At 40.7% G+C, this 144,179-nt stretch overlaps 2 protein-coding genes and 1 long non-coding RNA gene across 4 annotated transcripts; 2 read left to right on the plus strand and 1 right to left on the minus strand.

The window, feature by feature from the left end:
* The first annotated feature begins 849 nt into the window (after positions 1-849).
* LOC105499812 (cerebellar degeneration related 1) lies at positions 850-2,360 on the plus strand. Its single transcript, XM_071088395.1, is given in 3 exon segments — positions 850-1,609; positions 1,611-1,736; positions 1,739-2,360. Coding segments are annotated over 3 exon segments (762 nt in total). The 5' UTR covers positions 850-1,138; the 3' UTR covers positions 1,904-2,360.
* Positions 1,617-80,110, minus strand: LOC105499822 (uncharacterized). Of its 2 annotated transcripts, none has more exons than XM_071088396.1 (6): positions 80,008-80,110; positions 78,154-78,189; positions 74,664-76,306; positions 53,327-53,417; positions 51,630-51,685; positions 1,617-13,503 (listed from the first exon to the last, which is right to left on the minus strand). In XM_071088396.1, exons 1-3 carry the CDS (start codon positions 80,014-80,016, stop codon positions 75,902-75,904), a joined length of 450 nt encoding a protein of 149 aa, XP_070944497.1. In that variant the 5' UTR covers positions 80,017-80,110; the 3' UTR covers positions 1,617-13,503; positions 51,630-51,685; positions 53,327-53,417; positions 74,664-75,901. The 2 variants fall into 2 exon arrangements, with proteins under 2 accessions (XP_070944497.1, XP_011770930.2); XM_011772628.2 differs by lacking the exon at positions 1,617-13,503 and adding an exon at positions 28,112-30,952.
* On the plus strand, positions 76,902-104,719 carry LOC139360614 (uncharacterized). The gene is made up of 5 exons (XR_011618118.1): positions 76,902-77,040; positions 88,395-88,473; positions 100,785-100,820; positions 100,960-101,046; positions 104,530-104,719. It is a non-coding gene; the product is annotated as an uncharacterized lncRNA (long non-coding RNA).
* The last annotated feature ends 39,460 nt before the right edge of the window (positions 104,720-144,179 follow it).

The following is a 144,179-nucleotide window of genomic DNA, read 5'->3' on the forward strand; positions in this document are numbered from 1 at the left end:
TCTACACATAATGTGGAAGCAGTCAACCTTTGGATCACATCATTCTATCATGATTTTAAACAGCAGATATCACAACATAGTGGTTACAATCATGGACTCTCACAACAGGCTAGCCAGGTCCGGCTCCATTATTTAGTAGTTGTGTCCTATGGACAATTTACTTCACCTCTGTGTGCCAGTTTCCTCATCTGTAAAATAGGGATAATGATGGTACCTAGCTTCAATGGGTTGTTGTGAAGATTAAATGAGTTAATGCATGTAAGGATCTTAGAACAGTGCCTGGACGTAGCAAATGCTATGTTAAGTGTTGTTGTTATTATTATTATATTATTCTTTGGTCACATAAGACCAACGCTAAAAATTGATATCATTTAAAATGGACAAATAATACACTACATGTTAACTTTACCTAAAATACCAGTCTTAAACAGGAATTTTTCTCATTAAATAAAAATTTCACTTAGATCTAAACATAGTCAACTGTATAAAAACTGTAAGCACTAGTGAAGTAGTAAAATTTATTGCAGCAGTCCTATCTGTTTATTCTGCAGAAGTTTTATTGTGGACATTATTTTTAAAAGTTGTAGAGATTAAATACACATTTCCTAATTGTAAAAAACACAAACTGCAGTACAGTTGGTTCATAAGATCTAGTCTATAAGGAGGAATGTCCCATTAAATGTTTTTGAAGCTAATTCAACTAGAAGCAGAAATAGTTGAGTTGGAAGATTTTTCTGTAGAGTGATTTTAACATGGGAAGGCTCAGACAGGGGAAGCCTAGATTTGAAAAGGCCTGGACCTGGGGAAAGGTTGGAAGATCTGGACTATAGAATATGTTAAAATACCTGGATATTGCAGACACTGGAAGACCTGAATGTTAGAAGATCAGCACACTGGAGACGTTGGAAGACACGGATATTGAGCCAGTTGATGGAAGACTGGGTAGTTGTTGGAAGACATGAAGATGCTGGAAGACACAGAGATGCTGGAAGACGGGGAGATGTTGGAAGACGAGCAGATGCTGGAAGCCCTGGAGATGCTGGAAGACCTGCAGATACAGGAAGACATGGATTTGTTGGAAGACGTAGCTTAGTTGGAAGACATATAGTTTCCGGAAGATGTGGATTTTCTGGAAGACATGGCTTGGTTGGAAGACATGGATTTTCTGGAAGACGTACCTTTGTTGGAAGACGTACCTTTCTTGGAAGACGTACCTTTCTTGGAAGACGTACCTTTGTTGGAAGACGTACCTTTCTTGGAAGACGTACCTTTCTTGGAAGACGTACCTTTGTTGGAAGACATACCTTTGTTGGAAGACACAGGTAGGCTGGAAGACATTAATTTGATGGAAGACATGGCTTTGTTGGAAGACGTGGATTTGCTGGAAGACACAGATTTCCTGGAAGACCTGGATTTTTCGGAAGCTATGGATTTGAGGGAAGACAAGGATTTTCTGGAAGACGTGGATAGTCTGGAAGACATGGCTTTGTTGGAAGACGTGGATTTGCTGGAAGACACAGATTTCCCGGAAGACGTGGATTTTTTGGAAGCTATGGATTTGAGGGAAGACAAGGATTTTCTGGAAGACATGGATAGTCTGGAAGACCTGGAGGCCATTGGAAGACGTGGATTTTCTGGAAGACATGGCTTTTTTGGAAGATGTAGATTTTCAGGAAGACCCGAATTATCCGGAAGACCTGGATTGTTGGGAAGACGCGGATTTTCTGGAAGACTGGGAGGTTACTGGAAGACTGGGAGGTTACTGGAAGACATGGATTTTCTGGAAGACATGGATTTTCAGGAAGACGTGGATCTTCAGGAAGACATATATTGGCTGGAAGACCTGGATTTTTTCCGGAAGACGTGGATTGACTGGAAGACCTGGATTTGGTGGAAGACATAGATTTTTCTGGAAGACGCTGACTGACTGGAAGACCTGGATTTCTTTCTGGAAGACACGGATTGACTGGAAGATCTAGATTTTTCTGGAAGAACTAGATTTACTGGAAGACTTGGATTTGGTGGAAGACGTAGATTTTTCTGGAAGACATGGATTAGCTGGAAGATCTGTATTTGATGGAAGACCTTGAAATTATTGGAAGACACGTATTTTCTGGAAGACGTGGATTTTCCTGGAAGATCTGTATTTGGTGGAAGACCTATAATTGCTGGAAGACTGGATTTACTGGAAGACTTGGAGCTTCTTGGAAGACGTGGATTGTCCGGAAGACATGGATTGTCTGGAAGATGTTGATTTTCTGGAAGCTCAGGATTATCTGGAAGACCTTGAGACTGTTGGAAGACTTGAAGTCGCTGGAAGACCCGGAGTTGTTGGAAGACCTTGACACTGGCGCCATTGGAAGCCCTGGACATTGGAAACATTGTAAGCACAGGATATTGGAGACATTGCAAGCCTTGGATTCTGAAGACATTGGTTACACTGGACATTGATGATTCTGGAGGCCCTGAACATTGGGATATTGAATATTGGAAGTCATAGACAGTGAAATCTCTGGAAATTAGAGATATTGTAAGTCCTGTACCTTGGAACTCCTAAATACTGGCAGATATGAACAACAGCAAGATATAGACATTTATAAATCCAAAAATGAGAAGCCCTGGATTTTGGGAGACATTGGTAAGCATGGATACTGACATATTTATGTCAAAAGACAGTTTGGAAGAATTAAATTTTAAAGATGCTGGACGTCAAGAATACTGGCAGTCTGGACAATATGAGACCAGGATATTGAGAGGTCTATTCATTCAGACATTGAGGATATTGATGTACCTGAAAATTGTAAGACCTAGTTCTTGCAGGTATTAAAAGACTTGGGCATTGGAGGAATTGGCAATAAAAATACACTGTAAAACTAGAATGTAGGAGACATTTAAAAATGTAAAAACTGTGTGATGTAAGTGCTGGAAGACATTGAAGAATCTAGACTTAACACTATGAGATACATAGCCTCTAGAACACCTGTATATAGGAGATATTGGAGGATTAGGACCATGGAAGACTTGTAATTTAGAACTCTGGATCCTGAAAGACAAGACCTGGACTTTGAAGATGGGTTGTTGGAGATATTAGTAAGACCTAAATTTTTAATAACTTGAATACTGGGAAGTTTAGAAAACAAGGGCATTGGAGATGCTGCAGGACAGGGACTGGAATGCATGGATGTTATAATATTGGGAAGATCTGGCAATTAAAGATGTTGGAAGCTTTGGAGCTTAGAAGACTTGAGTTAGAGAAACTGAAGAACAGAAAGGCCTAATCTTAATAGTATTGGAAAGTCATGCTGAAAGATATTAGCAATATTCAAAGAGTTGTGTATTAGGGCCTAGATATTAAATTAAAAGACATCATGAGACTACTCTTGTAGTCTTTAATACTATTGCATCTCTTCTGCTAAAAAGCAAAACACAAGGAAATAGTATTCTAGGAAGGTGAGAAAGAGAAGGCAGGGAAATTCAAGAAAAAGCAAATAGTTTGAATGGGTTGGAAGCTATTTTCATAGTCTCGATGAACTGGCCTTATTAGTTAACAAGATGGGAATGGGAAATTATCAAAGAATAAGCAGTATCTAGGTTGAGAGAACTGCTTGGCTTTAGATCAGGGATCAACAAACATTTTCTGTAAAGGTTCAGAAGTAAATATTTAAGGCTTTACAGGTTACATTGTCTCTGTTGCAACTACTCAACTCTCCCATTGTAGTGCAGTCACGGACAGTAAGTAAATGAATGGGGATGGCCGTGCTGCAATAAAACTTTACTTAAAAAAAAATGGTTGGGCTGCATTTGGCCCAAGGGCCTTAGTTTGCTATGCCCTGCTCTAACGCCAAATCAAGGATATGGTAAAGTTAAGTACATTCCAGCCTAGCATTCACATATGAGAACAAGCAGAGAACAAGAGAACTTGTTCTCACATGGAGAACAAGCAGAGAAAATTGAAGCCGAATGGTAAATAACAATACCATGTGCTGTAATGATAGGAGATGAAACTGGCAAGAACCTAAGAATTTAGATCTCTAGGTAATTGTTTGGACAATTGCCCAAACAGGGAGCCTTGTATTCAGAGCCAAAATTAAATGGGTTGCATTCAGGGGCCCAACCAACAGGGCTGAGGATCGATGAGTATGTCCTGATTTAATTAAATAAGCTGGAAGCTTAAGTAAATTAGAGAAGAAACCTACCCCTACAGACTGGACATCTATGGAGGGGAACAGGAAAAAGATTATAGCTTGGTAGACTCTTCCCAGCCACCCCGGCTTCAGGTAATATATGTACTTTCTTAAGTGACAAAGAGCTTAAGTGACAAGCTTAAGGGATCAGACTTGAGCTGTGGGCTGAAGGCCCTTAGTACTTAGATAAGGCTGAGGAGTCAGGAACTATCACATATATTACATGAAAGAGAACACTGGCATACAAAACTGGGAAAGTACACTGGAACTAGGCCATGCATGATTTAAAGACCAAGTAGTGGAATATATAGACAATGGGTGGTCATTAGACGTCTATGAACAAGGAGGTATTGGAATCAGAACTGTACATAAGGAAAGTCAGTTGAGCAGCAAGGTGCTGAATAGCAAAGACTACTAGATATATATAGTAGAACACCTAATACTCCAAGCTAAAACACTTAAAGGGTTGGGATATGAGGCTAATACAGTTATGTAGGTAAGTGGTAGTGGGGGCTAGAATTAAGGCAGTGACATTTCTGTCACTCAGCAGACACAGCATCAGTTATAATGAATACTTAGCATTCTGAATAACACTATTTTAAACTTCTTGAATGCCATCATAGAATACATGAAATTCAAAGAAGTTCAGAAGCCAGCTGTGAGGAATTTTCCTAGCCTAGTAAGATTACATAGACTTACACAAATTCTCTCAAAAGGCAGCTGAGCTAATACCTTGGTGGTCAAGCAAAAACAGGTCCTATTTAGCTTTATCTTTACCCCTATATCACAGCTACCTAATTTTCTTTAAAGTGGAAACAAGTGGATGGATTATTTTCTAGAGAATAAGAACATATCCATGTCCAAAACTGAGATTACCTCTAGTCACTACACAAATAAATGTTATGCAATGATAACCATATTATAGCATGAAGAATCACTGCAAATCAGGGAGTAACTTACAGGCAAGCAAATTATTGTTTCATGTATCCCTCATCAGCAAACAAAAAGAAATACTAAAACTCATTTTTAAACTTCCTTCTCTCATCTTAAAACCATCATGCATACCTTAATTTGAGGGAAATTAAGTATCAAAATGTGAAAATTTTGCGAAGATAGGCACGAACTCTCATATTCTGGTTGCATAATGCTTATTCATATAATAATAATAACAATTTATTGAGCGCTTACTATGTGCCAGGCACTGTACCAAGGATTTCATATAATCTTATAGCAATCCTACAATGCAGGTATTTTTGACCCCATTTTACAGATCAGAAACTGAAGTCTGGAATGGTTAAGAAATAAGCCCACAGTCACACAGCTGGTAATTGGTAGGGGCAGGATTTGAAAGCAGATCCGTGTGATTACAAAACCTTGGCTCCATGCTGATTCTCCACAACCCCAATAACCCAGGGGTGGTACTGCCAGGACTAAGTGCCACTCACCCAAAAAGAGGGTGCCCCCAGTCCAGAGCAGACAGGAAGTCAAGAAGTCACTGGCAGAGCTCTCCCTTTAAGTTCCATTTTCTTATCATTGTGATGCTCACCATACCACTGCCAAGTAGTCAAGAACCAATTCTAGGTGTTTGCAAAGATGAATGAATTATATCTTTAGCTTTATGTAGGAATGCAAGAAAGATGAAGTGCAATGTCTCAAACACAATAGATTCATACTTAATTTCTCAGTATTTGTTATTTATGCAAATGATACTTATTCTTTCATCTATTTTCTATTTGATTGTATAGTTCCCAGTAATATATACACTCTGTTCATAGTACATCATATTTCTGAATTCTTAGCAACCATAACACACTGACATCAAAGGCCATTAAAAGGTAATAACACTATGTAAAGTTCAGTGATCAATGCATTTCACATCGTAAACATTGTTCACGCAAGCTTTTAGACTATATATACTGTCAAAACCCTTTATTAGCATTCAGGTGGTAGAAGCTATGTAATCCAAATGTGTAATTTAAAGAGCTTTCTCTGCATTTTGAACTTAAAAGATTTTCAACAAAAAGTTCTTTTTAAATGTAATACAGGTTTCCTAACATATTCGTCCCATTTCATCAGCCTGGGCTGCCCTTTCTCCCCACCCCTCTCTCTCTCTCTTTTTTTTTCTTTTTGCCACAATGGTTAAACATGTCTGTAAAGAAGGGAATTTCCATGCACTTTGTAATACTGAGCTCAAGAATTTACCCAAACCATTTGACAACAGATTTTCTCCACTCAAACTGTGCATAAAACATACTAAAAGAAACTGCAGCTTTTATATTTGGGGGACTATTCTTAAACAAGAAAAAAAACTCATTTACATGGCAGTGTTGTCATTAACTTCTATTTCTACCTTTAGCCTATACCAAACTTTCTCATCCTCCTACAAGTTTTGCTGACTTGTTGAACTTAACCACGGTAAAATGTTCTTTGACTCTCATCAGTGATACTTCTTAGGTTGTTTTAACTGGATATTGTCTTAAACAATAATTTGATTTATCCCAATATTTTATTTCAAATAACCTGGGCCCTAGATAAATGTTTCCATACATCAAGCCAAAGTCAAAGTATTCCCATGACAACTAAAATCATATAATAGTCAATTTCTCATTTTATTATTTATATTAAGAGTTCCTAGTTGATGCAATTCAATTTAACCTTTTATTTCTCTAATTTTGGTCAAATTAAATGGAAAAATTGCCAAGGTAGTAATCTCAATAAATGGTAAAATTATCAAAACAGCTTTTTTTTTTCCTTTTGTTTAGATGGAGTCTCACTCTGTCGCCAGGCTGAAGCGCAGTGGCGCGATCTTGACTCACTGCAACCTCCACCTCCCAGATTCAAGTGATTCTCCTGCCTCAGCCTTCCAAGTCGCTGGAATTACAGGTGCGCACCACCACACCCAGCTAATTTTTATATTTTTAGTAGAGACGAGGTTTCACCATGTTGGTCAGAATTGTCTCGATCTCTTGACCTCATGATCTGCCTGCCTTGGCCTCCCAAAGTGCTGGGATTACAGGCGTGAGCCACCGCGCCCAACCAAAACAGCTCATTCTTTAAAGTCATATAGAACCACTGATTATACTAAGGAAAAGATCACTGATTTAAAAATATTTACCTGTAGATGTGATTAAGAAGAAGGAAACAATCTATGAAAACTTAAAGCATTCACCATACAGAGTTCTCTGTTTGGGTTTGTGGAAACAATAGATACAAAATATTGGCATTTTACACACAATATCTGTGCATTATTTTTGCCAAACCCTATAACCCGGAGTGGGGAAAAAGGCTATTATCACAGAAAAAGAAACTCCCAGTAGGTATTTCCTCTCTTTCCTTTCAGAGAGTTGGTGTCTGTATTTGCCTTGTTTCTACGGCATTATGCCCTACTTCCTTTACTGGGAGGGACTAAAACATGGTAAAACTTGAACCATGAGCACAATTACACAATGCAATAATACTCCTATTTACCTTGGCCTCTATGAAAAAGTTCAGATATTCTCAAAATCAACCATTGTGGTTGATGCACCTTTCTCTCAAGGTAATGTCAGAGATAGAAAGACTTTAGACACCAAGTAGTCTTACTCTCTCATTTGAAAGACAATGAAAGATAGGAGAGACTTGAATAAGACCATTCATTGAACTAGTGGCAGAATAAATCAAAGTTTCCTAGTTCCTGGGCCCACTACCATTTATATTTTCTATCATAATTTTCCTTAGCTTTCGAGCGGCAGTTTGAAAACCATGGCTATATAAAGAAACACTGGAGGAACTTTTGAAATATACAGATTCTGGCCCTATCCCTGATTCAGCAGGTCTGTGTGCAGTTCCTGGAAATCTATATTTTTCAAAGCTTTCTATCATTACTCTGACACACAGTCAGTGTTGAGAACAACTGTGGTTTAGATCAAGAGCATAAGCCCTCCTGGAACTGTGGCGGATCGCTAGATCCACAGTATCCTACAATGGGTTTTCAACCCTCATCTTCCTCATTTGAGCATGTTGAAGAATATCTGTCATCTCAACCATAACCATGCAAGCAAGCCCTTTTTAAATTATCATTATTTTACTTTAAGTTCTGGGATACATGTGCAGAATATGCAGGTTTGTCACATAGGTATACATGTGCCATGGTGGTTTGCTGCACCCATCAACCCTTCATCTAGGTTTTAAGTCCCACATGCATTAGGTGTTTGTCCTAATGCTCTCCCTTCCCTTGCCCCACACCACCGACAGGCCCCTGTGTGTGATGTTCCCCTCCCAGTGTCCATGTGCTCTCACTGTTCAACTCCCACTTATGAGTAAGAACATGTGGTGTTTGGTTCTCTGTTCCTGTTAGTTTGCTGAGAATGATGGCTTCCAGCTTCATCCATGTACCACAAAGGGCATGATCTCAATTATTTTTCTTTTTTATGGCTGCATAGTATTCCATGGTGTATATGTGCCACATTTTCTTTATCCAGTCTATCATTGATGGGCATTCGGGTTGGTTCCAAGTCTTTGCTATTGTAAATAGTGCTGCAACAAACATACGTGTGCGTGTGTCTTTATAATAGAATAATTTATAATCTTTTGGATATATACCCAGTAATGGGATGGCTGGGTCAAATGGTATTTCTGGTTCCAGATCCTTGAGGAATCGCCACACTGTCTTCCATAATGGTTAAACTAATTCACACTCCCACCAACAGTGTAAAAAGGTTCCTATTCTCCACATCCTCTCCAGCATCTCTCATTTCCTGACTTTTTAATAATCGCCATTCTGACTGGCCTGACGCGCGGCAGGTTTGGACAGGCCAGCGTGAGACACACCCAGAGTAGGTGGGCACGCGCAGGCTGGGGTAAGGAGGACCCCAGCGGGTGGCGGGAGAAAGGAAGGAATAGGGACAGACGGCACCACTGGTCCAACGGCCCCCTGAGCACGCAGGCAGACAAACCCTTGTGTGGAGGGCTCACTTTCAATAGATGGCAGTGAAGAAGTTGCTCTGCTACTCATGAAACCCCGACCCAGAAGTCGGTTGTCTAGGAATGGTTTAGCGCCAGGTTCTTCACAAACGTGTGTTGCATGATGCACAAGGGGGTGGCTGCCTTTCTGGCCAAGGCCCGTTTTCCAGGATGAGGGGCTCTCCGCACCGGACCCCGGTCTGGCTCTCATTGTGGTTTTGATTTGCGTTTCGCTAATGATCAGTGATCATGAGCTTTTTCTCATGTTTGTTGGCTGCATAAGTGTCTTCTTTTGAGAAGTGTCTGTTCATATCCTTTGCCCACTTTTTGATGGGGCTGTTTTTTCTTGTAAATTTGTTTAAGCTCCTTGCAGATTCTGGATATTAGACCTTTGTCAGATGGGTGGATTGCAAAATTTTTCTCCCATTCTTTAGGGTGCCTGTTCATTCTGATGCTAGTTTCATTTGCTGTGCAAAAGTCCTTTTAAACTTTTTTGTTCCTTTTCCTTCAAAATATCAAACTCACGTATAGTTCACAGACTGAGGAGAAAGTTACTGGACTCCCTTACGCCAAATTTCATGTTGAGTGGGCTTGTTTCCTGCCTCCTACAAAACCAAATTCAATTTACTCTCCAATGTCAGTTTTTGACACTGCTGTTTAAAGCATTTTTTTCATTACTGTACATACATTTCCTCATTCTAGGTTGTCTTTATGTTTTCTCAAGTTATATAAAGTCTCTTTTTGGCAAGCACACGCCAATGAACTATCTTTCTTCTTTTCTCTATTCAGGTTTTCTGTGCATCATTATCAGATATAATGATGAGGTCAGTGCCGTGAATCCGGCACAAAGAGCAATTAAGACAGAAACAACAGCATTGTTATTTTGACTTCCTCTCTATTCCCCAGAATAACTGTCCAACTGAGTTCAAAACGGACATGAGCTGGGAATGTGTACAAGCAGCCAAAAGAACAGGCAGGTCCATCCTATGTCTTTGCTCAAAATTCTTAGAACAAGATAACAGTGTCATATCTCTGGCTTTCTGATTTTTTTTCCCCTCTGTCAAATCTGCCTGGAAAATTCCAAACATCCAAAATTAAAGCAACCATAACAATAACTTTTGTAACACAATTGAATCAAATAAAGTAAATATAAGGAATTATGGAGGGAATTTAAAAACAATCTGAGAATGATGTCTCCATCACCATCAGAGAACAGGAAGTAATAATATCTGGTTTTTTTTTTTTCTTTTTTTGAGGATATTCAACTCTTCGAATCACTGGGGAGGCCAGATATGAGAACAGAAAGAATCTTTGAAAATGAACTCTAGCAACTGTTCCTCCTTGATTAGCTACCAAAGGAAATCTGGAAATTTGACATAAATATACTGCTTTTCAGGATCAGCCAATAGCTAACATATACAACTGCTGCAAAACAAATTAATTTAACGTATACCAAACTAATCCTTTCTGGTGAGATCACAAGTTAGACTTAATCAGAATTAAAACAAATCTCAGATCAAGAGTACAAAATCAAATCATCCAGCCAAGAACAGTAGCAGCACACTCCTTAAATGCCATAGTTGAGTTCCTGAAACTCTCAGAGTATCCATGTTGTAGGAATTTAAGACCTTTCAGGAAGAAATGAGGCAGGGATATGAGTATTACAAAAGCCCAATTAGTTTGTTCACCAAAATAAAACAATAAAATAAATATCAATGATATTTTATATTAGCAATAGTGGATATCAGGCAATTAACTTCCTTTGTGATCTCAAGATGAAGATGATAACACATCAATGAAAATGCTTGGTCATAGCAGTAGTAACAGGGAAAGAATAGAGAAAATTGCATTTCATCTGAAGAGATGTAAGCTCAGTCTTCTGCTCCTCTTTCATCCCCAGCACACAAATCACCACATCATCAGAGCCATCAGAGTCTGAATCCCAAGGTTTAACCATCTGTGTGCGGCATATCTACTTCCTGTTTTTCTGTTTGCAGAACAGGTTTGAATGACATGTCCTAATGTCAACCTCTTCTCCCCTTTCAAGTAAGCAGAGAGAAAAGACTTGTTGGTGTTTGTTTGGAGGTTTATTACTACTGCTTTATAGGACTGTAAATAATCATCTAAGCCTTACCTGAAAGTCAATATGTAGTCCACCAAAGGACCTCTTTCTTTTGAATCACTGTGACAATTTCATTTGTGGAGTAGATACTTGAACATTCTTAGAGTTCTGGATGTTAACGTATGCTGGCTTCTTTTATTGCCTTTTGATGTGATCACATCTCCAAAATATTTCTAAACTATCTTTTGACGGTGAGAGTCTAACAATTCAGTAATGTCACTTAACTCAATGTCTTCGAGGCCTTCACTATTCAAATGGTTTGCAGATGTTACAACATTTTCAATTTCTTCTACTACTGGAAGGAAACCTTCTGAATCAGTCACAACCTCATTCCAAAATTTCTGCCAGACTTCATTAAGTGTTGATTGTTTTATTTGTCTCACTGATTCTTCTACACCTGTTAAAGCATTACAAATGGAGAAATTTTGCCAAGCCACTTTCACAGTAAAGTTCTGGTGTCTCCGATAAGATCTGCGGGTAGTCGAAATACAGGCCGAGCGTAGTACATCAGAAACTTTAGCACTCTCAGATGCATGAGTTGAAGGAGTGGAGTCGTACTGGGGGTAATGGAGATGACTTGAACACAAGGAGCAGCATTTATGACTGCATTTTTGTCTGTAGGAGCAGTGTCCAGAATCAGCAACACTGTGAAGTCAAGATTTTTTACTCTTTTAAATATTATTTAACCTCAGAACAAAACACTTCAAAGACCAGTTCAAAAAGAGTTTCTCAGTGATCCATATTTTATGGTTTCCCTTCATGTAGACAGAAAAGTGTTTCTGGCCTTCTCTTTTAAAAAGGCAACAATTTTGGAATCTGTTTAATCAGAACACACTGGAACAAAGCAGAACTTCGAGTTTGTCTTTTCCAGGCTTGAAGCCTCTGGTCCTTTTCTCATGCTTTGCAATAGATGTGCAAGTAGGCATTTGCTTCCAGAGTTTCAGCAGCACTGACAACCTGCTCAAGCAAATTGCCATTTTCCTCAATCATCTCCTTCAGGTATTCAGGATACTCTCCGGCAGCTTCTTAATCTGCTTCCTCTGCCAGCCACTTCTCCACTTCCTTTCATTACAGGCCACAGCTTCGCTTTGCTTCTCTTCTCTTCTTCTCTTCTCTTTTTTCTCCTCTCCTCTCCTCTTCTCTCTTCTCCTCTCTTCTTTTCTTTTTTTGAGACAGAGCTTCACTCTTGTCACCCGGGCTGGAGTGCAATGGCACGATCTCGGCTCACCCGCAACCTCCACCTCCTGGGTTCAAGTGATTCTCCTGACTCAACCTCCTGAGTAGCTGTGATTACAGGCACCCACTACCATGCCTGGCTAATTTTTGTATTTTTAGTAGAGACAAAGTTTCACCATGTTGGCCAGGCTGGTTGCAAACTCCAGACCTCAAGTGATCCACCCACCTGGCATTTCTTAAACCTACCCAACCACCCATTACTTGCAATGAATTTTATAACTTTCCATCCAGATTGAAATTGAAATGTGCATTTTTGTGATGCTCACTGGCAGATTTTACACACAGAAAGAGACCTATTCAACCTTCTCTGTTTCAGAAGCCACAAGTGCGCATCTCTTTATATTTTCTCTACTGTGGCATTTTGAGTTATGTATGATTTTCTCAGTGATTCTTGTGTGCCCCCGATTCACTGGCCCCAACTGCTTTCTCATTTTTCTTTATTGTATGATGTGTAGGTTCATTAACACCAAAAATATGACCTAGGAAGTGTTGCTTTCACCATTATCAAGCATTTAAAGAACTTTCATTGTGTTCGCTATTAACATAACCTTTCTTGCCCTCTTTACTCTTCTTGCATCTCTATCATCCCTCTTTTTGTTCTTTTGCTTGCATGCCATTCTCACCCTAACTCACGCAAATTTACAACGACCAAAAGTTGTATATCACTGAGAGTACACAATATTAATTTGTAATACGTAAGAACCAAATGATAAAATTCACAAGACAAATAAAAAGGCTACCCAGTTTTTGTATGACAACACGTGTGTGATCAATGGCTGCAGAAGCAACAATATCAAGCAGAAGAACAAGGGTAGAAACAAGTAACCCAAATGTTGGTCTTCTCACAGGAGGTAGCAAGAAAGAGGATGGTGACTTGAACTTGCATATCGTTCCAAAGCTCTCAAAGGCGCAGACTTAGGAAAACTTAAATTTTGTATGAGAATGACTTGCAGTTGTGAAGTGATCGTAGAACTCAGGAGTCAAGGTCAGGCTACCAGGCTGAGGTGAGAAGCACACCATCTAGGAAAAAGCAAACATAAAAATAGGAAATGAGGTCAGGAACAGAGGCAATCTAAATGAGTAGCTTATGAGCTAGTGAGAAAGACAGAAATTTGGAGTAATAAAAATATATGCCAAGGCCGGGTGTGGTGGCTCACGCCTCTAATCTCAGCACTTGGGGTGGCTGAGGCAGGGGGATCACGAGGTCAGGAGTTTGAGACCAGCCTGTCCAACGTGGTGAAACCCCATCTCTACTAAAAATACAAAAAATTAGCTGGGCGTGGTGACGGGCGCCTGTAATCCCAGCTACTTGGGAGGCTGAGGCAGGAAAATCACTTGAACCCGGGGGCAGAGGTTGCAGTGAGCCAAGATCGTACCACTGCACTCCAGCCTGGGTGACAGAGTGAGACTCCGTCTCAAAAACAATAATAATAAATAAATATATATATGTGTGTGTGTGTATGTGTATATATACACATATATACGTATATATGGCATATATATGTGTATATTTGGCGTATATATGTGTATATATATGCCAAATTGCCCTTACAAAGGTTGTACCAATTTGTATGCTAAAAGCAAATGAGAGTTCTTTTCTCTCATGTACTTACCAACATGAAACATAATCAGCATTTGTGACTTGTATCAATTAGAAGGTAAATAACAAGGTATCTAATTTTTGTTTTAATTGATTTCTTTCATCATCTTTCCTCTTTAAATACTTGTTCTTATCCCTTTTCCACGTTATATTTTTTTCTTACTGATTTATAGGTACTGTTAACATTTTAGAGATCTTATTTTTAATCCTCTCTATATTGCAAATATTTTCTCCAAGCATGTCATTTACTTTTGAATTTTATTACTTTTGTCTTTTGCCATAAAGTTGCTTCTAGTATTTATGTAGTCAACTGTCTCTGCCTTGCTTTGAAGAGTCTTCCCCCCCAATAAGATAATACAAATGTGTTCACTTATTCATTTTTAGTATTTTTACAGTTCTCTGGTAGAATTTCAAAACACTAAGGAAAGGATGGACTACTCAAAAAATGATGTTGGAATAAACAACTGACTATCCATCCACAAGTGTCTGGAGTTCTCTCCCAATGGCCTTGTTTCTCTCTAGAGCCTGAGAGTTTCCGGTAGTGCCATAACCCTTGGGCAACCAGGTTGAGCGCTCAAGTTGATCTTAGGTGATCCCTCAGTTTCTTTGGGTTAGTGTAGCTTGGAGAGGAAAGTGTTTTCAAATAAATAATTACTATCTATTTTGTTGTCTTAAGTTTTGTTCTTCCACCAATCCATACTATGACTCATATCAACTAAGCAACAGTACCAAGTTCTCAGATCTCAGATCTTCTGATAATGCTTCACTAATAATCAATCAATAAATAGTCACTCATAGTTTTGGAAGGACTGAGGGAATCTGAGCATGAGTAGGCTGTTAGATGACATTAGGTCACTGCTGTTGATTCTACTGGGTGCAGTCACGGAACTGTGGTAATATAAATAAATATATGTTTTGTCAGGGGAGGACCTGAAGCAAATACATATATAATGTTACCAGTAATTTATTTTATGGAAAAAATGTTAACAATTTTTATATTGTTGTTTTGAGATGGAGTCTCACTCTATCACCCAGGCTGGAGTACAGTGGTGCGATCTTGGCTCGCTGCAACCGCCTCAGCCTCCGGAGTAGCTGGGATTATAGGCGTGAGCCACCACACCTGGCTAACTTGTTACCAAGTTTTAAATCCAGGTGCTTGGTAGGTGGGCATTATAATTAGCACATAATGAGCAGTGAGGACAACCAGAGGTCACTTTCATCGCCATCTTGGTTTTGGTGAGTTCTGGCTGGCTTCTTTACCACATGCTGTTTTATCAGCAAGGTCTTTGTGACATGTATCTTGTGCCGACCTCCTATCTCATCCTGTGAATAAGAATGCCTTAACCTCCTCAGAATGCAGCCCAGTAGGTCTCAGCCTTATTTTACCCCGCCCCTATTCAAGATGGAGTCACTCTGGTTCAAACGCCTCTGATACCATGTCTTCCAGGAAGCTTTCCCTGATCCCTCCTGCTGGCTCTGTATTGATGGTGGAAACTCTCAGAGCCTTCCTCCAATGCCTACTCTGATTACAGCACTTAGGATATTTCACTACAGTGCCATCTGTTTTCCTGTGTTTTAATCATTTGGGAATGCCTTGACAGTAACTGGAATAGAATAGGTCCTCATTTTATAGCATAAATGCTTACAGTACAGAAAGTAAGACCAGCATGCAACACTCTCAAAAGCAGTAGCATTTGAATGGGACCTTGAAGAATGGGTAGAATTTTTAGGGTGTGGAGGAGAAGGCAAGCAGGTGGAAGGGACAAAGGCGGAGGCACGAAATTGCTGGGTACGCGTGGAATTAGATGAGAGATGAAGCTGCAACAAAGGATGGCTGAAGTGGGCAGTAAAAATAAAACTGGAAAAGATTTGTTGAGGCAAATCATAAAGGGCTTCAGATGCCAGATTTCTTTGATGAGGTGGAGTTCTTTAGCTGTCTTGATATTAATGAAAGGGTTTATGATTGCAATGAATAAAAAAGCAGATATTTAGGATTAATCTGACCTATTCTTACTAGGTTTCGGCACACAAAGTGTATGGAAAATTTGCTTTCATGGAGGGGAGGGAGAAAAAAACGAATTTCATTAGATGCTATGGAAATCAAATGGGATTATAGAATTCCCACTGGCAAATAGAAGACAGCATCTAAGACTGAAATGGAAGACCTCTGTAAAACATAACAGGACTGGTCTAAAAAGATGTAAAAGCTGAAGCAACTGTAGATGAAGGAACAAATGGGGCCTATGAGGCCCTCTATGATCTGGCCCCAGACTGTTAAAATAGTTTCCTGACTAATTTTGCTATAACCAAGTCCACCCTCATAGCCACCAGCTTTTTGTTCCCAAAACAGTACCTCTGCTGTGTTTTACTTACTTAATAAGCCTTCAGTGGCTTCCCAATAGCTACAGGACACATTCCAAACTCCTTGAACTGACCATCAGTGACCTTGTCCTAATCCTTGCTTCCTGCATTTGTGGGCACTACAAGGCACCTTCCTCAAGAAAGGTTCTCCGGAAAGACTGCTTTACTTATTGGCTCCTGACCAAAATCATACTTGTACCTCTGCTCACACCATTCCTTCTAGCTGGAATGCTCCCTTTCCTTTCTATCTATGGAATCTCATCATCCAACTCAAGCCCCATTTAGTCCATTTTATGACCATTAGAGAAACATGAAGCCTTAGAGGAAGCAACTAGGTCCTATACTTATATGTATTTGTGTATGTATATTAGTACAAATATATATATAATATATATACAAATACACATACTAATATATACACTAATATGTACATATACTAATATAATATATATTTATAATATATAATTAAATATGTTATATAATTATTATATTAATTCCTATATATAATTATATTATAATAATTAGATTAATAATATAATTATTATAGTTAATATTAATTATGAAGCTGAAACAAAGGACGGCTGAAGTCAGTCCCTCAACCTTGGCCTTGTCATCCTCTATAACCTCTAACAAATCCCCTCTCCTTCATCTAACTAGCTAGCTATCCCATTGGTTCTATCTCTCTGGAGAACTCTGACTAATACAAACTAGTTTATAGCTTGTCTAAAAACTTCAGAGAAAATATGTCTTCAAAATAATAATAATAATAATATATATTATATATAAATGTATATTATATAATAATATGATTATATATTATATATTATATACATATAATATATATATTATATATTATATTATTATATAATTATTATTATATAATATATTATATATTATAATATATAATAATTATTATGTGTAATATAATATATAATAGAATTAATTATAATAAATATATATTATATGTTATAACATATATTTATTATATGTATTGTATATATTGCATCATTAATTCAGAGGCCCAGAGAGAGGAAGCAGCAGTGATTTTGCACAGCTTCTAAGATTACTATTGTACTTCTATTGTATAAGTACACAATGGATGTGTTAACACTAACCCTTTTGTTACAGTCAAATCTTCTTAACATTTCATTTCCTCCTGAGGTCTTCGATCTGCACTTGAATGAAGCATTATCAAAGGAGAAAGGGAATAAGGTCGAGGAAATGGAACTCATATGTTTTGATGTCAGCAGTCGGTATGTGGCAAACCCTTTACAACCTGGTCATATTCTGGCCTACAACAGCCTTGTATTTGAAAAAGCAGAAGCTCAAAGATGACATGTGGCATGTCCAAAGTCACACAGCTAGCGTCCAAGCTCCAGACTCCAATACTCATGTTTTTTACACTAACCTAAGCTGTTTCCCCTTAAAATGAGTAGCTGTCATTTACATTCTGGTGCATGCGAAAATTCTGTCATGGAGCTGTGTTATGGTTTGAATGTCTGTCCCCTCCAAAACTCATGTTGAAATGGAATTGCCACTGTAACAGTATTAAGAGGTGAGATCTTTAAAAGGTGATTAGGTTCCACTGTCATGAATAGATTAACGTCATTTTCATGGGAGTGGATTCTTTACAAAAGGGCAAGTTTGGCCTCTCTCTCCTTTGCCATGGGATGACACAGCAAGAAAGCCCTTGCCAACTGTCAGTCCCTCAATCTTGGCCCTTGTCATCCTCCATAACCACATGAACAAATTCCTCTAATAAATCCCCTCTCCTCTATCTATCTATCTAGCTAGCTAGCTATCCCATTGGTTCTGTCTGTTTGGAGAACTCCGACTAATACAAACTAGTTTATAGCCTGTCTAAAAACTTCAGAGAAAAGATGTCTTCAAAATATTCTGCTCTGAGTAAGAGACAAAGACTGCTTCATGAAACTATTCAAGAATTCTCTTTCATGGCCAATGTTTAAGAGACATAAGTTACTAAATGTGCATAGAACCACTTATTTAAAATTAGATAAGCAATATTATATGTAAATGAATCTAAGCAGCTCTAGAGCTAAACAATAAACTAAGGGGAAGTTAATACATCATGTTCAAATTAAAAATATTATTAACAATAATGGAAAAAAATAATAGGTAAATGACACTTCTAAAGTGATTTTTCTGGGCCAGGCACTGTTCTAGCTGCTTTACATATATTAACTCACTTAATATTTAATACAACCCTATGCAATGGATATTATTATTATTCTTTTATAGATGAGGAAATTGAGGCTCAGACAAGTTACGTAATCTGTCCGAGGTCGCACGTTTATTAAGTAGGAAAGCCCAAAATGTACAGCTATGCAATCTTGCTCTACACTCCACACTCAATCATTACAGTGTACTTGAAACTAATGATGTTAAGATCTTTTCTTGCAATTCTTAACTGCTCAAAATCATCCTAACACAAGAAACTTCTGGTTAAATAAAAAAGAAGGCCTCCACCTTTAGAAAAGATGTATGATAATACCTGTAGCATAGCAATGAGCAAAAACCATATTAAAACACCCAGAATAGCTCATAGGTTCTAACACAGAATGTGAGTCTAAGTTTCTACAATATGAATTTGATATTCCTATCAAAACTGTAAGAAATAAATTAGTATCGATACAACTCTTCCATTAACTTTCTACAAATATGACCTAAACATAGCGAACAGATTTCAATCCTAATCCTGCTCAGAATCATACACATTCTTTGTTATTTATGGCAGTTAATTATAAATCTTTTACATTTTTAATTTTTAAATTCCCACGGCACGTAGAAGCATATTTTACTGGAGACTTCTCTGTAGAAAATTGAATGGTACATTGTAAGATCACATGACTATTCATATCCCAGTTTTCATTCTTCCAATGAGTAATATAAATTCACAAATTAACTTTCTTTAATTGAAAATTTAAATATCATCCCTATGAGCAAAAGCCCTAACTACTTATGTTGGAAATAATTTAGGGATATGATGCCGATATTTATCATCACATTGCTTTTATGTTCTTGCTATTTTAATCTTTGATTGTTATGAAACATCTTCACTTTCTTTCTATGGTTCAATGGGTTAAAAACCAAATAGACATCCATCAGTTTTTAATGATAATCTATTTTTCACATTAAAATTTCATGGAAAATCGTTCATACTTCTTCCTGGATGGAAGTCTTTTAAATAGCTCTGAAAATTCACCACCAAAAACAGTCAAAAAACATTCTATGTGGCTATAGTGCCCTCTGCTGGCCAGAGCGTGGAACAGCTAAACCAGGCCTATGAGAAATCCAACAGCTAAGGGGATCTGCCGTGTCCCACGTTTGACGAAGGCCACAATGACCGTTCGGCCCACCTTTTCCCCATTCCAGGTTAGACAGAATTTGGCTTGATCCCTCCTCAAGGGAAGCAAACTCTTTTTAGCAGGCCAGGGATCACAAGTGCCCTTTTCTTCCTTTTGAAGAGCTGGTCACGCCCAAAACTTCGAAAGATTTTAAGAAAAGGCACACGGATTTGAACAATAGTTTCCTGATCTTCTCCAGGCCTTTTAGAGATCTTCCTCTTAACCTCATTTTTCACTGGCACGCATAAGACAAAAATAAGCATTTATAAATAACACCAGGTCATCCCCTACTCCGGAGCTAGTTGCCCCCCTTGTCACCTCCCTTAAACGTAAGAGCAGCAAACAATTCAAGATCAGCATAAAATGGCTCTAGGGGATGGTAAGAATTGAAAACCCTTTTGTAGCCAGCACCTAAGAGTGTCTAGTCACTTACTAGGAGAGGTAAATGGTGCTTCCTAAGTTATGGAGTGTGATCCTCATTAAAGGTGCTTGTATCATTGCAACTTCAGACTGAAGTGCCACACGACCAAATACACATGGCAAGCTAGAGAGGAACAATGCGTCTCCACGCGCGGAGGCATCCGTCTTAGAAAAAGAATTCCAAAAGCCGTTCCCTGCTATTTGTAGTTACTTTAAACATTTTATACTCAATTCAATTATTGAAGGGGTTCCTAAATACTAATTAAAGGAGTGCATTTTCCGCTCTAACTTTGCTTCTGTGGGGCCTCCGGCAGTTCCAATGCAAAGCTTTGCAACCTGGCTGCATAAGCCCTCACCTTTGGGCTACTCCAAAATCCATATCGACCCCAGGGCCTCGGTGAACAAAGCACTGGACTGCGCTCCGTGAGGCTCAGTCCCTGCCCCTTCCCACACAACCAGGAAGGCGTATACACAACGAAAACCGAAGCTCCAGTACGTGGCACCACGGAAAGGATGGAATCACTTCAGAGTTGATTAGTGGCGCCGGGGATTAGGGTGAGGCAAGTGAGGCTAAGTCGTTCAAGTGCAAAGTCTGAGCTTGCCCTTATTTAATAATTGTTATCTAGCTTCTCGCGGAATTTTGGCTGTAACTTTGAATTTTAAAGAGATTGCATGAACATTTTTATCTTGATTACTGAGTATCTGGGTACCGCCTTAAATTTTGTACCCAAGGCGAGTGCCTTGCTCGTTTTGCCCTATTTACGACCGTGGTGATTGAGTGATGGCGATTATCCAGCTACAGAAGGGGTAAAAGATACCCCGGAGGAGGAAGCCGGGAGCCGAAGCAGGAGCCCTCAGGATGGGAAGAAGGAGGAGGTCGCAGAAGTGGGCTCTGGCTGGCTGGCTGTGAGCCAGCGAAGACGCTCCGCTCAGGACATTTGTGGGGCCGCCAGGAAAAGCAGCTTGGTTAAAGCGGAATACGGGAAGCAGTCGGCTTACCGGGTCTGGCTGCTCCGGGCCACGCAATCGCCTCTCCTTAACCGCCTCCCCTCTCTGGGGAGGATTCGTCTCGTCTCTGCAGTGTGCTACTCTGATGCAGTGCCGTTCCGTGCCACGTTGTCACCCGGCTGCTCTCTGCAGAGACCGGCCCCCGCGGATGGCCCCTCCAGCGTTTCGTCGGCTCCTGACTCGCCTCCCTCTGCACTGGGCGGGGTCGCCCCCTTCCCCCACTCCCCAAGGAGGGGAGGGCTGGATGCTGTCACTTCTGACCTGGTTGCAGTATGCCAGGGACTCTTCCTCAGTTACACCACTCACCACCACCTCCACCCCCGCCCCACTCCGTCTCTGCAGCGGGATTAACCAACTCAAGTCCAGAGCGGTAAGAGACCCTCCAAGGTTCTGTAAAAGTCGTGGATGGAGTAGATCATAAGGCGTCAAATCTTAAAACTGGAAAGAACACCCGATTTGGAGAGCATTTAACATTCAATATCTATCGTGAAAAGTCACCAGGCAAATTAAATGTGGGTCAATATTTAATACCAGTAGTGAATCCTAACAGATACACACAAAAAGAAACCTCTCTGAACCAGGCCCTACGATTTGCTGCCTGTGCACGCTTGACACCTCCATCAAGGGGTATAAAAAAGCTTTTAGAGGAGGACGGAGTTTCTGTTTTGAAACGGCCTGAAGGAAGCTCAGTTCCACAGAACACCAGGCTGGGAGGATTTTTATTTGCTGTTCCTACTCAATTAAAAGACCTCAAATTTCTCTGAAGCCCTTTGCAACATAAAATAGCAAGTGCTCGTTACTTTGAGATTCTTACAAAGCATTTTAAATGGCTTGTTCAACTGAGACTGGCAGCTCAGAATTTGTTGTTCTAGAAAATGGATGTGAGTAACAGCTGTTCGTGCCTTACAGTTGTTTTAATGTGTTAAAGTGCACAGAAAACAAGCAAGCCAGTGGAGATCCATATTTCTCCCAATTCCCCAAAGATATATTTTACTGGAGAAGTCTTGTCTTCAGATCTTCAACTTCATTTATTAAGCCCTTAATAAATGAGGATCGGTCAGTAGAAGAACAAATATCAGACTTAGCAATTTAGTTCACCCAGTTAAAACTGAATCTCAGAGAAACAGTGAATCCCTTTTGTTTTTATTTTAACTGAAATTCACATTTAACTGTGTGCTCTCTTCCTGACAAATCCAAGAACAATGCACCAACTACTTGAATTTTTTTTTTTTTTTTTTTTTTTTTTTTGAGACAGAGTCTCCCTCTGTCACCCAGGCTGGAGTGCAGTGGTGTAATCTTGGCTCACTGCAACCTCTGCCTCCTGGGTTCAAGCGATTCTCCTGCCTCAGCCTCCTAAGTAGCTGAGATTACAGGCACCCGCCACTATGCCCGGCTAATTTTTGTGTTTTTTTTTGTTGTTGTTTGTTTTGTTTTTAATAGAGATGGGGTTTCACCATGTTGGCCAGGCTGGTTTCGAACTCCTGACCTCAGGTGATCTGTCCGCCTTGGCCTCCCAAAGTACTGGGATTACAGGCGTGAGCCACCACACCCGGTATACTACTTGAATTTTTTTGTCTATAGTTTTTAACAAACAAGACAATAACAGGCAAAAATGCCACATGGATTTTTAGTAATTTATATGTGCAAAAAAATACTTACCACATTGAAATATGTGTTATGAAAGTTATAAATATATAGATTGAGGAGATTGCCAATCTGATAGCTAAGAAGTCTTGGATCTCTGCAAACTACTGCTTGCCAGTCAAATCAGGCCTATGGTCATTTTTTGTATGATCTTTCACCTAAAAATAATGTTTACATTTTTTAGTGCTCAAAAAAAAATCAAAAGAAGAAGAATATTTTGTGACAAGTGTAAATTATGTGAATTTCAAAATTCGGTATCCATAAATAAAAGTTTATAGTAACCTATTCATGCCCACTTATTTTCATATTGTTTCAAGCTGCTTTTCTGCTACAGTGGCAAAGCTGAATAGTTTCAACATAAACCATATAACCTGCAAAGCCAGAAATATTTACTGTTACAGAAGCAGTTTGTCAATCCCTGATATAGACGAAGACATTACCTGTAAAGTGGTGTGACAAATAATCGTTAAGTCTGTTAGCTGTAACTGAGTGAGCTCAACATTTTCCTTGTTAGAGAAATTGTTTAGCTATCCTTTTTCTCACAGTCAAAAGAAAAAGACCGGCCGGGCGCGGTGGCTCAAGCCTGTAATCCCAGCACTTTGGGAGGCCGAGACGGGCGGATCACGAGGTCAGGAGATCGAGACCATCCTGGCTAACACGGTGAAACCCAGTCTCTACTAAAAAGTACAAAAAAAAAAAAAAAAAGAAAAAGACCATGTTTTCATACACACGAAATGTTGGTAAACTGCAAACCGATGGGATACAGGCTGTCTCTGTTTTTCATGACTTCTAATTCACCCTTTGTCCATCGCTAGGCTGCTTCACAAACCAAAATATTGCTGTGGTTTCTAGAGTCCTAAGCCAGTCAGTACTTTACCAAGTGGCTCGCCTGCCATCTAGTGGGGAAAGATAAGAGTGCTTTCTTTCTCTCTCCCTCTCTCTCTCTCTCTCTCTCTCTCTCTCTCTCTCTTTTTCAAAAAACTCTGACGAGGTCGCTATAAGCTGTAGGTCCTTATATGTAGGACCTCAGCCAGTGGTGATTATAATAGTAATTCCTTACATTTTAATGGCACTTTGCAATTTACAAACTATTTCCCAAAGTATAGTATTTTAGCTAATCCTCCCTCACCACAATTCTGTGATGTAAGCACATCTTCTTTTTTTCATAATGCATAATGCCATATTTTTTCAGATGCAGAAACTGGGTGTAAACATTGGCTTACTCCAGGTCATACAGGTGGGCTCGAACTCAAACGTCATGCTTTATTGGCTGAATCTAACACCTCTGAATTTGGGCTCTCTCATTTCTACATTTCCAGTTCTATTCTATGAATGATTTTGAGTCTCTGCCACAAGGACATTTATTTTGGGAAACTCCCTTGGGTAGTCTTTTTAAACAAACAGGACCCATCCGAAACATCCCCTCTCAAAAAAATATTCTAAGGAGACAAACAATTTTTTTAGCTAAAGGTTTAATTAATGTTTATCAAAACATGTTATCTTAGACACATTTTATGATGCAAGACACACAAATTTGGAAGAAGATACTTAAGGCTTAAACCTTGGAGAACTGTGACACTCCTGGCAGAACGCCAGCTACCAGCTACCCTAAATCCTTTTCTGATGAAGACATACAATAATTTTTCCAATTCAGTATGAGTTCCAACTTTTGGGCCTACAAAACAATGTTTGCTTAGAGCTTTGACAGTGTAAGCCACAGAGTTCTCAAGAAGAGGTCCATTTTCATTGTTCAGTGTCTCAGAAACTTCCAGCGGCTTACTGTGAATCTGCAAAGGGACCTCAGAACTCATTGTGCTAAAGCTCATTTGAGAGGAAAGATTTGTGAGTGTTTCCAGTACTCACTAAGGTGTGTCTGCCTTGTAACAGCAGCCTTTGTGCTAGGTGATGACCAAGAACCAGATTCAATGAGCCAAAGGTTAGGGCAACCCACAAGAAAGAGTCACGTTTACACTGACATTCATCTGCAGAGTCTGCAGTTTGGGACACAATGAGAATGGACCAAATCCTGGACCAGCTGCTAAATGCAGCTGTACTTGAGTGTGTCCAAAACTACAAGGAGGGTAGATGCAAACAAAAGCAGGCTCCAGAGCTTTGCAGGTCACTGTTCCCAGGCTGTGCCTATTTCTTGTGAACAAGCCTCCTGTGACAATATTTTAGTGTTACTTGCAGATTGTCACACTTTCATATTAAACATTTCAAGTTGTGGTGGGAGTGTGAAAACTAAGACACCTGGGACATGGGAAATAAATAGTTTTATTGCTATATTTATGAACAGCCTTAAGTTTAACCACAGGTGAACCTTACTGTTTGCAAGCTCTCCTGATGATGTGATTTATATCATAGATGCAGGAGATCTCTGAAACTCTCTAGCTCAGACATGACATTTTATTGGTTGCTCAACTTGCCTTGGCTGCCAACGTTCTGGCTGGGCCATTTTTAGCTGTTGAGGACCAGATATAGATAGATAGATAGATAGATAGATAGATAGATAGATAGATAGATAGATAGATAGATAGATTTTTTTTTAATGGAGTCTTGCTCTTGTCGCCCAGGCTGGAGAGCAATGGCACGAACTTGGCTCACTGCAACCTCCGCCTCCAAGGTTCAAGTGATTCTCCTGCCTCAGCCTCCCAAATAGCTGGGATTACAGGTGCCCGCCACCACACCCAGCTAATTTTTGTATTTTTAGTAGAGACGGGGTTTCGCCATGTTGGCCAGGATGGTCTCAAACTCCTGACCTCGTGATCCACCCGCCTCGGCCTCCCAAAGTGCCGGGATTACAGGCATGAGCCACCGCGCCTGGCCGAGGACCAGCTATTTATGTGTCTATTATGTGGTTCAATTCAGGTGTACCCAAACAATTTTGCAAAGAGCATACATAGTATTGATCATTTCTCAATAGTCCCTGAGGTTCACTTCTGGTTTTCTCAGCGATGTCAGGTCATCCCAAGTATGTTCCTACAAGTTTACAACACAAGCATTTCCTAACGTTGCTACGAATTATCTCACAACTATTATTGCTGCTGCTGCTGCTGCTACTACTACTACTAGTACTACTCCTAACAACAACAAGTGACACTTTATATAGTGTTACCTCTTGTTAGGCATGGTTCTAACAAGACTAAACTAAACCAATCCTCATTGATTGTACCTGTGGAGTGTAGTATTATTAATGCCCCCATCAGACACAAAGGCTAAGAGACTTGCTCAAGTTCACACAGCTAGTGAGTGGTAGGGCAGCATTTGAACCCAAATCATCTGATTCCAAGGCCATCACTATGAATTACTATTGCCTCCATCCTAAAGCATGGTTAGAAGTAGAAAAGATATGCCACTCTCCACTGCCTACTCAACAAAATCCAGTGACCTGTCTTGGCATTCAGTGCCTTCCGTGATTTTCCTCAGCCTGTGCCACCATCCAGACTCTTCCACTCTGGCCACTTCAAAAAACTCACCATTAACAGGCCATGGCTCTATTCAAGCTATTTTTTTTTTTTTTTTTAGATGGAGTCTCACTGTTGCCCAGGCTGGAGTGCAATGGCGTGATCTTAACTCACTGCAACCTCTGCCTCCCAGGTGCAAGCGATTCTCCTGCCTCAGCCTCCCGAGTAGCAGGGATTACAGGTTCCTGCCACCACGCCTGCCTGATTTTTGTATTTTTAGTAGACACGGGGTTTCTCCATGTTGGTCAGGTTGGTCTCGAACTCCTGACCTCAGGTGATCCACCTGCCTCAGCCTCCCAAAGTGCTGGGATTACAAGCGCGAGACACCCCGCCTGGCCTATTCAAGCTATTTCTTCTGTTTTACCTCATCCCTCACTCCTTTCCCTGTTGAACTTCTACTTAGCTTTTAAAGCTCACCTCCAATTTGGTCTGTTTGGTAAATCCTTATCTGAGACCCCAGCTAGAAGTAAACACACTCACCTCTAAACCTACCTTATAGCCCTTTGTCTGAGCTTCTTGTAGGGCACTTGGCATTTCCCGGTATTGGAATTATTCATGGGCATGGCAGTCACACTAGACTATACACTCACTGAAGAAAACCCAGTTCAACGAGTGCTTAGAACATGACTCCTTCCTTGTTTTCCCTAAAGAGAGCAATCCCCAGGCTCCCACATCACTTTGTTCTTACCTCAGTTGTCCATACACCTAACCTTATCCCAGGATGCTGTGACTAGTCTGAGTATCTGCCTTCCCTAGAAGGTAAACTCCTTGAGATCAAATAGTGTTTTGTCTTTGTATTACCAGCCTAGCATAGTCTCATTCTCCTGTGTTTGTTGAATGAATGAAAAAAAGAGTCAAGCCTTTCCTGAATTTCCCCAACTTCCTTCCTTCTCTCAACTCCAATAGCAATATTTTTTGTTGTTGTGACACTTGGTTAATTTTGTTTTAGAGTTATCTACAGACAGGTCTTAGCTCCCTTGTTAGACTATAAGCACCCTATTATAAGCACCCTATGGTTGGAGCTACGCCTTAGGGGCATCTCCATGGCCCCATCACCTAGCAGAGTCTCTGGTCCAGTATAGACTCAATAAATACTTTCTGAATGAATTATTTGTCACAATGAGTGTAGCCACTTAATGCTGGGCTCATAGGTCTTCCCAAAGAATAAACGAGCCAAACATGATGGCTTGCAACTGCAATCCCAGTGACTTGGGAGGGAGGCAGGAAGATCACTTGAGTCCAAGAGTTTGAGACCAGCCTGGGCAACATAGTGAAACCCAATCTTTAAACAACAACAACAAAAATTAATTAACTAGGCGTGGTGGTGCATGCCTGTAGTCCCAGCTTCTCTGGAGGCTGAGGTGGGAGAATGGCTTAGGCCCAGGAGTTAGCAGCTGCAGTGAGCTATGATTGAGCCACTGCACTCCAGCCTGGGCAACAGAGTGAGATTTCATCAGAAAGAAGAGAAGAGAAAAGAAAAGAAAAGAAAAGAAAAGAAAAGAAAAGAAAAGAAAAGAGAAAAGAAGAAAAGAAAAGAGAGGGGAGGGGAGGGGAGGAGGGGAGGGGAGGAGGGGAGGGGAGGAGGGGAGGGGAGGAGGGGAGGGGAGGGGGGAGGGGAGGGGAGGGGAGGGAGGAGGGGAGGGGAGGGGAAGAGAGGGGGAGGGGAGGGAAGGGGAGGGGAGGGGAGGGAAGGGGAGGGGGAGGGGAAGGGGAGGGGGAGGGGGAGGGGAGGGGGAGGGGGAGGGGAGGGGAGGGGGAGGGGGAGGGGGAGGGGAGGGGAGAGGAGGGGAGGGAAGGGAAAAGAAAAGAAGCTGGGGGTGATGGCTCACACCTGTAATCCCAGCACTCTGGGAGGCTGAGGCGGGCGGATTACCTGAGGTCAGGAGTTCGAGACCAGCCTGACCAACATAGAGAAACCCCATCTCTACTAAAAAAAAAAAAAAAAAAAATTACAAAGTGAGCCGGGCGTGATGGCGCATGCCTGTAGTCCCAGCTATTCGGGAGGCTGAGGCAGGAGAATCGCTTGAACCCGGGAGGCGGAGGTTACGGTGAGCCGAGATCATGCCATTGCAATCCAGCCTGGTCTACAAAAGCAAAACTCTATCTCAAAAAAAAAAAGAAAATAAAATAAAAATAAAATAAAATAAATGAAAGAAGGCTGAATCATGGAGAAATCAGCCATCTAGGCGGAGGGGAGTTGTGTGTGATAGAATGGCTGTGAGCTACCAGGCTTATCATTCACACCAATACAGACAAGCAGCCATCAGTTGTCACTGTCAGTAGCACCATTAGAGGTAATTCATTATTCTTTGCCTTGCCACGGTGGAAATTAGGAGAGCAAATATCAATGTCTTCCAAGAGAATAGAACAAAGGGATAAAAACCTATAAAGAAAATATAACTTTTGGCCAGGCACGGTGGCTCATGCCTGTAATCCCAGCACTTTGGGAGGCTAAGGCAGGTGGATCACCTGAGGTCAGGAGTTTGAGACCAGTCTGGGCAACATGGTGAAACCCCGTCTCTACTAAAAATAAAAAAATAAAAAATTAGGCAGGCGTGGTGGCAGGCACCTATAATCCCTGCTACTCAGGAGGCTGAGGCAGGAGAATCGTTTGAACCTGGGAGGCAGAGGCTGCAGTGAGCTGAGATCACGCTATTGCACTCTAGCCTGGGAGACAAGACTCTGTCAAAAAAAAAAAAAAAAAAAAAAGGAAAATGTAGCTTTCATACATCATTTTTATACAATAGCTGAACATATTCTAGAAAAATCTGCATTTATTGGTCAGTGCAACTGTATTCCAATTCTAGTATTCCTTTCACATCACAATTTTAAGTCATTGAAAATAAAATAATTGATAATTTTAAAATAAAATAATTAGATTATTTTTTAATTATCTTAGTACCTGGTAAGATAAATAATAGGTTAAAATGCTTACATTATAACACAATGGTAGAAAGGTTTTAAAAGTTCACTAAAAATACATAGGTCTATAGGTTAATAATTAGTCATTCCTATGCCATCATGTATGAACAAATAAAAATAAATTTTCTGAGAATAAAATGATCCTCAAAACTCAGTTCTTTATACAATAACACAACCCTAAGATTTATAGGAAAAAAGAAAAATGACATTTCAGAGAACCAACTCTGTGTCAAGTATTGTCCTAGATGCTTTGACGCACATTATCTAATTTATCCCGCTAAAAAAAAATGTATACAAACAGGCTGGATGTGGTGTCTCAAGCCTGTAATCCCAGCACTTTGAGAGGCCGAGATGGGTGGATCTCTTGAGGCCAGGAGTTTGAGACTAGCCTGGCCCACATGGTGAAACCCTGTCTCTACTAAAAGTACAAAAATTAGCTGGACGTGGTGGTGCATGTCTGTAATCCCAGCTACTTGGGAGGCTGAGGGAGGAGAATTGCTTGAACCCAGGAGGCAGAGGTTGCAGTGAGCCAAGATTGTGCCCCTGCACTCCAGCCCCGGAGACAGAGGGACACTCTGTCTCAAAAAAACAAACAAAAAAAAGTATACAAACAGAAGTGACACAGCTCATAAGCATCTGAACTGGAGCTTGATCCTCTCTCTTTGGTGTCCCTCCATTTATTCTGCCCCTCTAATTAAGAATTCATTGCAAATATCAGTACTGTTTAATCTTCTTCCTCCTCACCACAAACAGCATTTCAGTTGCTATCTGGGCCAGTTCATTGAATTTCAGAGACTCATTCAATACATCTAAATCCAAGTAGTCAGCATTTCTGCCATTCAGCTTGCCAATGCCTATCATATAGTCTGCTTTAGATAGTTTAAACCTGTTAAGTTAGTCTTTTTAAATTTTTTTCATCTCCTCGAGGTGCACAGTTGTGATAGCCTGCTGACAGAAAGCGAATCATGGCAATCCAAGTAGGCTGAGTTCCAATGGATCAATAACTCACTTGGTGGCTGGCTGCCAAGTGGCCAATCGCCATCAAAAAATATGGAGCCAATTCTTCTCTCGTCTGCCACTGATTAATTGGCAGTTCTATTGTCAAAAACATTTTTCCTTGGCAGTGGTGACAGTCCCTTCCAAGCAATCATAGGCGTGAGAGTAAGTGTGCAACCAGCCTCCAGATAGGGAGTCGCTGCAAACATTTATAGACATTTTTGGATTGGGGAAAAGTTTGTGGAAATGTATGCATAAAGTACTTACGTAATAGGGTATACACAATCAGTTTAAAAACACTAAACACTTGTCAAAATAGCAGTTAAATTTTTTTCAGAATTAAATGAAAATGATGGAACAAGAATCAGGAAAGTAACTACCCGGAAAAAAAAAAAAAATGTTCCTCGGGTTTGTAATTACAGTTAATTGCTATGAAACACCATGTTGATTTCAAAAGCTGTTAACTAAATTGAAAATAATGATACTGTGAATTCATATGTTTTGATGTTTGCCTATGCATATGGACTAGGGTAAAGCCCCAAATGACTCTGTGAACCAGCTCACCGTAGCACCTTCTGGACTGGCTGTACATCCAGCCCCCTTACTCTGGTTGCATCTGCTTTTCTCTTTCTCACTCCATCCCCATAGACTTGCAAGTTCCTGCTCCCTTCCCCGATTCCATAGAGCTTCTAGGATGGAGATACCAACAGAAAATAATTTATGAGATTAAAAAATAATAAAATTAAGCTGTGCAGGTGACCTGGCTTTATAATTGGCATTCGATCGAATCATACAGGGTTGAGTCTTCCTGCGCTTTACATAACTTCAAAGCATGTCATTTTTATTTACTGTAGCCACAACTACCTAAGTACAAGAGGTTTCCAGTTTCATTCATTTCAAAGTTTCATTCAAATGTGATTTAGATTATTATGACTATAGTAAGACAATGAACTTTCAGAAAATCTGTCCTAAATAACAAACAGTGATTTTATCTTTTCCAACTTTACCTGACACAAAAAATAATTTAAATCCATGGCTCCATGTAATGTCTCTTTGATGAGTTAATATTGCTATCCTCTTACAGCTGTTCTTAAAAATGTGGGCCCTAGTTACTTATTCTATTTTGGGCAAGGGGGTATATAATTAGTTCAGAGAATTCTACCTTTTTGTTCAAGGACTTACATGTACATGTCTCAATAATATTTAAATACTGATCCAATATGTGCTTGTCCATTTTAATGACTCCTTATTTAGTAAAATTTATTTATATTCAACTAGAACTTACCCTCATTTATTGTTCACATTTGGGGACAAGCTGACCCCCTAAAATATCTCTCTCTCTGCAAAATGTGTACTGTGGTAGAAGGTGCTTTTCCCAGCTTCCCATCAATGTCTAGCCTCTATTTTACAAAAATGCCAGGGGAATGGAGATATGCTGAGTCTAAGTATTTGATAGAGAAACTAATTAGGCTTTGACAATTAGCTACCAAATTAAACTCCGGTACCTTGAGACTGACCCAAACAGAGGGCAACTCTGTAACCAGATACTTTCACAAGATTCATATTCATAAATTCGTCTATTCATTCTACAAATCTTTCTTTAGCTTCCTGTTCTGGGGGCATCACTGTGCAAGGTGTGGAAAATAGGTAGAGCAACTCATGAAATTTTCATAAGACTATGCAGTGGATATTATGATTCCTATTTTACAAGTGGAGCTCAGAGAAGTTTAGTTATTTGCCCAAGGCCATACAGCTAGTAAGTGTCAGAGTCCCTCCAAAACAACTCAAACAACAAATACACATTTAACTTAATCTTTCACTCAGGGAAGTAGCATTTGATCAAAAACCCTGGGCAGAGGATTGGTAGAGTTTTAAGGCACTGTGGACACATAGGATTATTTACTGGAACTTTTATCAACTCTCTACTACCTTGGCAAGATATTACCACCACCAAAGGTGGCACCCAATATGGACATTCATGATCACAGTAGTTCAGCATCTCTTTTTCAAGCACTTGTAGTGTCAGGAAGTTCTGTGACTTACCGGGATCACAAGATACAATTCAATAGAGTCTGATTTAAAAGCCTAGGGTTGTTAGTTATTTTGAAAATCTGTTCTAAATTCATTACCGGGACTCCAATTTTAGTCAACCATAGAAGCTGCGCAAGTACCTATGGCTCTGAGAATCAAGAGGACAATGAGGAAAGGAAAGGAGCAGCTTCCCTTCTTACCTAAGGCCCATATCTAGAGCCCAACCACAAATAAGTATAGATTTTATGAGCATATAGGGATGGCAGACTTCAGTGAGGATGAACCCCAAAATTTGAGGGTGAGGCTAAAAAAAAAAAAAAACCAAAAAAAAAAAACACAGCCTATGCTACCAAAAATCAACATGAAATCGACGGCTGCTTGCTCCATGTTAGAGATCCATCCAATTTCTATCAAGCCACATTGTCTACTTTTACTTCCTTCATTATATTAGGAGTCCAAAAAAAAAAAAAATCCCCCAGTAGAAAAAAATCTGCTGGAAGAAAATTTCTTTACCTGGGAGACAGCCACACTCTTTGAGCTCCATTTTCCCCTCTGAAAACAGACCAAGCAATGTCAAGTATCTCCCTGGGAGACGAGATGCAATGTAATAAGCTGATTTTCAGAAACTCAAACAAGAAGCGACAGCTATGGCAGGATTAATTCAAGTTACGATTTCCTGTCCATTTGCTTGATTTTTGAGTACTGAAGAGATCAACAGTTTTGCCCTTGAGACTGGTTAAGAGTCAGGGCTAAGCCTGCTTCACTGATTCATGCCCCCTTAATCCAGTAGCTGTCCAACTTGGATATACACAAGTTTCTGGCATTCATATAACAAAGTCTTTTTTTTTTTTTTTTAATGCCACCCATGGCCTTATGGAAAAAATGCAGAGCACATAAGAAAGGTGACTATGAGTCAGTTTAATTAGAATCATAGGGAGGAGGGGATCATTATTTTTCATAATATGCCACTGTGATTCCAGTGTGAATCCAAGACTAAGTGCCACTAGTTTAGATGGTTTCAACCTTGGGAGGTTTTTGAACTGGGAACTCAGGTCAAATGTAGCAGGAGTAACTCCCTAGACCAGGCTTGTCCAATAGAAATATAGGAGCTGGCTGGACGCAATGGCCCACGCCTGTAATCTCAGCACTTTGGGAGGCCAAGGAGGATAGATCACAAGGTCAAGAGATCGAGACCATCCTGGCCAACATGGTGAAACCCCGTCTCTACTAAAAATACAAAAATTAGCCCTGTGTGGTGGCGTGCACCTGTAAGCCCAGCTACTCGGCAGGCTGAGGCAGGAGAATTACTTGAACCTGGGAGGCGGAGCTTGCAGTGAGCCGAGATCATGCCACTGCACTTCAGCCTGGGCGACAGAGCGAGACTCCATCTCAAAAAAAAAAAAAAAAAAAAAAAAAAAAAAGAGAGAAAAGAAAAGAAATATAGGCGCCATGGGTATAATTTTAAATATTTGGAATAGCATATTTTAAAAAGTGAAAAGAAACAGGTAAATTATTTTTATAACATATTTTATATAACCAAACATATCCAAAATGTTATCATTTCCACATATAATACAGAGAAAAAATAATGGGATATTTTATAAAATTTTCAGACAAAGTCTTAGAAATGTGGTACATATTTTACAGGTATAGCACATCCTCGGTATGAGACAACACAGCTCTAGAAGCCAAAGCACTCTTCCACCATGGGAGTATGCTCAAAGAAATACCCCCCAAAAGTATATGGCTCTTACTTCCCTATTGGTTATCACTCCAACATGGCCCTGTATAACAAATAAAGGCAAAGATGTTTCACGAAGTTACAAACACTCAAAGCTGAAAGGGCCCACAGATATTTGGTCCAATGTCTTGATCTACTAACAAGGTAATTGAGGCCCAAGAGTGGAAGGCTTATTCCAAATTGTACTGATAATTAGTAGCACAGACTCTAATTAGTAGAGACTCTGGAATCTTAGTCTGCTCTCACTATCCTGAAAGAGACTGGTAGTTGAAAAGGTGACATCTGTCCTAATTTTTCCCTTTTCTTAATTTTCAAAAAAGTACTTAATCCTGAAAACAACAAAGAAACTGATCTTCCTCCTCTATTTATGTATATAACAAAGAAGATTATGTTGTCAGCAATTCAATCACATCATCTAGCCAAATATATCAGAAACTTTACATTTTATGTTAAATAATTAAAATAACTAATTCTTACTTTGTTGGGATTTTTGTTGTTGTAGCAGGCTTATTTGATGTAGATAGCTTATTTGATGCCTCCTCAACCATCAATTTCAGGACACTAAGCATGAGATGGCTAAAGGGCCAAATTAACTCAGGAGGCTCCCAGTTGAATAGAGTCATTGATTTCTGGAACAATCCACACATCTGGTAGGAGCAATAAGATGCCTCATTAACAGACTTGGTGTCAAACAAAAGGCTATTTGGGGTGTCACAGGCCACTGGTTGGTTATACAACCTCTTTAGTCTCTCATCTGTTTTTTGAGGAAATAAGAGTTGGCAAAGGTCACTTTGCCACTAATCGTCATCTGCCTGACATTCAGGAGTGTGTGGTAACAAAAAAGCCTTTTAAAAAGAGAGATGCTTAGTAACAATAAACATGTGCTTCTCTAACATGCAATTATGTGTACTAGAGAGAGATGTGGGTCAGTGTGTTTGGGTCCTTCTTTATTCTTTTAATTATTCTCCTCAGTGATTTGTGTTGGTGTTAACCTGGAGACAGTTCTGCCCCACTCAGTGTTGGCTTGTCTATGGCTTGTCACTGTTACACCACATAACTGTGCAAATTAGCAACACATGGATACATACCAACACATACATACTGATTCTATTCTTCATGCATTCATTCATTGGCTGAGCATCTCTATGGAAGGCACTGTGCTAGGCCCTTTATGGGACATAAAGAAGATACATCTACCCTTAAGATGCTTAGGTGCATGTAGAGGGAACATAGAAACAACTGAAACAAATGACACCATCTTTGTGCTCACAGACATGAATTGTGCAATATTATGGGATATATCACATATTTTTACAGCTGTGTATCTGCATAATTTGTTATTATATCATTTTGAGTAGATGTATGTGAGAAAGGGACACACAGATGAGGGAAGGACAAGTGACAGGCAGTTTTGACAAACTCAAACACTTGAAATCAGGCTAAGAATGAAAGCTAAGGTCTTAGCAGTTTCTGCAGCAAGAGCGTTTTCTCTTTATTCTGCTTTCATTGCACAGCGGTGAGAAAATTTCCATTCCCCTAGAAAAGTAATGCATTCTTGCTTGTCCAAGTTTACATTACCTGACATGATTTGGGCATGAATTTTTTACAACAAAAGTGAAAAATAGCCTCATAATCAATGATACTTTTACAAGCTATTCATACAGAGAAAGCCAGGGGATTTTTACTATGGGGCTTGCACAGAGCCCAGTTAACCTGGCAATATTCATGTACCATATTGTGAAGATACAAGCAAACGACTATGCCTGGTGGTTGGACCCAACAGACAAGTGAAGTATTGTTGATGTTAGAGACAGACAGACCCTTCCTCACAAAACTTCTAGTGGCTTTGTTCCCTCTCCCTCCTCCTTGAGACCTTAGAGTTGATAGGATTTTGTGATGTCACTACTGACTATTCAGATGTGGAAATACCAGAGATTGCTGAAAACTTTTTTTTCTTGCTCATGGTGGAAGGGATGACAGAGATGTATTTGAGATGAGCTTTAACAGATGAGATGAGTTTTAAACAGCCGAATTGAGGAAAAGCGGCACTATAGGCAAAGGCAGTGGCAGAGAGAGTGGGGGAAAAGCCTAAAGAACTGGAAGAAGCCAGAGCAAGGGGGAGCTACTACTATGTCCTGTCCCTAAGATAATCATCACCAAGGGATCAAGGGAGGGCATAAGAAAATGATTGTGGCAAAGGTGAAGGAGCGATTGCAAACATCTCCCTTCCTTTTGGCCAAGTTCCTCCTAAAACTCTTCCAGCTCTCCTTTATCCTTTTGAAATTCCTATGTAATAAGGAGGGCTGTGGGGTAGATATGTAGACTCCTTTCTGAGTTGCTGCAGGAAACTGAATAATGTGGCTTTGTAAACAAGGCTCTTTAAAAGTCCTTAATCCCAAGACATTTAGTAATATTCACAAATACAAGATTAAATGAAAAATTTGAAGAGCAAAATATGCCTGCTACATTAATAAAGTATTAGTGGACTATAATAAGGATTTCATGTAATCTCTTTAGGAAGCCCTTAATACCCTGCATTGACTACAAAACTATTCTTGTTTCCTCTGAAATTCTACCTCAGCAAATTGTTCATCCAGCCAGGAAAGACACTGAAGCCTCTTCAAAATGTATTCTTCCCACTGGCAGATTGGTTTAGGTTGTCAAATCTTATTTTATATCACATGCATCTTGCTTTGGTTTCACATGATTATTTCGCAGATTAAATAGTCCTCTATTGGATATACAAACAGCCAACAAACACATGAAAAAATGCTCAACATCTCCAATTATCAGGGAAATGCAAATTAAAACCACCATAAAACACCACCTTACTTCTGCAAAAATGGCTATAATTAAAAAATTTTTTAAAAATAGATGTTGGCACGGATATGGTAAAAAGGGAAAACTTTGACACTGCTGGTGCGAATGTAAACTAGTACAACCGCTATGGAAAATGGTATTGAGATTCCTTACAGAACTGAAAGTAGAACTCCCATTTGATCCAACAATCCCACAACTGGGCATCTACCCAAAACAAAAGAAGCAATTATACAAAGAGACACATGCACACACGTTTATATTAATATCAGTACAATTCACAATTGCAAAAATATGAAACCAAGTCCCCATTAACCAATGAATGCATAAAGAACATGTGGTATATATGCACCATGGAATACTACTCAGCCATAAAAAGAATGAAAGAATGTCTTTTGCAGCAACTTGGATGGAGCTGGAGTCCATTATTCTAAGTGAAGTAACTCAGGAATGGAAAACCAAATATTGTATGTTCCCACTAATAAGTGGGAGCTATGCTATGGGGATGCAAAGGCATAAGAATGATATAGTGGACTTTGGAGACTCGGGGGAAAAGGATGTGTGGAGAGTGAGCAATAAAAGACTACGTATTAGGTTCAGTGTATACTGCTCAGGTGACGGGTGCACCAAAATCTCAGAAATCACCACTAAATAACTTTGCCATGTAACCAAAAACCACCTGTACCCCAAAAACTATTGAAATAAAAAAATAGTCCTCTATCAATAGACATGGTTTTAAAAAATTCATTTATTTTTAGTAGACCAAAAATGGCATATATTTATCGTGTATATGATGCGTTATTGAAACATGTATACAGTGTGAAATGGCTAAGTCAAACTAATTAACATATGTATTACCTCACATAGTTATTTTTGTGGTGACAACACTTAAAATCTACTCTCTTGACAATTGTCAAGAATACAATATATTGTTATTCACCATATTCACCATGTTGTACAATAGATCTCCTGAACTTACTCCTCCTGTCTAACTGAAATTTTGGATCCTTTGTCAAACGTCTCCTCATGTCCCCTCCTCCTTACCCCAGCCCCTGGCAAACATCATTCTACTCTCTGCTTCCATGAGTTCAACTTTTTTACACTCCACATATGAGGACAAAACAGTATTTGTCTTCTGTGTCTGGCTTATTTTATTTAACATAATGTTCTCCAGGTTCATCCATGTTGTCCCAAAGGACAAGATTTCCTTCTTTTTTATGGCTGAATTGTATTCTATTGTGTATATATACCAGATTTTCTTTATTCATTCATTGATGGACTTGTAGAACATGTTTTTAAAACTTCAAAACTTGGCCAGGCATGGTGTCTCACACCTGTAATACCAACACTTTGAGGAGGTGAAAGCAGGAGGATCACTTGTGCCCAGGAGTTTGAGACCAGCCTGGGCAACATAGGGAGGCCTTGTCTCTACAAAAAACTTTTCAAAAATGTTTAAAAATTAGCCAGGCAAAGTGATGGGAGCTTGTGGTCCTAGCTACTCAGGCAGCTAAGGTGGGAAAATCCTTGAGCCCAGGAAGTCAAGACTGCAGTGAGCCTTGACTGTGCCATTGCACCCCAGCCTGGGCGACAGAGCGAGACCCTGTCTCAAAAAAAATTTTTTTTTTTTTTGAGGCGGAGTCTCACTCTGTCGCCCAGGCTGGAGTGCAGTGGCGCTATCTCGGCTCACTGCAAGCTCCGCCCCCCGGGTTCCCGCCATTCTCCTGCCTCAGCCTCCCGAGTAGCTGGGACTACAGGCGCCAGCCACCACGCCCGGCTAATTTTTGTAATTTTAGTAGCGATGGGGTTTCACCATGTTGGCCAGGATGGTCTCCATCTCCTGATCTCGTGGTCCGCCCGCCTTGGCCTCCCAAAGTGCTGGGATTACAGGCGTGAGCCACCGCGCCCGGCTCAAAAATTAAATTAAACTAAATTAAAACTGCAAAACTTAAAATACTTTTCAAGTAGTTACCCACAAACTGATTAGGTTGAGGGAAGACAATGAGGGTGAATAGAAAGACAAAGAGATCTGTACCACTCTCAGATCAAGTGTTCACCTGCAGCCATTAAAAGTGAAATTCAGTGAAATATTTTTGCTGGTTTATGGTCCTACTTTCTCTAAACAAGAAGCATATTTTCTCAAACATTTAAATTAATTTGTAACCTCATAACTTTAACAAACTTTCATTAAAACAAAAATGAGGTGGCTTCTTCTGGGGTGGAAGTTAATATTTTATATTCTTCTATCCCAGTTTATCTGTAAAGGATCATGAAATGCCCTTTAACTGCATAAGATGTTGTCATCCACTGTATACTCTCCTCCTTATAAACTGTTGGACAGGCCAGGTGCAGTGGCTCACGCCTGTAATTCCAGCACTTGGAGAGGCCGAGGCGGGCAGTTCGAGACCAGCCTGGCCAACGTGGCGAAACCCTGTCCCTACTAAAAATACAAAAATTAGCTGGGCATGGTGGCACACGTCTGCAGTCCCAGCTACTCGGGAGGCTGAGGTGGGAGAATTACTTGAATCCGGGAGGTAGAGATTGCAGTGAGCCAAGACCACGCGCCATTGAACTCCAGCCTGGGTAACAGAGTGAGATTCCGTCTCAAAAAAAAAACCAAAAAAAACTGTTGGACAAATAGGAGAGAAGAGTGCAGGGCAGGGATGGCATGTGGCCAGATAGGTCAAGGCACCAGAGGCACAGCCAGAGGAATTTTGCTTTCCATAGCCAATTCCACATCTTCAAAAATAAGGCAGCTCTTAGTGAAGACAGTTGGGCACAGCCATCCTAGCCCACTGCCAGCTGGAAGAAAACAAAAGTCAAAGCCAGTACACCTGGCTTCACATGTTTACAATGCCTGTGCTGTTCTGCATGAAAAGCCAGGCCAGGATTCAACGAAGGCCAATGTAATTCTTTTTTTTTTTTTTTTTTTTTTCGGATGGAGTTTTGCTCTTCTTGCCCAGGCTGGAGTGCAATGGTGCGATCTCAGCTCACTGCAACCTCCTTCTCCCAGGTTCAAGCGATTCTCCTGCCTCAATCTCCTGAGTAGCTGGGATTACAGGTGCCAGCCACCACGCCCGGCTAATTTTTGTATTTTTAGTAGAGACGGGGTTTCACCATGTTGGCCAGGCTGGTCTCAAACTCCTGACCTCAGGAAATCTACTTGCCTTGGCCTCCCAAAGTGCTGGTATCACAGGCGTGAGCCACCGTGCCCAACCCAAAGTAATTCTTTATTCATCAGCTCAGAGATTTCCAAACTTTGAAAAAAAATGCAATTCCAGCCCATTTTACCCCATACCTAAATGTTTTTTTCAGAACACTTCCAAATAAACAAAGTTTTTGTTGCATTTATTATTTTTCCTACTAAGAAAACTCCTATGCATTTATTGTGGAAAATTTTGAAACTGCAGGGAAAATGTATTTATCTTTCCTTGTTAAGATGAATTCACTTGTGCTTTAGAAACTTACATGCCCTGTCTTTCAAATCTTAGGACCAAAAGAAGGAACCATATTTGAAACTGGCTTTGGAGTGAATCAGTATGTGTGACGAAATGCAGTTTGTAAGGTAGATACTGAAGGAGCTCCAGTCCCAGGAAGGGAGTTAGAACAGTAAATATAGTAAATGTCAAGGGTGGAGCGGGAGGGTGGTAGAACACCTAATCATAAATATGGGACAATGTAAACAAACTCTTCATTAGTTGCTCCCCGCAAGCACACGGCTCTTTTTACTCAACACATTTCTAATACCAAATAGTTTGTTCTATTGTCTCCATAAATACATTAGTAGCTGTCACCTATCTTATAGTTTTTAGTTTAGCCCTTGTATGAAGCGTTGATTACGTAATTCTAAGTGAGTGATCATTGTGATATGTGCTAATTGTACAAATCCATCAGGAATGTGAATATTCTCAAAATGTAACTTCACACTGGATCCCTCTCTCATCCAACTATACGAAGCATAAATCTGCCAAATCACATTTTCTTTACATTCTACTGGGGATTATTATTTAGTTAATTACATAAAGAATATGTCACACGTTTTAGCCCACGTAGTGAACAAACTTAGTTAAAATCTAGAGGAATGGGGGAAGGGGGGATGTTGATCAAAGGATACAAAGTTTCAGTTAGACAGGAGGAATAAGTTTTAGCGATCTATTTTGCAAAATGGTGACTGTAATAAATAATTACGCATTGTATATTTTAAATGTTTCACCACAAAAAGTTAAGTAGCTAAAAGAGTAGATTTTAAATGTTTTCAACACAAAGAAGATTAAGTATGTGAGGTAATGGATTTGTCAGTTTGAGTTAATCATTCCACAATGTCAACATGTATCAAAACATCACATGGTACTCCATAAATATATACAACTACAGTTTGTTAATTAAATAAATATTTTCTAATCTAGTGGAAGAAAAAATTAAAATGCTATATTTTTAAGTGACCAAGTTCTCTTATCCTCTATTTGCAGGCAGTGTCATTCATTCCTAACACTGTGGTTGGGGAGGGAGGCGTGAAGAGAGAAAGGCAGTTTCAAGTTCACTCCTGATTTATTGTAAGCAATGTATATGACTAATAAAATTCCTCAATCTTATGTAAGTTTCACTTTTCCATATTTTCTTGGGCCTGGTCCCAGACAGCATATGAAATGACCAGTGAATAAACTAGGGATAATATATAGAAGAAAAATAGACACTAAAGTTATCAACAAAAAATATTACCAGATAACTTTCTACCCTCTACTTTATTACTTTCTGTGTCACCAAGACCTATATTCAGTAGTGAAATACTTTTGGTTGGAAGCATCATCTATCCCTATAGTTCTTAGTGAAGCAGCATTGGGGCATCTTCCAGCTGGGTTTAGACTGTCTGGAAACTATGGCTGAGTCGACAATGCAATCTGACCATGTCATGTGATCAATAGAGAAATGATGCTCAACTTAGGATATGAATGGTCAGACTCACCAGGAATACTATGTAAGACTTTGGTACCCTGTCCTATGGACTGTTGAGAGGAGAAAGCACGGATAACAGAAGTCTCAAAATTGTCAAATGAAGATTGAGAAAAACTTAGCTAGGCAAAGAATTAAATGAAACATAGGTGCTGTCTTCAATTATCAAAAGGGTCATGTATCAGTGGGAGGTGACTTGCTCAAGAGATCAGAACCTCTATCAAAGGAGGCAGATTTCAGTTCAATATGAGGAGTTATCTAATGAAGATGGTCAAAGACTGAATGGGCTACCTTAGAAAACACCAAGCTTCCCAGTACTGGAGATGTTCAAGCAGAGGTAGGAGAGATAATTTATTGGGAATTTCAAAACTGAGATATGGGGATTACACTAAATGGCCTTTAAGGGTTGTTTGCAACTCTATGACTATATTATCACCTTCCCTTGTCTTGTCCTCAGTCTCAACTGGGGTCTAGGGGAAGCACTGGAAATTTTTCCTATGTCATAAATGAGGTCATTGCTTAGCTTTCAACCTACCTTCACTGACAGGTGTGGCCTCTGGGAACACAGTAGGGATTTTAGACAATGCTGCAGGTAGCTTAAAAAACCTCTGGTCCAGCCAGGTGTGGTGGCTCATGCCTGTAATCCCAACACTTTGGGAGGCCGAAGGAGGCAGGTCACAAGGTCAGGAGTTCAAGACCAGCCTGGCCAATATGGTGAAACCCCGTCTCTACTAAAAATACAAAAAATTGCCGGGCATGGTGGCGTGCATCTGTAGTCTCAGCTACTCGGGAGGCTGACGCAGAAGAATCACTTGAACCCAGGAGGCAGAGGTTGCAGTGAGTCGAGATCGCACCACTACCCTCCAGCCTGGGTGACAAGCAAGACTCCGTCTCAAAAAAAAAAAAAAAAAAAAAATAGGTACCTGCACAGATGACACCCATCCATCTTGTTCAGGAACCCCCAGAGAACGTTCCCCACTAGCAGCTTCTCATATACAAGCATCTTCATGCTTGAACCCAGATCTCTGCACAACAATCAACTCCCCTCTGTCGGCTCCTTTGTGATGAAAGCCTCTCAAAATGCACAGGTTTAGTAGTAATGCTCGACCTCTCTTTAGCACAAATGCAGATGTCCAACCACATCTTTACCTCCTATCTTCCTAACTGATCTAGATTGTGACTCATCCTCCCCCAGACAAGTTGTGAAGCAGCTGGAAGTCTTTGATCTGAACCAATAACAGATCAGAGGTTGGCTCTTTGCTATTGGTTTACTAGGTTTGCAGCCCTTGCGGCAGCCGAACCTAGTGTACAAACTCAGGTGCAAAAAAATCAAAATGATGCAAATACTCCTACCTACTTTACCCTTGCATTTTGACACAACACAATAAACCCCTCTTCCTCACTTCCCAATAGAAATATGCAACCAAATATACTGTATCATTTTAGCCAGGAAACAGTCTTTTCATGAATACTCATTCCTAAAATACTACATTCCTATCCTTCTTTCTGCATGTACAAGAAACAATTTCAGCAATTTCTGATATTCCCAGGTCTGCACAGGCAGTAGCAACACCTAAAAATTTTACCAACTCCAAGGTCAAGAGGAGGAGGTGGAGGGAAAGCCTCTCAACTTTCTTTTGGGGAATGGCTTCCCTATATCTAACATCAAAACTCCTTCAAAATGTCTATTGATGTAACTGCTCGCAGGGTCATGTGCTTGTATCTTCACAATATGGTGCATGAATACTGCCAGATTAACTAGACTCTGGGCAAGCCCCATAAAAAAGATTTTCTTGCTTTCTCTGTGCAAATATTTTAATGTCTTGTAACTGTATCATTAGCTGGGAAGGCTGTTTTTACCTTTTTTTTGTAAAAATTCACATCCAAATCATATTGGGTGATATAAAGTGGGACAATTGAAATGCATTACTTTTCAGGGTAGAAAGGGATTGTCTCACTACTGTGCAATTAAAGCAGAATAAACAGAAAAAAAAAATCTCTCCTACTGCAGAAGCTGATAAACTTGTAGCTATCATCCTTAAGCCCTGATTCCAAGTGTCGTAGTTTGTCAAAACTTCCTGTTACTTCTCCATCTCTCATCTGTGTGTCCGTGTCTAATCAAAATGACCTAATAACAAATACCTGGCATTTTATCAGATATAAATCTCTATTTCTATTTCTCTCTCTCTCTCTCTTTTTTTTTTTTTTTTTTTTTTTTGAGACAGAGTCTTGCTCTGTCACCCAGGCTGGAGTGCAGTGGTGCAGTCTCGGCTCATTGCAACCTCTGTCTCCTGGGTTCAAGCAATTCTCCTGCTTCAGCCTCCCAAATAGCTGGAATTACAGGTGCCCGCCACTATGCCCAGCTAATTTTTGTGTTTTTAGTAGAGACTGGGTTTCACCATGTTGGTTAGCCTGATCTCGAACTCCTGACCTCTGATGATCCACTCTCCTTGGCCTCCCAAAAATGCCGGGATTACAGGTGTGAGCCAATGCGTGCCTGGCCACCATTTTTGCTTGCTCCTTCCTTCCTTCCGTCCATCCGTCCGTCCTTCCTTCCTTCCTTCCCTTCCTTTCCTTCCTTTCCTTTCTTCCTTTCTTTCCTTCTTTCCATCTTTCTCTCTCTCTCTCTCTCTCCATATATAGCCTTCTACCATAAGACCTTACCAACAAATATTCTTTCTGCTATTCACCGAGTGTTTTGTCAGCTCAAAGTCACACTAATTGCTTTCCATATAAGTATTTTAGAGGGATACCTTTTTGCTGTGCAGGAATTTTCTGCCTACATGAATATGAACAAATCTCAGGATATAGAATCGTTGCCTGAATGCATACTCTTTCTTTAAGGGACTTAAGTAGTTTGATTTTTTTTATGTACTTGCAAAAGACCACATTTCAGCAGGACAAAATATAGTACAGAAAAAGGAACGTTAAAATGTTGTCTACTTGGATCTACCTGGTGGGATGCAGGAAAAATAAAAGTGTTTCTGTCCTGCTTTTGAGTACCCTGGATTCAATGTACAAATCTAAGAGCAAAGCTCAAATTAACCGTGGATTAATAATCCTCACTCTGCCAATAGGAAAGTCACTTACTTGAAGATTTTGACCTTTCTCTCTCATAGAAATCCCAAGAGTGTACCCTACACTAATCAAGCTAAGAGCCCTACATATTAAAATGTATATATCAGGTGTAATTGGTGGTTTTTCAAAATATTCAGCACAAAAACTTTTAATAAGCTCCACTCAATAATTTTAACCATAATCCAACTTACACAAAAATTTTCCGGTAAACTTTTGCAAAACAAAGTGCCCCTGGGAAAGCTTTCTTTAGGTAAGATGTAACCAATATGTTCATTCTATTTACCGTAAAGACAGATTAGATGTTCCCTACAAAGATACAGTGAGGTTAAATTAAGTTGATTCCCTGGGACTGATCAGAGCTGAGAGACAGGAAGGAGTACACTGGCCGTTTTGCCAGCAATGCCGAAGGGACAGTGTGAAATAAAGCAAACTGTTGTTCGCCATCTCCTATCAGTGAGAAAAAGCATTGCCAAGATTATTTGTAAATCATCTTTCAATTGGCATTTTCTGTGGCCTCATTTGAACTGCTACTTTCACCTCTGTCCACTGCATTTCATAGCAAGATGCTGTAATTGTTTAAGACCCTCGGGATGTACTACAGAAGGCAATCATCTACAGGCATTCTTGCATTTGGAGTCATCTGGTATTTCCTGACTTCCCCAAGGTTTCTATTATGAGCTATTCCTTTTTACAACCAAGAAAATGAGTTCCCTCATACAATAGAGACAAGAGTCTTTTCCTTACTCAGATAATGGCAACTCTGAATACAATTCTCTTCTGGGTAATGGGAAAACTTCTGTTAGTCTGAGATGGCTGGCACCCTTGGCCATTCCCTCCTCAATCCTGGTGTCCAAGACAAGTGCTTGTGACCGTGCTCCAGTGGCTCAGAGGATCTCTTCAAGCGCATTTCCTCTTCTCTCTACCAAACCCTCTAACCCTATTTGCATTTCTGCGATTTGCATCCAGGTGCCTCAACCCAGCCCTTTTGACAGCAGTGGGATGGCCTGGTTGGACTCTTGAGATTTCAAAGGTGTGATTTCCTGGTTCTAGTACCCACTGGAATACTTACTCTGTATTCAAGGGTCAGAGCAGCATCACTACTGAGTCTAACTCAGATCCCTAGAGCCCCTGGCTGGTGCTTGTCACCTAGGCTCCAAGCTCTGGAGGAGGAATAAATCATCTTTTACATCTGTTTCAACCTTTACTGTTTCAACCACTGCAAGTCACAATGTACTTTCACTAGAATTTCAATTTGATTCTAACAATTGCCTTACCTGGGGTTAAGTAGGGCAAGTGTAATGTCACAGACATTTTATAGATGAGAAAATAGAGACACAGAAGATGCCCCAGGTTGTATCATGGAAAAATGAGGAGTCAATATGAGGTACTGTTGAGTAGTACGAACTACCCCTGTTCTACAACTATGATTCCTAACAACACAATAGCAGCAATAATAGCTTATGAATCCTATGTTATGAGCTGACAGCAAGAATTCAGTGCACATTAGGAATGCTTCTAATTTTATTTTGCATCTTCAGTTAATTATTCACTGGCAAGTATCCCCTTTTGAATGGAATCAACTACATAATTGGTAGGGCCTAATGCAAAATGAAAATGTGGGGCCCCTTTTTAAAAATTTATTAAGAATTTCATAGCTGAGCATTAAGCCAAGCATGGAACCTTAAGCCAAGCATGGAACCTTTGCAAGCAAGGAGCCTTGTGCAAAAGCCCCTTTTGCCCATGAAGTTGGGCTTCTAAACCCTCAAGAAATATCTAAGAAGTCTTAATGTAAGGTTTCACTGTAGGGACAAGAGAGAAAACATGTCATTGGTTCTCTTATTCTTCTCATTGCAAGAAAACATTCACTTTGTTACTTCTTGATTGATTGATTGATGAGATTGGTATCTCATATCATCAAGAGTATCATTAGAATCAGGGATGTGCCATAATTCCTGGTTGACAAATCTTGTTTTTACTTTATTGATTCTTGAGATAATGTACTTCGTGTGAAATTTTCATGCATCCTACAGACCTCCCGAATATAATATAAAACAAAAACTAGGAAGCTGCCCAATCTTCATTCTTTCCCTTCTTAGACCCTTCAGTCAAGAAAGGATATACTGATTATGTTAAAACTAAACTAAGCCTTGACGAGGAGAACTCTATCTGTCAGCCTACTTATGAAGAAAAACAGTCATTGAAGTCATAGCTTCACACAAGACTGTGCTAAGCAGTTCTCCCAATGGAGGTACTAGACCTTTTCAGTCTGGAGAGATCCGGTCTGTCCCAGCCCTAACCCTACATGTCACCATTCTACCCTAGCCCTCCCACTTCCAAACAAGGAAACAAAGAACAGAATGCCAGAAAAACCATGAAATACCAATTGTGATGAGATGTATAATGAAATGTTATTTAAGAGGACTCTGATAAAATTTTAAAGAGAATCACATTTTAAGTTTTGTAAATACAATAATACATAGAAAAGGTGTTTTCATTAGGCCAATGTCTTTGAGTTTGACTTTCTGCCCTCCATGATCTTTTTCTCTTGATAAATAACTTGGTGTATTTATCAATTCTAGGATGCATATTTTTTTATCACACTTCACATCACTGAAATCAGAATGGATCTTATAATCAATGGCATTTTACAGTCACTGTGGGCCAGAAAGCAGTTGAATAGGGGTAAACATTGTCCATGTATGCTCAAATTTGGTCACAGCTGTTGTTATATCATGATACATAATAAAAATATATATCTAAATAAGTCTAAAAGAGCTCATTAGTAAGTATGAAATTAAAATTCTAATGAATATGAAAGCATTACATCATAGTTCATCTGGAAGTATATTTTTCTCTTAATATTACATAAGAAATAACTACATAAAAAAGTTTCAGATGTTGATGGGGGTGGTGGCTCACGCCTGTGATCCCAGCATTTTGGGAGGCCAAGGCAGGCAGATCACCTGAGGTCAGGAGTTTGAGACTATCCTGACCAACATGGAGAAACCCCCGTCTCTACTAAAACCACAAAAAATTAGCCAGGCATGGTGGCGCATGCCTGTAATCCCAGCTACTCAGGAGGCTGAGGCAGGAGAATCGCTTGAACCCGGGAGGCGGAAGTTGTGGTGATCCGAGACTGCATTATTGCACTCCAGCCTGGGAAACAAGAGCGAAACTCCGTCTCAAAAAAAAAAAAAAAAAAAAAAATCAGATGTGATTAAATACTTCATGTCTTCAATGGAATGCATTATCCACCACTGGAATTATGAAGAGTCTGAAAAGCTTCACATGTAACCACTAAGAAGCCTTTCAAAGTTCATATGGGAAAGTGGGTACTAACAGAAGACTTTTTTCCCAATATTCTTACTGGAATATTACTTTTTTTACTTTTTCCTGCTTAATACCAAAAATCCCCCAACATGGAAACCCAAAAACTAGTAAAAGGCACAGGTAACATCAGAATAGCAATATACTGAACCAGATTAGTGGAAAATCAATTTTTTCCGTAGAAGTGGTTTTAGGGAAACTTAGAGAGATTTCCAATACAAACTTTAGACCAGCACTGTCATATAATATATATAATGTGAGCTTCACAAGTAACTTTAAATTTTCATGTTGCAACATTTTTTAAAAGTTTAAAAATCAAGTAAAATTAATTTTCGTGAAATGCACTATGTAATTCTATATCATCAAAATATTATTTCAACATGTAGTTAACATAAAATAGTAGTGAAATACTTTATCTATGTTTGTCCTGTCCTTGAAATCCAGTGTGTATTTTATGCTTACAGCATATCTGTTTGTGCTAGCCACATTTTAAATGTTAGCCACATGTGATTGTGGCTCCCAAACTGGACAAAACAAGTTTAGTCAAAATGTGCATGTATCAACAAAACCAAAAAATCCCTTCCAGGACATTTTGCTCAAACATGATCACTCACAGAAGCATCCAGCAGAAATTCAAAAGTGACAGCTACTTCCATTGCACAGTAGTGAACATAAACTACAATAAATGGGTGATTCCAAGAATTACAACAATGTAGTGTTCTGGAACAATCTTACAGGAGACAGACTAGAACAGTGGTCTTCAAACTAGGCTACTGTTACACAAATTCTTTTCAAGAAGTACCTGAGTAGGAACAGTATCAATGAATCTACTTTCAGGTTCTCAACTCTTACGTGTATTCTCTCTTGAAATGAAACTGCCTAAGAACACCATTTTTCCCCACCTGCTTAAAATTAAGCATTCTTTTCCAGCTAGTCTCAATATTAATCGCTAACATATATCATCAACTGGGCGGGGGGAGTATCTCCTAACTAGTTACAGTAGATGTTGCTGACACTGATTCTTTTCAACATAATTGGACTGTTTTCTAATACTAAAAAATATTTAGACTTTGGTAAAACTTATGTATAGAAACTGGCAATGCCACTACTGGGTATGTATCGAAAAGAATAGAAACTAATATATCAAATGGATACATGTGCTCCCATGTTTATTGCAGCACTATTCACAATAGCAAAGTTATGGAATCAACCTAAGTGTCCATCCACAGATGGATGGATAAGGAAAACGTGTTACATATAAACCATGGAATACTACTGGGTCATAAAAAAGAATGAAATCTTACCATTTGCAGCAACATGGATGAAACTGGAAGTCATTATTTTAAGTAAAATAAACCAGGCACAAAAAGACAAATAGCACATATTCTCACTCATATGTGGGAGCTAAAAAACTTGATCTCATGGAGGTAGATAGTAGAATAATAGACACCAGAGACTGGGAAGGCTGTATAGGCAGGACGGGAGGGATGAAGAGAGGCTCATTAATTGACACAAACATACAGTTAAATAGAAGGAATAAGTTCTAGTGTTTGATAGCATAGTAAGGTAACTGTAGGTAACAACAACGCATTGTGTTTTTCGGAATAGCTAGACGAGAGGAGCTGAAATGTACCTAACACAGAGAAATGATAAATACTCAGGTGATAGTTACCTTAAATACCTTGACTTGAACATTACAAATTCTAGGCATGTAAAAAAATTTCACATGTACCTCATAAGTATGTACAAATGTATCAAGAATATTTAAAAAGTTAAAAATTAAAGAAGAAATTATGTGATTTATTTCAGAAATTATGTGATCATTGTATTCAACTTGTTAGAACCTGGTTTCTCAGACTGTATCATAAAATATCTTTTCCAATTAAAATCAATCCTCGGCCTACTGCGGTGGCTAAAGCTTGTAATCCCAGCACTTTGGGAGGCCAAGGCAAGTGGATTGCTTGAGTCTAGGAGCTCGAGACCAGCCTGGGCAACATGGTGAAACCCTGCCTCTACTAAAAAGACAAAAATTAACCAGGTGTCGCGGCTCGCACCTATAATCACAGTTACTCGGGAGGCTGAGGCACGAGAATCACTTGAATCTGGGAGGTGGAGGTTGCAGTGAGCCGAGACTGCACCACTGCACTCCAGCCTGGACAAAAGAGTGAGACTCTGACTCCAAAAAAAAAAAAATTCATTTTATAAATAATCTTTATACTTTCTGCCTCCTATTATCAAAAATAAAATGACACGCGAGTTTTATATTTAGCAATTATTTTTCAGACTCTTTCATAAAATATCGTAAAAAAGTTTGATTCTAGGCTGAGTGCAGTGGCTCACGCCTGTAATCCCAGCACTTTGGGAGGCCGAGGTGGAGGGATCACGAGGTCAGGAGATCAAGACCATCCTGGCCAACATGGTGAAACCCCGTCTCTACTAAACATACAAAAATTAGCTGGGCGGGATGGCAGGCACCTATAATCCCAGCTACTCGAGAGGCTGAGGCAGGAGAATCGCTTGAACCTGGGAGGGGGAGGTTGCAGTGAGCCAAGATTACCCCACTGCACTCCAGCCTGGCAACAGAGCGAGTCTCTGTCTCAAAAAAAAAAAAAGAAAAGAAAAAAAGAAAAGTTTAATTCTATGGTCTAATTAAGTTTACGGATTTGAGGAAAAAAAATGTATAAGCTATTCTTAGTTAATTATTCCCAGAAATTCAACTCCAATGTTCTAAAAACACATGCATACATATTTACATGAGAAATTCTGCCTACGTTCAGATTCCTTGTTTCATGTATGACCTCCAATGGTAACCATATACTACATTGTTTAATTTAAAATTATATATCAGAAACAAAGTTATTATTTAATTTCTTAATTTATTTTGAAGTGGATAAAAACCTCATTTTTATTTTAATATGATATTTACTTTGCTAGTTATCTGTTTAACAGGGTGCTTCATAATTGATTTATCCATGGTTTGAATAATGTGCCTCAAAATGTATATTCATATTTTTTCCTTGAAAAATGAAGTCAGACACTTTTTCTGAAACTAAATCTGATTTTGTTGATGGTTTTTATATGAATACTGCCTTTGCCAATTAAATTATATTATGAATATTTTCTATAAAATTGTTAATTCAAATCTGTAGCCTCAAGTTCTTATATTTATAGAATATAATAAATTAAAGGCTGGGTACAGTGGCTCATGCCTGTAATCCCAGCACTTTGGGAGGCCGAGGCCAGTGGATCATCTGAGGTTGGGAGATCGAGACCAGCCTGACAAACATGGAAAACCCCATCTCTACTAAATATACAAAAATTACTTGGGCGTGGTGGCGCATGCCTGTAATCCCAGCTACTTGGGAGGCTGAGGCAGGAGAATCTCTTGAACCCGCAGGCTTCAAGACCACAAATATGGTACTTACTCAGTTTGGTCACTAGGAGGTTGCAGAGAGCCAAGATCGAGCCATTGCACTCCAGCCTGGGCAACAAGAGCGAAACTCCGTCTCAATAAATAAATAAATAAATAGCATTTTATCAAAATTATTGTATTGGCAAAGACATATTGATCTAAGTACTTTGATTTTCACAACCTTTTATATGTATAATGAATTTTAAATAATGCCGCAAATGAAAATATGACAGATATAATAGTTATGTAATAAATTTGGGGAAAGCCATTTTAGTAAACTTCCCGGAAACTGAAAAAGTGACTGAACAACAAATCCTTTAGTAAATCAGAGGGTTTCTTTGCTTTCACAGAATTAAAGATGGGTCTAATCAAGTTGTCTGTTAAAACTCAAAAATTTAGTTAAATTTTTTTTAATCATTAATTATTATTTTTGATGACAGGTCACTACATGATTATTTATGGGAACAAAATTTTCTGAGTTCTTTTATCTATAAAAATGAAAGACAGGAACTGAAGTCTGTCTCATTAGAAATAAGTAAGGGTCATCCTCAGATTCAAAAATTAGTTTGGGGAAAATAAAATCATATTCACTTAAGAGATGTATTTTTGGCCAGGCGGAGTGGCTCACGCCTGTAATCCCAGCACTTTGGGAGGCCGAGGCGAGCGGATCACCTGAGATCGGGAGTTTGAGACCAGCCTGGCCAACATGGTGAAACCCTGTCTCTACTAAAAATACAAAAAAATTAGCCGGGCATGGTGGCGCATGCCTGTAATCCCAGCTACTCAGGAGGCTGAGGCATGAGAATTGCTTGAACCTGGAAGGTGGAGTTTATAGTGAGCTGAAATTGCGTCACTGCACTCCAGCCTTGGCGACAAAGCAAGACTCTGTTTAAAAAAAAAAAAAAAAAGGGATGTATTTTCAACCAATTTTACTTTTCATTTTACTAATTACTTACCAAATGTGTAATATTTTATGTTCTTTTGATTGTGTACTACTGATAAATTTATGATAAAAATTTTAATCTTTTGAGGCTTAGAGTCACAGAAAATTTATTTCAATTCTTATATACTTTTTGCAGGCATGTATGGTAAGGTGACCAATAAGGGGCCTTTAACCATTTAAAATATATACATTATTATACATTATCTGAGGGAAGTTGAATGGAATGGCAAGTTCAAGGAGACAGAAATACTATGTAAAATTTCTGATTGCTAAAGAAGACCTTGTTCATGTTTTTTTAAATCAACAATTATGAATATCAAATGAGTATGGTATTTTTATTTCATTTATTTTTGCATGCAAAAAATTGATGAAATAATTTATTTAAAAGTCTGAGTATTCACAATATGCTGGAAATATGCTACAAATACTTAAACTTATGATAAGAAATTTCAGGTGTCCACGTCAAGATGTGTGATGGAGGGGACCGTTTTCCAAAATGATGTTAGGTGGTAAATAATTAGAAAGTATGAAGATCACTGCTATAGAACACGGTCTCAGTGAATTCCACAGGGAAATTTGGGATGGCAGGGGGAAAAGTTAGAGAGAAAGATTTGTTTTTATTTTATGACTTTTTTTTATTTCTAGATATGTAGCGGAAATCGCTATAACTTGATGTATACTTGCTTATTCACAAGCGTGATTACACAACCTTGCAATGAGTGAAGTTTTAGGGACTTGTCTGAGCAGTCCACAAACACGTTACTTACTCAGTTTAGTCACTAGGTGGCAAATGTGCACTGGGCACGAAGCCCTCTTCCCATGCTTCCACTCCTCTCTCTCTCAATCTTCCATCTCCTCCTGAAAAGAGGAAAAGAATACTAATGACAATAATAACAACAACAAACTACACTAGCAGGAAATATTTGTTTCAGATTTTTCCATTTGCCAAAGACAATAATAATCCCTTATCATTGCTGAGAATTTCAGAAATGACCTTGTTTGTGGACATAATCCATATTACTACATTAATAAACTATTCGTTATTAATACATTTACAAAAAAAGTGATTAATACATCTCTATGATATAATCATGCAGTTTGACCACAAAAACCAAACCCTATCTAGCTAAGCACTTTGGACCAAAACCAAAAGATAACAGCAATAGCAGCAACATCTATGACACTGTAAGCACTGGGCTAAGCCCTTCATTTCACTACATCTTCAAAGAACTCTAAAAGATAGGTGCTAATATTACTCCCGTGTTACAGGTGAGAAGGCAAGAAAATGGCCCCAAATCATTGAACTAGTAAGTGATGGAGCTGGGATTAAAATGCAGTTTTTTTTTTTAACTTCAATAGATATGCGTTTAAATATTACAGTTTGACATTTCAGTGGGGTGTGTGTCTGTGCATGTATCTTATTCTATATGTGGTTATGCACGTTTCTATTTCTGTGATTCTATGTGATTTTATGTCTCTGATTCTGTGCACGTGGGTTTGTGAGGTGTGTGCATACTCGCATGTGAACTCAAGATCTTCTAGAGATCCTTCTGGTAATGTCCACATCTACTTTTATACAGCATATTAAGCAGAAAGAGCTTGATAATTTTCATTCTCTCTTGAAAAGACTAAGACAAGGGCACGAACAGAAAACCAAACACCGCATGTTCTCACTCATAGATGGGAACTGAACAATGAGATCACTTGGACACAGGAAGGGGAACATCACACACCGGGGCCTATTGTGGGGAGAGGGGGAGGGGGGAGGGATAGCATTAGGAGATATACCTAATGTAAATGACGAGTTAACGGGTACAGCACACCAACATGGCACATGTATCCATATGTAACAAACCTGCATGTTGAGCACATGTACCCTAGAACTTAAAGTATAATAAAAAATAAAATAAAATAGAATAAAAGTCACAGCCTCAGCTGGGTGCGGTGGCTCACGCCTGTAACCCCAGCACTTTGGGAGACCAAGACGGGTGGATCACCTGAGCTCAGGAGTTTGAGACCAGCCTAGCTAAGATGGTGAAACCTTGTCTCTACTAAAAATACAAAAATTAGCCAGGCGTGGTGGTGGTGGGTGCCAGTAATCCCAGCTACTTGGGAGGCTGAGGCAGAGAATTGCTTGAACCTGAGAGGTGGAGGCTGCAGTGAGCCGTGATCACACCACTGCACTCCAGCCTGGGCGACAGAGCAAGACTTTGTCTCAAAAAAAAAAAAAAAAAAAAAAAAAAAAGTCACAGCCACCTTTGTAAAAGTGCTTCTTTGTGGTTAGGTGTCTCTGTTTTTCATATGCATAAATTGCATGTGTCTCTAATGTCTGGGCATGTGTAAGTCTGTTTCTGTTTGTGGCATGATTAAGTCTATAAATGCATCCATATAGCTACATTGGCATATGTATATGTGTATATCCATGTATTCGATGTGCATTTAGGACTTGTATGTCATGAACCTATGAGTACATTTGTAGAACAGTGTGTGTGGATATGTGCATGCCAATGTGTGCATATGTTGACACGTGAGGGTGCATGTCTGTACATCTGTGCATTTGTGTACCTGTGTATGTCTATATGTACATATGCACGTCTAAAGTGTGTTTAGATAGGTATTATCTAAAGATATATGTATATGTCTCGTACATGCTTATGATGTAGTCTGCTTGGGTATTTCTGTGTGGGTATACATGGCATCTGAGTGTACATCTGCCTGTGCATTTAAATGTCTGTACATGCAAGTACATTTATAGAGCTCTTTATGCATGGGCCTGTAATGGGTTTTTTGTGTTTGTTTTTTGTTGTTGTTGTTGTTTTTTGAGGTGGAGTTTCACTTTTGTCACCCAGGCTGGAGTGCAATGGCTCAATCTCGGCTCACCGCAACCTCTGCCTCCCGGGTTCAAGCGATTCTCCTGCCTCAGCCTCCCGAGTAGCTGGGATTATAGGCATCTGCCACCACGCCCAGCTAATTTTTGTATTTTTAGTGGAGATGGGGTTTCACCATGTTGGCCAGGCTGGTCTCAAACTCTTGACTTCAGGTGATCCACCCGCCTCAGCTTCCCAAAGTGATGGGATTACAGACATGAGCTGCCACGCCTGGCTTATAATGGGGGTTTTGAGTGTGTCATCATCTAAGTGAGTGAAATCCTGTCTTGTTTGGGGGCAGTAGCCATGTCTAGGTGTACATACGTAAATCCGTGGGACTATATCTGTATTCACCTGTATTTATCTCTGCACAAGTCCAGCCATATAAGATAATATCTGTGTCCATGTGGACATGTTTTGTCCTTATGTTTACTGCTTGCAAATATTCATCTGTGTGAGCTTCTGCATGTCTATGTATCCAGGTGTACATAATATACATATACTCATGCATTGGGTGTGAGTCGGTGTCTGTGCCTGTACATTCTTGCTTGTTAGATTAAGATGCCAGGCATCATTTAATCCTTACAACAGCCTCGAAGGCAGGGAACACCATCTTCCCCAATTTATAAGTGAGGAGCTGAAGATTGGTGAATTAAAGTACCTTACCTAAGGTCATATGGCCAGTAAGTGGCAGAGACAGAATTCAAAACCAGGTCGACAGACACCAAACTTATATTCCTTGTACTCTACCACAGAGCATTTCAATATCTAATGTGCCCACGTAATAGCACCAGGGAGTGGTGGAGCTAGGATTGGAAGCAGGTAAGTCTGCCTCTAAATTCTATGTTCTGAACCTTGATTCTTTCCTGAAGTTATCTCATTTCATCCTTGGAATAGTCTAAAAGTAGATGTTGCATCCATGTTTACAAATAGGTAAACAGACTCAAAGAAATGAAGTCGGCTGGGCACGCTAGCTAATGCCTGTAATCCCAGCACTTTGGGAGGCCAAGGCAGGCGGATCACCAGGTCAGGAGTTCGAGACCAGCCTGGCCAACATGATGAAACTCCGTCTCTACCAGAAATATAAAAAATTAGCCAGCTGTGGTGGCACGCACCTATAATCCCAGCTACTTGGGAGGCTGAGGCAGGAGAAGTGCTTGAACCCGGGAGATGGAGGTTGCAGTGAGCTGAGATTGTGCCACTGCACTCCAGCCTGGGCAACAGAGCAAGACTCCATCTCAAAAAAAAAAGAAAGAAAGAAATGAAGTCACTTGTCAAAGCTCTGTGTGAGCATGTAGGCCCTCTCCTCAAAATCTGTGGAACAAACAATATGTTGTTGGGTATTCAATGTAACTGACTGAGTTTGTCCCTTATGAAGTGAATCTGAATGTTCTAGAGTGAGCATACATATCATGCTACTTTTTCTAGGTGTTGTAAGGCCTTCCGAGTATGGTGTAGCAAGTCTGGGAATTATGAGAACCAGCTGTGAAATATGGAGTAAGTCTATGCGTTGTGGACTGAGTATGCGCATTGTGGATCACATTTTCGCTGTATATGCCTCTTCTGCATCATGATATGAGTCTGAGTGTATAAAGACCATGAGGCAAGCCTGAGTGTTCTGGGGCTATTTTCTGGGTGAAATGACATGTCTCTGTGTAGTGGTGCAAGGCTAGATGTTGTGGGTCAAGTCTGGTGAGGCGAGGTAAGTCTGAGTGTGGCAGAGAACATCTTTTTGTTACAAGGGAAGTCTCTTTGCATTGGGGGTTGGTTCTATGTATTTTGGAATAATGAGCTTTATGTTGTGGCATGAGTCTTTCTGATAGGAAAGTGGGTTGTGATCAAGTATGTGGGTTATTCAAAGTATAGGGAAGTGTAGGTCCTGTGAGGGAGTTTCTTGTGGTGCTGATCTGTGCCAAGTGGGATACATGTCTGCCCTGTGAGGCTGTTCTCTACATTAAAAGAGATATATAAAGGCCAGGTGCGGTGGCTCACGCCTGTAATCCCAGCACTTTGGGAGACTGAGGTGGGCAGATCACGAGGTCAAGAGATGGAGACCATCCTGGCCAACATAGTGAAACCCCATCTCTACTAAAAATACAAAAATTAGCTGGGAATGGTGGCGTGCGCCTGTAGTCTCAGCTACTTGGGGGGGTGAGGCAGGAGAATCACTTGAACCCGGGAGGCAGAGGTTGCAGTGAGCCAAGATTGTGCCACTGCACTCCAGCCTGGTGACAGAGCAAGACTCTGTCTCAAAAAACAAAAAAAGAGAGACGTATATAAATGGCACACGGGGAAGCTGTGGGTTGTCGTATATCTCTCTATATTTTTTTCTTTTTTGTCCTCAAATTCCTTTTTACCATAGGCTATCTCTATAAAGTGTGGACCCAGTCAGTCATGGGCATCTGGTTTGGGGTGAGCATGCTTTGTGGGACTGATTCTAGGTGCTGTGACTTTTATGATTATGATTTTCTGGATTCAATTATATGCAATGCTAGGGTAGTCTACAGAGTGTGGATCATGTCCTCACATTGTAAGACATGTCCAGGTGTTGTGGTCTAAGCATGACAGTCTGTATATTGTGGGATGTGTCTTGAAGTCATGGGGTGAGACTATATATATATTTCATGGGTTGATTCTGGACAGCTATAGTCAATCTCCATGTGATGGGGCAATCTTTGCATTTTATTTGCATTTTATGTTGTATATTATATATAAAGAATATAAATCTTTGCATTTATATTTCTTACAGGAAATCTGTGTGTGTGTGTGTGTGTGTGTGTGTGTGTGTGTGTGTGTGTGTTTTCCTGAGAGTTGTAGTCCCTTAGGAATCGGGCTCTGTCTGCACCTAGTGTGGCATTTCTGGAACTTGTGGTCCAATTCTGTGTATTTTCGGGCAAATCTATACAATACAGGCTGATTCTTGATGGGATATGAGGTATGTCTTGGGGTTGCAAAGAGAATGTGGGTGGTTAGGGGCAATTCTGGGGTGTGGCGAAGCTTGTGTTTGCATAACACTATAGGACCACTCTGTGTGCTATCAAGTCAGCCTGCATTATAATGCAATTTTATGTGTTGTGGGGTATGTCAAGTTATAATTAAGCATGTCTTGAATTGTGGGTTTTTGTGTTGTGTGATGGCTTGTTTCGTGGGGTGATTTCATGTGATAGGATGTGTCTGTGGATCACAGGGTGTGTGTCTCAGTGTTATGGGGCGAGTCTGTACATTCTGATGCTTATTGTGAATTGTCACGTACACTTTTATGTTTTGTAGGTCACACATTAACGTTGCGGGGTGATATGAGGTTGTGATGAGATTCTGTGTGTTCTAGAAGAGTCTGAGTGTTGTGGAGCACGTGAGTGCACTGTGGGGAGAATCTCATATGGGTTGAGTCTGTATGTCTAATTCTAAGTGTTTTAGAGTAAGTCTGCATTTGGAAGAAAGTCTGAAAATGACATGGCAATTGTGAGACTGTGGGGAATGTCTATGAATTTGCAAGGTATTTTGTACACTGGAGGACACACCTTTCACTAGAGAGTTTTCCACGTTGTTGTGGGGGTAAGTACACTGTGGTAAGTACACTGTAGCCCATCTCTCGGGTTTCAGTCAAGGGTACCTCATGGGGTGAGGCTGTATCGTACAAGGCATGCTTGGTGAGGAGCATATCTGTACAATATGGGGTAGGTCTTGATCCTGTGGTGCAAGTCTGTGAGTCTTGGGGTAATTTTGGGTGTTGGGGGTAATATGGTTTTTTTGTGGGGCATCTGCATTGCAGAGTGATTGTGTGCATTAGGGGGTAAATCTGTGCATCAGAATGCAATTTTGTGTTTGCAGGAAAACCTTTCTGTCATAGGGTATATGTGTCCACTGTAAGTTGTATGTAAGTATTGTGAAGTTAGTTTGTGCATTGTAAGACATGCCTTTTATTTTTTATTTTTTATTTTTTACTTTTTGAGACAGAGTCTAGCTCTGTCCCCCAGGCTCGAGTGCAATGGCGTGATCTCAGCTCACTGCAACCTCCACCTCCCGGGTTCAAGCGATTCTCCTGCCTCAGCCTCCTGAGTAGCTGGGATTACAGGCATGCGCCACCATGCCTGGCTAATTTTGTACTTTTAGTAGAGATGGGGTTTCTCCATGTTGGTCAGGGTGATCTCAAACTCCTGGCCTCAGGTGATCTGTTCGCCTTGGCCTCCCAAAGCACCAAGATTACAGGCATGAGCCACCATGCCCGGCCTGTAAGACATGTTTTAAGGTGGTGTGGCAAGACTATGAGTTTATGGGTGAGGCTGAATATTTGGGATCTCTTCTTCTCATAGTGGAGTAATTGTCTGTTGTAGAGTGAGGCTGTGCATTGTTAGGGAGATTTTTGCATTACGGAACTTATCTGTGGGTTATAGGGCATGTCCTGGTGTGCGTATGAGCAATATAGGGCAAGTCATTTTCTTGTAGGTTCACTGTAGGCATTGTGAGGCATATGCATAGTACTCCGGTACATGACTGACTCTTCAGGCAACTTCAGGTGTTACGGTAATATTGGATTAGCTGTGGGGTAAGTCTTGACATTTTGTGAATTTTCGCACTGAGAGGTAAAATTGTTCACGGTCGGGCACGGTGGCTCACGCCTGTAATCCCAGCATGTTGGGAGGCTAAGGTGGGCAGATCACCTGAGGTCAGGAGTTTGAGATCAGCCTGGCCAACATGGTGAAACCCCGTCTCTATTAAAAATACCAAAAATTAGCCAGGAGTAGTGGCGGGCACCTGTAATTCCAGCTACTCAGGAGACTGAGACAGGAAAATCGCTTGAACCCAGGAGGTGGAGGTTGCAGTGAGCCGAGATCGCGCCATTGTGCTTGAGCCTGGGCAACAAGAGCAAAACTCCATCTAAAAAAAATAATAATAATTGTTCATTGTGACGGGATTCCATGGGCTGTGCTGGGAGTCTTATGTCATGGAGCATGTGTGATATAGTAAGTTGGTCTAGGTGTTGAGTGGTTAGTGTGGAAGTTATGGAAGAGATCAATGTGGGCTCATATGCATGTTATAGAGTGTTTCTTGGTGTTGTCATACATGTCTGTGTGTTTGGGTGCCTATCTGGTGGCTCTGTGCATTTTGAGGTAATCATTTGCTTTGTGAGTAAGTCTCTGCATTGTGGGATAATGCTATAGGTAAGAGTGAAAGTCTGTACATTATAGAATGAATTTGAAAGTTGGGTAGAATTCCATGCAGAGTGGGGCAAGTCTGTTTTCTGCAGTACATCTTAGACCTGCTGCAGAAGCCTATGCTGGCAGGGGGTGATGGGGAGGTAGGCAAGTCTGTGTGTTTGAGACTGTGAGTAGATGCTGTGTATCCATTAATTATGCAGTGTATGTTTTGAGAAATGCTTGTAAGTTCTTATGCAATACTTCATGTTTCTGAGGAGTCTGTATCTTACCAGGCATATTTGTGTATTGTGAGGTGCATCCAGGAGGTGTGGAAGAAGCCATATATTTTCAGTGGAGTGTCTGTTCTGATGCAATCTTGGGTGCTGTGAGGTAAGTTGACGTTGCAGGAAGAGCTCTGTGATGTTATGGAATTCTGTGCATTGCTTAGGCAATGTCTACATTGTGAAAGCGTTGTCTGTATATTATAAGGTGTGTCTGGGCATTGGGCGACAAGCGTGAGCTGTCAGTTTGTTCTAAGTGAGGGCAAATCTACGCGTTGTGCTGCGTCAGTTCTGGGGTGAGTTATTTTGCGATGAGTGTGAATGTTTGGTGTAAATTTCAGAATTGTGTGGAAAGTATGGGAGGTGAGTCTTTGTTCTGTAGGCTAGATCTGAGTTGGCTGTAATTGTGCATTATGATGCCATTCTTTGGGGTCGGTCTATGTTGTGTAAAACGTTTGTGTATTGTGGGTGTGTCCATGTGTTGGAAGGCATGTGCATATGTTGTGAGGCATGGACATGTAAATATATTCTGTGGCCAGGCTGAGTGTTGCAGGGTAAATGCGTAGGATGTAAGGTACGCCTGGGTGCCATAAAGTAAGTCTGAAAGTAGTGAGGTAAGTCTGCGTGCTATGAAGCACATCTTTGTGGTTTTTTATTTGTGTGTTATCCAGAATGTCTTTGTATTGTGAGACAATTGTTGGCAGTGTAGAAAAAGGTTGTAAATTGTGCGGCATGTCCCTGTATTGTAGGACATGTCTGTCAGTTATGGATCATGTTTGCGTGTTTTGGGCTATGTGTGTACGTTGTGAAGTAATCAGTCTTATTGAGTGAGTGTGAGTGTCACAGTGTGAGTCCGAATGTTGTGCAGCAAGTCTGGGTGTCATGGGACATGTTTCTGTGTTGTCTGATTTGTCTGTGTTATTCATCCTTTCTGTGTCCTGTGAGGTAAGCCTTCATTTATGAAGGCAAAAAGTTGTTTGGTAGGGCATGTCTGTGGCTGTGGGCCACGTCTGAGTGTTGCTCTGTTAGTTCCTGTGATTCAAAGTAGGTATAGGTTAATGGGCCAAGTCTGTATATCATGGCCTAAGTCTGGGTATTTTGCAGCAAGCCTTCAAACAATGCGTATGTGTGGGTAGTGTATGTTTCGTTTGTGTGGTTCAGTATTTATGTGTCTTGTGAGTCAAGTTTGGGTGTTACAGAGTTCCAAAAATAGTTGGTTGGGTTAATATGCATATGATGGAGACAATCTATTTTGGGGGGACATATCTGTGTATGCATACGGAATGTATCTGTGTCTGCATATGGAATGTGTCTGTGTATGTGTATGGAATGTGTGTGTGTGTGTGTATGGAATGTGTGTGTGTATGGAATGTGTGTGTGTATGGAATGTGTGTGTGTGTGGAATGTGTCTGCGTGTGTGTGTGTGTCTGTGTGTGTGTATGGTATTTGTCTGTATGTATGGAATGTGTGTGTGTATGTATGGAATGTGTGTGTGTGTGTGAGGAATGTGTCTCTGTGTGTGTGTGTGTGTGTATGGAATGTGTGTGTGTGTGGAATGTGTGTGTGTGTACGGAATGTGTGTGTGTGGAATGTGTCTGTGTGTGTGTGTGGAATGTGTCTGTGTGTGTGTATGGAATGTGTGTGTATGGAATGTGTCTGTGTATGTGCATGGAATGTGTGTGTGTGGAATGTGTCTGTGTGTGTGTGGAATGTGTCTTTGTGTATGTATGGAATGTGTCTGTGTGTGTGTATGGAATTTGTCTGTGTGTGTATGGAATGTGTGTGTCTGTGTGTGTGTATGGAATGTGTGTGTGTATGGAATGTGTCTGTGTGTATGGAATGTGTGTGTGTATGGAATGTGTCTGTGTGTGTATGGAATGTGTGTGTGTGTGGAATGAGTCTGTGTGTGTGTATGGAATGTGTGTGTGTACGGAATGTGTCTGTGTGTGGAATGTGTCTGTGTGTGTGTCTGTGTGTGTGTATGGAATGAGTCTGTGTGTGTGTATGGAATGTGTGTGTGTGTGGAATGTGTCTGTGTGTCTGTATGGAATGTGTCTGTGTGTGTGTATGGAATGAGTCTGTGTGTGCATGGAATGTGTGTGTGTGGAATGTGCCTCTGTGTGTGTGTGTGTGTGTGTGTGTGTATGGAATGAGTCTGTGTGTGTGTGGAATATGTGTGTGGAATGTGTCTGTGTGTGTATGGAATGTGTGTGTGTATGGAATGTGTCTGTGTGTGTATGGAATGTGTGTGTGTGTGGAATGTGTGTGTGGAATGTGTCTGTGTGTGTGTATGGAATGTGTCTGTGTGTGTGTATGGAATGTGTGTGTGTGTGGAATGTGTCTGTGTGTATATGAAATGTGTCTGTGTGTGTATGGAATGTGTGTGTGTATATGGAATGTGTCTGTGTCTGTGTATGGAATGAGTTTGTGTGTGTGTGGAATGTGTATGTGTGTATATGGAATGTGTCTGTGTGTGTGTATGGAATGTGTGTGTGGAATGTGTCTGTGTGTATATGGAATGTGTCTGTGTGTGTGTATGGAATGTGTGTGTATGGAATATGTGTGTGTGTGTGGAATGTGTCTGTGTGTGTGTATGGAATGTGTGTGTGTGTGTGGAATGTGTGTATGTATGGAATGTGTGTGTGTGGAATGTGTCTGTGTGTGTGTATGGAATGTGTCTGTGTGTGTATGGAATGTGTTTGTGTGTATGGAATGTGTGTGTGTGTGGAATGTGTCTGTGTGTGTGTATGGAATGTGTCTGTGTGTATGGAATGTGTGTGTGTATGGAATGTGTCTGTGTGTGGAATGTGCCTGTGTGTGTGTGTGTGTCTGTGTGTGTGTATGGAATGTGTGTGTGTGTGGAATGGGTCTGGGTATGTGTATGGAATGTGTGTGTGTGTGGAATGGGTCTGGGTATGTGTATGGAATGTGCGTGTGTGTGGAATGAGTCTGGGTATGTGTATGGAATGTGCTTGTGTGTGGAATGGGTCTGGGTATGTGTATGGAATGTGTGTGTGTGTGGAATGGGTCTGGGTATGTGTATGGAATGTGCGTGTGTGTGGAATGGGTCTGGGTATGTGTATGGAATGTGTGTGTGTGTGGAATGGGTCTGGGTATGTGTATGGAATGTGTGTGTGTGTGGAATGGGTCTGGGTATGTGTATGGAATGTGTGTGTGTGTGGAATGGGTCTGGGTATGTGTATGGAATGTGCGTGTGTGTGGAATGGGTCTGGGTATGTGTATGGAATGTGTGTGTGTGTGGAATGGGTCTGTGTGTGCGTATGGAATGTGTGTGTGTGTGGAATGTGTCTGTGTGTGCGTATGGAATGTGTGTGTGTGTGGAATGGGTCTGGGTATGTGTATGGAATGTGTGTGTGTGTGGAATGGGTCTGGGTATGTGTATGGAATGTGTGTGTGTGTGGAATGGGTCTGGGTATGTGTATGGAATGTGTGTGTGTGTGGAATGTGTCTGGGTATTTGTATGGAATGTGTGTGTGTGTGTGTGTGTATGGAATGTGTGTGTGTATGGAATGTGTCTGTGTGTGTATGGAATGTGTGTGTCTGTGTGTGTGTATGGAATGTGTGTGTGTGTGGAATGGGTCTGTGTGTGTGGAATGTGTCTGTGTGTCTGTATGGAATGTGTGTGTGTGGAATGTGTCTGTGTGTGTGTATGGAATGTGTGTGTGTGTGGAATGTGTCTGGGTATGTGTATGGAATGTGTGTGTGTGTGGAATGTGTCTGTGTGTGTGTAGGGAATGTGTCTGTGTGTGTGTGTGGAATGTGTGTGTATGGAATGTGTCTGTGTATGTGCATGGAATGTGTGTGTGTGGAATGTGTCTGTGTGTGTGTAGGGAATGTGTCTGTGTATGTGTATGGAATGTGTGTGTGAGGAATGTGTCTGTGTGTGTGTGGAATGTGTCTTTGTGTATGTATGGAATGTGTCTGTGTGTGTGTATGGAATGTGTCTGTGTGTGTATGGAATGTGTGTGTCTGTGTGTGTGTATGGAATGTGTGTGTGTATGGAATGTGTCTGTGTGTGTATGGAATGTGTGTGTGTATGGAATGTGTCTGTGTGTGTATGGAATGTGTGTGTGTATGGAATGTGTCTGTGTGTGTATGGAATGTGTGTGTGTATGGAATGTGTCTGTGTGTGTATGGAATGTGTGTGTGTATGGAATGTGTCCGTGTGTGTATGGAATGTGTGTGTGTTTGTGTGTGTATGGAATGTGTGTGTATGGAGTGTGTGTGTGTGTGTATGGAATGTGTGTGTGTGTGGAATGTGTCTGTGTGTGTGTATGGAATGTGTGTGTGTGTGGAATGGGTCTGTGTGTGTGGAATGTGTCTGTGTGTGTGTATGGAATGTGTGTGTGTGTGGAATGGGTCTGGGTATGTGTATGGAATGTGTGTGTGTGTGGAATGGGTCTGGGTATGTGTATGGAATGTGTGTGTGTGTGGAATGGGTCTGGGTATGCGTATGGAATGTGTGTGTGTGTGGAATGGGTCTGGGTATGCGTATGGAATGTGTGTGTGTGTGGAATGGGTCTGTGTGTGCGTATGGAATGTGTGTGTGTGTGGAATGGGTCTGTGTGTGCGTATGGAATGTGTGTGTGTGTGGAATGGGTCTGGGTATGTTTATGGAATGTGTGTGTGTGTGGAATGGGTCTGGGTATGTGTATGGAATGTGCGTGTGTGTGGAATGGGTCTGGGTATGTGTATGGAATGTGCGTGTGTGTGGAATGGGTCTGGGTATGTGTATGGAATGTGCGTGTGTGTGGAATGGATCTGGGTATGTGTATGGAATGTGTGTGTGTGTGGAATGGGTCTGGGTGTGTGTATGGAATGTGTGTGTGTGGAATGGGTCTGTGTGTGTGTATGGAATGTGTGTGTGTGTGGAATGTGTCTGTGTGTGCGTATGGAATGTGTGTGTGTGTGGAATGGGTCTGGGTATGTGTATGGAATGTGTGTGTGTGTGGAATGGGTCTGGGTATGTGTATGGAATGTGTGTGTGTGTGGAATGGGTCTGGGTATATGTATGGAATGTGTGTGTGTGTGGAATGGGTCTGGGTATGTGTATGGAATGTGTGTGTGTGTGGAATGGGTCTGGGTATGTGTATGGAATGTGTGTGTGTGTGGTATGGGTCTGTGTGTGTGTATGGAATGTGTGTGTGTGTGGAATGTGTCTGTGTGTGCGTATGGAATGTGTGTGTGTGTGGAATGGGTCTGGGTATGTGTATGGAATGTGTGTGTGTGTGGAATGGGTCTGGGTATGTGTATGGAATGTGCGTGTGTGTGGAATGGGTCTGGGTATGTGTATGGAATGTGTGTGTGTGTGGAATGGGTCTGGGTATGTGTATGGAATGTGTGTGTGTGTGGAATGGGTCTGGGTATGTGTATGGAATGTGTGTGTGTGTGGAATGGGTCTGGGTATGTGTATGGAATGTGTGTGTGTGTGGAATGGGTCTGGGTATGTGTATGGAATGTGTGTGTGTGTGGAATGTGTCTGGGTATGTGTATGGAATGTGTGTGTGTGTGTGTGTGTATGGAATGTGTGTGTATGGAATGTGTCTGTGTGTGTATGGAATGTGTGTGTCTGTGTGTGTGTATGGAATGTGTGTGTGTGTGGAATGGGTCTGTGTGTGTGGAATGTGTCTGTGTGTGTGTATGGAATGTGTGTGTGTGGAATGTGTCTGTGTGTGTGTATGGAATGTGTGTGTGTGTGGAATGGGTCTGGGTATGTGTATGGAATGTGTGTGTGTGTGGAATGTGTCTGGGTATGTGTATGGAATGTGTGTGTGTGTGTGTGTATGGAATGTGTGTGTGTATGGAATGTGTCTGTGTGTGTATGGAATGTGTGTGTCTGTGTGTGTGTATGGAATGTGTGTGTGTGTGGAATGGGTCTGTGTGTGTGGAATGTGTCTGTGTGTGTGTATGGAATGTGTGTGTGTGGAATGTGTCTGTGTGTGTGTATGGAATGTGTGTGTGTGTGGAAAGGGTCTGTGTGTGTGGAATGTGTCTGTGTGTGTGTATGGAATGTGTGTGTGTGGAATGTGTCTGTGTGTGTGTATGGAATGTGTGTGTGTGTGGAATGTGTCTGGGTATGTGTATGGAATGTGTGTGTGTGTGGAATGTGTCTGTGTGTATGGAATGAGTCTATGTGTATGGAATGTGTGTGTGAGGAATGTGTCTGTATGTGTGTGGAATGTGTCTTTGTGTATGTATGGAATGTGTCTGTGTGTGTGTATGGAATGTGTCTGTGTGTATGTATGGAATATGTGTCTGTGTATGGAATGTATGTCTGTGTGTATGGAATGTGTGTGTGTGTGGAATGTGTGTGTATGGAATGTGTCTGTGTGTGCATATGGAATGTGTGTGTCTGTGTGTGTGTATGGAATGTCTGTGTGTGTATGGAATGTGTCTGTGTATGTGTATGGAATGTATGTCTGTGCGTATGGAATGTGTGTGTGTGTGGAATGTGTCTGCGTGTGCGTATGGAACGTGTGTGTATGGAATGTGTGTGTGTGTGTATGGAATGTGTGTGTATGGAATGTGTGTGTGTGTATGGAATGTGTCTGTGTATGTGTATGGAATGTGTGCCTGTGTGGAATGTGTCTGCGTGTGCGTATGGAACGTGTGTGTATGGAATGTGTGTCTGTGTGTATGGAATGTGTGTGTATGGAATGTGTGTGTGTGTATGGAATGTGTCTGTGTATGTGTATGGAATGTGTGTGTGTATATGGACTGTGTCTGTGTGTATGGAATGTGCATGTGTATGGAATGTACATGTGTGTGTATGTGTACGGAATGTGCGTGTGTGTGTATGGAATGTGCATGTGTATGTATGGAATGTGTCTGTGTCTGCATATGGAATGTGTCTGTGTATCGTGGAACCAGCATGGATCTTGTTGTATGACTCTCTGTAATGTGAGGTGAGTACTGTTGTATATCTGCACATTGCAAAGTTGTTCTGTATGTTTTCAATCCTTTTATATCCTTTTCGTGTGCTTTGAAGCAAGTCTTGGTGTGAGAGTGTCAAGAAGTTTTTTTTCTTTTTTTCTTTTTTCTTTTTTTTTTTTGAGATGGAGTTTCTGTTGCCCAGGCTGGAGTGTAATGGTGCAACACTGCAACCTCTGCCTCCGGGCTTCAAGCGATTCTCCCGCCTCAGCCTCCAGAGTAGCTGGGATTACAGGGATGCACCATCACGCCCGACTAATTTTGCATTTTTAGTAGAGATGGGATTTCTCCATGTTGGTCAGAGTGGTCTCGAACTCCCAACCTCAAGTGATCTGCCCGCCTCAGCCTCCCAAAGTGCTGGGATTACAGGCGTGAGCCATTGCGTTTGTTTTGCCCGGCAAGTTTCTGTGTTGGAAGATTTGTTGGGTGTGGAGTATTTTCAGTTGTGGGGCTGGTTTGCATTATGTCTGGTTGTTGTGAAGCTAGACTGGGTGATATAAGGCGTGTCTGGTTTTAGGGACTAGCATGGGTTTCACACGATTAGATTTCATGTTGTGGAGTGAATCTGGGTGATATTTATGTATGTTAAGGGTTTTGTCTGAGTGTTTTCCAGTATGTCAGACTTGTATTATGAGGCGAGTCTTCGCACTGTAAAAGCAAGAAGGTATTTTATGGAGCTACTCTGGTGCTGGGGGGTAGATAGGTGTGTCATAAGGTGATGCCTGCTATTATGTAACACATTCGGGTACTGAATGCTATGTCTGTGAGGTTGGTTTTTTTAACTGCAGGTGCACTGTCCAGCATTTCTCCATTCTGTGAAGCTAGTCTTTTTCTTCTTAATACCAAAAAGGTGTTTGTGGGGACAGTGTGCATGTTGCGTGATGAATTCATATATTAGAGGGCATGTCTGTTTATCACCGGTATTAATTTTATGTTATCGGGCCAGTCTAGGTCCTATGTTATGGGGTCACTCTGGATGTTATGAGGCATACCAGTACACTCTGGGGTTTTCTGAACTTTGTCCATTGCTTCTATGCACTGTGTGGAAAGTCTTGATGTTGTGAAAGCCAAAAGATGCTTTTTGCGGCCAGTCTGTAAGTTGTGAGAAGTCTCTTGGCTGTGGGCCATGACTATGGATTGTGGGACACTCTGGGTTGCCAGGCAAGTCTGGTTGTTGGAAGGTGTTTGAGTGATATGGGATATTTCTGGTTATGTGGGGCATGTCTGGGTGCTGTGGGGTAGGTCTAAGTATTTTGGGGGTAAATGTAGCTGCCACAGGTGAACCTGAGTGCTACGAGGCGAGGGTAAGTGGTATAGGGTATATCTGTTATTTATGTGTTTTTTTTCTGTATGTTATCCAACATTTCTATGTTTTCTAAGGCATGCCTTAATGTTATTGAGGCAAGTAAGTACAGAGTTAGTCTATGTTATTAGGACGGTTTGTGTATTACGGAGCACAACATGCGGTGTAAGGCAGGGATCCCCAACCCCTGGGCCACGGACCAGTACCACTCTATGGCCTGCTAGGGACCAGGCCACACAGCAGGAGGCAAGCAGTGAGTGAGCAAGCATTACCACCTGCGCTCTGCCTCCTGTCAGATCAGCTACAGCATTAGATTCTCATAAGGGTGTGAACCCGACTGTGAACCATGCATGAGAGGGATCAAGGTTGTGTACTCCTTATGAGAATCTAATGCCTGATGATCTGAGGCAGAACAGTTTCATCCCGAAACCACCCCTCCCACCTCACTCCCAGTCCGTGGATAAACTGTCTTCCACAAAAGTGGTCCCTGGTGCCAAATGGGTTGGGGACTGCTGGTGTAAGGCATGATCTGGTGTTGCAAGGCATGTATTCTTGTTGTGGTGCACTCTGGAGTTTTGCAGAGCCATTCTGGGTGTCGTGTGGCAATCTGGGTGTTACAGGCACATCTCTTGGTGCTGCAGGACTTGGTTGTGTATTTTCCAGCATCTGCATGTGTTCTTAAGAAACTGTCAGTGTTGTGGAGACAAGCAAACATTTTGGGGGTCTTTGTATGTATTGTGTGGATAGTCTTGTCTAGCTGTTATGGGGCAAATCAGACTATTGCAGGTCAAGTCTGGCTATTGCAATGTAAGTCTGGTGACATGGGGCAATTAGGGTTAGGTGGGGGTAGATCTGGATGTGATGTGTTAGTCCGAGCGTCTCAGGGTGAGTCCCTGGGTCGGAGTGTTGCAGTGAGATTGTGTGTTATGAAGTGACTTTGCATGTTGTAGGGCATGTGTATGCATCGTGGGGTTTTATGCATGTTTTGCTCAGCATTTCTATGTGCTCTCAGCTAAGTGTTGGTGTTATGAAATAAAAAACCTATTTTTCAGGACCAGTCTTTGTTGTCTCGAAATTATATGTATTATGGGACATGTCCATGTATTTTGGGGAAGGCTGGGTGTCATGGGGTAAATTCAGTTGTTCCCAAAATACACAGACATGTCCGATAATACCTATAATGTTGTGATTCTGTGTGGCTTGGATAAGTTGGCATGTGTTACAGCAAGTCTTAGTATTGTGAATCATATCTGTAATTGTAGGAAGTGTCTGTATTGTCCAGCAATTCTATGCACAGGGAGGTCAGTGTTGGTGTTGTGGAGCAAGAAACTGTTGTGTGGGATTAGTTGTTATGTTGTAGGAAGGATTTGTATATGTAGAGTTATGTCCATATACTGTGGCTCCTATTTGGGTGTTCTGGAATTAGTCTGGGTTCTGGGGGGCCATTCTAGGTGTGGCATAATGAATCTCTATGTTTCAGATGAGTCTCAGTGTTAAGGGACAAGGCTAGTTGAAGGGGGGTATGTCTATGCCTTGTTGAGTCTATGTGTATTTTCAAGCATTTCTTCTGATATTAAGCTAAGTTTTGAAGAGACAAGGAAGTGTTTTATGGAGACCATTTGTATGTTAAAGGTAGAGTCTGTGTAGTTCCATGTGTGGTAACGCAAGTCCATGCATTGTGGTTCTATCCATGCATTGTGGAGCATGTCCATGGGTTGGCAGACTAATCTGGGATTTGAATCTTTTTTTTTTTTTTTGAGATGGAGTCTCGCTCCATCACCCAGGCTGGAGTGCAATGGTGCAGTCTTGGCTCACCACAACCTCCGCCTCCCAGGTTCAAGCGATCCTCCTGCCTCAGCCTCTTGAGTAGCTGCGATTACAGGTGCCTGCCACCATGCCCGGCTAATTTTTGTATTTTTAGTAGAGTCGGGGTTTCGCCATGTTGGCCAGGCTGGTCTCAAACTCCTAACCTCGTGATCTGCCCACCTCGGCCTCCCAAAGTGCTGGGATCACAGGCATGAGCCACCACACCTGGCCTGGGATGTGAGTCTTTAAGATGTAAAATGGATCTGGGTGTTTCCAGGCGAGTCTAGGTCTTGTCCAGGAAGGCCGTGTGTTGCAGAACATATCTGCATACTGTGTTTCTCTGTATGTGGACCATCCTTTGTGGGATGTGCTGCTGTGAGGGAAGTTGTAGCAGGAAGAGGCTATTTTGTGTGGCCAGTCTGTGTGTTAAAGGGAGAGACTGAGGCCAGGCGCAGTGGCTCATGCCCGTAATCCCAGCACTTTGCAAGGCCGAGACAGGTGGATCACCTGAGGTCACGAGTTCGAGACCAGCCTGGACAAAATGAAACCTAGTCTCTACTAAAAATACAAAAATTAGCTGGGCATGGTGGTGCACACCTGTAGTCCCAGCTGCTAGGGAGGCTGCAGCAGGAGAATCGCTAGAACCTGAAAGGTGGAGGTTGCAGTGATCCAAGATCGCGCCATTACACTCCAGCTTGGGCAACAGAGCAAGACTCCGTCTCAAAAAAAAAAAAAAAGGAGTGACTGTTTATCGGGTATTGCCATGTGTTTTGGGTCAAGTCTAGGTGATATGGGGTGTGTCGGTGTGTTGTAGAGCAAGTCTGTGTGTGATGGAGTATATATGTGCATGTTGAAATATTTTAATTTGTGTTGTCAAACAAGTTTGTATTTTACGAAGCACATCTTAGTGTTGTATAGGCAAGACAGCATTTTGCTGGACCAGCATTTATGTTATGGGGATAATGTATGTGTTATGGGGCATGTCCTGGTTTCTTGTCTGTTAATTGTAGTCACGTTTATGTGGTGAGATGCTGTTCTGCATATTGGAGAAGTCTATGGCTTGTGGATTGTTTCTAGAGATTTGGAAGTGAGTTCCTTGTGTTGCGGAGCCAACGTGGTGTTCTGGGGTGAGTATGTGTATTGGAGGGCATGTATGTGTGTGATAGCGTGCATTCGCTTAAACTGAGACGACTCTTTGTATGAATGAGTTTTTGTTTCATGGGTATGTTGCGCACTGTAGTGTGTCTAGGTGTTGTGTGACAAGTCTAGGTGTTATGCAGAAACTCTATACGATAGATGCTTCTGGGCATTACAGAATAGGTGCAGTCAGGCTGGGTGTGGTGGCTCATGCCTGTAATCTCAGCACTTTGGGAGACAGAGATGGGTGGATCACCTGAGGTCAAGAGTTCGAGACCAGCCTGGCCAACATGGCGAAACCCCATCTCTACTGAAAGTACAAAAATTAGCCGCGTGTGGTGGTGGGTCCGTAATCCCAGCTAGTCGGGAGGCTGAGGCAAGAGAATTGCTTGAACCCAGAAGGTGGAGGTTGCAGTGAGCTGAAATCACACCACTGCACTCCAACCTGGGCGACAAGAGCAGACTCCATCTGGAAAAAATAAAAATAAAAAAAATAGGTGCACTCAGTATGGGTGTTATAGGAAAAGAGTGGTGAGAGTATTCCTTGTGATGCGATTCTGTGCTTTCTGAGGGATATTCGATGCATTGTGGGTTGATTCGAGTTGTTTTAGATTGAGTCTTACCTTTATGCTCCAGTTCCGTGTGGAGTAACAATGACAACCTGATCAGCTAACACCAGTAACGCTAACTCTTTACAAAGCATTGCTCTAAACACTTTATAGGCATTAACTCATTTATTCCTCTTTTTTTTCCCCTTTGAGACGGAGTTTCACTCTTGTTGCCCAGGCTGGAGTGCAATGGCATGATCTCAGCTCACCGAAACCTCTGCCTCCCTGGTTCAAGCGATTCTCCTGCCTCAGCCTCCTGAGTAGCTGGGATTACAGGTATGCGCCACCACGCCCAACTAATTTTGTATTTTTAGTAGAGACGGGGTTTCTCCATGTTACTCAGGCTGGTCTCGAACTCCCGACCTCAGGTAATCCGCCCGTCTCGGCCTCCCAAAGTGCTGGGATTATAGGTGTGAGCCACCACACCCAGCCCATTTATTCCTCTTAACAGCTATAAGAGATACGTACCCCTATTACATAATTATTCCTAACAAATAGCTGAGAAAACTAGGGCACAGAGAGTTCCAGAAACCTTTCCAAGGTCACACAACTAGTAAGTGATGCATGTGGGATTGTAACTCAGGCAGTCTGAGACCTGAGTATAAGCTTTTAACCATTGTAGAGCAAGTTTTGTATCACGTGGGTTGAGACTAGATGAGTTGAGGCTAGTCTTTGTCTTGTGCCAATCTGGGCACTGTGTGGTAGGTTTTAGCATTGTGGGCATGGGTTTGCTTTGTGGAGTCTGCGTGTTTTCGTGCAAGTCTGCATGTTATGGGATGAGTTTGTGTGTCTGTTGTGATGTGACACTGTGCATTTAGGCTGGTTTTCTGTTTAGGGGGATATCTCTGCATGGTAGGACTTATCTAGGTATTACAGAGCAAATCTGTGTAGTGTGGGGCCTGGTCATATGTGTGGTAGTGTTCGGCAAGTCAGATTTACGGGCAACTTAGGCGATGTGGGGCATGTAGTTCTTTATGAGACAAGCATGAGATAAGTGTAAAATGTGTTGTGGCCGGGCATGGTGGCTCCCGCCTGTAATCCCAGCACTTTGGGAGGTTGAGGTGGGCAGATCACCTGAGGTCAGGAGATCAAGACTATTCGGGCCAACATGGTGAAACCCCATCTCTACTAAAAATATAAAAAATTAGCCAGGCGTGGACATGCCTGTAGTCCCAGCTACTCGGGAGGCTGAGGCAGGAGAACTGATTGAACCTGGGAGGCAGAGGCCGCAGTGAGCCGAGATTGCGCCACTGCACTCCAGCCTGGGCGACAGAGTGAGTCGCTGTCTCAAAAACAAAAACATAAACAAAAACAAAACAACAACAAAAAAGTGTTGTGGAATGGGGGCTCTGTATTATCATGTGATGCTGCCAATTTTAGGAGCATGTATTTTGGAACATGTTTGTGAAGAGCAGGGGTATCCACATGTGAAACAAAAATATGTGTGTGATAAGGTGTGTTTGTGCGATGCAGGGCATATCTATGAGGTTAGGGGGTGTGTGTGTGTGTGTGTATGTGTGTGTGTTGTGGGCCTGTGCCTTGTGGGGCAAGGCTGGGTACAACACACAGCCTGGCTTCCAGTCTGGGTATTGTGGGATGTGTTATACAGCAAGCTTGTGCACAAAGTTCTTACTTGTGATGCAATTCTGTGTGTTGGGAGTGATGTCTGGTTAGGGTTCCGGTCTGTAGGGTAAGTGGGTACTATGGCGGGGTGTCTGTGTGCTGTCGAGTGTTTCTAGATGTTCTAGAGCTAATCTATATACTATATGGTGAGCCTTCGTGTTGTCAGATGATTCTAGACGTCTGGGATAGGCCTTTTTTTGTTTTGGTAGTAACGACAGTGATGGCTGTAATATAAATTAACAATTCTAATTGTCAGTATGTGCCAGGCAGTGTACTAAGCACTTAACAAATCTTAATGTATTTATTATTCACAACAACTCTCTGAAGTAGGCACTACTGTTATCTTTGTTTTACAGTTGCATAAACTAAAGAACAAAGAAATATACTTACCCGAGGTGATACAATCAGCAAGGGATGGGACCTCGATTCAAACCCAGTTAGTATGGATCTAGAGGCCTTGCTGGTAACTATTACACAAGCTGTATTTCTGTTGTCGTAGGCCAGAGTTGTAGCTCAACAGCATGGAAAAGCACATCTGTCCACCATGATGGAAATCTTTACATTGGAGGGGCAATATGTGTGTTGTATGTCTACCGACTGGGAAATGTTTATGTGCACCGTCGGTTTTGCACTGTGGAGTTAAGTCTGTGTTATGATGCAATTCTGTGCATTGTGGAAGCAATCTATGCGTTTACACGCATCACTGTGAATCATAAGGCACATCTAAGTGTGGCGGATATGATTCAGTATGTTACAGAGTAAGTCTGTGGTATGTTACAGAGTAAGTCTGTGCCCCGAAGGGCTTGTGTGTACACTTAGGGTGAGTCTCAGTGCTCGATGGTGTTTGCGTGAGTTGTGAGGCAAGTATTTATATTGATGGGTGAATCTGCGCATTTTGGTGAATCTCTGTGCATGGCTGGGCATCTCCTGTTTTGTAGGCAGCAGCTTGTGCTACTTTGTAATCCCAAGGTGCTGGGATTACAGGCGTGAGTCACCACGCCCGGCTGGAGCAAGTATTTGTATTGTGTGGTGAGTGTGTCTTTTGTGACAGGAATCTGTGCACTGTAGGACAAGTTTGTGTGCTGTGGCCCAGTCCTGTGCATCAAGGAGTGATAGATGTTGTAAGACGTACTGTCGCATGTCTTTGTGGTGGGGTAAACTTGTCTGAAAGCTATAGGGGGAGTCTCTGTAGTATGGGTTTAGTCTGTGCTTTGTGGGGTGATTCTACGTGCTCTAGGGAGTGTCTGTGTAGTGCTGGGCAGGTCTGTGTCCTGATGTGATGGTCTGTGGCCTGTGGTGCTTGTCTGTACACAATGGGGTGAGTCTGTCTGTTGTGGGAGAGTCTACGTTGCGATGCGGGTCTTCAAGCTGTCTCATGAGTCTGTTCTCCGAAAAGTCTGTTTCTTGGCAAGAGTCCCTGTGCTCTAAGATGAGTCTAGGATCTGTGGTGAGAGTGTGTGATCTCAGGGGTGTCTGTGTGCCCCGGGGAGAGTCTGTTTCCTGTGGGAAGAAGCTGTATACTCTGGAGAAAGTCTATGTGCTCTGGGGTGAGGCTACTGGCCTTGAGAGTATGTGTGCTTGTCGGGGAAGCCATGTTGTATGGGGTAAGTCTGCATGCTGTGTGTTTCCTAGAAAGGGTTCGTGTGATGTGGGAACGGTGCATGATGCTGGGATTGTCCGTGTGTCATAGTAGAGTCCTTATGTGGGGGGGGGCAAGTCTGTGTCACGCGGGGTGCGTCAGTGTGCCTTAGGTGAGTCTCTGCATGAAGGAGTACATATGTGCCTCTGGGAGAGTCTAATGATACGGGGAGTGGGGTGTCCGTGTGTTCTGGGGAAAATCTTTCTGCTGTGGTGTTTGTCGGTGTGCCTTTGGATATGTCTGTGTACTGGAAGGCAAGTGTGTGTACTGTGGACAGTGTCTGTGTGCTGTGGGAGTAAATGTGTGTTTGTGTTATCCGGCCAGTGTGCGCACTAAAGGATGAGTTTGTACACTGCGGATACAAGTCTGCTTCCAGGCAAGTCTCCCTTAGTATCTACAAATAATAATAGACAACACTTACATAATGGTTACTATGTGCCAGGCGCTGTTCTAAACATGCTGTTAGCATCCCCGTTTTACATCTGAGGAACCCGAGAGATTTAAGTTACCTTCCCACAGTCATGCAGCGAGCAAGCAGCCGAGGCTTGAAACCAGGCAGTCTGTTTCCTGTTCTCATACTATTATGATTCCCCTCGGGGCCCTGAGGGCATCGGTGGCCTCAAACCTTAAAAAGTCACTGGTGAGCATATAGAGAGCAGTTAATTTGGGAGGAAAGAAAAGGAGCGGCTAAAAGCCTTCCAAGCTTTATTAAAAAAAAAAAAAAAAAATGCTCCACATACAATAACGATGGCAGCTTAACTCAGAAAAACTGACGTCATGTCTGCCAAATAACTCCAGCCACTGCGGCCCTCAGAACCCCTCCCCTGGCCTCACAGCCGCATTCTGCTACTGCAGTGGAGCAAATGCGCATGCCCTGGCGAGCTGCCATTGCCAGGGAAACCAACCTCCTCATAAACAAAACACAGTCTAATGCGGCAAGTCAGGAAACTACTGGGACTGAGGCTGTCAGCCAAAGGAGCCCCTTGCAATAACCGCGGGCAAGGCAGCCTCCCACTCACGCGCCCCCGCCCCGCCCCGCCCTTTTTTTTTCTTCCAGAATTAGTAAAGCTAGAGGCCCGGAGCAGAAGTCAACAGAGAAAGAAAGCTTCGTTGGGGGCCCAGGAGAAGGTTGGTAATAGGCAGCAAGTGATTTTAATTGTCAGATCTCTCTGGGCAATATTTAACCCATCTCCTACTAAAAAAACTCCTTGCTTTATGTCTTGAGGCTTACACCTGCAGTGAAAAGACATGGCCCACTGGGGTGTGTCCCTGTCTAGGAGAGGTAATGGCAGTGGTGGCATGGATTAGGACTCACCCTAGCTCCTTTAAAACCCTACGTGAAACTGCGACCAGCAACAGGCTGGCAAACATTATTTACTTCTACTCCTCATACATTTCTTGTATTTCCCTCTTATATCATTCTAGAAAATTCCAGGAACTGAGTGGAGGCAAGTTTAACTCACTGAGTATCTGAAGAGTAAAAAAAAGAGGTTGAAGGAGGAACTTTAACCCCGGGGGCATTTTTTTTTTTAACACACAATTGGGATATCAGGTGTGCCCAAGAGGAATAGCACACCTGAAACCATGGTTTCCTGTATTTGGATTCCTTAATTTTAATTTGCAACAAGAATGTGACAAACAGTAACACAGTTAAAATGAAAAAAAATCCTGCTTAAAATACTGCCCTAATCTGCATGTGCCTAGGATTTTTGAAAGGCACATGCACAAACATTGTGCTCTAGTATGCTGTCAGAAGCTGCAGGAAGGTAGGAGCACTATTGAGAAATGTAACCATCTTGGGTAAAGAGAAAATGGCCGACCTGTGGAAAGCTACACCCTATCTAATGGAAAAACAGTTGTTGCGTTGGATTATTCAATAAGTGATGCTGAAACAATCGGTGACCTATTAGGGGGAAAAAAAATTTAATCCTACTGTATACCATATATCAAAATGAATTCTAGGTGGATTAAAGAGTTAATTGTAAAAAAATGAAGCAATTAAATAACTAGAAAAAATACAGGTGAATACACTAATCAAAGGAAAGAAAAAAATCACAACACTTAAAATGGTCAGATATGGAAATCTAACATGTAAAACTGTGAAATATCAAAAAAAATCACCACCATAAATGGTAAAAAATTAATAGGAAAACAATGGCTGGAAAATAATGTTTATACCACATATAATAAATGAATTAGATGATAGGTGTTGGGAGGAAGAAACCTCAAACTGATTCATACCATTTGATCCACGAATTCCATGTCTATGAATTTTTCCTAGGGAGAAAAAACCAGAAAAGCACATAGAGATTTATATGGAAAGATATTCCTTCAGTTATTTATAACAGCAAAAATAATGTACATATAAACATTCAATAATCAGACATTTAGTGGGACATCTATATGATAGAAAATTACACATCCACAAAACATCATATTCTTGTGAAATATTTTAAAATATGGGGAATTGCTCCCAATATATATTTAATGGATAAAACAGGCTAAAAATTGTATGTACATGTGATCTTCATTTTTATAAAATATATATTTCTATGCATTTATTTGCATATATTCAGAGAAAAGAGACTGACAGTAATAAGATTAACAGTAATTATCTCTAAAGTTATGGGATTATGGGTAATTTTTATAGTCATCTTTAAATTATTCAAAATTTACTACAATGACTATGATATTTTTATAATAAAGGGGAAAACATCATTTTTAATATTTTAGTAAGTATATAAAAGCACCGGAAGCACAGAGAGGAGGGTGTAGAAGCAAAGACAAAATACCAGTATAGGCCAGCGGAGGATCACGCAAAACGAGCTCATTATGTACTACAGAAAGATTATAGCATTATTTGCATGTCAGTATGTATAGAATTTCTTATACAAGATGGAGTCCTGGCAAATTTTCTTCGCTACACCAGAGAATGGTCACATGTCCCTGGATGCGTCAGTCACTCTCTTTGCCGCAGTGCTCTGTTCAACACCCCCTCCCTTTGCCTCCAGTATGTTCTCTCCCTTTCCCTCTGCAAAACATGCTACCAGCAGACATGTTCAACTTGGGAAAATGGACTTTCTTTTAAGCTTTTTCATTCTTATTTTTCCTCCTTGATTGCTGCTGTTTTGTCATCTAACTAAAAATCGAATCTATTTATCTATCATTTTTCTTTTCCTCATGTTCAAGGGTCAATTTGAATTTCAGAGAAATAAACCCCCACTTCACTTGTTTTTTTTTTTTTTTTTTTTTTTTTCCATTTTTCTTGCAGAAACAGAGTTACAAAAGCATAGACATTTTCAGGAATGTTTCAGAAACAAACATAAAAGCTTTGTTGATAAGAATCTCTGCTATCTGTCTCACATCTCTTTTCAAAAAAAGCAGCACTGAGAACACTCTGTCTTTACTGTATAAATTGCTGTCCAAAAATACAAATGAATTTTTTCCAATGAAGGCACAATCATAATATTCATTATTACTTTTTCATGATTTTTTCATCCTAAAGCCAAATTTTAATGTTTCTCATTGAATACACGTTCATATCTCACATGAAGCAATCAGTCTGAACATTATTACAAACTGCCCTCTTCCTCATTTTTTTCTAGTACAGACATCCCGTCACACGACTTTCTTAATTTAAAAAATAAGGCATCGTATCCTTTCCTGCATTGCAAAATATTTTTCTTATGGTCTCCCAGCACTGAGAAGATAAACCAGGTTTGAGAACATCTTGAATCATAACCCATTTCATCACGTCAAATACAAATATCATAAAGCTGAGGTACAATTCTGAAAGCAATTTTCCAATTTAGTAACATCTTCATTAAATCTTATTTTAGGAAATATTTTACAAGAATCACAAGGGGGAAGTTTCTATATTTCCTCCTAGCAACTCCGTCATTTAAGAAACAAGCTTTAAACTAGAAAAATGACCAGGTGATATTTAGAATTTAATTAATCCATTTCCCAATGCTGCCGATTAGAATCAGGGATTCCTACACAGTTCTGCATTATTATCTTCCATCAAAACATGTCACTTGCTTTAAAAATCTTAGTCTGGATATCTATTTTACAAAATATTTCTCAGCGACTTACCAGCGGCATGCTGTCTCCCCACCAGCTCTGAGGCTGTCTGTCGCACTGAAGGAGTGGGGGCAAACAGCAGCGCAACAGCCACTTGGAAATGAGATGTGCTCTGAAAAAGGGATTATCCCTATGGAAAGAAATGAAAGGCCTTGAGATTATCCTCAAGAATTCTCCAAAAACATGAAATCATACTAAACATTATATGCTAAAATGTGCATGCTCATCAAAGGGCAGATTTTAATAGCTAAACCTCTAATCCAAAACACACTGAAGTTGCCTTGATTTCCAGAGGAACCCCTACAAGACTATGAGCTTTTGGCTCTCCCGTCTCCTAGCAACAGTCCCATTAACTTTTTTTTTCCCCTGCAGTGGTCCTACTAGGCATCAGAGAACATTGACAAGGTCTAGTCTCTGAGGATGAACATTACCATTTTGTTGTTCAGTATGCGTTTTCCCCCAGGCAAGTAATAAGGAAAGTTAGAAATTCAAATAACAAAGTCCCCAGAAGAAGATTTCTGATTCAAATGATATTCCACAGTGAAAAGCAGAAATTTTTCTGGTCCCCTCACTTGGTACAATGCTGTCAGTAGAACCCTGTTCTAATATGAATCTGCTCAATGCTACCAAACTGTACAGTTAAAATCAAGTGGAAATTTTTTGTTACATATTTTTTCCTACAATAAAAAAGAGAGAAAGAACGATTCATTCATCCCACAAATATGTGTCGTGCCACAAAGTGAGGTATTCCTGTATCACCACAGTCAAAATATGGTGCTGGGGACAGGGATTATAAAAGTGAATAAAAAAATAGTCCATCCTCCCTTTAAAAGTTCATAATGTAATAATATGCACAGGCTGCAAAAATAGAAGTATTTTGTCGAAGTTATTCTTCTTTTTTTCATCAGTTTTGGGTAACATTATCATTAGAGTTGTTACATGATCTGCCCCAAAATACTGGACTCCCAATGGGTGGAAGAAGTAAAGAAATACAGAGTTGATTGTAAAATATATAAACATATATTCGTATATCTCAACTGATCATGCACATTTATCTTTACGGTGTAGCTTTCAGAAAAATTTTACTTCTATTTTCACAAATGTATTCACTTCAGAAAAACTTTACAACATTACATCATGACATAAACTGCTTTTAAAACTAATTTAATTTTTGCCAGATAGGAAGTATGTGGCAATTCAGTTCAATATCTTATAATAAAAAAAGATCAGTACCTTTACTATGTATTTACTATAGGCCAGGCACTTTTCTAAGTACCAGGTGATGAACCTGAAAAGGCTGTTATCATCACGTTGCACAGATGAAGAAACTGAAGAGATAAAGTAATGGAACAAGGACACCAACCTTTCTTACCCAGAGCTCAAGCTCCTCATCACAACATCATTGAATCACAAACATCGGAGTTCTTCTAAATCACCTGGAGTGTTCTTTTTTTTAAATGAGGACTAAAGGGGACCTGTTCCCAAGTATTCTGTTTTGGCAGGCTAGGGGCAAGCCCAGAAATCTGTATTTTTAACAAACGTCATCATTTGGTTCTGACCAGAAAACTTAAATAGAATCTTTATTATTGGTAATGTTATTGGAGAAGTAAATTCTAAAACTATGACACATACATACACACACACACACACACACACACACACACACACCACGTGTGTATATTCTGCATGGTTAGAACAAAGGAGTAAATGCATTTTGTGTGTGTGTTTTTTTTTTGGAACCAGAGTTCTCACTATAGGAGAAAGGAGATACAGATATGAATCTGAGAAAGTGAAGAGAATCCTAAAGAAACCTGTGGTGACAGATTTGAATTGGAGGTTTTAGTATGAACTCATGATTTCCTAAGACAAATCTTCCTAGGTCCGTCAACAGAAAGGAGGCAATGGCATCCCAGTAGCAATTAATATGATACGGCAGCTGCAATGAGTACATCTAATGTCCAGTTATTAGTTTCTAAATACTGTTACCTACTAAAAGAAACCAAGTTTTACTGGAAAAATAGCTGACGCTATATAAGGGGCAGGAAAAATACAAGTGAGATTGAAGTATCTTGTATTATGAGCCAAAAAGCACTTGAAGAACGATGAAAACACATCAAAAAGACACAGGAGATGGCTTGAAAGGGCTCTCACTGGCTAAATCTGGTAGAATTTGAACATCAAAAGGAATAATAATGGTCGTTGACTATAAAATATAGAATAAAAAAAAATCCATGAGTCCACAGTGATAGTAAAAAACAAAAAGTGGTAATGGAGAGGGTAACTGCTTTGTTCCAGAAGAATAACAGAAAAGAAACTGCTTTTTTCTAAAAGAATATACACGTGTAAAGAATGACAGAATTTGTAACTGACCATTTAGAAGCTATCAGTACAGGCTGGGCACGGTGACTCACACCTGTAATCCCAGTACTTTGCCTGTAATCCCAGAACTTTGGGAGGCCGACACAGGTGGATCTCCTGAGGTCAGGGGTTCGAGACCAGCCTGGCCAATATGGTGAAACTTCGTCTCTACTAAAAATACAAAAATTAGCTGCTCATGGTGACAGGCGCCCGTAATCCCAGCTACTTGGGAGGCTGAGGCAGGAGAATTGCTTGAACTCTAGAGGTAGAGGTTGCAGTGAGCCGAGATCGTGCCACTACACTCCAGCCTGGGTGACACAGCGAGACTCCATCTCCAAATAAATAAATAAATAAGAAAGAAAGAAAGAAAGAAAAGAAAGAAACCATCAGTATAATAACAGATTTAGGCAAGAATCATCAATGCCAGCCAAAACCATTAGGCAAAATACTGGGGAAGCGAATATTCACAGGACTTTGAAGTATTGCCCATAGGCTACTAATTAAATATAAAAGAGAAAAATGTGCATTTTCAATGGAGTGATTTGGAATACCTCTGCCTTAACTGATTAAACTTCATGTCACCGATAATAGCACAAACTGAAATGTGTCTTTCGATGTGATGAAATGGGAAGCGCACGTCATCTATTTAAGTACTAGCCAAAAATATTTCATCGGAAGAATCAATCATTAAATCCAGATTGCGGAACAATCTAGAAGACAGCTGGCCTGAACCCATCTAATTATTTTTAAAAAGCGGGGGGTGGGGTGGGCAGGGAAACTATCCTAGATTAATGAAGATTAAAAAGATACAACACCAAATGCAATGTAACAATAGGTTAATCATTGGTAAATCTAGGTCAAGTATACACAGGTGTTCACTGTGGGTTTTTTTGAGCTTTTCTGTAGGCTTCAAGTCATTTTAAATGAAAAAAAAAAAATTATTGGCCGGGCACAGTGGCTTATGTCTGTAATCTCAGCACCTGGGAGGCCAAGGCGGATGGATCACCTGAGGTTAGGAGTTCAAGACCAGTCTGGCCAACATGGTGAAACCCCATCTCTACTAAAAATACAAAAATTAGGGCCGGGTGTGGCGGCTCACACCCGTAATCCCAGCACTTTCAGAGGCTGAAGCGTGTGGATGACCTGAGGTCAGGAGTTCGAGACCAGCCTGACTGATATGGTGACACCTCATCTCTACTAAAAAATACAAAAATTAGCTGAGTGTAGTGGTGTGCCCCTGTAGTCCCAGCTACTCAGGAGGCTTAGACAGGAGAATTGCTTGCACCCGCTTGAACCCAAGAGGCAGAGGCTGCAGTGAGCCGAGATGGAGCCACTGCATTCCAGCCTGGGCGACAGAGCGAGACTCTGTCTCAAAAACAAAAGAACAACAGCAACAAAATTAGCTGGGCATGGTGGCAGGCACGTGCCTGTAATCCCAGCTATTGAGGAGGCTGAGGTGGGAGAATCACTTGAACTTGAGAGGCAGAGTTTGCAGTGAGCTGAGATCGCGCCACTGCACTCCAGCCTGGGCGACAAAGTGAGACCTCATCTCAAAAAAGAAAAAGAAAAAAGAAAGAAAAGAAAAAATTATTAAAAGGTAAATTTAGCAAACGGGAAAATACTTTCAGAAAAAGAATTATTGCACAATAATCATATTTAAAGTTAAAATCCATATACATTTTGGAATTAATGATAATCAGGTTTGTAATTCCGAAATTAGAGAAAGAACTTTCCATACTGACCAGATGGAGGATGAATACAACTGGGCTTCCGTATCCATGAGTTCTTCATCTGTGAATTCAAAGTTGAAAATATTTTTTAAAAATCCATCTGCACTGGACATGTATAGACTTTTTTTCTGTGTCATTATTCCCTAAATAATACAATATAGGCATATCTCATTTTGTTGCACATCACTTTATTGCACTTCATAAATCTTGCATTTTTTACAAATTTAATGTTTGTGGCAACCCTGCATCTAGCAAGGCTATTGGTGCCATTTTTCCAACGTGCTCACTTGGTGTCTCTGTCACATTTTGGTAATTCTTGCTATATTTCAAACTTTTTCATTATCATTATATCTGTTATGATGATCTGTGATTAGTGATCTTCGATGTTACTATTGTAATTATTTTGGGGCGCCATAAACTGTGCCCATATAAAAGGGGAACTTAGGCCAGGTGCAGTGGCTCACACCTGTGATCCCAGCACTTTGGGAGGCCAAGGCGGGCGGATCACGAGGTCAGGAGTTCAAGACCAGCCTGGCCAACATGGTGAAACCCTGTCTCTACTAAAATAAAATTAAAAAAAAAATTTAAAAAAATAGCTGGGCATGGTGGTGTGTGCCTGTAATCCCAGCTACTCAGAAGGCTGAGGCAGGAGAATTGGTTGATCCCAGAAGGCAGAGGTTGCAGTAAGCTGAGATCACGCCACTGCACTCCAGCCTGGGCAACAGAGCGAGACTCCATCTCAGAAAATCAAAGAAAGGGGACAACTTAATTGATCAATGTTGTGTGTGTTCTGACTGCTCTACCACCCTGCTGTTTTCCCGTCTCTCTCCCTCTCTTCTAGATTTCCTATTCCCTGAGACAAAACAATAATGAAATTAGGCCAATTAATAATCCAACAATGACCTTTAAATGTTCGAGTGAAAGAGTCCTCCCACATCTCTCACTCTAAATCTAAAGCCAAAAATGAATAAGCTTAGTGAAAAGGGCACATGAAAAGCCGAGAGAGGCTGAGAGCAAGGGCTTTGGCACCAAACAGCCAAATAGTGAATACAAAGGAAACACTCTTGAAGGAAATTAAAAGTGCTACTCCAGTGAATACACGAAAGATAAGAAAGTGAAACAGCCTTATTGTTGATATAGACAAAGTTTGAGTGGTCTGGATAGATCAAACTAGCCACAACATTCCTTTAAGCCAAATCCTAATCCAGAGCAAGGCCCTAATTCTCTTCAACTCTGTGAAGGCCCTAGCCTTTGTATCCTAAGAGGCGAGGAAGCTGTAGAAGGAAAATTTGAAGGTAGCAAAGGTTGGTTCACAAAGTTGAAGGAAAGAAGCTCTCTCTATAGCATAAAGGTGCAAGGTGAAGCAGCAAGTGCTGATGGAGAAGCTGTAGCAAGTTATCCAGAAGATCCAGCTAAGATCATTGACGAAAGTAGCTACACTGAAGAACAGATTTGCAGTGTAGATGTAACAACCTTCTATTAAAAGAAGATGTCATCTGGGACTTCAATAGCTAGAGAGAATAAATTGATACCTGGCTTCAGATCTTGAAATGACAGACTGGATCTCTTGTTAGGGATTAATGCAGCTGGTGACTTTAAATTGAAGCCAATGTTCATTTACCATTCTGATAACCTTAGGGCTCTTAATAATTATGCCACATCCACTCTGCCTGTGCTCTGTAAATGGAAAAACAAAGCCTGGATGACATCACGTCTATTTACAGCATGGTTTACTGAATATTTTAAGCTGACTATTGAAACACACTGCTCAGAAAAAGTAAGATTCTTTTCAAAATGTCGCTGCTCAATGACAATGCACCTATCCATCCAAGAGCTCTGATGAAGGTGTCCAAGGAGATGAATATTGTGTTCATGCCTGCTAACACAATATCCATTTTGTAGCCCATGCATGGATCAAGAAGTAATTTTGACTTTCAAGTCTTATAATTTAACAAATAAATTTCATAAGTTTATAGATGTCATAGATAGTTATCCTTCGATGGAGCTAAGCAAAGTCAATTGAAAACCTTCTGGAAATAAATCACCATTCTAGAAGCCATTATCAACATTTGTGATTCATGCTATTAAGAACATTTGTGGCTGGGTGCGGTGGCTCACGCCTGTAATCCCAGCACTTTGGGAGGCTGAGGCGGGTAGATCAATTGAGGTCAGGAGTTTGAGACCAGCCCCGCCAACATGGTGAAACCCCATCTCTATTAAAAAGTACAAAAATTAGCTGGGCGTGGTGGTGCACACCTGTAATTCCAGCTACTCAGGAGGCTGAGGCACGAGAATTGCTTGAACCTGGGAGGCAGAGGTTGCAGTGAGCCAAGATTGTGCCACTGTACTCCAGCCTGGGTGATAGAGCAAGACTCGGTCTCAAAAAAAAAAAAAAGAAAAAAAGGAAAAAAAAAGAACATTTGTGATTCATGGGAGGAGAATATCAACATATTAACACGGGTTTGGAAGAACTTGATTCCAACCCTCATGAATAACTTTGAGAGGCTCAATACATCAGTGGAGGAGTTACCTGTAGATGTGGTGGAAATAACAAGAGAACTAGAATTAGAAATATAGCCTGAAGATGTAACTGAATTGCTGCAATGTCATGATAAATCTTGAATGGATGAGGAGTTGCTTCTTACAGATGAGCAAAGGAAGTGGTTTCTTGAGATAGTATCTTCTCCTGGAGAAGATGCTGTGAACATTGTTGACATTATTACAAAGGATTTAAAATATTCCATAAACTTAGTTGACAGAGCAGCAGCATGGTTTCAGAGGATTGACTCAAATTTTGAAAGAAGTTTTTTTGGTTTGTTTGTTTGTTTTTTTCAAGATGGAATCTTACTCTTGTCACCCAGGCTGGAGTGCCAGTGGCACAATCTTGGCTCACTGAAACCTCTGCCTCCCAGGTTCAAGCAATTCTCCTGCCTCAGCCTCCCAAGTAGCTGGGATTACAGGTGCTCGCCACTGCACCCGGCTAAGTTTTGTATTTTCAGTAGAGACAGGGTTTCACCATGTTGGCCAGGCTGGTTTTGAACTCCTGACCTTGTGATTCGCCCACCTCGGACTCCCAAAGTGCTGGATTATGGGCATGAGCCATGAAAGAAGTTTTACTGTGGGTGAAGTGCGATCAAATAGCATCACATTGTACAAAGAAATCTTTTGTGAAAGGAAGAGCAATAAATGTGGCAAAGTTCATTGCTCTTTTTTTTTTTTTTTAGAAAAAGGGTCTCCCTCTGTCACCCAGCCTTGAGTGCAGTGGCATGATCTCCGCTCACTGCAACCTCTACCTCCTAGGCTCAAGAGATCCACCAACCTCAGCCTCCTGAGTACCTGGGACTGCAGGCTTGTGCCACCACGCCTGGCTAATTCTTTTTGTATTTTTTGTAGAGATGGGGTTTTACCATGTTGCTCAGGCTGGTCTCGAACTCCTGAGCTCAAACGATCTTCCCACCTTGGTTTCCCAAAGTGCTGGGATTTTAGATGTAAGCCACTGCACCTGGCCTCGTTGTTCGTATTTTAAGGTATTGCCACAGCCACATCACCCTCCAGTAATCACCACCCTGATCAGTCATCAGCAATCAACATCAGGCAAGACCCACCTTCCACCAGCAAAATGATTGTGACTCACTAAAGGCTCAGATGATTGTTAGCATTTTTATCAGGAAAGTATTTTTTAAGTTACGGTATGTACTTTTTTTTAGGCATAGTGCTATTGCACATTTAATAGACCACAGTACAGTGTAAACATACCTTTTATATGCACTGGGAAATCAAAACATTTGTGTGACTTGCTTTACTGTGATATTTGCTTTATTGCAATGGTGTGGATATTGAACTGAACCTGGGATATCAGCAAGTTATGCCTATGTAACAACTATTTACATTATCTTAGCTCTAATACGTAATCTAGAGATCACTGAAATTATACCGGAGGAAATCCGTAGGACATATGCAGACACTACGCCATTTTCTATCACAGACTTGAGCATAGGCAGACTTCGGTAACCGTGGGAGGTTCTGGAACCAATCCTCCACAGATACACGGGACAACTGTATTTGTCATGTGCCATCTAGTGGTAAAGTGCTAATTTACCGTGCCTGAAGGATTTCTAATAACACTGAATTTGACAAATGACCTATTAAATATTACTATAATGTTATTGTCATAAATAAAATAAAACATTTTTGAATTATTGTGTATAAATAGAGTTCAAAGGTATTTCCCTTAATTTTCAGTATTTGTTCTTGATTATAGGGGAATGCCTCTGCTGAGACATCCTGATAATCTTTTGCATCTTTCCATAGGCTATATAGGCAAGGCTCAACTGGAAGCTGACCTAAATCTTGGTTAAGTGGCTTGTAATTCTCCCTGGGATACGATAAGGTAAGTGGTCCTGTGAGGACTGTTTCTTTCTGTCTCCCTATCTTATGGGAGGCTGCCAAAAGACAGTTCTCATCCACCTTCCTTATTCTGCTGAGGCACAGGATTTTCTATCTTGCTGCTTCTCTTATGGTGTGACTTCAGGCTATAGAACCACTTTGACATAGTATAGGAATAGTTCTTCCATGACAGAGTAACCCACTGCTCATACCATCTGTCATCTGAAGCCTCTGGTTCACTGTAATCCTGTGGAACTAAGGATGTGGGGAGCCGACACCATAATATTCTTGTTTATGCCGTCTGTGTTAGTAATAAACTGTCTGTATCCATTTAGGCTCCTTTTTTTTTTTTTTTTTGAAATGGAGTCTTACAGTATCACCCAGGCTGGAGCGTAGTAGCACGATCTTGGCTCACTGCAACCTCTGCCACCTGGGTTCAAGTGATTCTCTTGCCTCGGCCTCCCGAGTAGCTGAGATTACAGGTGCCTGCCACCGTGACTGGCTAATTTTTGTATTTTTAGGAGAGACAGGGTTTCACCATCTTGGCCAGGCTGGTCTTGAACTCCCGACCTCGTGATCCGCCCACCTTGGCCTCCCAAAGTGCTGGGATTACAGGCGTGAGCCACCGCACCCAGCCTAGAAATGTAATTCTTAATTTCCAGATTCACAGAATTTTCCCACTTTTGTTATTGGTTTCTGGATTAATTGAATTGTAATCAGAAAAAAGAAAACAACTTTACATTATTTCAATCCTTCAAACATTGTTGAAATTTGCTTGACTTCTGTCCCCATCACTTTGTAAGGCCATGAAAACTGAAGCTCAAATTCATTTGAAACTGAAGCTTTGTAAGGCCATGAAGACTGGAGCTGAGTTTGACAGCTATTCTCAGGGCAAGGAGAGTTTCAGTGTTTCCTTTTCTTTTCAAGTTCTCACTTTCACTGAGATGTTTTGCCTTGTAGTTCCTAACTCTCTAGCCAACTTTTCCATACTTTCAAAAAGGCAGGCCAGGCATAATCACTCATGCTTGTAATTCCAGCACTTTAGGAGGCCGAAGTAGGAGAATCACCGGAACTCAGGAGTTCAAGACCATCCTGGGTCACATAGCAAAACTCTGACTCTAAAAAAATTAAAAAAAAAAAAAATAGCCAGATGAGGTGGCACCTAGTCCCAGCTACTAAGGAGGCTGAGGTGGGAGAACTGCTTGAGCCTGAGAGGTCGAGACTGCACTGAGCTATGGTCGTGCCACTGCACTCTGGCCTGGGTAACAGAGCAAGACTCCGTCTCAAGAAAAAAAAAAAAGGCACACTGCAAATTTTTTTCTTTTTTAATTTTGTTAAATTGATGAATAATAATTGTATATATTCATGGGATACATAGTAGTCCTTAAATACATATAACATATTATAGTGATCAGATCAGGGTAATTAGCATATCCATCATCTCACGCATTTATCATTTCTTTTTCTTTCTGTTAGGAATGTCCAATATCCCCATAGCTATTTGAAACTATATATTACTGTTACCTATAGTCTAGCATTTTTAATTGTTTTCAGCAAGATTGGTCTGAATCACATCATTTGAACACCAAATTTAGGTGCCCACTTGCAAATTACTATTTTTTACTTATACAATGAACAGTTTTGAAAAGTCAAAAAGGCCTGTAATCCCAGCACTTTGGGAGGCCAAGGCGGGCAGATCACGAGGTCAGGAGTTTCAGACCAGCCTGGCCAACACAGTGAAACCTTGTTTCTACTAAAAATACAAAAATTAGCTGGGTGTAGTGGCACGTGTCTGTAGTCCCAGCTACTCGGGAGGCTGAGGTGGGAGAATCATTTGAATCTGGGAGGTGGAGATTGCAGTGAGCCAAGACCATGCGCCATTGTGCTCCAGCCTGGGTGACAGAGTGAGACTCCGTCTCAAAACAAAAAAAAAAAAAAAAAGAAAGAAAGAAAAATAAAAATGTTCTAAATTAATAGAGAGAAATGTTAATGCTTTTTGAAGGGGAATTCATGTTCCTTGAACACTACTGCACCCTTCACTACTGTTTTTTGAAGGACACAAAAACATCTGGGTTGGTCAGCTCTTGAGGCACTCAAAGATAATCCATCATGAATTTGATCTCTATATTTACTGGTTAACTTTGTCCAGGGACATATATTCCACACACTAAATTCTAGCCCATTGAGGAACACAAGGGAAGCTCCTTATTATTTGAAAAAGAATTGAAGCACATAACAACTAAGGTTGCTAGGTCAGTCCCATATTAATAATGCTATAATGTACCAAACTTCACAATTTATAGACATTACCTCATTTAATCTTCATCACAACCACGGAAGGCAATTCCTACTCACCCTATTTTTTCATATTGGGAAACTGAAGCTAAGCAAAAGTAAGTGACCTGCATAGGACACCCAAGAAATGACAGAAACAGCAGTCAAAGCAAGATCTGCTTTTATTCCAAAACTGTATTCTTTCCACTAATTCTTGCTTCCTTTAGTCTTCATGTATGAAATACTTAGGTATAATGTATCAAACAAGACATGCAACAGAGTGTAGTCGCACAGGAGTGAGACCTCAAATAAAATGCTTACAATCGACTAAAGTAAACACCTCTGCAGTTCCCACCTAGTGTCAGTCACTATGCTAGGTTATTTCATATGCATTGTCTCATTTTCAGTCCTTTCAATTACTTTATGAAGTAACTTTCATCAAATTCCAGTTCCTTTCAAATTTTCTTTTAATGGACGTCTCAAATTTAAAATAACTTTCATTTCAGCCAGGCGCGGTGACTGACGCCTATAATCCTAGCAGTTTGGGAGGCCAAGGCAGGTGGATCACCTGAGGTCAGGAGTTCGAGACCAGCCTGGCCAGCACAGTGAAACCTGATCTCTACTAAAAATACAAAAATTAGCTGGGCTTGGTGGCGGGCACCTGTAGTCCCATACTTGGGAGGCTGAGGCAGAAGAATCACTTGAACCTGGGAGGTGAAGGTTGCAGTGAGCCGAGATGGCACCACTGCACTCCAGCCTGGGTGACAGAATGAGACTCCATCTCAAAAAAGTAAAAATAATAAAATAAAATAAAATAAAATAGCTTTCATTTCAAAAGTAAAATAACGTTCTCAGGGGCACACAATTAACTGGCAAGTAACCTAAAGGAAAGTAATCTCGAAAAAATCATGCCTTAGAAAAGTGCCAGCCTTCACAAAAGGTAAATTGGCAGTTATGTGTTATTACCTGTGGTCGACGATTTATTTATTATATATGCATCTGGATGAGTTTCTTTCACCTTCATTGAGATGTCTTCTTTATGACATTTCGGAGCCAGAACTGTGCAATCATTCCTAAGGGCAAGAGAGGAATCAAGTCATAAAGAACATGCATTTGGGGCTCAGGTTTGCTTTGGAATTCTGGCTCCATTCTCCCACATAATAGCTCTACCTGTCCAAATTCTACCCCTCATTTCCCAACAGGAATATGCTGAACAGAAGAAATGAAAAGACTTAGGGACTCATCTTCATGTCAGCCTCTTCCTTCTCCAGTTCTACTCAGTGGCTGTCACTAATACTGCCACCTACAGGCTTATTCATCCCCTCTCTTGTCATGTTCATTCACAAATCCTAGAACACAGGATGATTAATAACTATTTGTTGAACGAATGAGCAGTAAATGTATTACACAAACATTGGTTGCATGATTCTTCTAAGACAATCCTTGTATTAGGGATATAGAAAAGAAAAAGACACGGTCCCTGCCTTTGAAGAGCTCGAAGTTAACTGGACAAGACAGAGAAATAAAACAAATTAAATAATACAGTGTAGTAAATACTCTTATAGAGGTATGGTGAAGATTGTGGAGGAGCGAGATAAGAGGTACCTAAGTGGGGAAGATATATCTGAGAAGGCTTCCAGACTAGAGGCAAAATCCAAGTTGAATATTGAAAGATGAATGGGTGTTCGTCAGAAAAGTTGAGGAGGAAGGACAGCATTTCAGACCGAGCAGCAAGTTCAACGAGAAAAAATGCTCCTGTCAATAGAAGAAAAAAGTGCTACTTGATAAAATTCAATATTTATTCATGTTAAAACTCTTAGAAAATTAGGTATAGCAGGCCAGGCACGGTGGTTCATGCCTGTAATCCCTGCTCTTTAGGAGGCCAAGGAGGGTGGATCACCTGAGGTCAGGAGTTCAAGACCAGCCTGGCCAACATGATGAAAACCCGTCTCTACTAAAAATACAAAAAATTAGCTGGGCGTGGTGGCGCATTCCTGTAATCTCAGCTACTCAGGAGGCTGAGGCGGGAGAATTGCTTGAACCCGAGAGGCAGAGGTTGCAGTGAGCCGAGATCGCGCCACTGCACTCCAGCCTGGGGAACAATAAGAACAAAACACTGTCTCAAAAAAAAAAAAAAAAAAAAAAAAAGAGAAAAATAGAAAAGGAAAAAGAAAATTAGGTATAGCAAGAAACTTCCTTAATCTGATAAAGGGTGTCAGGAAACTCTGGCAATGTTATATATCTCCACATAGGCCACCTAGGCAAGACTCAACCACAGTCTGATGGAACTCTTGGTGGAATATCCTTTGATGCTCTCAAAAGCACAGCAAAATAGGCAGTCTTGTGAGGAGCTGTCACAAAGCCATGTCTTGCCCATGTCCCTATCTAGGAGGAGGCTGTCAGGAGGCAGTTTCTCAATCACCTCCCTGGTTCTGGTGAGCCTAGGACTTTCTGTTTGCTCTGCACCCTCCCACACTGATATGGTTTGGCCGTGTCCTCACCCAAATCTCATCTTGAATTGTAGTTCTCATAATCCTCGCATGTCATGGGAGGGACCCAGTGGAAGGTAGTTAAATCATGGGGGCAGTTACCCCCGTGTCGTTCTTATGATAGTGAGCTTTATAAGGGGCTTTCCCCCCTTTTGCTCACCATTTCTCCTTGCTGCTGCCGTGTAAAGAAGGACATGTTTGCTTCCCCTTCTGCCCTTACTGTAAGCTTCCTAAGGCCTCTGCAACCATGCTGAAGTGTGAGTTAATTAAACCTCTTTTCTTTATAAATTACCCAGTCTTGTGTATGTCTTTATAAGCAGTGTGAGAATGAATTAATACAGTAAATTGGTACCAGGAGTAGGGCTGTACCCTGCAAAGCCACAGGCATGGAGCTCCCCAAGGCAGTGGGAGCCCACCTCTTGCATCAGCGTGACCTGAATGTGAGACGTGAAGTCAAAGGAGATCAGTTTGGAATTTTAAGGTTTAATGACTGCCCTATTGGATTTCAGACTTGCATGGGGCCTGTAGCCCCTTTGTTTTGGCCAATTTCTCCCATTCGGAATGGGTGTATTTACCCAATTCCTGTACCCCCATTCTATCTAGAAAGTAACTAACCTGCTTTTCATTTCACAGGCTCATAGGCAGAAGGGACTTGTCTTGTCTTAGATGAGACTTTGGACTTGAGCTTTTGAGTCAATGCTGGAATAAGTTAAGACTTTGGGGGGCTGTTGAGAAGGCATGATTGTGTTTTGAAATGTAAGAACATGAGATTTGGGAGGGGTCAGGGGTGCAATGATATGGTTAGGCTCTGTCCCAACCAAAATCTCATCTTGAATTGTAGTTGCCATAATGTCCACGTGTTGTGGGAGGGATCCTGTGGAAGGTATTTGAATCATGAGGGTGATTACCCCTATGTTGCTGTTCTCATGATAGTAACTGAGTTCTCATGAGATCTGGTGGTTTTATAAGGGGCTTTTCCCCACTTTGTTCTGCACTTCTCCTCGCACATAGAATATTTTTCTTTCCTATTACTATGAAGTTTTTTTTTTTTTTTTTTAAAGATCTTTACTTCATTTGGAATTCACTGTAGCATGCTGTGAGGATTTTAATTAAGTTTTCCAAATAATGTTGATTCTCCAATTGCTATGTACTGAATTCTATCATCACTTATTTTAAATGGAACCTTTATCACATACTGAATTCCCATGTATAAACGATCTGCTCCTAGACTCAATTCTGGGGCCAGGCGCAGTGGCTCACGCCTGTAATCCCAGCACTTTGAGAGGCCAAGGCAGATGGAGTTCAAGACAAGCCTGGCCAACATAGTGAAACCTCGTCTCTACTAAAAATACAAAAATTAGCTGGGCGTGGTGGTAGGTGCCTGTAATTCCAGCTACTCGGGAGGCTGAGGCAGGAGAATCCCATGAACCCAGGAGGCAGAGGTTGCAGTGAGCCGAGATTGCACCACTACGCTCTAGCCAGGGTGACAGAGCGAGACTCTATCTCAAAAATAAATAAATAATTAGAAACAAAAATATAAGAATTTTTTCCTTCCTTCCTTCCTTCCTTCCTTCCTTCCTTCCTTCCTTCCTTCCTTCCTTCCTTCCTTCCTTCCTTCCTTCCTTCCTTCCTTCCTTCCTTCCTTCCTTTCCTTCTTTCTTTTTTTGAGAGCAAGTCTTGCTCTGTTGCCCAGGCTGGAGTGCAGTGGCATAATATCGGCTCACTGCAATCTCCACCTCCTGGGTTCGAGCAATTCTCCTGCCTCAGCCTCCTAAATAGTCGGGATTACAGGCGCCCGCCACCATGCACGGCTAAATTTTGCATTTTTAGTAGAGACGGAGTTTCGCCATTTTGGCCAGGCTGGTCTCAAACTCCTGACCTCAAGTGATCCGGCCACCTCGGCCTCCCAAAGTGTTGGGATTACAGGCATGAGCCACCACGCCCAGCCAAGCATTTTTCTTGGAGAGTTCTGAAAAGAATATTTATACCAAAGAAATGACTCTATTCTAGGCTTGACCTAAATTATTCCTGGATTAAAGTGCAACCCACTTTAAATAAAGTATTTGAAATTAAATGAACTGTTTAGGGAGGATCCTCAAAGGCAGGTCATCAATGGTACTGTTTTTGTGAGATGCCTGGGACACTGGAACTGATCCTTGGGTCCCCATTTGGCATAAGGAGAACAGTACCACTGAGCCATGGCAGGCACACTGGCAGATTCAACAGCAGACTTGCTACTTCTACAGCAAAGTAAGATATTCAAGATCTATTTCATTGGAAAAATAGTATCTAGTCTCCAGAGAAGGACTCACAAAAGCAAGAGTTCATTCAGGAAAACAGAATTGGAACCACATTCCACTGTGGTTTTATCCTGAGCTGTTGATGTGCCCACGCCCAGTGTTGCTTAGAGAGAAAAAAAAACAACTAATTTATTTTAAATCAGTTGATAAAAGGGAAGATGGTGGTGTTTTCAACCTAATGCATACAAACTCTAAGAATGTAATGCATTTAAGTACTTTACATTAAAGATGAGTCCACTGAGTGTTCCAGCCATCTGCATTTATTAGAACGTATCTTCTAGCAAAGCATTGTACCCATATCAGTACAGCATGAGTAAAATCACAGAAGGTCACCTAGGTAGCTCAACTTTTCTGCTGATAATTTGGATGAAACTTTAATTTCCATCTGGATTCAAAGAGAAAAGAAGGTCCAGAATTAGGACTTATCCTTAACACAACTAGAAGCAGTCATGACTAAAAAATTGGGAAGAGTGAGAGAGCACAAATGAGCAAGAGAAGAATGAGAAACAGTGATGAAAGTGAGATGGCTGTCTTTAGTCTGCCCTTCTCCAGATTAAGGTTTTTTTTTGTTTGTTTTTTGTTTTTTGAGACGGAGTCTTACTCTGTCGCCCAGGCTGGAGTGCAGTGGCCGGATCTCAGCTCACTGCAAGCTCCGCCTCCCGGGTTTACGCCATTCTCCTGCCTCAGCCTCCCGAGTAGCTGGGACTACAGGCGCCCACCACCTCGCCCGGCTAGTTTTTTGTATTTTTTAGTAGAGACGGGGTTTCACTGTGTTAGCCAGGATGGTCTCGATCTCCTGACCTCGTGATCTGCCCGTCTCGGCCTCCCAAAGTGCTGGGATTACAGGCTTGAGCCACCGCGCCCGGCCAAGGTTTTGTTTTTTGTTTGTTTGTTTGTTTAGATGGAGTCTCGCTCTCTTGCCCAGGCTGGAGTGCAATGGCACGATCTCAACTCACTGCAACCTCTGCCTCCTGGGTTCAAGTGATTCTCCTGCCTCAGCCTCCCAAATAGCTGGCATTACAGGCATGCGCCACCACGCCCAGCTAATTTTTGTATTTTTAGTAGAGACCGGGTTTCACCGTGTTGGCCAGGCTGGTCTCAGACTCCTGACCTCATGATCTGCCCTCCTCGGCCTCTCAAGGGGCTGGGATTACAGGCATGAGCCGCCATGCCCAGCCCTTCTCCAGATTAAACCTATAAATTCATGAACTGTTTCTTCTATGATAAAGTTTCAAAGTTCTCACCATTTTTAATATCCTCCTCTGGAGATTGTCTAGTGTGTCCTCCAGAGAATTATGCTAAAAATTCACCAAAATAAGCCAGCATTTGGCTGAAAAACACAGAAAAGACTAGTGTTGTTATATCCGTCGATCACAAACACTTCTAGACACCATATAGCAAAGCATGAGGTAATGGGGAAAACCTGGCACTGTATTAGATGCTGACATATAACAGCAAAAAAGACTGACAAGGTCCATGCCTTGAAAGAGTTTATGAGTTTGACAAGGAATCAAACAAATAATAAGAATGTAAGATAACAAGCTGGGTGTGGTGGCTCACACCTGTAATCCCAGCACCTTGGGAGGCAGAGATGGGCAGATCACCTGAGGCCAGGAGTTCGAGACCAGCCTGGTCAACATGGTGAAACCTTGTCTCTACCAAAAATACAAAAATTAGTCAGGTGCAGTGCCGCACACCTGTAATCCCCAGCTACTCAGGTGGCTGAGGCACAAGAATTGCTTGAACCCGAAAGGCAGAGGTTGCAGTGAACTGAGATCGCACCACTGCACCCCAGCCAGGGCAATGGTACGAGATTCTCTCTCAAAAAACAAACAAACAAACAAACAAAAATGTAAGATAACAATGAGCACTACAAATAAAATAAAGCAGAGTGATATATGCAGCCTAGGTAGTCAGGAAAGGCCACTCAGAGAGTGACATTTGAAGTGAGTCCTAACGACAAGAGTGAACCAAGAAACTTACATGTGGAAGTGCTTCCAGGCTGAAGGAAAAACTAATGCAAAGATCCTGAGACTGAATGAGCTTGATATATCCAGGGACCAAAAGATGGAAAATGATATGAGATAAGACGAAAACGGTGAGCAAGGGCCACGTCATGTAGGGCTCTACTAGCAATAGAAATGAACTTGGATATCTAATTTCATTTGAGATGGAGTAGGGACCCCTCTTAGGGGCCTGCCTGGCACCTTCCCAACCCAAGAATGGAAATAAAAGGAAAATCTTGAGTTCCTTCAAGGGAAATTCCAGGCACCTAGCTAGCCTTGAGAAGTAAATGAGCAACCTGATAAGCAAGAAGGTAATAGTAGCCTATAGTAGCCTACAATAGTAGCCAAGGAAGTTAGAGTCATAATGTGTTTAGTTCTGTATAGAAACTAAAGATAATATTTTTGGGGGGGGGTTGGGGGGGAAGGAGTTGCACGTTTGTTGCCCAGGCCAGAATGCAATGGCGAGATCTTGGCTCACTGCAACCTCCTCCTCCTGGGTTCAAGTGGTTCTCCTGCCTCAGCCTCCCGAGTAGCTGGGATTAAAGGCATGCGCCACCACGCCGGGCTAATTTTGTATTTTTAGTAGAGACGGGGTTTCTCCATGTTGCTCAGGCTGGTCTCGAACTCCCGACCTCAGGTGATCCACCCGCCTCGGCCTCCCAAAGTGTTGGGATTACAGGCATGAGCCACCGTGCCTGGCCTAAAGATAATACCTTAACATATGTCCCTGAGTTGTTCTTCAGAAAAGTGGACCCCCCACCAATGGAAAAATGCCATCTGCTGGCAGGTAGACCTCAGATGAGGGAACTGAGGACTGAACTCTGATGCCCATTCTGTGTTGTGAGTTTCTTCCTGTAGGGCCTGGAGGAAGTCACACTCACAGGCCAGAGCTCAACATTCCTTTCTGCTGTTGCCAATTTTTTTTTCTTGTTTTTTTTTTTTTTTTTTTTTTCTTTTTTGAGACGGAGCCTCGCTCTGTTGCCAGGCTGGAGTGCAGTGGCGCGATCTTGGCTCACTGCAACTTCCACCTCCTGGGTTCAAGCGATTCTCCTGCCCCAGCCTCCTGAGTAGCTGGGACTACAGGCACCCGCCACCATGCCTGGCTAATTTTTGTATTTTTAGTAGAGACGGGGTTTCACCAAGTTGCCCAGGATGGTCTCGATCTCTTGACCTCATGATCCGCCCACCTCGGCCTCCCAAAGTGCTGGAATTATAGGCGTGAGCCACTGCACCCAGCCAAATTTTTGACAAAGCTTCGCCTCCTTAAGCAATTGCAAATCAGAAAATCTTTGAATCCACCTATAACCTGTGGGCCCCTGCTTTAAGGTGTCCCACCTTTTGAGGTCAAAGCAATGTATAGCTTTCATGTATCGATTTTTTGCTTTGTGATCTCTGCCTCCCTGGCTTTTAAAACCCTTAAGCTATCAGGGAGTTTGTGTCTTAACCATAAGTTGCCTATTTCTCCTTGCTTGGGGCCCTGCAATAAATGCCTCCCTTTTTTTCATTGCAAATTCCAATGTCAGTGTTTGACTTTGTTGTGACAGGCAGGAGGATGGGCCCAGGTTGGGTTGGTCACAAAATGCAAGGCTACTGCGAGGTCTTTAGCAAAGAAATGACTATATATATATATATTTTTGAGACGGAGTCTCGCTCTGTTGCCCAGGCCGAGTGCAGCGGCACGATCTCGGCTCACTGCAACCTCCGCCTCCCTGGTTCAAGTAATTTTCTGCCTCAGCCTCCGGAGTAGCTGGGGCTACAGGCACCCACTACCACACCCAGCTAATTTTTGTATTTTTAGTAGAGATGTGGTTTCACCATCTTGGCCAGGCTGGTCTTGAACTCCTGACCTTGTGATCCACCTGCCTTGGACTCCCAAAGTGCTGGGATTACAGGCGTGAGCCACCGCACCTGGCCTATATATATATATGTGTGTGTGTGTGTGTGTGTGTGTGTGTGTGTGGTGTGTGTGTGTGTATATATATAGTGTGTGTATATATATGTATATATATGTGTGTATATATATATTTTTTAATTGTAGCTTTGGCTACTGTGTTGAGAATGAATTGTAACCTGGCAAGTGTGGAAGCAGGGAAAGCTCTCCAAAGGCTTTTTGCAGTGGTCCAAGAAAAAGATGTTGATGGATTGATTTAGGTGAAAGCAGAATAGGTGATGACAAGGGTTCTAACCCAGAACACATTTTAGAGGTACAGTCAGCAGGATATTATTGCTGCAATAAGGGGGAAAAGAAACCTAGGATGATTGTTGGTTTATGGACATAAGTGACTAGGTGGATGGTGGTAACAGGTAATTGATAGGGGGACAAGAGAAACAGATTTATGGGAGGAAACTATAAAACAGGATTATTCAGTTTGTCTCCCAGAGGAAACTGGGAGACAGCCACTTGGGTCTAAGCCTCTGAATGTTATCCTAGAGGACTGAGGTATGCTAAGTTGTTGATTAACTGAATAAATTGAAATAGATATTATCATAAATAATATCTGGCATTTTTATACAGAGATATATAATTGTTGATGTATTTATTATCTGGTATAGATAATCATATATAATAACTGAAATTTGTTCAGTGACAGTTACTGCTATATGGACACTGATACACTGATTGTCTTATTTAACCATCACAGTAACCCTATGAGAGAAGTACTATTTATTATCCCCATTTCACAGATGAGAAAACTGAGGTTCAGTGTGCAAGGAACTTTCTTGAAATCAACAACTAGTAAGTGAAGGAGCAGGATTAGAATCCAGGCATTTTGACCACAGAATCCCTCCTATTTCTATTCTCCTGCCTTCTCTATTTCCTTCTGGTGATGTGTGCCACTCTGAATTAGGTGACTGCCTTCTGTTACTGAACCACAACCTCCCTGAGGACAGGGACCTCGTATCATTCACCCCTAATTCCACAAGCCAACTAAAATCCCTAAGCAACCATCTAGGCCCACCTCCTCATTCTCTTAGTTACTCCATTAGCTGGCTTGGTTCTATGACCAAGCCATCATCAATGATGATCATTATCATCATCATTATGATGACGTATGCTGACTTCATATTGGTGGTTTCACTTCATAATCCTGAAAGGAGATCATTTTCATCCGAAGGAGAGAGAAAGGGCAGATAAACTGGACTAGAGTTAAACTTCTCCTTTTGTCCATAGGGCAAAAAATAAATATATTTAAATAATAAACAAAATTCCAATGTTCTTTTATTTTCTTATTTTTGTATTTTTAGTGGAATACCAACTTCATGTACATCTGGCTTATTCAGGTGAGTGAAAGTCGACAGGACAACTAACAGGCTTAAAAAATAACATTAAACATTGGGGAAGCAAAAGGTATTCCTGGAGGTAATTATATTTCACTGTGAAGTATTCTCAAGACAGTAAATTCTCACAAATATTTTGCAGCACCCATAAAATTCAATGGACCACCATCCAGACAAAAGGATAAAAACAGAACACATCAAGATAATGAATTTTCTTCAAACTATTCAGGTAAATTAATGCATTCTTCACATTCAGTGAGATTACAGTTATTTCAAAAGATAGGTTAAGGCTTCTTTCGTACACCGTGTAATTCTGTCTTTATCTGTGTTTAGGTTCACAGTACTGTACATAAAATACAATAATTGGATGAGTATTTGCTCAGATATTAAATACTGTCATCTTTCATGTCTATAAACTGACCATTCTGCTTTGTTCTCTTTCAGTTGTTTTTGCTTAACACCGAAAACAAAAACAAAAACAAAAACAAAAAAACCTTGTTTACAAGCAGATTATATGAACATGGCTATATGACTTTAATTGTAATTTGACATATGTGTTTTATGTGCTTTAATTGGCAGGGAATATTAGTCCAGATGTAGACAATTTGCAAGTGTACAGCTTTCTTTTTTTTTAATTTTACTTTAAGTTCTGGGATACATGTGGTGAACGTGCAGGTTTGTCACATAGGTATACATGTGCCATGGTGGTTTGCTGCACCTATCAACACATCATCTAGGTTTTAAGCCCCACATGCATCAGGTATTTTTCCTAATGCTCTCCTTCCCCTTTCCCTACACCACCGACAGGCCCCAGTGTGTGATGTTCCCCTCCCTGTGTCCACGTGTTCTCATTGTTCAACTCCCACTTATGAGTGAGAACATGTGGTGGTTGGTTTTCTGTTCCTCTGTTAGTTTGCTGAGAATGATGGCTTCTAGCTTCATCCATGTGCCTGCAAAGAACATGAACTCATTCTTTTCTCTTCTTTCTCCTTTCTTTCTTTCTTTTTCTTTTCTTTTCTTTTTTTTGAGACTGAGTCTTGCTCTGTTGCCCAGGTTGGAATGTAGTGGTGCAATCTTGGCTAACTGCAACTCCTGCCTCCCGGGTTCAAGCAATTATCTGCCTCAGCCTCTGAGTAGCTGAGATTACAAGCGCCCGCCACCATGCCCAGCTAATTTTTTTGCATTTTTAGTACAGATGGGGTTTCACCATCTTGACCAGGTTGGTCTTGAACTCCTGACCTCGTTATCCAACTGCCTCATCCTCCCAAAGTGCTGGGATTACAGGCATGAGCCACCACTCCCAGCTTTGAACTCATTCTTTTTTATGGCTGCATAGTATTCAATGGTGTATATGTACCACATTTTCTTTATCCAATCTATCATTGATGGGCATTTGGGTTGGTTCCAAGTCTTTGCGATTGTAAACAGTGTTGCAATAAACATACCTGTGCATGTGTCTTTATGGCAGAATGACTTACAATCCTTTGGGTAAATATCCAGTAACGGGGTGGCTGGGTCAAGTGGTATTTCTGATTCTAGATCCTTGAGGAGTTGCCACACTGTCTTCCACATTAGTTGAACTAATTCACACTCCCACCAACAGTGTAAAAGCATTCCTATTTCTCCACAGCCTCTCCAGCACCTATTGTTTCTTCAAAGTTATTTGTCTTCTGCTTTGCATTTTTAGGTTTTTGTTTGTTTGTTTTGTTTTGTTTTGTTCTTTTTTTACAGACAGGTTCTTGCTGCTGCTCAGGCTGGACTCAAAACTCCTGGGTTCAAGTGCTCCTCCTGCCTCAGCCTCCCAAGTAACTGGGACTACAAGGAATAGCTGGGACTATAGGCAGGCACTACCGTACTTGCTGCTTTTTTGCTTGACTGCTAGTTGGTATTTTGTTTATCTCAAAAGACAGGAGTCAACACTTGATCATTGGAAAAGTCAGGAAAGAGATCTTTGTTGGAGTTATGTGGTATGCAAAAACGATTCAATTTATTACAAAGAAAGTGAAATCTATACAATCTATCATGTAATTAGTGATACTCCTGATCCGTCCCTGACACTGGCTTTCTGACCTTCTGATGCAAACACAAGCTTCCCTCCAGGTCCTCAACCCAGGAAGACGCTTCCCAATGTATACTATAACAGGAGCAGACCAGAAATGAAATTGATTCAATTGTTAATGTTCCATATTACTGATGACAAACATTCAATATAAACATTCCCTCATAATTTTGCAAGTGCAGCAAAATTATTCTACTGAACATTGGAATACATTACATTACGTTTATTAGCATTTAGCATTTTCGCTATTTGAAAACTACATTTTAGGATCCTTGTATAATACCAAATTATTTCCTTATCTTCTTAAATCTATCTCTATCCTTTGTCCACTCTCTGATTTCCCTCAACAGCTTTCTAATTGGGATCCCTGCATCCAGCCATTTTATACAATTGCTGGAGCAGAACAGAAGGTGGAAAACCTGGAGGATGGGTGGGGAACCACAGCCATTGTCACGGGCATTGTGCTACATGACTCCAAGAGGGACCAGTGTGGCCACCACTAGCATACATAGAGCACATTTATGCAAATTAGAGAAAGGTGCTCCCTCTCGACAGATAGATTGGAAAAAGCCACCTCTCTGGATTAACAGATCAGTAAAGCACTCTCTCTTGTGGGACATATTAAGAATGAGGACCCTCTGTGGGCTTACGTAGCTCTGTGGGCTCATGGCATAGCAAACACAATACAGGCTTAATTCCAGGCCTTACTGCCTACTCTTACCCACCAGGTACCTTTGTGCAATGTAAATTGTGCAATCATATACAGCAGTCCTGTGAGCAGCTTTCTGACCTTTTTTTTTTCTTCTGTCTTGGCTTTCTCTCCTGGAACCCTATAAGGCCACTTGATTCAGAGTTCTTTGGGCCAGTGGGACACAATTGTGTCTTGCAAGGTTTCTCCCTTCCTAGATCGGACCCTTTTTTGTTTTCTTTTATATGTTTACCAAATGCCCGCTATGAGCAAGCCACTGCTCCTCACCCATTCTCACTCATTGTAAAACACATGAGTTTATTCACCTTTCTAAAGCTCCGGTATGAATGTTTCATCACTTGCCGGCTTCAAAATCTTTGTCCTACCCAAGCATCGAGCACAGAGCTTGAGTCCTGGCCACATGTCAGAAGTCGTGGATTGTGGTCCCAAAGTGCTGGGATTACAGGTGTGAGCCAACACGGGTAGAGACAGGGTTTCACCATGTTGGCCAGGCTGGTTTTGAACTACTGATCTCAAGTGATCTGACTGCCTCGGCCTCCGAAAGTGCTAGGATTACAGGTGTGAGCCATCACACCCAGTGTTTTCTAACATTTTTAATGACAATTTTTAAATATACAGAAAAATTAAAAGAATTGTACACTGAACACACCCATCACCTAGATCCTGAAATTAAACATTTTAGTATATTTACTTTGTATAGCCCATGTTATTTTTATCATACCATTCTCCCTTTCTGTTTGATGTCACGAACCTCAGGGTTTTTTTCAGCTCTAGTAGGCTAAGCTAGCTCATCCTTTACCAATGAAGAGACAGAATGAGAGGGAAGGCGAAGGGTGGGACTAATGACAGTCAACCCAAATTAACAGATTTAAGGAATGAATAATGTATTTATGTCACCTCTTGTACTTTATGCCAACTATAACGTTTTTATTGTTTTATTCCAGGTACAATGAAAAATGGAAGTATTATCTCAGAAATTACAACTGAGAGGGATGAAGATATAGCATATGCTATACCTAAAAGATACATCAAACAGGATATTGGGAATATGAATTGATGAAATTTAATTTACGATTGTCCTATAATGCCTTTTCATTACAGCACCACACAAATTGAGGCAATAAATGCATATTTGATCAAAAAAGTATGGCCACTCGTCTTTTAACCAGATAGATTGCAAATGTCATTAGAATTCAGATTCTACGAGGCAGGAAAGAAGTGTTTTGACTAGAGACAAGGGCAGATGGAATAAGAGAGTCAGGCATTCAGTAGGAATTTAATTTGTATTTGTTTAGACAAGGCTGTGCAATGTAGTCTCAGTTCTATATTTATTTAAGGTGATATATCTTCTTTCGGTATATCTGATTTTCTAATAACAATATGATTAACAAATATGTTACTGATAGACAAAGTTAAAATCATCATGGGGACTTCATTTTTAGCAGTGATTGCACATAGACAACCCCTTGCTTAAGTAATTTTTATTGTATATATAGCCAGCCACCGCATTTCCCTGAAACACGGAATGACTATTTTTGGCAACATGTAAGTACAGTCATGTGTCATATAATGACATTTCAGTCAATGGCAGACTACATATAGAACAGTGATTCCATAAGAGTATAATAACAGACTTTTACGGTACCTTTTTCTTTTTCTTTCTTCCTTTTTCTTTTTTTTTTGAAACAGAGTCTCACTTTGTTGCCCAGGCTAGAGTGCAGTGGCGCCAGCTCAGCTCACTGCAACCTCTGCCTCCCGGGTTCAAGTGATTCTCCTGCCTCAGCCTCCTGAGTAGCTGGGATTACAGGCACCTGCCACCGCATCTGGCTAATTTTTGTATTTTTAGTAGAGATGGGGTTTCACTAGGTTGGCCAGTCTAGTCTTGAACTCCTGGCTTCAAGTGATCTGCCTGCCTTGGCCTCCCAAAGTACTAGGATTACAGGCATGAGCCACTGCACCCAGCCTATAGTACCCTTTTTATGTTTAGATACACAGATATGTATCATCTTGTTACAACCACCTCCAGCATTCAGTACAGTCACACGCTATACAGGTTTGCAGCCTAGGAACAACAGGCTACACCATATAGCCTAGGTGTGTAGTAGGCTATACCATCTGAGTTTGTGTAAGTACATTATGATGTTAACATAACAACAAAATCAATTAACGCATTTTTCACACGCATACCCCCGTCAAATGACTGTATATACTAAACAGCATGCACTATCCATTGAGTAAGCAACCACACCTCAACTAAGGTTTTATTTATTGTCAAATAATGCTGATAATGATGATAACAACCACTAAATTATTATGGTAAAATAAGTGTTTCAGATCGGTGTTTTTCAAAATGTGGGGATTTACTCCTGAGTTGCACCATGATATTAATTTTTCAAAAATAAATCAGAACTTAATATAACTGAGAACAGAAAATATTTTGGTCCATCACATGTAATATATGTTTTGTAAAACTTTTCAGTTACACACACACCAATACAAATACTTGGTTGTGATGCCAAATGTATTTGGTCAAAAGTTTTGAAAGCCACTGTTTAAGTTGCTGGCCATCACCCCAACATCCCACCTGAAATACAGTGCCATAAGAGAAACATACTCCAGTTGAAGTCTTAGCAGTACAGAGCAGAGAAGGACAACTACCTCTCTTTTGCCCTAGACTCCTATCCTTATCAGCTCAGCCTATGACAATATCACATTTTCGTTGTTGTTGTTGTTGTTGTTGCATATAGATCACGCTGTTTGCACATATCAAGCTGGTGCTGAAGCTCAATTCCTTTCAAAGGGTATTATCACGTTCAAATTATATTAGACAAAGTGAGCCACAAAGTATCATCACATTATTAGCAGAAAAAGTAGACTGTGAACAAGACTCACATAAGTTTCTTATACTGCTTATTCAAATATATAACATCATGACAAGTTTGAAGAAGTACAAACTTATTTGTTCTACTAAAATTAAGTTAAAAAAAAAATAAAGGAGTATAGGCTGGGAGCCATGGCTCACGCCTGTAATCCCAGCATTTTGGGAGGCTGAGGTGGGCAGATTACCTGAGGTCAGGAGTTCGAGACCAGCCTGGTCAATATGGTGAAACCCTGTCTCTACTAAAAGTACAAAAGAAGCAGCCGGGCACGGTGGTGCATGTCTGTAATCCCAGCTACTTGGGAAGCTGAGGCAGGAGAATCGCTGGAACCCTGGAGGTGGAGGGTGCAGTGAGCCGAGATCGCGCCACTGCATTCCAGCCTGGGCAATAGAGGGAGACTCCCTCTCAAAAAAAAAAAAAAAAAAAAAAAAAGGAGAGAGAGAGAGTATATTGCCATGTAAGTGTGTTTATTTTGTTTATTTTCAGGTAACCATTTTAGGATCACTTTGTCATAAGCAAATGTAGGCAAAATGAGATGGAAAACAAAAATCAAAGGAATCTTGCTGCTGATAAAAGACAGAATGTTTGTCTCTGGGTTACCTAGTTTGGTTATTTAGATATCTGGGTTAACTAAATCTACATTGATCCAATTTAGTCAAAGCTGCAAATTTTTGTGTATTTCATTAGTACATATAAATATCAACACAGGCATGAAGTTTCCAAAGTAATTCTCTAAAAATTAAATAGAATATCCCCCTGAAGATTCACTGCTCAATTAAAAAGAAGCTGAGTTAATGTAATCTCTCATAGTTTTCATATTTGGCTTACCCAATTTCTTGAACATCTTTAATAATGTTTAGTAGAGGCCAAATTCTTCCCAAGCAACCAGTATGCTTCTGGAGTGCCCTCTCTCTTCTCATCTCTGGCTCTTTGAATACAAATAAGCTAAGTCAAAAAAATTACTTTTCGTTACATAAGCCAAAGAGAATTAAGAAAGTCAGTAGGTTAGGAAAAGTAAAATTTTCTATTATACATTTTCACATCAAAGAGAAACAGCTGTTGGATGATCCACTCTTTGGTATTATCAAAGATATGCCTTTCCTACTTATCAACACAGAAATCTGATGGTGGATCACCTGAGGTTGGGAGTTCGAGAACAGCCTGGACAAACATGGTGAAACCCCATCTCTACTAAAAATACAAAAATTTGCCAGGCGTGGTGGCGGGCACCTGTAATCCCAGTTACTTGGGAGGCTGAGGCAGGAGAATCGCTTGAACCAAGGAGGCAGAGGTTACGGTGAGCTGAGATTGGGCCACTGCATTCTAGCCTGGGTGACAGAGTGAAACTCCGTCTCAAAAAAAAAAAAAAAAAAAAAAAGAAATCTGAGACCTGACTATAATGATTCAAAAGTCCATTTCCGCCTTTCTCTCCCACTAACCTCAATGCACAAGAGACTCATACAAATGTTTTTATAGCTTTCCAATAAAATAGTCACATGATTAAGACATGATAGTTCTCAGTTACAATTTATTCTTATATTCCTATATGTTAATATGTCTAGTTGTCTGGAACAGTTTAAGAAAAGATCTCAATTAGCTTATCAAAATGTGAAAATACTATTATTAGTAGTGGGAAAAGTGAGCTAGGAGGACAAAGCTGTGTCCACAGAAATTAAAAAGCTACTAGAAATGTTCTTTTTCTCAGGCAGGAAATCTATCAGTTCAATTTGTCAGATCCCTGGTTACGTGAAAGCTAAATGGGACTTCATGCAGTTAGAGGTAATAAAGATTAACATCAAGGCCACAGCTACAGAAATGAAGGAGTTTTCATCAGGTTATGCTCAGAGACAGCTTATTCGGTTGCTTGCTTCATTTTGCAGAGAAATTCCAAGCATCTAAAGCAGAGTTCAATGAACAAACTGTTTTCTTAGGCAAAGCATTTCCAACAGACATACACATTGATGTGGTGCTCCTCCTGCTGTTAGAAAACAGATGGTACCTCTTCCACCCATGCCAACTGCCTCAATCTGATATAAAAAAACATGATCCATGCCCACTTAAGTGTATCCTTGAACAAACATTAGAGAATATTAGGGAAAACATTCATCCCCAGGGATATTTATCCCTATTTTGGAGACATGCCTGTGATTAAAAAATACTCTGCGTGTAATAGTAATAAGAGTACAACAGGTATGATCATATAAACCTGGTTTTGAAAGTTCTAAAATTTCAGGATACTTGTTTCAGAAAATCTAAAGCGAAAACATTTCCATAGCAAAGTGCACTTTTAAGATACATTAATTAAGGCATGCATAGTTTACATCTTTGACAATCGAATACATACACAGAAAATCATTCAAAGGCATGGATAAAAGGCCCAAGAGACAAAGAGATAATAGACGTTTACTGAAGTAGATGGCCCTTGTCATACTCCATAGGAAATAAAAAATTTACTATTGTTTCTAGTATAAGTTAAGAACTTATTTATATACTTAATAAATTTTTAGGAAAGTGGAAAACCAAATTTATTTATTTTTAATTTTTATTTTTTGTAGAGATAAGGTATTGTTGCCCAGGCTGGTCTCGAACTCTTGGCCTCAAGCAATTCTCTTGCCTCAGCCTCCCAAAATGCTGGGATTATAGGTGTGAGCCACCATGCTCAGCCCCAACTTGAAAATTCAATTTTTATTTTTCTGACTTTCATTTGAGTTTCAGAGGTACATATGCAGAATTGTTATAAAGGTAAATTGCATGTCACAGGGGTTTGGAGTATAGATTATTTCATCACCCAGGTAATAAATATAGCACCTGATAGGTACTATACTTATTATACTTATTATACTTAGATCCTCATTTTCTTCTCACCCTCCACCCTGAAGTAGGCCCCGGTAGGTACCTACTATTCCCTTCTCCGTGTCCACGTGCACTCAACTTTTAACTCCCACTTATAAGTGACAACATGCGGTATTTGATTTTCTGTTCTTGCATTAGTTTGCTTAGGATAATGGCCTCCAGCTCCATCCACGTTGCTGCAAAGGACATGATTTTGTTCACTTTTATGACTGCATAGTATTCTATGGTGTATATGCATCACATTTTCTTTATCCAGTCTACTGCTGATGTACATTTAGGTTGATTCCACGTCTGTGCTATGGTGAATATTACTGCAATGAACATACACATGCATGTGTCCTTATGGTAGAACAATTTATATTCCTTTGGGTATATAGGATTTTATATTCCTTTGGGTATATAGGATTGCTGGGTCGACTGATAGTTGTGTTTTACGTTCCTTGAGAACTGCTTTCCATAATGGCTGGATTAATTTACATTCCCATCAGCAATGTATAAGCTCCCTTTTCTCTACACCCTCACCAGCATCTGTTAGTTTTTGACTTTTCAGTAATAGTCATTCTGACTGGTGTGCGATGGTATCTCATTGTCATTTTGTTTCACGTTTCTCTAGTGACTAGCGATGTTGAGTGTAAAATTCTATTTTCAACATCATTTTTTAGACGATTGGCACATATTATTCCCTCAAAATTCCACTGTTAATATTTTTATATTTCCCTACTTTTCTCTTGCCCTTTTTGTACTTATTTTTACTCCTCAACAATTATTAGCTCAATCATATTTTGTATAAGTGCTGGTAATAAAATACAAAAGGAAGATCAGTATGGAAAAGAAGAGATTAAGTGAAAATGAAAAGTTGGAAAAGCTATTAAAGAAAAGAAAATAAAGAATACTTGTGGTAGCCATGAAATCTCCTCTTTTTTTCTGTGCCTCTCAGAATTCACACTACGGGGAGTATATTTCACTCACACAGCTGCTGGGCTCTGAAATCTATCACTGTATTTGCACTGAAGCCACACTTATCATTAGCTGCTCCTAGACAGTAACTGAATGAGGCAGGGATGTTACCAGCAGTGAATCCATATGGGTCTGCAGCAACCTCAATTCTTGCCTCCTCAGAAGAAATAATTTGACCAAGGGGCATAAGGCAGAGGCAAGTTTTAGAGCAGGAGTGAGAGTTTAATGAAAAGCTTTGGAGTAGCAGTGAAAGGAAGTACACTTGAAGGAGGGCCAAGCAGGTGACTTGAGCGGTCAAGTGCACAGCTTGACCTTTGACTTGGGGTTTTATTCATTGGGATTCTTTCAGGGTCTGAATTTCTTCTCCTCTGATTCTTCCCTTGGAAGGGGCTGTCCGCATGCACAGTGGCCTGCCAGCACTTGGGAGGGGTCGCATGAGCAATGTGTTTACTGGAGGTGTATACATGCTCACTTGAGGCATTCTTCCCTTACTAGTTGAATGTTCTTAGAAGAACGTCTTATACCGGATGAACTTTGCCATTTTGCCTCTTAGTGCACATGCTTGAGCCCAACTGACCAACTCCTGAGATCTTATTGGGAAGCTGCTGATCACCAGTTTCAGGCGTTTTCTATCTGTTGGGAGACCTCCTTTCCCTGGTGCCAGCTGCGACCAATAATTATTTTAGAGAGTCAGCTTAACAACTGCCTGACCATCACCTGATGTTCCCCTGACATTCCTGGTATAGGGGAGCCCTCTCCTGCCCTGCTCATGTCTGACTAGCTACCTCCTGTGACAGGCATACTAATGCAAGTCATTCCTGGGTGAGGCAGGACTCCTCTGACACCTGGCTTTGGCTCAAGAATCCTTTGCACTGAGTCTCAGATTCTTCCACTCAACCTTCTTCTCTTGCTCCTTCACAAGGGTCAACCTGCATCATGATCTTTCAGCTCTGCCCACTTCCTCTGGCAACCTCCACATTTTCCTTTATAGGTATTTTCCCTAATAACCCTCTTGCATGTCAAATCCCATTTTGGCATCTGCTTCTTGAGTACCTGAAATAGCACAAACAGTACCAAGAGTGGCACGAGGGTGGAGAAAAGGCAGTAAAATGTGGATGTTAGACTGGCTCGCTCACTGCCCATGAGGGAAGAGGACACTATCCTGCATAGTAGATGGAACACGGACACAAGGTAGTGGCTCAATTGCTACAGTTTTCCCCAGTGCTGACCTGGAAAATGTCCTAGTGGAGGGAAATGGTGTTGCAGGTGTGATGATTTAGGCATTTGCAAGGTATGGGTGTAACAATGCCTAAAAAACAGAAGAGTTGGCTGGTTACCGATAAGCTATATATATGCTCTCTCTTTGGAGAGATAATGGGAGATTGTGGGCCTCTAACAAGCAGTTAATAGCTAAGTGTGAACACAAGGCCTTGGTGGTAGCTTACAAAGAGGCTGTTATCTCTTGCAGTGAATTGCAAACAAAACTAAAGGCCTAATTGTTTGAGTTGCTGAGTCAGAGATATCTGAGTGATCAGCCAAGGCACAATCAGCTATGTATGCCCTGGGAAAGGAAGCCTGGTCCCTTGAACTAAGCAATGAGAAGATCTAAATAAAATCCCAGAAGATGTTGACTCTGCACTCCTCTCCATCACCACCACCACCCCCAACCATACACACACCTTGAACACTCTGGGATTGCAGAGGTAGCCCCGCCTTCCTCAATAAGCGCCAGTGTTTTGGTTGTGCTTAGAAGGTACTGCAGAGGCTTCTCCCTTGCAAGAAAACAGACGTCCCACTAAAGAACTGCCTTCACCTTCTCTCCTAACTGCCAGACCAATAACAAAGGTTCAATCCAAGCATCACCCAGATGAGGATGTGCTGGGTCTGATAAGTAGACAACCTGGCTAGACACTACACTCCAAAGATTAGCCTGTGTGTATCTTCAGGATCCGGGGGACCCATATAAGTATGACTGGGATTGAATATTGAGACTGTTCTGGGGAGCTAGAGTATAAAATTGTATAATAAAGAGTTCATTGACCAGGGAGCACTTTCTTACCATGACATTTAACACCAAGAAGAACCTCATGAGTGCAGGCATATATGTTACTGGGAGTATCTTAGAAGCCCGGAAAAAGCCATGGCCAATATTCACCAATGAAGAAATACTTGACTTGTCCTAGCAGACGGCAAAAGTAGAAATTAAAGAACTGTGGGAGGGAGCAGGAATGAGGGAATGATAGAGTGAGGAGCTCAGCAAATCCCTTCCTCAAAGGCAATAATGAAACTGAAAAAGTTTTCAAAAATAGCTATTTCAGGACTCTGTCTATTGACCAGAGGCATCCCACAGATTGAAAAGCATTTACATAAGAAAAAGTACTGACCTTTGGTAAGAACAGTGGGGGTCTCTGGTGTTGACCTCTCAACCACCCAGCTCCCATCACAGTAATTCTACCAGAGCAAGGCAAGCTGTGAAACCAGGAGCTCTACTGCCAGAGGGTACTGATTTGATTTGGAGTAGAGAAAAAGCTCCAAACCCAGGAGCATTGTCAAAAATAATGGCTTTCAGTGTCAGAGAGGGCCAGTGTCACAGCTGCTTGAGGCTGCAATACTGCTTGAGGTGATCAACAAAACAGCCTGAAATTTAACAGGAAAATGACAGCCACAGTGGGCCTTGACAAGCTACCAGATATCTCTGGTGTTTTGGAAGGCTCTGCAAATGTGTAAGGCTGCTTTTACTTAGAAGACACGGGAGAAGATCCCAGAGATCTACTAGTAGGCCTGATTGAATCTAAGATCTTGCACATATGCAGAGAAGACAGGAGAAGACCCAGCAGAAAGTAAAACTTGGGGCCGACTTATAAACAGTCTGAATTTTGAAAGCAATCCCCGTATATCAATTTGCAAGGGTGGAAGCCTTACTGGCTCAAGTCGTTTAAGCAAAACCTCTGAATAATAACCGACTGTCCGCTATGCTTATTGATCCAGTCATAGTTCCTAGGGAGCCAAACTTAAAAATACTGTAAAACAAGAATTTAAACAATCAATAAAGACACTACAGAGAAGATAATCTCTTTAAAAATTAGTTCAGGCAAGTTACTAAACTGAAAAAGTAAGAAAAAGCAACAACAACATACTCCAAGGAGAGTAGGATGAGAATCTGTATTTTCCACAATATTATATCTAGATTGTCTAGTTTTCATCAAAATATTACAGAACATAGAAAGGAAACAGAGAAGACTGGCCCATAAATAGGAAGAAAAGCAGTCTATAGAAAATGTGTCAAATGGGCCATGAAGTTGAACAAAATTTCAAAGCCATGGTTATAAATACTTTCATAAAAAATTAAAGGAAACAATTCTTAAAAATTAATGAAAATATGATTATAATAACTCGTCCAATTAAAAATATCAATAGAGAGATAAAAATTTTCCAAAGAACCAAATTGCAAAGTATAACGGAAGTAAATAATTTACTAGACGTGTTCAATGGCAGATTTGAGATGGCAGAAGAGAGAATCTGCAAATCTAAAAGTAGATCAGTAGAGATTATCCAGTCTGAAGAACAGAAATAAGAATGAAGAGAAAAGAACACAGCCTTAGAGACCTAAGAGTCATTATCAAGCCACCAAAGTAGGTAGGAGAGTCTTAGAAGGAGAAGAGAAATTAGAAGTAAAATACATAAAGAAATAATGGCTGAAAATCCCATATTTGCTGAAAAACATTAATCTGTATATACAAAAATCTCAATGACCTCTAAATGGGATAGACACAGAGATCCATACCTAGATACTTCATAATGAAAATGTTAAAAGCATTTAAAAAAACCCAATCATGGAAAAGAGAACTACAATCTGATTACCAGTTGAATTTGCATCAAAAGCAACGGCAGACAGAAGGCAATGGGAGATATACTCAAATACCAGAAAGACAGGAAAAGAAAATCTCCATCAAACAATAAGCGCATATCCAGCAAAACTATCTTTCAAATATGGAGAAACAAAGATATTCCTAAAAGCATGAAAACTGAGAGAATTCATCACTAGCACATCTGACCAACGAGAAATACTAAGTAAGTCTCTCAAGCTGAAAGGAAGTAATGCCAGATGGTGAGTTGAATTCACATGAGAAAACAATTCTCCAGTAAAGGCAATGATGTAGGTAATTATAAAGACCGTATAAATATAAATATGCTTTTCACTTTCCTTCTCTTACCTTATTTATGATACAATTGCATACAATAATAATCATCAAGTTATATGTCTGGGCTTATAACATATAAAGATGTAAGATATACAAAAATAATACCAAAAATGTGTAGTGAGGGAGGAGAACAATATTAAAGAAAATTTCTATATTTTACTGGAACTAAGTTAGTATTAATTGAATTAGGTTGTGATAAGTTAAGATGCATACTCTAATGCCCAGAGAAACCATTAAGAAAATAATTATATATATATATTTTTTTCAATCAACAAATGAATTGAAATGTTATACTAGAAAATATCTATCATAAAACAAAGTAGTAGAGGAACAGAGAAATAAGACAAACATATGACATACAGAAAACAAGTAACAAAATGGCAGACGCAAGTTCAATCATATGAATAATTACATTAAGTGTTAAAGGACTAAACATAAATCAAAAGGCAAACTCTCAGATTGAATTTAAAAAACACAATCCAACTCTGGGCTGTTCATAAGAAACACTTTTTTTTTTTTTTTTTTTTTTTTAAGACAGAGTCACTCTTTTGCCCAGGCTGGAGTGCAAATGGTACAATCTCGGCTGGCCGCAACCTCCGTCTCCCGGGTTCAAGCAATTCTCCTGCCTCAGCCTCCCGAGTAGCTATTACAGGCGCCCGCGACCACACCTGGCTAATTTTTGTATTTTTAGTAGAAATGGGGTTTCATCAGGTTGGCCAGGCTGTTCTCTAATTCATGACCTCAGGTGATCCACCTGCCTCAGTCTCCCAAAGTGCTGGGATTACAGGCGTGAGCCACTGCGCCAGTCCAAGAAACACACTTTTGATTATAGTAAATTTAATACAAAAATTACTAGAGACAAAGGAATGTTTTGTGATAATAAAATTTCACAAAAAAATTCACAAATAATAAAATTTTGTAATAAAAAAATTTGTGATAATAAAAATAATTAATCGGGAAGCTGTAACAATGAAAAACACACACCTAATAACACAATTCCAAAATACATGGAAAAAAGAGCTGACAGAATTGAAGGGAAAAACAGACAATTCAACAGTAATCGTCAGAGACTTTAATATCCTCTTCTCAATAATTGCTGCGCGGAAAATCAGCCAGGATATAGAAGACTAGAACAAAACTACCGACAAGCTAAACCTGGCATCTATAGAACCCCCAGGCACCAACAGCAGAATACACATGGTGCATCCTCCAGAATAGGTCATGCAGGAAATCTCAATACATTTAAAAGGACTGAAATTATACAAAGTATGTTCTCGAATTAAAATGGAAGTAAATAAGAAATCAACAACAGAAGGAAATTTGGGGAACTGCCAAATATGTGGAAAATGAATAATGCACTTACAAATAACTCATGGGTCAAATGTCAAATAACAAATCACAAGGGAACATTGGGTATACTTTGAGTTGTACAAGAAAAAAAACACAACATAACAAATGTATGGGATGTAGTAAAGTAGTGCTTAGAGGGTAATCTATAGCTTAGAGCATCTGTATTAGAAAAGGAAACATATCTCAAGCTATCAACCTAACTTCACCTTAAGAAACTAGAAAAAGAGCAAACTAAACACAAACAAGAATGCAGTACAAAGAAAATAATAAAGATAAAAGTGGAGATCAGTGAACTAGAAAGAGAAAAATAAATACAATGAATGAAATCAAAATTGATTCTTTGAAATGATTGAATAATAATTGACAACCTTTAGCAAAACAAACCTAGTCAAAAAGAACACATGGATTACCAGTCAGGAGTGAAAGAGGAGACATCATCACTTACTTTCCAAAAATTCAAAGGGTAGGTCGGGCTCAGTGGGAGCCACCTAATCCCAGCACTTTGGGAGGCCAACGCCGGAGGATTACTTGAACCCAGGAGTTCGAGACCAGCCTGGGCAACATGGCGAAACCCTGTCTCTGCAACAAAATGCAAAAATTAACTGGATGTGGTGACACATGCTTGTGGTCCTAGCTACTTGGGCAGCTGAGGTAGGAGGAGCCCTTGAGCCCAGGAGGCAGAGGTTGCAATGAGCAGAGATCTGACCACTGCACTCCAGCCTGGGTGACAGAGTGAGACTTTGTCTTAAAAACTAAATAAATAATTTTTTAAAAAATTAAAAGGATTGGCTGGGCACAGTGGCTCATGCCTGTAATCCCAGCACTTTGGGAGGCCAAGGCGGGTGAATCACCTGAAGTCGGGAGTTTGAGACCAGCCTGGCCAACATAGTGAAACCCTGTGTCTACTAGAAATACAAAAATTAGCTGGATGTGGTAGTGGGAGCCTGTAATCCTTGCTACTCGGGAGGCTGAGGCAGGATAATCACTTGAACTCAGGAGGCGGAGGTTTCAGTGAGCAGAGATCACGCCACTGCACTCCAGCCTGGGCAGCAGAGTAAAACTCCATCTCAAAATAAAATAAAATAAAATAAAATAAAAGGATTATGAGGGACTACTATGAACAACTGTGTGCAAACAAATTAGAAAACAAAAAGGAAAAATTGCTGGGGGCGGTGGCTCATAACTGTAATCCCAGCATTTTGGGTGGCTGAGGCAGGAGGATCACTTGAGCCCAGCAGTTAGACACCAGCCTGGGCAACATGGCAAAAACCTGTCTCTACAAAAGTATAAAAATTAGCCAGGCATGGTGGTGTATGTCTGTAGCCCCAGCTACTTGGGAGGCTGAGGTGGGAGGATTGCTTGAGCCTGGGAGGCTGAGGTTGCAGTGAGCCAAGATTGTGCCACTGCACTCTGGCCTGGGTGATGGAGTGAGACTCTGTCTCAAAAATTAAAGAAGGAAAAATTCCTAGAAAAATTCAAACTACTGGAATTGACTAAAATAAAAATAGAAAACCTGAATTGACCTATAACCAGTAATGAGATTGAATTAGTCATTTTAAAACCTCCCACAAAGGGAGGTATAAGTCCAGGCCCGAATGACTCCACTTGGGAATTGTGCCAAACATTTGAAGAAGAATTAACATTAATTATACACAAACTCTTCCAAAAAAATGGAAGAAGAGGGAATATTTCCTAACACATTTTATGAGGCTAGTATTACTCTGATACCAAAACCAAAAGCATTATAAGAAAATAGTACTACAGACCAATATAATTTATGAATATAGACGCAAAATTCTCAACAAAATACTCTAGTGAGTATTTAGCAGCACACAAAAAGGACGTAGCCAATAGAATTTATCACAGAAATGCAAAGTTGGTTCAAAACACAAAAATCAGTCAATGTAATATACCATATTAGCTGAATAAAGAAAAAAATCCTCATATCAATAGACATAGGAAAAACATTTGACAATATCCAATAGCCTTTCATTATTTTGAAAAAACACTCAATATATACACTTGTACAAGTGCAACACATGTGCACTGAAAAAGTACAAAACAATGCTAAGGGAAATTACAGAAGATTTAAACAAATGGAGAAATTTTCTACGTTTGTGGATCGAAAGACTCAATATTATTAAACAGAAATTGTCCCCAAATTGACTAAATGCAATCTCTGTCAAAATATCAGCAGGCCTTTATTTTATTTATTTATTTTTTTTGCAGAAACTGAGACACTGACCCTAAAATTTACATAAAAATGCAATAGAACTCTAACAGGCAAAACAATCTTGAAAAAGAACAAAATTAGAGGACTTATACCTCCTAATCTAAACATTTACTGTGAAGCCACCGTTATCAAGGAGAAAAATAAGCTGGCCAGTTAGTAATAGCTATCTTTCTCACCAGTCAGTTTAGAACTGTCAAGATGGGCACATGAATGGAACAATCACATTGGCAAAGATAGAGGCTGCATGTGGGCCCAGCAGCAAGAACTCCCACTCGCCAAGGCCAAACTAGCTATTGCCTCTCAATGTCCAAACCGTCAGCAAAAGAGACCAACTCTATGCTCCCAATATGATACTATTACTTGGAAATTACTTTCATTGGGCCCTCCTATCTGGGATGGGGCAGCAATTCATATTGACAGGGACAGATACATATCCTGGCAATAGGTTTTCTTTTCCCCCAGCAAAGCCTCAGCCAGCACCACCATTCTGGGCCTTATGGAATGCACAGGCATGGAATTCCACACAATAGAGCATGCAACCAGACCACTCGATTCACAGTAAGAAGGATGTGGGGGTGGAACCGTGACCACGGGACCTACTGGATATATCACACACTACACCATTCAAAAGAAGCCAGACTCAGTCTTTTTAGAGACCCAGCTGAAGCACCAGTTTGAAGGCAATGCTCTGAAAGGATGGGGTGTCATCCTGAGAAATGCGGTGTATGTACTAAAGACCTCAATATGAGGCTGCATCCTCCAGCCGGGTACCTCCTGGTATTCCCTTGCCCCATTCTAACTGAATAGGGAAGTATAGCAATTCCAGACTGGGAAGATCTCAGACCATTCAAGAATGAAGGTTTGGGTCACACCACCAGGTAAGTCAACGAGACCTGCTGAGGAGATAGCGAAGGAAGCGGTGAATTTAGAATGGATAGTGGAAGAGGGAGAGGATGAGGACCCATTCTGGCCCCAAGACCAACTGCAGTGAGTAGGATTGTAGGTCATCCCATTAATCTCTCTCTTCTGATTTCTACTCAGAAAAAAAATAGTGCACAGGAACCATGGAGCAGCTCCTCCCTGAACCTGTAGTGGAGAGGTGGATCTCTGAAAACAATAGAAGGACTACTGCAGTCATGAGAATGCACCTTTCAGATCCTCATCAGCAGAGAGTGAGAATAACCAATAGACCCAGCTGCTGTGCTCTGAATCCATCACTACATCAAGGCTGGGGCTACACTTCTAAGGACTGAGAGCAGGAGGCATACTGAAGCATGTACACCCATTCTTGGAAGATACAGGCCTCCTTGGGCTATGAAAACCCTGTGAATGGCTTGGAAAACATTCTAGTTTCCTGATGCCCAAAGAGTTGTGTAGCTCTACTGCACTGAGTCAGCATGACCAAATCTTTCAGGGTTCATTATTTTGCCAGTTTTAAGGACACTCAGAAACCAGACCTACTCCTCCTTCCCATCTGGAGAAAACAGCACGACCACCGCCCCCCACCACATAAATGATTTACGTTTTTCTGAGATAACAACTATGTAGAGATGGTTCTCTGGGATCTAAAATTATAACACTTTTAAGTTTCTTTTTCTCTGTAATTATAAAATTATAGAAATTGAACATGATAGAGACAAAAAAATAATAGGCCAGAAAAATTCCACCTCTTTTAGTAAGTGGCTGTGTGAGCTTGGGTAGGGTTCATGTACTCTCGGGGCCTCACTTTCCTCATGTGTAAAACAAGAAAGTTGGATTAGATCATCCCTAAATCCTCTTTTAACTCTGAATATGATTCTGTGTACAACACATACGCTCTCAGGTCAACCAATGGAATTACAATATCACACATACCCCTAAATGACCACAAGGTGTCAGAATGTGTTCATCTAACACTTAAACAGTTCTCAACAATTCAGCTTATTTTGCATCAGACTAGAAGACTAATTTTCATACATTTCACACGTTTCAAGTACCCTCATAATAGCCCTATCAAAAAGGTAAGGCAAGCAAAATGTATTCTGGAGATAATAAAGAGCCACCCATATAGCTTGCCTGCACAATGATTAACCCTTAGTTTCTCTCAGACACTACATGCCTATTTTGTTTACTAAGTCTTTGTACTCTTTTAGTTTCCCAAATCCAAATTTTATCCATTATTTAAAAGCTATCTCTACCTGTTCACAATAGCAATAATAATAATTGCATGTAAGAATGCAACTATGTTACTTTCCTGAAGGATATGAAAGATGGTGATGATAAATGGAGAGATAGACCATGGTCTGGAAAAGTTACTTCTCTACAGATTAATTTTAAACTAATGGAATTTTTTCCAACAAAACTTGAAAATATCCATCTAATCACATATCCAGAAAAAAATATCAAGAATGGCCTGGACTTTTTAGCCTCTAGAAAATATTAACAAAAAATAAGAAATGGACATGTTCTACAAAAATATCAAAACATTTAAAATTGCAGTCATTATAACAATAAAATGGCATAGGACTAGGTAGATAGATCAATGAATCAGAATGGACTTTTTTTTTTTTTTTTCTTGAGACAAAGTCTCACTCTGTTACCCAGGCTGGATCGCAGTGGTGCGATCTTGGCTCACTGCAACCTCCACCTCCCGAGTTAAAGTCATTCTCGTGCCTTAGTCTCCCAAGTAGCTGGGATTACAGGCGTGCGCCACCATGCCCAGCTAATGTTTGTATTTTTAGTAGAGACGGGGTTTCACCGTATTGGCCAGGCTTGTCTTGAATGTCTGGCCTCAAGTGATCCACCTGCCTCGGCCTCCCAAAGTGTTGGGATTACAGGCATGAGCCACTGTGCCTGGCTCCAGAATAGGGTCTAGAAGCAGATCCTTTATATATGGAAATCCAGTATGTGATAAAGCTTCCATTTAAAATAAGAGATGAAAGGATTCAGTAAATAGCAATTGGAGAATCAACATTATTTGGAAAACTTAATTAAAATCTGAACAGCATTCTATAGTGAACTCCACATGAAGTAAAGATCTTTAAAAAAGAAAAAGTTCATAATATTAGGAAAGAGTAAATATTCCTTATATGTGCCTCCGTTTCCTTTTCTTTATAAACATATGAATTAATTTTCTGTAAAGGAGATAATAATACCTTCCTCATAGGGCCATTATCAATGTTAGAAAGGCTGATGAATGGCATATCGCTAAATATATTAGTAATATTTAACAGTATAATAGAATCTCAATAAATATTTAGTAAAACAAATACTTTTTTATTAGACTGGGAAAATACAGGACTGAAGAATATCTCACTTCCTCCAAATCACTCAGTATATAATGGATCCAGAATTTGTAACTGAGCCACCGTTAGAACCTGGGTCCTCTGTTTCAGCTCGGTTCTTTTTGCTGTAGGTTCTCAATTTTTGTAAATATTAGAAGATCATTTTAACACTGAAATGTTTCATCGACTTCCACATGATAGTTGTATCTGACCATTAAAAACTCTTTACTGATATATTGCTGCTATACATTTAGTAATGCTTTAAAATCAATTTCTATTTATCTAAACATAACATTTATGTACTTTTTCCCCCCCAAACTACAGTATGTTTATGTTCCTGAGATGTTATTATTTAGTCCATAGTAAATGCCTGCTATAGCCCCTAGGGTAAGAATAACTGAACTATGGACAACGCTTCATTTTGTTACTGCAGAGAAAGCACACAATCAGCAAAATCAAAAGACCGATTGCAACCTGTCAAGGAACAGCTGTGTGAGTCTACAGTGCTGTGCTGCCTCTCAGTAGAGCCCATAATCCTATACATAAAAAGGAAGCTGATAACCATTTGGGAAAAATCTTACAGGCCAAAGTAGTTCCAGTTATGGCATCAACACGGCAATTTACTCTAATTAGCAAAACATTGATTTCTTGTAGGATAACAAGTCTTAATTTTTCTTCAGAAGAGGAGTATGGGTCCCAACCTGGAAAGGGCATGACGTGGCTCCTTGAACTTTGTGTAGAGTCAGAGGAAGAGTTGGCAGTGGCCACAGGAGAAGCAGGGAAGAAGAGGAAAGGCACTGGCCAAGAATTTAGAGAGAGGAGTAGGAGGGTAGAAAGGGGAGAAAGCAAGGAAGCGATGAGCATTTCAGAGAAAGAGGTGGTGCTGTGCATGATGTATATTTCATGAGAATTTCTTACTTGAGAATCCTTCCAGAGATAAATGCCTTTTTGAAGTCTCTGAAGTTTGGGGTTCTGGTTCTATTTAACTGCTCTCATGTATCATATCAATCCAATAGTCACTTTTATCATGTCATTTAATTTCCATACCTGTTTGCTCATCTGCAAAACAGGGAAAAACCACTTCCTCCACCTCACAGGTTATCTAAGCATTGTACAATCCTAGAGTGCCACACAAATAGAACGGACTGCTGTGATTCACAGCATCTGCCTAGCCTGGGTTAGAAAGAAACAGGAAATAGAGCCACAACTATCCTTGCAGGATTATGCTGGAGTAGCCGAGGAAAAGAACCCTTCTGGGCCCTAGTTTTTGGTGTAGAAATGTGGGGATGCTGGCATAATGGATGCTCAGATAGTTCATCCAAGAATCTGTCCTGACTTTCCATCACCCCAATTTATGATTGCTTCTGAAGTTCACAGGCAGGTAGGCTTGAGCCAGGAAAATAACAACCCTCTCCTGAGGAAGTTAGTTGTCTCCCTTTCACCCAGCTCCTCTACACTTCTGTACCCCAGACCAATTCCATAATTTATAATTCATTTCCAACCCCTTCTCTTTGAGCCTTACTTTTACCTGGAAGACCTTCTTATCATAAAGCCATCCAACAACAGGTATTATTCAGAACCCACTGGAATACTGGAGAATTTTCTGACAAAGATTTTGAAAAATTGCAACAAAAGGATATCATGACATATGTGAAAATTCCTGGGCTCCAATTTTGAATTATATCTGTGAAAGATGCATGGGCTTGGCTCTCGGATGAGACAGGCATAGACCATATTCTTCTGGTACTATCTATGTACACCTGCTATCCCAACAGAACTTTTTCACTTCTGTTGCTCAAAATTATGATAATCTCTTCCATAAATGAGACATTCAAAAACACCTCAAAACAACTCCACCTTGAGAAAAAAAAAAAAAAAAAATCACTGCCTTTTAAAGTAGACAGCAGAGGTCAGCAAAGCCCAGTCCATTCATCTACTCCTGCACAGCCTGGCTGACCGACTTCCATATTGCAAATTTCAGTTCCATTAGCAACCCAACCTCCCTTACAAGGATGTGCAAGATAATTGAGAGGTTTCTCCTAGATACAGAGATGGAACACTAATCGTTTCAGTATTAGTATAATGAGGATGAACAAAGCCATGGCTCTTGTGATTATGCAGTAAACACAAACAACGTAACAGACTTCAGGAGACATAATTTTCAAATGAATAGGCTCCTCCCAGAATTGGTCAGGAGCAGGTGATATAATATACAAATAAACACAAAGTATATATATACGTATCACACTTCAATAGGAAGAACACAATTAAGGAAAGCCATTTAAAACTATAATTGATAATTTTTAAGTAAATATACCCTAGTAACCAAATGCAGATGGCAAACCCACTATACAGCTGACCCCTGGGCATGAAGAAGAAATAAGCAGGAGGTGCATTACATGCTATTAATTATTTTCACTGCTATAGCTGTTTGCTCTATAATATAGGTCAAGGGGTTAGCCAGAAGCTTCTCCTAATATATTAGTAAATAAATTTGAACAGATTTTAATTTGCTAATGGAAAGGTCTGGGCCAGTTGCAAATAAGAGTGAGGCTACTTTGTCTCCCTCATTAGCATGCAACCAGGCTTATCCTTTCCATTCATACAAAATGTTATATTTCCATAAAGTGTAGTGTAATTTGGCAGAAAAAACTCTGTAAACTATATTAGAATAAAGATAGATTTGTATGATGTGCTCATCCACTGCATACAGTCTTTATTATAATTGCATGTCTAACACCTGCTTCCAAATAATACCACCTACCAAATAATAACACTTTGAATCTTCATAGTATGCAAAATGACAGGGAATAAAGCAGCTATTCCTCTTAATGTATTTCTATATATCTATACTTACAGCTATAGCTTTTATTACTATTCACTAGTATGTTCCAGGTTTTGTTTGTTGTACAGGAGACTCTCCCTGCTTGGCAATTTTACTTCATTTACATTATGAATTTATGATGTTTTCTGAAAACTGTCATTAAAATAACAAAACAAATCATTGTATGCTTTGTGACGGAAGCCTTAGCCTGCGGTGAAATGACTGTTCGGAGTTATGTATTGTAGATAATTTAATCTAGCTGCAGTTCACAATTTTCAGTGCCTCCTACCCTGACCCTCCCTCCAATCATTTATTAAACCCACTGAATCACAAAAATTCATAGGATTTACCTCTCAAGTAAGGAAGAGCCAATATCTAAAGTTTAGAGCTTTGGAAATAAATTTTTAATTCTCCATTTTCATCTTTATTCTTCTTCCCCAGCTAGAGAGCAAGGGGCTGTACCCCCACCCTCTACCTCCTCTCCAACTGCTGGGATCCCCACAGTGGTGGGCAAGTCCTCTCAGGTGCTGGGGCAAAGAGGTCCCTCGGCTTAACTTTGGAGGCTCAGGAAGAGATGTCCCATAAAATAAATGGACAGCGTGGCAAGGCTGATCCGCAAAAGTCTCTTTTTGAATAGATAAATGTAACTGAAACTGTGGGAGAAGTCTACCTGCCAGGCTTGTAGCTTTATAAGGGAAGGTCTAAAATTCACTGTCAACGGGAAAGATTGTTAAGGAAAGTCAACAACAGGAGAAGCAAAACTGATATGAGAAAAACTGGGTTTATCGCATCTGATCATTTTAAAGAGTTGAATTGTCAGAAAAATCTCGTAAGACTTCTCTTAGCCTTTCATTCTCACATTTCTATTGATGGCTCAGATCTACATTTCTACTCCTGAGCTCTCACACAAATAAGCAACACAGATTTAGTGTTTTGTGGTTTTAGAAAGTGCTTTGAAGTTTCTTGTTGGATTAGACACTCAAGTTGGTAGGGCTCAGAGAGGTGCAACGACTTGCTTGAGTCACAGAGCAGGGGCTCAGGTACTGGCTCACTGACTCCAAATTCCAGGCTCTTTCCACTCCTTCATGCTGCTTTCTTCCAACATCAAGTAACTGAGAGCTCAGCCAGACTGCAATCCACTGCCGTGGGAAAGCCTAAGTCAGTGCAAGTTGACATTCTGAAATCCCTCACAGCATTTCTTCCACAGTTTCCTCCTTCTTATCCACATCCTAGGCTGGGTCCCAAAACTACTAAGAATGCTTGGGTGGTCTTGACCTAAGGACAACTTGCTCCCCCACCACCACCAACTCTAGCCCTCTCCCTGTAAATGGCAAGCAGGGTTTTGTTGTTGTTTTTGCATCTGGGATGGGAAGAGGCACTATTGTTCAAACTCTGTTTGGGAAGTGAGGAGGGGAGGCAGGTAACTATTGGACTGACTGATTTCCTCACGTCTTAGGGGTCAGAGCTGTTTGGGGCATAGCCCAGCACTCTCCCAAATTGCTTGATATGAAAATGAAGTGAATCAAACTGAATTCCAGAGTGGATGGCACAGCAGACCACAAGATTCCCAGCTACAGGACCAAAGTAACCAAGTCCACATCTCTCCCCACAAATAGAAGAGAAAGGAAATCACCATTTAAGTCCCTATCTACATTCTCTTAAAGGCATGTGGTAGAAGAAAACTCATCCCTATCACTCAACAGAGTTTTGCTGTCTTGATAAAGAACTAACCCAAGATAGACCAAATTTTAAAAAAGTGGAAAGAAAAAGGAACAAGACGATGATTGTGCTCTTTAATGATTGCAACAGAGACAGAAAAATTAAATAGGTCCAGGTAACAAAACACTATTCTACTCGACAAGCACGGGGTCCATTCATCACTGAGTACTCATCTTTTCACCTGTTATTTCATGCAAAAATAGAAGATCTTATTTTTAATACACTCAATCAATACATTTCTAGAACACCATTCATCATCACATTGAAAAAGTACAATCCCCTATAAAAAGAAATAATTGCAAGCAACAATAGCAGAGTATCTGTTTGTAGACCTGGAATCTAACTCAGTGGAAGTCCCTTCTCTATTCTAAATAGTCACTCACACCCTTTCATATTAAAATAACATGAGGAAATTCCTCCTAAGTCGATGTGAGCTGATAGCTCTCTTCCAAAAGCTACTGCTTGCCTATGTGTAATATAGACGCTATATTTTATTATAGACTTCAACATTTGTATCTTTTTGACAATATTTTTCTGTTTCACTCAGTGAGGAGCTTTGGCAGACAGTCATAAGAAATGGCAGGAAGAAGTGTGTATGTTAATCCTTACTAATTTCTAACACTTTCACTTTCTTCTGTGATGCAAAAAAAAAAAAAATTTGGAAAAGTGATAGTAATAGAGAAGAATCAAAGGGCAGTCCCCTTAATTATAATAATGCCTCAAGGATTATTCAAACACAGGCCAAAGTCAGATACTTTTAATGCCAAATATCTTCCCTCTTTTGTGTGATGGGGAATAGAATCAAAACAAACAGAAATAAATACTAGCACCCTACATTTTAAGGCATCACTTGTATAGGTTGCTTTCTAATACTATATGTCTGCTAATTTCCAAGGAATACAGCCATTTATTTTGAGCTTTGCTGATATTCCTATTATATAGATGAAATATTGCAATAAAGGTAGGAAGGACACCGAATAGAAAGACCATAGCTGGTACTTCCCTTTATAGCTCAGCAAATGCAAACTTGGCCTTGACCAAAGGAAGCCCCTGTCCATAACATTCAAGGAGGGGAGTAAGCAAGCCTTTAAACCAAATAATTGATATAAATATAAGACTTTCCTCCCTCTTAGATAGTTGCCTCAACTCTCCACTTTAAATGCAAAGATAAAAACTATGTGATCATTTTAATTGCCAGCACTTGTAAAGTTCCAAGTCTCCCCGCCCCACATTTTTTTGCTTCTATAAAAACATGAGTTAATTTTCTGCATCTGATGCTCTCCCTTGCAAGAGCCATAGAAAGTTTGCAAATCTAAAAAAAAACAAAACAAAAAACCACCACCACCACCACCACCACCACCACCACCACCACCACCACCACCACAACAAAAAACCTTGCATTTTGGAAGGAAAAAAATAAAGCATCAGTGATGAATTTGGCATCTTGGTTGGTAGTTCACATTATTCAAAGCCTAAAAGAATTGTTCTCAAATCCTATAAAAGTAAAGACAGTCAAAACTTAAGACAAATGGATTTTGCCAGTATATTTCCTGAAATTGGCAATTCAATAGTGTACAAAAACATATAGAGTAGGCTGAAATGAAAGATATGACACATAACCAGACTGCACTCCAGCTGCTTTCACTTGGAGGAAAGGAAAAAAGCTTAGAAAAATTTAACTGGGATAAACCCTCCTGACATCATTTTGTCAAAATATCATTGTGCCACTTTCAATGTAAATGCTATCTGCCATTCAAATCTAAAAGGGAAGTATTTGTCAACTGTCTTCCTAATTGAACAACTATTTGCCAAAACTGATAATTCACAGATATTAGTGGCAACATAGGAAAATTGAATACTGCTTCTGTTTTACCGTAGGATGTCAGAAGTTGTCAGTACTGGTTTTGTACCATTCCCAGCACACTAGCTGTCACCTCACTCTTATCTCCCTGATGCCCAGCGTTCCAAAATGGAGAATTCTTCACTTACGCTGTGAATACCTCTATGCCTTCTATAGATATTTTTAAAATTTAGTCAATTGGATGGAAAGTCTATTTTTTCTTTCATTTTTTTCCTGAAGCAGGGTCTCACTCTGCTACCCTGTGTGGGGCGCAGTGGCCTGATCACACTTCAGTCTTGGAACTCCTAGGCTCAAGGGATCCTCCCAAAGAACTAGGATTACAGGCACATGCCACCATGGCCAGCCTAAATGCTTTTTTTTTTGAGATGGAGTCTCATTCTGTTGCCAAGGATGGTGTGCAGTGGCGCCATCTCAGCTCACTGCAATCTCCGCCTCCCGAGTTCAAGCGATTCTCCTGCCTCAGCTTCCCCAGTAGCTGGGACTACAGGCACATGCCACCATGCCTGCTAAATGCCTACTTTTAAAGTGAATGCTGAATTGTCTGCTTTCCCTTTCTTGAGGCTGCTTTAAATTAGGCAAGTTACAGGTATATTATTTTATTGTCAAACTACGAATATTAAATTTAAGTTTTTTTGTCCACTAAAATGATACAAATTATGGTCAGTATTTTCACTATTTTTTAACCTGATCTTTTTTGCTCTTAGAATTAAAAAACAAAATCTGAATAGGCCAATGTACATTGTGGCATGTGTTGAAGCAGCATCTCCATACAGCCTCACAACTTGGATTTATAAAGGTACAGAACAACTTATTCAGAGAACTGCTCATGAAGGATCGGAGTCCCTCCTTAGAGAGTAAAGGAGTTATTAAAATTAAAATTACTTCAAATAATAATCACAATGACTTCAATGCTAGATGTCATTTATTGAGAACAGTTACAGTTTATTGAGTTTTTACCAGTTTTGAGGTGCTATACTAGGCACTGTACACATATTATCTCATTTGAGCCTCTAACACATAAGTATTATTATTACTCCTATTTTACAGATAAAGAAACTGAAACATAAAGAACTTAAATAACGTGCCCAAAGTCACACATCTGCTAAATGCCCAAAACGGGATTCAATGGATCATCTGTCTCCTTCCGCACTATGCCCCACACCTTCTCTGATGGTAAGTATACATGCATCCAGCAGTGTGTGATCTGTAAAGCATTTTACACATTTGTGAACATTTGTGAAGTATTTCACGTCCACCTTTTTTTTTTTTTTTTTTTTTGAGCTCTGCTGCCCAGGATAGAGTGCAGTGGTCTGATTTCGGGTCACTGCAACCTCCGCCTCCCGGGTTCAAGCAATTCTCCTGCCTCAGCTTCCCGAGTAGCTGGGATTAGCCCGCCACAGCACTCAGCTAATTTTTGGTAGAGATGGGGTTTCACCATCTTGGCCAGGATGGTCTCGAACTCCTGACCTCGTGATCCACCCACTTCGGCCTCCCAAAGTGCTGGGATTACAGGCGTGAGCCACCGCGCCCGGCCGACATCCACCGTTTTAATGTTCATGTCACCTCTGTATGCCTGCCAAGAGGAAACACAGCCTGTTTGAGTACCTGGGACACCAAACTCACAGCGGTGAACTGTGGAGCCTCTGGAATCCGGAGTCAGACACAACTGGACTCACATCCCAGCTTCAGTATTTATTAGCTATGTGACCTTGGGCAAATGACTTCACTTCTCTCAACTTCATTTTCTTCACCTGAATGATGGGTTCCATAGTGTGGCCTTGCTGTCTCCACAGTGTTGCTACTCCGGAGATAATGTGCTCTGTTAACTGCAAAGTGCCAGGATTGAGGTTTTTACCTGGGGTCAACAAATGGGCTGTCGAAGGTTTATTGAACCCCTTGATATTGTCTTCAAGCTTTGCTTGTATGCGTATATATGCAATATTTTCAGGAAAGAATGACTATAGTAATCATCAGATTGCCCCAAATAAAGTTACATTGCTACAGTACATAAACTACTCATTTTGTAGTTTGGGGCAACTAGAAGGGATAAGAGTTCTGTTTCCCCCCGGGCCTCATGTTATGAAGGCAACTATATGGAAAAAAGCATGTTACCACTTCCGCATACTATGCTTCCCAAGATTTAACAGTAATCTCTCTCGCCACCTCCACCCCCAACCCTTAGCCTCTCATTCACTCATTCATTCATTCAACATATATTAAGTGTCAAATATAAGACAAGCATTGTGCTAGTGCTAGGGATATGGTAGGGAACAGCACTCCCTGCCTCATGAAACTTAAGTGTCTAGTGAGGAAGACAGATAAATCCTGGTCTTGAGTGTGGGAAGAAAGTTCCAGGGACAGATGAAGTGTGGAGTACTACAAGCGCTCACATGATTCCTGCATTTTTTCTGCATAGGAAATGGTGGAGTCATTCTCTAGCTTAGTCATTTTTCTTCTAACGCACTTGGTTTGTGTAGGTGTTTGTTTATTTATTTACTTATTTAGAGACAGGCTCTCACTCCATCATCCAGGCTGGAATGCAGTGGCACAATCCTAGCTCGCTGCAGCCTCAAACTTCTGACCTCAGGTGATCCTCCCACCTCAGCCTCCCAAAGTGCTGGAATTACAGGCCTGAGCCACCAAACCCAGCCTAGTTGTTTCTCTTAAAACGAACCATAAATTCACACAGGTTCACTGTGATCGGCAATGCAAGTAACATCTCCATCACTGTAGATCCTAAACTTCAATTAACACAGCCTAACATCAAATAATCATATTTAATGTTGAAGGTCATTATTTTTTACATTTTAATGTATCTGGAAGGGAGCAATAACTGCATCTATTTAATGTGTAACACTTTATGTTTTCTTTTTTTTTCAGATGGAGTCTCGCTTTGTTGCCCAGGCTGGAGTACAGTGGCTGGATCTCAGCTCACTGCAAGCTCCGCCTCCCGGGTTTACACCATTCTCCTGCCTCAGCCTCCCGAGTAGCTAGGACTACAGGCGCCCGCCACCACGCTCGGCTAGTTTTTTTGTATTTTTTTAGTAGAGATGGGGTTTCACCGTGTTAGCCAGGATGGTCTCGATCTCCTGACCTCGTGATCCGCCCGTCTCGGCCTCTCAAAGTGCTGGGATTACAGGCTTGAGCCACCGTGCCTGGCACAGTTTATGTTTTCCAACAAAGATCATTTTAGATCAATGATGCAAATTGCAATCAATGGCATATTAGATGGTGAAAATTGGTAAATTCTTGGGCAATCACATCTTGCATTCTTGATTCATACATGATCAAGCACAAACTCTTTAAAATGTTTGACAAGGCCCTCAATGATAAGACCTCTGCTCATGGCCTCAGCCTCAATTCTTACTGCAGACTGCTTGAGCCCTGTGCTCCAGGCCCTCCAAATTGCTTTCAGGTGCCAAATGGGCAGGTAGTTTCACATCTATAATAGCTGTCTATTAGCATATCTTCCCCAAGTAAACTCCAGAGCATGACAAAGGCCTGATGGAACTCCCTGTCTCTAGCACCTAGCTAATTTCCCACACAAAGGAGGGATTGATAACGTTTTAAAGACGACGTTTAATTTATGGTCTCACTGTTGATTAAAACTCCAAATCTTTTTTCACACGGTCACTGCTAAGTCCATGTCTTCCATCTTGTACTTGTGCAAGTGGTTTCAAGGTCTAGCTCAAATACAAAATCTGCCTATGAAACCTTTCCTAGTTATCCCAGCCAGATAGGACCTGTCTCTTCCCTGAATTTACTCCTAACGTTTTCCACGGGGCTTCAATAATAGTTCATCAGCAAGCAGAAGCAGGTTTCACTAGGATAGTGTTTCTCAGCTGTTCTGTGAGCAAGGCACACCAACAAATACTACATCTTAGACGACACATGTAAAGAGATCAAAGGATTCAGAACAGCCCAAAGCATGTGAATGATAATGGCCTTACAATGACTATTTCTCTATGTTTAGGTATATATCCACACTTATTGCACAGCCATCTGGCTGTCTGGATGGAACTATTTACTGCTCTGATAGCAGTGCTCTCTCAAACATGCCTCAGACAGATTCTTAACATATGCCAAGGTCGGCACTATGTTTCCCTTGGTGCTGGCCTGAATTAAGTTCTGCCTGTTACTTCTGTTCATGGCCACTGGTACCCACAACGCTTTACTAATCCAGTTCATGCCTCATCTGGAAAATCATTCCCAGCAGTGTGGAGCCTCAGTCATAGTAAAAATAAATGGCATGCTAATGTTAACTATGTGAGGTGATGGATATGTTAATTAGCTTGATTGTAGTAATTATTTTACAATGTATATGTATATCAAAACGTTGCTTTTTTTTTTTTTTTTTTTTTTTGAAACAGAATCTCTGTCACCCAGGCTGGAGTGCAGTTGTGAAATCATAGCTCACAGCAACCTCCAACTTCTGGGCTCATGACATCCTCCTGCTTCAGCCTCCCAAGTAGCCAGGACTACAGGTACATGCCAACGTGCCTGGCTATTTTTATTATTATTATTTTGTAGAGACAGGATCTCCCTATGTTTCACAGGCTGGTCTCGAACTCCTGAACTCAAGCAATTCTCCCACCTTGGCCTCCCAAAGTGCCGGAATTACAGGTATAAGCCCTTAGGCCTGGCCCTGTACACCTCAAATACGTAATTTTTGTCAATTATACTTCAATAACATTTGAAAAAAGGAAAAAAATAAGTCAATAAGTCACATGTTGATCATGTAGCTGTAATGGACGTGCAGTAAACCAGTGTGCCACGGCACCCGGTGAGATTCAGTGTGACAGAGAATACACACAGCTCACCAAATTCACAGCCTGTTTGATGAGAGGGAATGCCACTGACCTCAACAAGCTGAGAATATGTGTCTGCTCCCATACTTAGGCATGGAGCTCCCAGCTTCCCAAGGCATATGCAAATAACCGAAAGCGGCCGGGCGCGGTGGCTCAAGCCTGTAATCCCAGCACTTTGGGAGGCCGAGACGGGCGGATCACGAGGTCAGGAGATCGAGACCATCCTGGCTAACATAGTGAAACCCCGTCTCTACTAAAAAATACAAAAAACTAGCTGGGCGAGGTGGCGGGCGCCTGTAGTCCCAGGTACTCGGGAGGCTGAGGCAGGAGAATGGAGTGAACCCAGGAGGCGGAGCTTGCAGTGAGCTGAGATCCGGCCACTGCACTCCAGCCTAGACAAGAGAGCCAGACTCCGCCTCAAAAAAAAAAAAATAAATAAATAAAATAAAATAAAATAACCGAAGGCATCTCAGGTGAGCAGTCTTAACCCCTCGAGTTACATCCATGCACCAGGATCAGGGCAGTCATATGATAACAAGAGCATTAAAGACGTACAAGTTAAGAGAGCCCAGAAAATCAGTAGCAGTCCCCTTATCTATAAGATGACATAATCTTTTTTTTTTTTTTTTTTTTTTTTTGAGACAGAGTCTCACTCTGTCACCAGGCTGGAGTGCAGTGGCGTGATCTTGGCTCACTGCAACCTCCACCTCCCGGGTTCAAGCGATTCTCCTGCCTCAGCTCCTGAGTAGCTGGGATTACAGGCACGAGCCACCACACCCGGCTAATTTTTTTGTAATTTTAGCAGAGAGACAGGGTTTTGCCATGTTGGCTAGACTGGTCTTGAACTCCTGATCTCAAGTGATCTGCCTGCCTCAGCCTCCCAAAGTGCTGGGATTACAGGCATGAGCCACCCTGCCCGGCCCTAGACGACATAATCTTAAAGTGCCCTCCTAGTCTGGGCAGCCTGTGAGTCTGTAACACAGACTCATGCATTCATCTCCAGATCCCTATATCCTAGCACAGGGCTTGAGCTGAACACACAGAAGATGAATACATAAATGAAGCGATTTATTTTGTATTTGACCTTTTTTTATAAGTCATACGACTTTGGCATTAATAACATTCATTCAAACTGTCTTTTTGAAAGTGTCAGGGACGGCTGGGCGCAGTGGCTCATGCCTGTAAATCCCAACACTTTGGGAGGCTGAATCGCGTGGATCACCTGAGGACAGGAGTTTGAGACCAGCCTGGCCAACATGGTGAAACTTCACTTCTACTAAAAATACAAAAATTAGCCGGGTATGGTGGCAGATGCCTGTAATCCCAGCTACTCGAGAGTCCGAGACAGGAGAATCGCTTGAACCCGAGAAGCGCAGGTTGTAGTGAGCTGAGATCACACCATTGCACTACAGCCTGGGCAACAAGAGTGAAACTCTGTTTCCAAAAAAAAAAGTGTTAGGGACATGGACAGAAGATCATTCAAGGCCAGCTTAGGCTAGTTAGGTTCAGGTCGCATGAAGGACTCACACAGACTCAGCTGATTTGTGAAGAAGTCATCTCTTCACCAACCAAGGAACTCTGTTATTCCTCTAGGTCACAGAGGAAGAGCGGGTGCTCAGCAAGAGTACTGAGTGGGTCAAAGGGAATATTATTTTACAGTAACGAATTCACAAATCCATGAGTTTGGGCTTAATGTGTAATGGAAAATATCTACAAATGGCCAAAAGTTATCTGTGATTTCGGTAACCCTAAGTGGGAGTGCCGCTAAAAACAGAAAGGAGACTCAAGAATATTAAAGAACAAACTAAGTCCTCTTCTGTCCCATATCTTTTTTGCCAAATGTTGAATATTAGCTTAAAATTATCAGGGCAGAGTTCTAATTTTATAATAGCTAGAGTGGGACTTTCAGTTTTATGCAAATAGGAAAATTACATTGTTTTCTGGAAAACAAGGCAGAATGGTCCAACTTATCTACCAGTCACTGAAAAATAGCCCTGGGGCTGCAATTCAAGAGAACTTGTGATTTAAGGCTTATGTGCTTGGACAGGGAGAATGGCATATGCTATCAAATGGTTAACTCACTGAAGGAGGAGGCAGAGACGCAAGTCTCTTCTTGGCGGTGCTACCGTCCAACCACATGATGCGGCCCTTTCTTCTGGTAATATGAACATTGGGTAAACCCTTCCCAGAATTAGGAGGATTTTGTGAGAATAGGACCTAGCAGGAAAAACACGTGTACTCCTTAAAGATGTGCCTGAGGTAAACTACTCTTGAGAATTTCGGTAAAATGAAATGAAATAACGACACCCGCAGCACTGCAGAAGGCCAGTTTCAAACAGAGAATTCTCAAGTTCCTAGGAGGGTGGGGTCAGAATGTGGTAATGAAGGGAACACCATCCCGTAATACCCAGACCAACCCCTCTTCTCTTCCCACTCCTACGTGGGCTCTACACTTACATGAGGATTCTTACATGCAGAGACCCTGCCTGCATGCAGCCAGAATTAATCCAAATATGTCTTATGATGCAGACATATTTGCATCATAGCCTGCAGGTTCAAGCAGCCCTTGACTACCGCCAAGGTCTAGCGGTACATATGCCAGTGTCATGGTCCACCAGTGGGAGAATACGGCCCGGGATGAGGCTCATGTAGGCCCTGGAGGCAGGCTCGGGGCTGTTTGGGAGAATTTCTGTGTCCTAGGTACCTGGAGTGGAGTATAGGAGAGGCATGGGCTCTAGGGGTGCTCATCTCTTCATCCCTCAGAATCTTCTTGCCCCATAAGCGGAGTACAGGCAAAAGAGGGTCAGCGTGGAGTTTCGCCAAGAATGATGCCAAGACAGGAGCCCCCCTTTCAGGGATCCCACAGCAGTATGGGCTAGAGGAATAGATATGAGTTTGCCATCATACAAATTGATATTATTCTTCAGCAGCCAATGTGGCAACTCAAACTACTAGGAGATAGCCTAGGCACTAGGGAGCACTAGAGAACACTAAGGAGTATAAGGACAAAGTAGTTATCATCTGCATCATAAGACATATTTGGATTAATTTTGGCTGCATGCAGGCAGGATCTTCTCTGAAATACAGATTTGACAAAGCATGGGTTTGAGAAAAGAATCCCAAGATCCTCACAAGGTGAAGCATAAAATTACCATATGACCCAGCAATTTCTTTCTTTCTTTTTTTTTTTTTTTTGGTGAGATGGAGTCTTGCTCTGTCACCCAGGCTGGAGTGCAGTGGCATGATCTCGGCTCACTGCAACATTCTTCTCCTGGGTTCATGCCATTCTCCTGCCTCAGCCTCCCAAGTAGCTGGGACTACAGGCGCCCGCTACCACGTCCAGTTAATTTTTGTATTTTTAGTAGAGACGGGGTTTCACCATGTTGGTCAGGCTGGTCTCGAACTCCTGACCTCATGATCTGCCTGCCTCAGCCTCTGACAGTGCTGGGATTACAAGAGTGAGCCACTGCGCCCGGCCTATGACCCAGCAATTCTATTCCTATACATGACGGAATTGAAAGTATATGGCCACACAAAGAAAGATACACAAATGTTCATAGCAGTACTATTCACAGTAGCCAAAAAGTGGAAACAACTCAAATGTCCATCAGCTGATGGTTGGATAAGCGAACTGTGATGTATTCATACAAAGAAATGTTACTCCCAGAACACTGCGAGGCCAAGGTGGGTGAACAGCTTAAGCCCTGGTGTTCGAGACCAGCCTGGGCAACATGACAAAATCCTGGCTTTACAAAAAAGTACAGAAATATTAGCCATGCATGCACACCTGTAGTCCCAGATACTCGGAAGGTTAAGGTGGGAAGATCACTTGTAGCCCGAGAGGTCGAGGCTGTGGTGAGCCATGAGCGTGCCACTGCACTCCAACATAAGTGCCAGGGTGAGACCTTGACTTAAAAATAAATTAAAAAAAAAAAAAAAAAGGAGGGAATTAAGTATTGATATGTGCCACAATGTGGGTGAAACTAGAAAACATGATGCTAAGTAAAAGAAGCCATTCACAGTCAAGCGCAGTGGCTCATGCCTGTAATCCCTGCACTTTGGGAAGCTGTGGCAGGGAACCACTTGAGGTCAGGAGTTCGAGACCAGCCTGGCCAACATGGTGAACACTTGTCTCTACTAAAATTACAAAAACTAGCCAGGCATGGTGGCGGGTGCCTGTAGTCTCAGCTACTTGGGAGGCTGAGGCAGGAGAATTGCTTGAACCTGGGAGGAGGAGGTTCCAGTGAGCCGAGACTATGCCATTGCACTCCAGCCTGGGCACAAAGAGTGAAACTCTGCTGGAAAAAAAAAAAAAAAGCCATTCACACAAAAGACAGCACATATTATGATCCCACTTACATGAAATGTTCAGAATAGGCAAACACAATAAAGACCCAAAGCAGATTAGTGGCTGCCAAGGGCTGGGGGAAGGAGAAATTAGTGAGTAACTGCTTAATTAGTATGGGGTTTTCATGTGGGGGTGATGAAAAAGTTCTGGAATTTGATAGTGGTGCTGTTTGCACAACTTGTGAATGTCCTAAACACCACTGAATCGCTCACTTTAAAATGGTTAAAATGGTCAAATTTATTTGTATTTTGCCACAGTAAAAGAGAAAAAAGAATCTCATACTCCTTTATGCAAAAGTACTGATGACAAATAACAGCTCACATGTTTAAAATTTTAACATACTTTGAAAGCAGCTAATATTTGCTGAATTTCAACCATCTATCAATTGCTTTATATCTCTATTAATGCTCACAATACTCCGTATGTGAAGCATTTTAGTCCTCATTTTAAAGATAAGAAAACTGAGAAAGGAACTGTTTTATCCAAGGTCACACAATTAGTGGGAGTGCTGAGATTCAAATTCAGATCTGAATGACTCCCAAGTCCAAACTCCTGATAAAGAAAGAGGCCATGTGGTACAATTTGGGGCATCCATCAGCACTTCAGGGCAGCTTGAAGGGCAGCAGAAATCAGCCTACCTGGACGGTCTCTAACTGATAGTCATCTCCAAACCTCTGTAATCTTTACCCCTACCAGTGATAAAATCTGAGCATGCACTCCTACTATGTGCGTATTTAATTACATGTACTGCATTTTAGGCTTAGACTACTAGCAAATCACATATTAACTTTTACTATTCTTTTTTAATCAAAATAAATATAAGTTTTAATATTTCCTTTCTACTTCCTGATGGATCATCTTACACTCCCTCAGGAGTGAAAGTACTCTATTCTTACTTTCTCTGGAGAAAAGCAAACCTTGGCTCTATTCAAAAATTAACCTATTTGGTCGAAAAACCATTATTAATGAATCCACACAGCCATCTTTCTAGCCTCTATGGATGATAACTCAGATAAACCAAATATCCTTCCTGCTGTCAAGTCACTCACCTGACAGCACCTGAAGTCAGTCAGTCACTTACCTGAATAACTCCTATCTCAGGCCAACTCTGCTAAGTAATATAATGGAGACACAGGTTAGCTTCAAAAGCACTTTAACAACCTGTTACTAAATAGTTTGAAAAATCAAGTTATGTCCATTTCAGATATAAGATATTTTTTAAACACCACAAATGATATGGATGCAGATAGGTCAGGTTTTAAAATAATCATTTATCCAAAATTTAAAATAGACCAGTTTTGGGTAAATACAGCATGCGATATAGATATGTGGGTGTGTGCATGTGTGTATAATAAATAAGATATGCTACAACTTTGGGAGCGCATTGTTTACAAGTGATCAGATGCATGAATGTGAGAGTTTTCCTTTAGAAAATGATTGTTAGTATTAATATGATTTTTTCAGTCCTCTGGAACTTTTGATCATAAAATTATACAGTTCATTTGAGATGTGGCTTTTATCTTTTTCACATCATTGGTAACTAAAACTCTTTTAAAAATATGATTGGGCAATTACTAACACATTGTAAGTAAATAAAGCATGCTATGTCCCATTTACCACCTCATCAGAGAGATAATTTATAAGCCCTTGGAAATTTAGTAGATTTTAAAGAAAAAAAAAATCCAAATAAATACTTTCTCTGCTCTGGCTTAAAAAATAAACTCCAATGTGATTTATGAAATGTTCTTATTTCTGCAAGGTATTGTGATTTCAGAAATAATGAAGTGTAGTACTTGAAAATCACATTTAATTTACTCTGAGGGAAGCAAGCTAATGCCATGCGAGGTTGCTGGGGAAACAGAAAAGCTTCTTTAGGCCAGTGTTGTAGCAGAGAAGTAAGCTGATATTTCACAATTTATTCACGGTTATATCTCTAAACTCTCTCCTGATTTTTAGCAACACATTCCTAATTTTACATTAAATATTCACATACCCATTTAATCTGGTCTTATTTTTGGTAGCTGATGTCGATTTGTAAAGCAAAAAGAAAAAAAAAATCGGGAATTTAAGCTGCTCTTTATCACAATCCCATGTACATTTTAAGTTATTTTCCTAAAGCCCAATTCAATAAAAAATTACATCCAGTTTCAGTACAAGAGAAGCTCATTTTGGTCAATGGAAGCCCATTTATCATTAAACTTTTAGATGAAGTAAAATAAGGGCCCTGCATGTACAATGAGTCTAATTATTCAGATAATTCACAAAAGCCCTGATTTATGCTAAATACTTAGCTTTAATTAGCCATCAGCTACATAAAGGAAAAGGGGGGTCTTAAGATGAGTGTTGGAAAAAGGACCTATGGGGCAGCACTATCAGTTGCTATCCCAGCACCCATTCCCCTCCCCGCCCCCATTCGGAAAGAACCACCTCCCACTCTATAAGCTGAATGTGCCAGATTCTCACATTCTAATCCTCTCTTGCAGCTAGGAAGGGGCTATGTGACCATTGCTTATGTGGCCAATGGAAGCTGAGGGAAGTTGGCTGGGGCAGATTTTCCTCCATAATAAAAAAAAAAAAAATAAGAAATGTCCTGTCTTCCTCTTCATCTAACATGGTTTTTCTGCATATGATGTCTGGAGCTGCTGCAACCATCTCACAAACAAGAGGAGAGATACGATCAACATACTGAGGATAACAGAAGAGAAAAACAAACAAACAAAAAATCATAGTTCTGATAACACTATTGAGCCACTGAATTAAGTAATCCAACTACCATACCTCTGGATGTGAGGTATAAAATATTCTTACTATACAGCCACTTTTAGTTGGGTATTCTGTTACTTGTAACAAAATAATACAAAATGTTGAAAATATGATTACTTTTTCCTATATATTCTGCAAAGCGACCAGATTGATTTTTTTTTCATGAACTGGGACTGTAAATCAGAAGGTCATGTCTGGGAAAAACTTTAAGAAATTATCAGATCCGATGATTTTAAAGTTGGCGGGAGAATCATCTGTGAGATTTATTTTGCTAAGCTACATACATCCCCACCCCCTCACCTCCACATAAGTAGATAATCACTGCTGTAGTAAGACTCTTCCCTGATGAGATTGTACCATCCCTGGAGTGTATCAGGGAAGACAGAGAGACTGAGAATGAATCATGACCCCCCCCAGTCTAGTTCCATTGCCTCATTTAACAGATGAGGAAGCTGAAGGCCAAGTGAGTTCTTCAAGGCCACTCAAAGAAATCTCTAAGAGGAGACGAAGTGCTCAGAGAGATTTGCAAGAGGAAGAGAACACATCATCCCCAAAGGACAGACAAAACCAACTGACCTGAAAGCAGACACTAATTGGGACTTATTATTTAATGCTTAGCTGCGAACACCTATACACAAACAACAGAATGCTCTGATGGATTTTTTGGTTCGCTTATCAAGCTCCCCTGCCTATCATTCAAGGTCCTTCATGGTCTGGCAACTCTGGGAAAGTCTTGCTGCAATTCTCCTACTCCCTACCGCTCCCTTACTCTTTAGTGCTCCGTGAACAAGCCAGGCTCATCCAGCCAGCCTCCTCACAAACCTGAAACCCCCTTCATTTTTTATTTATTGCCCATCCTTCAAGGTGTCATATAAACATCACTGCATATTCATTTGATGGCATCACCTACAAAAATTATTTATATAATCTCTGCCTTTATACATGTACAACATGGTACAAAACTCTGCTCAAAACCTATTAACTTAAATTTAATTTAGAATTACAAACAAAATAGAAGGGATATCAAGTAAAATTAGAATCCAGTGAAGTTGTTATCAATCTACCTAATAACACAAAACAGCTAATGTCTCTCTGAGGTTAAGGGCATCAAAAAAGGCTCAGAGCAAACTATATTTCATTTGGTTATATTGTATTTCAGTCGAAACTTGGAGCCAAATTATAGGAGGAACTACAGTGAAAAGTGTAGAGAAACAATTAAACTGATGACTTATGACAGTCATAACATCAGAGCTGAAAGTTCTTAGAGATCACCCACTGCCCCATCATACATATGGGAAACTGAGGTTCAGGAAGGCAATGTAGTTAATGCCTCATCCAGTGGCCCTTATTTTTTTGTCCCTTTTATTTTATTTTTGACACCAAAGGTGGGATTTATGACCCCAAGGATAGCAGCTACCTATAAATCTGAGATTTTTGTTACTGCTCCAACTATCTAAATTCAGTTTGCTTTGGCCAAATGCACAGCTTCCAGGAACCTTGATCTTTTTTCCTAACATGCTTCCCCCCTCCTCTCCAGAAACTTTTCCTATTCACTCCTGTTTCTCATACTTTGAACACTGATGGCAACAACAGAAATAAGACATTACACTAATATAAAAACAAATAAGAGTAAAGCAGCTAATAAGTAAAAAGCAGCTAACAACAGCGAACAGACAAAAGCTTCCCAGGTCCCCAACGATACAAAACTCCAAGCCTTATGGAAGACAACACAAAGTGGCCTTACTCTGATTTTAGTCTTGGGTGCGGGTAAATTTAAATTATACAAGCAAAAGCAGTATGGCTTTGCAAAGCATTTACCGTACTAAAGATCAAGAAACCGGTTTCACAATGATTTAAGCTTTGAATTTGTTTTGCAGTGAATTGAGCTTGTTGCAGTTTCAAAAAATGTTTACAGAAGAAACCTCTCTTGGCTGTTGTCAGGGAATTAGAGAAGCTGCGCTCTTTGGAGCTTCATGGAGAAATTGGCTACCTGAGGAGCAAGGGGAAGAAGTGTTATAACTTAAGAGAGTGGGGGACAATGGAAAAGGAAGTTCAGTACTGGAGCATCAGAGGTTGGGTCAGCAAACCTAAGTCCTGATCTGGTACTTGTGTATAGTGCACAGAGTTGGTTTTGCCAACACGGAAGCCATTCCATCCTTTTAACTTCCCTTTGGCAAGTCCCTCGTCCCTCACTCTCAGCTCGTGGATTTCCAGTGGGACTGGCCATTCTCATCTCTAGAATAACCGTATAACTTATCTTCAAACTGGGACATTTTTAGAGTAATTTTAAAAAATTATAATTATATAATTTTTGAAATATGTATTTACTGACCAACCAATTGATTTTGTTAAATCAGTGGGCCTATAAAATAGTTCTATTCAAACCTGTTTTCAAAAAAATTTTGTTTGAAAAAATAAAACGTATGCATGACCATTAGAATAAAATGGGGGATATTCTTTATGTTGATTTTCTAACTACTAAACATAAAAAGCAGAATAATTATTCTTCATACACCATTAAATACTTCAATCAATTTCTTTTTTTTTTTTTTTTTTTTTTTGAGACGGAGTCTCGCTCTGTCGCCCAGGCTGGAGTGCAGTGGCACGATCTCGGCTCACTGCAAGCTCCGCCTCCCAGGTTTACACCATTCTCCTGCCTCAGCCTCCCGAGTAGCTGGGACTACAGGCGCCCGCCACCTCGCCTGGCTAGTTTTTTGTATTTTTAGTAGAGACGGGGTTTCACCGTGTTAGCCAGGATGGTCTCGATCTCCTGACCTCGTGATCCACCCGTCTCGGCCTCCCAAAGTGCTGGGATTACAGGCTTGAGCCACCGCGCCTGGCCAATCAATTTCTTAATGATATCTGTGTCTTGTACAATGTCAAGGGTATTCCTAAAGAATAAATAATTTGATCATTTTTAATGTTTTCATAAAATTGCCTGTACTATTCTTCCAAATTGCATTTTAAGTTCAGTAAATATGAAATTTAAAAAAAAAAAGAAAAAAAGAAACTGATCTCAATTCTGGATTCTGGTTACAGCTCTACATCTGGCTTGTTTATGACCTTGATTAACAGTTTTACTCTTGTAAAATGAGAAGGTTGGTCTAAACTGATGTTTTTCAAACTAGCTGCTGCAGATGCATTCGAGGACATGGTTTGTCTGTTATTATTAGAATATTCTAATTTTGTATTTTCATTTCTATAATAATTTACTTAAAATTTTCCAAAGGTATATTTTTATAATCAAGTACTACCATGCTATTTTTCTGCCCACTTATATGTTTGCATTAACAGTTAAATTGACTCCAAGTAGCGTGTTGTTGTAATTGTTAGAAACTAGACCAAAAAAATCCCACGAAGGTGGACATGTTAGACGAAAGTTGTGTTCCTGCGAAACAAAGACCCTGTACACAATGCAGGTGCCCTTTGACTCAAAGAAAAATGTGGAAGAAGGGAATTATCACATGTGTTCTAAGGAGTTTATAACTAGTTTTTTGTGTATTACTTAAAATAAATACATACACAAATATCTTACATTTTACATTACACATTTCATTATGTAACTTTATATTCTTATTTTGATAGCATTCTAAATATAATTCAAGTCTACAGTGGGGATCAATAAGATTTCTTTTTCCCCTTTAAAAGAGGTTTCTACATTACTCAATTGAGAAAAACAGGCTTAGACGATCTCTCAGCCTCTTGTGGCTGTGACGTTCCATGAGTCTATTAGGAGAACTGACTCAGAGATCTTATTTACAGAGCCCAAGGGAATCAAATTGGAGAATTAAGCAATATCCAATTAACATTCCCCCTCTTTTAGTATATCATCCAAAAATGCAGATTAGAAGAATGGCTTTTCCAAGTTTTCCAATTAGAGACAATACCTAAAAGTACAAACAAAACTGGGAAAATAGCAGTGTTATGGATGGGTCAGTTTTTAGAGTTGGTTGAAATTTCTTTAGCAGTCATCTGGGTGTCATTTTTCATCAAGGACAAACGCTTGACACACTGCACCTGGCACAGAAAGCATTAAAGAGGCAGAGAAGGAGGCAGGAGTTTTCCCCTTCCTGTTTCAAAATCTGCAACGCCTTCTGATAAAGTTATTTTTTGAAAAATTTAAATGGAAAACTCAATATTAGAAACCACGAAGGCAACATTTTTGTTTGTGAATTACTCGGTCATTCATGTGGGAAAGAGTGTCTTGCCTTTTTCCTCCTCATTTGTCACACGGAGACCCCCTTCTGGCTACATCCCTGACGAGTAATATTTTTTATAATGTTCTTATAAGTGATTGCTTGCAGCATCTTATAGTCTTATCTCAGCTTGTGCAGCTTCTCATTAATATTCTGTACATATGGAAGAGTTTTCTATATCATTGTCCATTAACAAGGAGAATAATCACTCATTCAGTTATCAAGCAGTCAGCAAAGACCTGGCCTTGCGCCCTTAGTGCAAAGAATTATGGGATATCAAGAAGGTTAAATGTGGTTGACATTATGATAGTTACATTTTTTATATAATTAGAGTTCTA

Source organism: Macaca nemestrina, chromosome X, assembly GCF_043159975.1.
Source record: "Macaca nemestrina isolate mMacNem1 chromosome X, mMacNem.hap1, whole genome shotgun sequence".
NCBI lineage: Eukaryota > Metazoa > Chordata > Mammalia > Primates > Cercopithecidae > Macaca > Macaca nemestrina.

Coding starts and splice junctions, on each gene's coding strand:
- LOC105499822 (XM_071088396.1), bottom strand. Junction 76,307..78,153: donor TGGAATTCGTGGATCAAATG/GTATGAATCAGT, acceptor TATTATTTGTAG/ATACTAAGGGAGACTTGCCT.